The 144,179-nt window shown below is 32.4% G+C and overlaps 1 protein-coding gene and 1 long non-coding RNA gene across 19 annotated transcripts; one reads left to right on the forward strand and one right to left on the reverse strand.

Annotated features, from left to right (window-relative positions):
* The first annotated feature begins 19,109 nt into the window (after window positions 1-19,109).
* LOC127717811 (mucin-5AC-like) lies at window positions 19,110-81,619 on the forward strand. 18 transcript variants are annotated; one of them, XM_052223644.1, is made up of 37 exons: window positions 19,111-19,265; window positions 27,742-27,950; window positions 31,118-31,195; window positions 32,026-32,173; window positions 32,662-32,788; window positions 34,381-34,474; window positions 36,947-37,024; window positions 39,017-39,171; window positions 43,707-43,744; window positions 45,828-45,933; window positions 47,143-47,310; window positions 48,287-48,431; window positions 49,509-49,628; window positions 51,542-51,596; window positions 52,746-52,954; window positions 54,254-54,376; window positions 55,617-55,668; window positions 56,448-56,761; window positions 57,119-57,241; window positions 58,744-58,795; window positions 59,576-59,889; window positions 60,239-60,361; window positions 61,643-61,694; window positions 62,468-62,805; window positions 63,312-63,428; window positions 64,259-64,310; window positions 65,248-66,963; window positions 67,030-67,185; window positions 67,992-68,110; window positions 69,255-69,325; window positions 70,799-70,962; window positions 71,768-71,876; window positions 73,017-73,036; window positions 74,558-74,702; window positions 76,676-76,839; window positions 77,895-77,971; window positions 81,464-81,619. In XM_052223644.1, exons 1-36 carry the CDS (start codon window positions 19,148-19,150, stop codon window positions 77,930-77,932), a joined length of 6,210 nt encoding a protein of 2,069 aa, XP_052079604.1. In that variant the 5' UTR covers window positions 19,111-19,147; the 3' UTR covers window positions 77,933-77,971; window positions 81,464-81,619. The 18 variants fall into 18 exon arrangements, with proteins under 18 accessions (XP_052079603.1, XP_052079604.1, XP_052079602.1 ...); XM_052223642.1 differs by having other exon boundaries at window positions 19,112-19,265; window positions 65,248-67,185; XM_052223643.1 differs by lacking the exon at window positions 77,895-77,971 and having other exon boundaries at window positions 19,110-19,265; window positions 65,248-67,185.
* Window positions 81,620-104,212: 22,593 nt separating this feature from the next.
* Window positions 104,213-110,007, reverse strand: LOC127717818 (uncharacterized). The gene is made up of 2 exons (XR_007989429.1): window positions 109,818-110,007; window positions 104,213-104,757 (listed from the first exon to the last, which is right to left on the reverse strand). It is a non-coding gene; the product is annotated as an uncharacterized LOC127717818 (long non-coding RNA).
* Window positions 110,008-144,179: the final 34,172 nt, after the last annotated feature.

Below are 144,179 nucleotides of genomic sequence, written 5' to 3' on the forward strand. Positions count from 1 at the left end.
CCCTTAAAGTCCCCTTCAACCGTGATACAGAAACGTCATCAGCAACATTTAAAAAAAATATGTGGTATGATTGCGAATGAGACATCTCTCCACCAGAGACAAAAATGATGTAGAAGTAAGCAACTATGGGTTACCGTACCGCCTATACCAATGAGAAAAAAACCCATAGCACATAGTAAGATATAAAAGACTCCGAAATGACAAATGTAAAACAATCAAATCGAGAGAAAATGTACAGTTTGATTTACGTACAAAATAATAGACGAAAAACAAGTATGATATACAGCAACAAGCGACACCACTGAATTACAGGCTCCTGACTTGAGCTTGGAACAGATAAATACTGAATGTGTGTTTGCATGCGTGTGGGAGTGTGTGTGTGTGTGTGTGGGGGGGGGGGGGGGGGGTGTAAACATGTTTGTGACGATTACTCGTAACACGTTTAATGCTTCATCGTTAAATGTTTCTTTATATTAATCTGTTGTAGACCAACTGGTTCATCAATATTGGGATAGATCAATATGTCGGATACAGGGATCACCAATAGTACAATATGTATTTTATATTAAAGTATATTCAAGTGAAACTAATGATAGTTGGTCAATAAATAATATCAGATTTGTAATAAACGTCTGCTGACACAACAACTCAGATCTTTATAAGTTAAAGGAAAACTATTGCCTTAGCCATATTTTTGGAATTTTTAGTTTGCAATGGTCTTCAACTTCGTCTTTGATTTGGTATCCTATATTTTGTTTATTCGAGCTCCTCTGATGAATCTTACGTAGCCTAAAATATTTTCAAAATGACTGGAGAGTCCTATTATATTATAAAATGCCGTCTTGGAGTTCATTGGTATTATAACGAACACATGTTATAATTCTTCGTGAATGTTTCCAGAATTTGTATCATAAATATCAGTTTCTTTTTGCACTATATAAAGACCAAATAAAACACTATTTAATAGTTGCATTTAATAATATTGTCCAAAAGCTAAAAGACAAACACTCTGTAATATCCATAACAATATACCCTCCTTGAGCCAAAAATGAAGAAGAATAAGAAAAATATTGTTATAGTATACAGAGTGTTAAGTGCATACTGGCTAAGTCGAATCACAACAAATTAAATGAGCAGGAGCTATTTCAACCTATACACTATTTAATCCAAAAAAATAGAACCTATATGAACAAGAGGGACCTAAAATCAACAGCCGAATCAATCTTAGGTCAATTTTTCATGAGCAAATTATGTGGTATGTGTTTTGCTCCTTGTTGAAGACCTATAGTTGTAAACTTCTTTGTCATTTGATCTCTTATGTAGAGCTGTTGCATCGGCAGTTATACCACAACTTCTTAATTTTATATAGAAACACAGTTTCTTAACAATTTCTTAAATTAGCTACAGGGAATTATAGAAAACTCACAAGGAAGCTATTAAACTAAGAAATCCAAATGGTGAAGTTGAAATCATTCCTTCGATCATTTTACGGACGCCATCATGAGTTGGTTGACCGTTACGGAATATTCGTTTCACAGATGATATCGGATATGTTCCTTAAGTCGTAACTACAATCCCCTTCCTTTTTCACGAATATGACCTACCGAATTATACTATTTACCGGGTTTGTAATAACATGAGCAACACGACGCGTGCCTAATGTGGAGCAGGAGCTGCTTACCCTTCCAGAGCACATGCTATCACCCCTGTTTTTGGTGGGGTTCGTGTTGCTTAGTCTTTAGTTTTCTATGTTGTGTCTTGTGTACTATTACTTGTCTGTTTGTATTTTCTTTTTTTAGCCATGGGGTTGTCAGTTTGTTTTCGATCTAAGAGTTTGAATGTCCCTCTGGTATCTTTCGCGCCTCTTATCTAATTCAGGATAGTACCGTAGTACTTTCACAGGGGCGGATCCAGTCATTTTTAAAAGGGAGGGTTCCCAACCCAGGATAAATAGGGGGTTTCAACCATATAAAATTGAGAATGGAAATGGGGAATGTGTCAAAGAGACAACAAACCGACCATAGAGCAGACAACAGCATAAGGCCACCAATGGGTCTTCAATGCAGCGAGAGACTCCCGCACCGGAGGCGTTCTTCAGCTGGCCCCTAAACAAATATGTATACTAGTTCAGTGATAATGGACGTCAAACTAAACTCCAAATTATACACAAGAAATAAATTAAAAATGATACAAGACTAACAAAGGGCAGAGGCTCCTGACTTGGGACAGGCGCAAAAATGCGGCGGGGTTAAACATGTTTTTTTGAGATCTCAACCCTCCCCCTATACCTCTAGCCAATGTAGAAAAAACAAACGTACAACAGTACACACAGTAAAACTCAGTTTCAGAGAAGTCCGAGTCCGATGTCAGAATAGAAAACAAAAGAAAATAAACAAAAGGATAATAATACATAAATAACAACAGACTACTAGCAGTTACTGACATGCCAGCTCCAGACCTCAATTAAACTGATTGAAAGATTATGTCTTCATCATATGCATATCAGGCACAATCCCTCCTGTTAGGGGTTTAGTATTATACCATCATAAAATATATGAGAAGAACATAACCCGTGTCATGCCAACAACTGGTTTTAGAATAAATATATTTAATTCCGATGCAAAGACCCTATAATTAATCAATATTAAAGCCAAAATATGCAATCTTTAATGACCTGACAACAGTATCGTAACTATTTCCCTTCTTAATAAGTCTGTTTAAAGGTTTTGTTAGCTTTTCAGGTGAATACTGACATTTTTGTGCTTTGTAAAGAATATTACCATAAAAGATTGGATGTGAAATACCCGAACGCATAAGATGTCTTCATGTTGAGTTATATTTACGAATGATGTCCTTATACGGATGATAAAATTTAGTAAATGTTTTGACTAGTTTATGATATCGAAAACCCTGGTGTAATAATTTTTCAGTAATACATAAATTTCTCTCGCTAAAATCTAATACGTTGTTACATACACGAGCGAATCGTATAAGTTGAGATATATAAACACCATAAAATGGTGACAAGGGAACGTCACCATCTAAAAATGAATAATTAAAGAGAGGAAATGAAAAATCATCTCTTTTATCATAATTTTTTGTATTTAGCTTCCCGTTAATGATATAGATATCAAGATCGAGGAAAGGACAGTGGTCATTGTTAGTATTAGCTTTATTTAAAGTAAGTTCAACAGGATAAATTTCTTTAGTATACACACTGAAGTCGTCATTATTGAGAGCCAATATATCATCCAAATATCTAAAAGTATTGTTAAATTTTTGTATCAGCTGTTGTTTCGATGGGTCTTTGCTGATTTTAGTCATAAATTGTAACTCATAACAATACAAAAACAGGTCTGCAATAAGTGTCCCCATTCAAAACATTAATCGCAAAAAACAGTTGGGGTTCCAACCCCCGGAACCTTCCCTTTGGATCCAAAACTGTCTCCATTTATGAATAAATAAAATTTGAAACAATAAAATCTTGTCATTGATTAAATTTTTTTTAATAATATAATATTATGATATACTATAATTTAAATTGCTGTCAATAAATTCCAATATTCAGCAAATCGTCATATGTGCGATAATCGACCATTATGATTCTGAAAAAGAAGAAATATTCAAAGTTTTATTTAAAGTCGATATTCAATAAACTACATAAACACAAGCTCTAATGAACTTTTCGAATCTACTGAATAACAAAATATATACACACATACAAAAGTCATGAAAGCAATTATTTTAAAAATATAATGCAAAGTAAGATATAATAGATGACATATAAAAGTTAAAAGCATAGTATGCAATAAGTATATCTTAAAACTTAGCACAAGTTAATGATAAGCATGCACAAATCAAATAGTCACACACAAAAAAAGAAAAGAAACACAGGCATAACACTATATGCATGCACTGCATTGGCATGTGCTGTTATTTGGATCCAATGTTTGTACCAATTTTTTGAATAGCCAAAAGATTCCTCCATTCGACAATGGTTCGGCAGCTCATTCCAGATTTGTTCAGCATTATAGTGAAACGATCTTGAGCCATTCTAGTAGTTCTGACTCTCGGGAGTTCTGCTGTTTCCTGTGATCTTAAACCGTACTTGTTAATTTTTATATCAATCAAATCATGAAGGAAGCTTGGACATTTTTTTGTGAATTATTTTAAATGTTTCGGTTGCAGTTCTTTTTATTCTTCTTATTTTTATAGATGTTAATTTTGATTTTTCTAGCAGTTTTTTGTATGAACTATTATAATCTTCATAGATGATTCTAAGAGCTCTTTCTTGATTTTTTTCCATTTTAAAAGAATTTTATTCGCTACAGTAGTGCCAAATTACTGGACAATAGTTAAAATTCGAAAGAATGAATGAGTAGTATGCTGTTCACCTACCTTGCCTGTTTAAATATTTTTTTGTTTCCATTTCAATTAGATATCAAATTATGTTTATTTTTTTTCCAATGGCTATATCATGGAATTTGTCAGGATTAGTCTTCATTAAATTTATAGAAAACCAGTTTATTAGATTTAAACTGTCAGTTTCTAAACTTCTAAGAACTTTATCTATATCATGATCACTATATGATGCAGTGTTATCATCAGCATAATTATAAATGGTGCTATTTAGTACTTAATGAAATATGTCATTTATGAAAACATTGAAAAGAACTGGACTAATAATTGACCTTTGTGGTACACCTTTAAACATACGATCCCATACACTGTAAGAACTTCCAATTTTAATACGTTGTTTTCTTAATAACTATGTACTAATTTTAAAGAGTTTTTAGATATACCATAGGCTTCCAATTTAAGTCAAAGTAAATCGTGCGGTAAACAATCAAATGCTTTAGATATAAGGAAAATCTACGCGTCTCATAACTGGGGACTCTGGACGTCTTGGAGTGGCATTTTATCTGAACGTTTGTTTCATGTTGAATATATACGAATTTTAGATGAAGAACAGCAATTTAAGAATTGTTTATTTGTTTTTGATTTTGGTTAGTGCGTGTTCGGTATTATCTGTTATGAATGAAAACAAAGTAAATTTCATTAATCTGTGTTCTTCATAAAATCCCAAAGAAAGATTTTTTGTATTTCTCTGATGCCTTATTTCGTATAAAATGATGATTTTGCTAATCCATAAAAGGTTGACTGTATAAAAATACATTAATTCGTGGACCTCTACCATGCGGCTGAAAAACCTGTTTTTAAGTATGACATTCGTTTGGATGTACGTAGCCACATAGACACATGGGGAAGTTAGATCAGGTGGTAAAATCCTGATTTCCATGTGGCAGTTAAAACTTCTCGCCCCTCATCCCTGTCGACCTATTTTGCAGAACTTATCTATTCTATTACCTGTTGATGTGTGATTGTCCGGGATTATCATAATAATATCAATATGCCACTATATGTTAAGCAAGTAAAATTCTTAGTCAACGTTGTGGTATAACATATTACTATACTTCATGTCAAAATGCCAGACTTTGATTGGTTTGATACGAGGGAGACAATTTACTCATTTACCCTTTACGAAGACGCTTGATGAAATGTGCGCTTTATTGAATACGGATGATTGTTATGTACAAGACGTCATAGTGTATTTCTTTTAATTTGAAACTCAATAGACAATAATAACAGAACATTCAGTATACTAAATTAAATAACACATATCTGAGAGGGTGATAGAGCAGATTGTAACCCCTCGAAAAGACATTGTCAACCTTGGCTTCGCCTCAGTTGACAATGTTTTTCGGGGTAACAATCTGCTCTATCACCCTGTCAGCTATGTGTTATTTATATAATTCCAATATGGTGAATTAAACTGATTTGTGCAATGTATCTATATTTAATCTTAGTTGTATGATTTGTTTTATTAGTTGTTAGCTGTCAGTATCTGAGTACTCTCAGATCTTCACTAAGTGCCTTTTTTGTTTTAGGGATGGGATGTATAGATACTTGGGCATGTCCTGTCTGCGTTTTTGTTAGATGTCTCTCTTCTTTGTATCGATCTGATGAGTTAAGCCATTTTCATCTGATTTTGTTGTTGTTCTTATGTTGATATATTACACCACTCTCATAGGTTAGGGGAGGGTTTGGGGCAAACAAACTAGTTTAACTCAGCCACGTTTTGTGTGTGCCTGTCCAAAATCGAGATTTATTCAGTGATTGTCGATTGTTGCTGTATATTAATACCATATTTGTTTGTCGGTCATTGTTTTGTACATAAATCGGTCCGTTAGTTTTCTATTTTGAATTGTTTTTCTTTTGTCATTTTATTGCCCTTTGTAGTTGACTATGTGGTATTGGTTTTGCTCATTGTTGAAGGCCGTACGGTGACCTACGATTGTTAACTGCTACGTCATTTGGTGTCTGGTGGAGAGTTGTCTCATTGGCAATCATACCGCATCTTCTTATTTTTCTACTTATAAATATCTGTTTTTCTACAACAATTTCTCTTTAAATCAAAAACACTAAATTACCAGTCTACCAGGTGAATAAAATTGAGAATGGAAATGGGGAATGCGTAAAATAGAAATAGTCAATTTTGAATATAATGGAATGGACTGCTACAAATGTACTACCCTTCAGCAACCTTTAATAACAGAATACATTATACGTCATTCAAAAGCTTATCAATAGAGGAACAAAAGGTGTATAGCCAATATGTCCCACAATGCATATAAGAGCAGTTACCAAGAACCATATTGATTAAAACTAGTTTGGTTTGTTCCCCTATCTATATGCATTCGAAAGGTGTATATAGGTTTCTCTGTAATAAGGGTCTGAAGGTTCGCGCAATTATTCAAAATTAGCTATTTCTTAATGTTCACGCGTAGTTTGGCTTTTAGGTCCTTCGTAACCCCTCTAACGGGCATTGCGGCACATATTAATAATAATTTTGTTCCTCTAATAATGAGCTTTCGAAAAAGTAAAATCACAAAAATACTGAACTCCGAGGAAAATTCAAAAAGGAAACTCCCTAATCAATGGTTTATAAGGTTTACTCTGTTATTTGGGGCTGAAGGGTCAAAGCAATCTATCCCATTATTCAAAATAAACTATTTCAGAATTTTTCACGCGTTTTTCGTTATTAAGGTCCTCCGTAACTCGTCTGAAATGCATTACATCAAACATTGACTTTAAACCTTTTTTTCCTCTTTTAGTACGCTTTCGAAAGACGTTAAAGGTATATCTGTTATAAGAGTCTGACGGATCGTAGCAGTCCATTCCTTTCAGTCTATAATGTGTGAACAAACATTATATACATTTAAAGCTGTTTTAAGAGACCACGTGAGAGAGCATTTAAGACAGATGGGTTTTAATACAGGTTCAATCGATATGAAATGCACTACAGAGGAATCTGAAATTTATGGTCTTATAGTACAGGTATTAACTTAATACAGGTGATCTCTTAAGTAGGTTCTACTTTATGTGGTTATATTTATTCGTAGTCTCTTTTGATTGCGGAGAGATAACTTTTTTATACTTGCAAATTACAGATTTAAAACCAAGTTGAACTGTAAATATTGCCCTTTAAAGATAGCCCCGCTATAAGTATTCGGTTAACAAATCAAAAATATCTTTATTCCGTAATAAAAGGGCCCATATAAAGTATATAAATCAGCACAAATCACAATGTTCATAAAACATCCACACAAACAACAAAATACTTCTCAAATTTGGAAACTTTTGATATAAATTTTGTAAGAATTCTTATCTTGATTAGCTATATAGAGGGCACTCTAAAACAGAATGCAGTTCATTTTCTATCAAAATGAGTGAATAGTATTGACAGAGTTTTTCACATCAGGATAGATTTTCAAGTTTTCCTCAGATTGTATTTAGTTTTTGTTTATGTCTCAAAGTTTCTATTCTCAAACTGTGGTTACTAAGTTTAAATTTTGTTCAAGTTCTTCTGCTGTTAATTTTTTTCTTGTTTAATAACTTTCATAATTGACAGCAAATTTGAATTTGGTATATGTGCTGAGTTTTTCAGTTTCTTTTGAATAGCTTTTTCTTATGTCAATCCTTGTCTTAAAAGTTCTTCTGGAGCCTTTTTTTCAATTAAGATTTATTATGCCCCGCCTAAGATAGTAGAGTAGCAATGTTTTCTGGTCTGTGCGTCCGTTCGTTTGTTCGTTCGTCCGTTCGTTCGTTTGTCCGTCTGTCCCGCTTCAGGTTAAAGTTTTGGTCAAGGTAGTTTTTGATGAAGTTGAAGTCCAATCAACTTGACACTTAGTACACATGTTCCCTATGATATGATCTTTCCAATTTTAATGCCAAATTAGAGTTTTAACCCCATTTTCACGGTCCACTGTACACAGAAAATGATAGTACGAGTGGGGCATCCGTGTACTATAGATACATTCTTGTTTTTATAAAGTTTTGTGCATATAGAAGGTTAATATCCAGTTTTCATTGTTAAATTTTTACCTGTGTGCAAGCTTTAGTAACCATGTAATCTCAAGTTTCCAAAATATTATATAGAAACACCAAATAAAAAGACAATGGTGCTTGGACACACTTAAGATATATGATTATGACCCAGAAATTCTTACTGCAACTGTCAATTTCATGGGTATATTTTTTTCGACCCTTTTTCGTATGCAAACGAATATGACACTATTAATTGGTGGTATTACACCTATATGGATATAGGGTAGAAAAATCAAAACTTTCAACAACAGATTCGTAATGAACAATATAAACAACTTAGGGTTGATGTAACAGGTGATTATTGATAAAATATGTTAAAATTTATAAAAAAAAAAAAAAAAAATATAAGCATTCAATATATCAAGTACTTCGAACGAATTTTTGACACTCCAAAAGTAATTAATTCCAATATTTTCAAGGGCCTTATTTGAATATTTTTTTATAAGATTTTTTTTTTGTACCAAGTGTACTAGTAAGACGTATAGAAAGTATAATAGTGGAACAATGGCTTAAAGACGAAAGAAATCTATTGTTAGGTGTTTTGTGCAACTTCGTTGTAACTTTCATTGTATTTAGTTCTGTTTGTAAAGAAGAAGCTAAAACTTTGTTACAGATGTATTTTTTGGAAAATTGAGTCAATTTGAATATTGGTGAATTCGTGATTTCCTTTTGCAGAACCTCAATGAAAAAATTATATCACAGAATAATGATATCATTATCAGCCTTATCAGCCGGGACAAAAACAAATTCATTGGCGAGTTCTTTTCGCTTATGTTTGATACGAGAAATAGGGTTATTATGGTTGTTGTTGTCATAATCTCTCAAACATTAACAGACAGTGAAAAAAGAATAGTTCTAATGTAAAGTAACCGTAGTGGGTGATAAAGATGTGAAAGAAGGTAATCAAAGCGCCCAGAGGGCAATCTAGATTTGGATGACATTAGGTAATGTTTTTGCCCATGACTACGTTGTTGTCGTAAGGTAGTATTAAATAAACTCATTACATTAACATCACTGCAACCATAGAAATTGTTTTTTATAGTTTTAGTTGTAATTTATAACTGATACAATAGCACCAAACCATTTAGACGATACAAAAGATGATGTCATTCCAATGAGAAAGACTAGAAGATCAGCAAAGGAGGTGAACGATAAATATTTGAGAGTGCTTTACATTATAAGAGGTTTTAGAATGATAATTCAATGATATTCATTTCATAACTAATTACATGTAAATAGAACATAAACATGTTGCATATCCACAAAATAAGGAGATGTGATATGATTGCAAATGAGACAACTATTTCCTGGAGTCCAAAATGTCCCGACATGAAAAATGTGAAACAATAGCTTTGTTGCTCACTGTTGAAATATTAGACCAGAAGATTATATAGAAATATATTGGCATCCGTCCAAATATTCATAATTTTTTTTAAAAATTATAGATGTTTGTTGTACTGGACAGTTTTAACAATATAGAAATGTATAGAAAAAAAGGATAGGATCGGACGTGAGATAATTGGAAAATTACGAAGAGTTGTGTAATAGATAGGGAGACTTAATTTCTCCTTTTTTACGTTTATGACTAGTTGATAGTGTTTCTTTATTATATGTTTCAAGATTTCTAATGACATGTAATTTTATTGTTAGCATTTTTTGTTTGATTTGGATAAAATCATATAGAATAATCTAAATACAGCATAGACAGGCAAATTGCGTAAAGCTTGTTCTGTCAATTATATGTCATGTAAGGTCATGGGAAAATATGATCAGAGATTCAAGCAATTGAACTGAAAAACATTTTATAAACATGGCTACGCAATGCTGGGAACTGATTCTTTGCCAGATTATTATTTTTTAACAATTTTGCATTTTCAACTTACAGTTGGTCTCGCATGGCTTTTGCTGACATTTCTTAACAAAACCTGCCAATGGTGCTGATTTTTTGTATATTATTAGTTGCAATGTAATAAACTGTAGGATTGAGTCAAAATTGGAGGTTTATCCAAATTTATTTATACGAGTATGTTGTTTTTATGTAAAAATTATTTTGTTGCTGTCAAAAATCAAAACTTTTTGAGAAATTCCTGTTTGTGATAATATTTAGTGAAAATGGTATAAACATGTATATCATGTATAATATGTCATCAACATTGAATCGTGTTTCAAAGTAAAAAGTTTGTCTTTTAAATAAATACAAGGTACAATCAATTCATAGGTACATGTATTTCTTTCTTTTTAAAGTTACCCTGTTTAAAAATTGACTAGTCTGTCAACAGTTTTAAATTTGCTACTTAAGTTCCACAAAAATAATTGTTATTCTCGAATTATAATAATGCAATAGCTGTAACTAATGTAAAGAAATAGCTACGCCCTTTGTATGCTAAAGAACCCTTGCGATAATTTTTCAATGGGTCCCTAGGTGACCAACTGAAATTTCTGTCGCTTTTCAATTGATCTTGATTTCTAGTGATATTTTGTCTGCCTTCATCCCAGCCTAACCCTATAGCAGGACCTTTTTGAAATTGTCAATTTTTCAACTTCACCTAAAAAATGATTGTTATATATACACTCATCATCCAGTAATACAACATTATTAAAAATGAATAGCAACACATGCTTTGCCAATTCAACATTCAGTTTAAGAATGCATGCGAAAATTTAAAAGCTCATAATATAGGTCTTTTTTTTTTAGAAAGAAAGGTAAGACGGTTAACTATCATTTATTTATAATCATTTATCATAGATAGAGGATCAACGTCTGACTCGTTTTATTTCATTATTTATTTTCTTGAATTGTATCAAAGTATTACCTTTAATTAATTTTTGGTCAGTATATTATCGCAGGACCTACAATGTACCTTTTATGTTAATTGATTTTGTTCTCTTCTGGAATATGCATTATATGTTTGCCACTGGACATAAATCAAACCACAACTACTCAACCATTTGATTTACAAAATTTTAGCGCCCCTTCCCTCCTCTGATGTTGATGGATAGCTATTTGCTATAATTCCAAACCTGCAACACCCAGTGGCACTTTGATATTTGATCTCTACTACAGCATTTTCATAATAATTGATGAAGGAACTAGTAAAAATCATCATTCTTTGACACGTGCATCAAATTAAAAACTTACATTAGTGAGACTCACTAATCGGAGTTCTTGTATCAGAGATTTATTGAATTTTTAGGGTTTTCCAAGTTGATGCATATTATTTGTTGTTTCTATGGCAACATAATCACTGATTATACCCGGAATATTATTGATCATTCTCAAACATAACAAAACGTGCATAATGTGAGCAAAATTGTATATATCTATATGTATATAAGTTCATTCATAAGAATTTGTCAAAATAAGCACTTTTCAGTAAATATGCAAATGCACTGTTTGTTTCCATGGCAACACAAACAATGGCAAATATTGCACAACTCGAATATATGTTTCTAAAAGTAATTTGATCTGTTTTTCTATACTAAGTATTTGTTTTTTCTTGTTTTTTTGTGATGTGCATGTAAACAGACTGAAATATCTTCACAATCAGCATTTTATCCAGATTAGAGAAATTGTGTAACTATGTGTTTCCTTCAGTTGGTAACACCATTATGCTAAATTATATACTAGCAAAATTATTTGTATATATATATACATGTATGTACACAGTGAAACTTAATTAAGTGTAGACTGATTTGGCTTTCCTTCTTTTTTGCCCATTAAAGAAACAAACTGATTTTTTTTTCCAATGAAAATTTGACTGCAGAATTTGGTTTGTGAATTTTTTTCTCACAAAAATTTAGCAAAAATTAATTTTATAAAAAAAAATGAAAACTCAGAAGTTTAGATCTATGGTAACAAACATAAGACATAATTCTCTGTTATTTTGTCGCGTCACTTATAAGATAACTATGATACTCAAGAATACATGGTTGACTTTAATTCAGGTGTCCGCAAAAAAAAATGTTCTTAAAAGTGTATTTTTTATCTGACGCAAACCAACTAAAAAGGAGGACATATGTGATTATGAATGAAAGTTGATATAAAAATATCAGTTGTTAAATAACATTATTAAAATGCATATATCTAATATTCCTTTCCTTTACTTTTTTATAGGAAACATTATGATGAAAATAGCATTTTTCAGCATTAAGTCATAGATATCCAGTAGGGGTAAAACTGGTCATAGGTTGTTGTGGCAACCGATATGCATAGCAACTAAGATTGTGCCATTTTTGTTTATTTCATTTAGTATGTTCGCTTGTCATGTTTTGGAATTTCTGTCAGATTTTCGGAATCCTCTGGTCTTTTCCATTAGAATGCCTTAAAAATTTTTGCCCATTAACCCCATTTTTCCTTTTATAAATCTTTTACATATATAATTATAAGCCATCTGTAAAAGTCTTATAAAATCTTTGTTTTTTTAATAGTTTTTGAGAACTTGTCAATGATAAAGATATGAAAAAACAAATGATAACATTTTCCCGCCAAAATTTCAATGGCTAATATCTCGAAAACAAGCACACGGACCTATATATTTTTTTCGCTCTTTTGGTTCCTTTATTAATCCCCTATCAATATGTAATAATGTTATCAAAAGCTTGCTATTTTGAAACAGAGTAGCGAACTTCATTAAGTTACGTAAGTGTGTGAAGTTTGAAGAACATCCATGACCATCTGTGCCATACACCATATGTAAGAGTTTAAATAGTTATTGCAGAGAACCAGTATTAATTACTGATTTAGGAATCACTAAATAAAATTACACTTTGGTCTGTTTTTTGTTTCCATTTTGGTATATTCTTCCCTTTTCAAATCGGATGCGACCTTGAGAGGACATACCGGTGTTATGTTGCTGGAGAAATTTCTTACGCTTTTGACTGATAACCGAACGTTTTTCGTATCAATACGTTGATATTATCGAGTGCAAATTAACATGCCTTGTTGCTTGTTATAATAAAATTCAGAATGGAAATAGGGAATATGTCAAACAGACAACAACCCAACCAAAGAGCAGACAACAGCCGAAGGCAAACTTGTCTTCAACGCAGCGAGAAATTCCCGCAACCGGATGTGGTCCTCAGCTGGCCCCTTAATAAAAATTGTGTACTAGTTCAGTGAAAATGGACATCACACTAAACTCCAAAATATATAAATTCATTTCTTAAATGAATACTCATCTAAATACCTTTTTAAGAAAATGAATAAATAATATAAAAATGTTTTGTCGTGAGAAATTTATATATATATATATATATATATATATATATAATAAAATCATTAATATTTATGCTCTCGTACCGATAGACATGTTTTTGTCGTGAAATATATATTTTTCATATATCAGTAACAAATGAATACCGATAATGTGTTATGCATGCTAAAGAATATCCCGAGGACGTTTTACAACAACAGATAGAGAAATATGAATGCCTTCTCAAATCAAACTTATTGATAGAATAAAATAATTACATAAGAGTGTCCACCATGCATTTTCACTGCACTATCACTTTCACTGAACAGTAGAATAGAATGAAGGGTTATATGGATGTAAATTTGCCGGTAGAGTTATAACGATAATCTGCTATGCATATAACTGTTATACAAATATTAATAGAATAGATATAAAAAAAAGCAGATCATACTGATACAAATTGATTTCCCCATGATTATATCAGTACAATATAATGATTATCACGGTGAGGGTGAATTCACTGTCATTTATTCATCACCCACACAGGAACTTGTCCCAGAAAAAAATATATCTACGTACTTTAACATAACTTTTAGGTATAGAGATATGATTTTTGTCTGAGACAGGTGCCCGTAACTATCCACCAGAACTTGATGTCAACCGATGTTCAGTACTTCAGTACTGTGATTTGGTTATACAATGAGTTATTTCTGAGACAGGTGTCCGTGACTATTCACCAGAAAGTTAAGTCATTCGACGTCTAGTACTTTAGTTAAACAATACTAACAATGTTTCAGCATGATGTTGCAAATTTTGAACATATTTTTGAAAGTGTTCTGCTCTATTTTCAACGTTCGGGTGTAATTCAAAACCATAAAGTATAAATTGATATTGTGAAATTCAAAGGTATACCGCACCTGGTGTGTTTTTATAAGTATTTTATAGACATTTTTTTATTATTTAGTAATCATTAATTGTCAGTCAAGATACATAACATCATTATCTTAAAGTTATTATGAAACATGCGATAAGAAGAGCTATTTGTTAAAATACACGATTCATAAAGAAACAAAATACGTGCAATCTAGGATTGTATTACAGTATACAGTGTAATGAGGTCGATTAAGGCAAACACATAGATATATAATGTAAAATTATAATAGGAATTAAACATCTTAAAAATGCAAATTGACATAAGGTTATTCAAAAATATTTCACACCCGTAATTAAATAAGCCAAATGAATTCAATATACTTGTCAGTTCTATTTATAAATAATTAGCATATTAAGTAATTTACTTTGTGTTTTGCTCTTCAAACAAAGTCTTATTAATTATATCCATAGTAAAAAGTAAAATGAAAATAATACCGAACTTCAAGAAAAATTCAAAACGGAAAGTCCCTTATCAAATAGCAAATGAAAGACTGTTTACTCACGTTTAAATTGTTCTGTAAATATGAATATAGCTTGTAACATTCTTTAATATAATGTAATGCATGTCAATCAAGATTTTAACTTTGAACTTTATAATACAATAAAATTACAAATTGTTATGTTCATATTGTTTAATTAAAGAGGAAACCCACAAAATATTCTATAAAAGGGGACACTTAGCTGTATTTGCCAAAACTTTTAGCAATTTTGGTCCTCAATGCTTCTCAAGTTCGTTCTTTATTTAGCCTTTTAAACTTTTTTTGATTCGAGCGTCATTGATAAGTCTTTTGTAGACGAAAAGCGCGTCTGGTGGAAATACAAAATTTTAAGCCTGGTATCTATGATGAGTTTATTTACAACCACTGGGTCGATGCCACAGCTTGTGGAGCTTTTATTCCCTGAGGGTATCACCAGCCCAGTAGTCAGCTCTTCTGTGTTGAAATGAATTATCATTGATATGGTCATTATTATAAAATCACTGTTTACACATCTTTGATTTTTTGAAATACTAAGGCTTTTCTACCTTAGGAATATATCACCTTAGCTGTGTATGACAAAACTTTTAGAAATATTAGGTCCTCAATGCTCTTCAACTTCGTACTTTATTTGGCCTTTTTAGATTTTTGATTCGAGCGTCACTGATGGTCATTTGTGGACGAAACGCGCGTCTGGCGGAAATACAAAATTTTAATCCTGGTATCTATGATAAGTTTATCTACAACGACTGGGTCACGATCAATGACACTGCTGGTGGACTTTTTATTCCCCGGGGGTATCACCAGCCCAGTAGTCAGCACTTATGTGTTGAAATGAATAATCATTGATATGTTGATAACTATAAATTAACTGTTTTCAAATCTTTGAATTTTTGAAAAACTGAGGCTTTTCTACCTCAGGAATATATTACCTAAGCTGTATTTGGCAAAACTTTTATTAATATTTAGTCATCAATGCTCTTTGACTTTGTACTTTTTTTGTTCTTTTTTCGTGCGTCACTAAAAAGTCTTTTGTAGACGAAACGCGAGTCTGGTGGAAATACAAATTATCGAACCCGGTATCTGTGATGAGTTTATTTACATGTATATTTTATGAAAAGGTATACAGACAATATTTAAGTTTCACCTCTAACAAAGCATTTACAAATTACATGTCTATTCACCGTCCTTTCATTAGTGTCAAAACGGACGGCATTTCAGATAAGATATAAATGTTTTAATTTGTTTATTTTTATTAGTATAATTAAAGACATGTTATAGGTTATGCAGAAAAATAAGTATTGTAAACCAACTAATTTTCGCGAGCGATTTATTTTCGCGACTTTCGCGAGTAGAAAAATAACGCAAATATAAATAGTCGCGAATATGTAAAACTTGGATTTTTCCTTATTTATCTGCAACAAGTAAATTTCAGAATTGCGAATTTAAATCGCCGCGAAATGGCTAGAAAGGGCTAAACGCGAAATAAAGTATCCGCGAAAAAAGTTGGTTTACAGTAATTAGTAAACTAATTTGATTCCGTAAGATTATACAAATCTCCTGACAGGCACATACAGAATATGCCGGGGTTGAACTAGTTCGAATGCGCAAATCCTTCCCTAATCCAAGACAATGATTCAACATTACAGCATAAGAACAAACTTTAAATACCAGTTAAAGAGGCTTAACTCATCAGATGGATAAAAATATGAAATACAACTAACAAAAGCAGAGTGGACATGGATGGGTACTTGTACATCCCAGCAACCAAAAAGGCACTTAGTACATATTAGAGAGTACTCGCTGTTACTGACAGCTAGTTCAAGGCCAATAACAACTAATTAACAAAATCATGCCTTTAAGACTAAATTTACAATCAGAACATATCCAACATCCAATGGGTCTAGTGTAGAGACGTCATAAACGGTCTGCAAATAACATGACCTTCTGTTATGCCAGGATATAGGGGTATCGACAGATTGTAGAGCCAGGGATGTGCATGTGTATATAACATTAATACTTGCTAGTAGTTTGATTTTGATTTACTGATAACAAATTCAATATTCATATTAATACTAATAAATGCTAATGACGTGTAAGAATATACAAGTATTCGATAATCCGGAAGCGCAAAGCGATTAACATGATTAATGTGACACCGTGTCTCACATAGATTGCGGTCAAATTTAAGGAAGATCTGATTTGTAGTTCCTAGAGAAAAATGCAACGGAAATTTCATGAGACGGACTAAACGATGGGAAAGGAGGCGTAATTACATTTAGTTAACGGTTTCCGTTCTGATCTCAGGTACTCCAAGAGTAAACAGTTCCTGCTCCACGTGTAGCACCAGTCCGGTTGTTCGTGTTAGTACAAACCGTGATACGTATATTTTGATAGGTCGGGAAATAGGACGGGATTGTAGTCACTTCAGATGAAACATAAACGTTGTCAAAGGTTAACAAACTCGCGATGCTTTTCGTAAGATTAACGAAAGGATGATTTCAACTTTCCTTCTTGGAACTCTTGGTGTAATAGTTTCTTTGTGAGCAGTAACCATATATCAATGAAATTATGATAGGAAATAAAAGCTTGAATATCGATTGCTTTAATCTGTACACATTGGATTAACGATCTCAGAAAACAACTCAGCATATATACCTCTTATTCAAATATTTGACTATGATATTTGCATACAACAAGATATTAAATAAAACTGGAAATCAACATCAAGTTTAGAAAACCTGTATTACTCCTTACCGCTTAATTTCATAATGTTAGATTATTTTTTTATTTTAGGTGACTATCATTTTTTTCTTCTTAGTTCATTTTTTCATATTCAACCAAAAACTTACGATTTAAAGGCATATTGTGCATTTTAACTTACCTTATTAAATAAACTACAAACACTTGATAGTACGACTGAACCTTTTCATATTATGTTAACATGACAGCTAGAGAACTAAGCTTATTCCATGAAGGCATGGACGAAGGCAACTAACGTTTACTTAGTCCATGCTTGCATGGACTAACACAACAGACTTGGCCCATAAGTTGGGTTAGTTCATGTATGCATGGACTAATGCTGCTAAATCAATGTAGTTTATATATATGTTTAAATAAAAAAGTGGTAATAGTCCATGCATGATTGCACTAATTTCGGTGGGTAAGTCCATGTATGCATGGTCTAACCTAAACATGCATACATTAATTGGGTTAGCCAATGCGTGCATGAACTAAGTCTGTTGGTTAGTCCATGCAAGCATCTAATGGATTTCATGATATCAAACAATGTTTTTTTTTGATATCATATAATCGAATTTTATAATCAAGAAATAAATAGAATTTTCTGATGTCAAGATTCAAATTCCTGATATTAAAATAGGGATTTTTATTATATCAAAAGAATTTTTGATATCAAAAATTATTTTCAGATATTAAAAAATAAATGTTTGATATCAGGAATTCAATTTTATAATATAAAGAAATATTCTTTAATATCAGAAAATAGGGAATATTCAGTAAAACAGCGCCTCATGTGTTACGCGGTACAAATTTATAACCTTAAAAAACAACAAACCTTATTTCTATTTTTTTTCGCATATTTCATTGCAACATATAAGCCTCAGTTTTCGTATTTGAAAGCATATTTGAGGAGACCAACACATAGCCACTGGCTGTTGGCAACCTTCTTTCAATAAAATATATTACCTATACTTACATATCTACATATGTCTTAAAATGAAAACCATAGAGGCGAACAAGAAAAATTATAAATAATTAGATAAGTCAAAATGTAGGCCAAATATTAAATATAGTATATATGTACTAGGTTACATCAATATTTATTGCTTGGTTGCTCAACATTAATTTTATAGTCTCCCTTCTTCGAATATGTTTTGTATCCCATTTGTGATATGATTGGTAGGTACGGTTAGCCACTGTACGTCCTATTTGTATCCTTAATTTTTATACTCCTTTTCTTATGTAAATAATAAACTGGTCAACTGAATCGACTAGCCAAGCGTTTGATCAAATCCTAATTTGTCACTTAACAGTCAATTTTCCATTTTGTCTTTATTTTTGTTGTGTTAGTCTTTCATGATGGACTTAGTAGCTATGGAAAAATGCCGTTATATATTTTTCGCATGGATTTTAATTATTCCTGTTAATTGTTTTCTTAGAATGGATCAAGGACCAAATCAACAAACACAATTAGGTAAGAAAAGTTACAAACATAATTTGCTGCATGAGAAGTGTTTTTTTTCTGTCTTAATCATCAACTGATACCACAAAGTGGACAACAAGCTAAAGATGTATATGTGTAATATGGGCATCATTGTATATATCTTTATTCTCAAGTACCCATACACATAGGTATAGCGAATACATATATGTACAATATTTTCAATAAGATAGAACAACAAAACAATTGTATTAAGACAATATATGAATTTCATTTAAGCCAGGAGCACTAAGTTGATAATCCTTAATCATTTACCCAGTATTATTAATTCTTAATTGTTTTTGAAGACATCATCTGCCTGTATCTAATAATATTTGCATTTCTAAAATAATAATGTAACATACAATATGTTTCCTGTTTTCTTCAAAGTATTGGCATTCGTTTTTTCCAGGTGTATCATACTTTATTGATATGTACATTCAAAATTGTAGTGAACTTCATCGCCAATATCATGTTTATTACATAGAAGACAAAATCCATGGTTTCTAACTATTTCATACCATCTACCCTTTTCAGAAAGAGCACCAAAAAGAGTAACCCTCCCCCACATGGTATTCTATTATTTATTTTATCATTGCATATATATTTTTAGTTATAAAAATGCCATAAAACTAGACTATTTTTTCATTAATTCAAGTCATATTCGTATCCTTACAGAGATGAAAATACGAATAAATTATACTGTTAGAGATGTGAAAACATTTGGTGTAGTTATTTGTTTACTTGGACTAAGGGTATACATGTATTAATCAAATGATACTACTATAGCAAATAAAAGTTTAGTTAGTAATTATTCAAATTACATTTTAGGTCTTCTTTATTTTGTTTTCATTTTTGTTTTCTCCTTCCCTTTTTTTGGTTATACAATACCAAAAAAAATTGAGAATGGAAATGGGGAATGTGTCAAAGAGACAACAACCCGACCAAAGAGCAGATAACAGCCGGAGGCCACCAATGGGTTTTCAATGCAGCGAGAAAAATCCCGCACCCGAAGTCGTGCTTCAGCTGCCCGCAAAATGTATACTAGTTCAGTGATAATGGATGTCATACTAAACTCCAAAATATATAAAAGAAACTAAAAATAAAGATCATACAAGACTAACAAAGGCCAGAGGCTCCTGACTTGGGACAGGCGCAAACAATTTTTCGGCATGATGTTTCAATTTCTGCACATATTTCTAAAAGAGCTTGGTCCCTACTTTCAATGATCGGAAGTAATTGAGAAACGCAAAATATTATGCAAAAAGCAAATAACAATTTAAAAATTCAAAAAAAATACATAATATCAGAAACATACAGTTCCGTTTCATCAGAGATTAAAATATAAGAAAATATAATCACATTACTAGCTGAGAAAGTAAGAGACAATATATTATTGTTTCTCAGTCAAAACCACACATTTGTTCCAGTTTGTTTAAAGCAACAAGATGCGTTAATTTGTATTTTCGTTAATAGTTCTATGTTTATGGTGTGCGATTTGTATTTCAAGTATGAAGTAATTGTGTATAAGTATATCTAATATGTTTCAAAATATATCATCTCAATAGTGGACAAAACTCAATTGTGAAACAGACTATAACAATATTATTGCAATTCAGTTACACAAAAGACAATTGATATAGTAGTCATTGTCATAGGTATATCCAACGCTAACACACGACGATAAAATTTAGGTGAAATAAAGTGTACTTTTAAAACGCCACCCAAATATAAAATTCATTAACTAATTAAAAGTAACATGAAAATAGACTTATTTTTTAATTAAAGCATGTAAAATAACCTGCACATTAAAGGACTTCTAGATAAACAAATAAGATCGAGATTTACCAATGCATAAAAAATTAGAAATGTAAAATATCTTTTATTCAAGAAACTCACTTCAATACATATTTAGAAAACGATCTAACTAAATTTGAATCAGACCATTCTTGTTATTATAGACATGGGCCAACCTGAAGCAAAGGGGTAGCTTCATTAATTAATACAAAACTAGACTTCAGATTAATAGATGAGCATGAAGATTCAGAAGGTCGTATAATCATGATTAATATCGAATTTGAGAATATAATCTATTTTCTTATAAACATATATGCCCTGAATAATGAATCTGAACAAAATATCTGTTACAAAAATTAAATGACTTTAAAAATAAAAACGCAATAGGTACAAAACTTTTAAAAGGAGACTTTAAAGATGTAGATATATAACATTCAAATTTTCGTAAAAAAGTAAGTAAACCAGTCAATAGCCTAACTAATTTAATAAAATCAAACGGCTTAATAAATATATGGAAATACGTAAACCCCCATAAGATCAAATATACATGGAGACGTAAAAACCCAGCCCAGTCTAGTCGAATGACGTGTTCCAAGTTGAAAAAAAAGATTTCGTTTTACACGTTTTGTCGTGTAATATTAGGCCCATTTTTATTAAAAGCACTGACCACCAAGCAGTTTCCATACAATTGCAATGTGTCTCAACTGAAACTAGATGCCCGGGATACTGGAAAAATTAATAACGGCATTCTCGACGAGCAAGAGTATGAATGTCATATAAGTTAAACAATACAAAAACATAATAATAAGATAGAAAAAAAAATTGATCAAAGACTTCTGTGGGACTCGTTCATATTAGAAATAAAGGAATATAGTATTAAGTATAGTATAATAAATTTAAGTAAAAAATATAAAAAAAAATGTAACACATAATTTAGAATCACAACTAAAAATAGTATATGCAAATTCAAAAAATGAGGAAATGATTTTATAAAAAAAAAAATATCCACATTAGCAAAAGAGCTAGAAACTAATATGAATACAAAGATAAAGAAAACAAATAAGATCAAAACAAGAGTGGGTAATCTTGTGACGGAAAGGGAAAAGGATACATAAAGAACAGATTAGTAGGTTTTAATCTACCACAATACAAGATGTAATAGATTACGCAGATACGTTTAATATAGAAGGTGCTATTTCATTCATAGATTTTTCGAAAGCTTTCGACACATTAGAATGGAATTTTATGTATCATAATTTTGGTTTTCATAAACCCTTAAAAAATTTGATAAGAACCTTGTATACAAATAAGAATAGCTCTACATGTAATGACGGGTGGATATTTGCCCCTTTTGACCCCCTTAGAGGTATCTGGAAGGGATACACGTGTTCTACTCTACTGTTCGTAATGTCAGTAGGAATAATGACTAACTAACTAAGGCAAAATATATACTAGATATAACTAAGGATATTCCAGATTTTTTCTTAGATATAATAAATGTTGAACTTCAGTTCATGAAACGAAAAACACAGATTTGAAAAAAAAACTTTGTCGAGATCAGAATGCAAGTTTTCTGGGGTAATAAATTTATCAAATTTCAAAACTAGCCGCTTATTATACATAATTGAAAACACAGTGATTTCATTTATCTTAATGATATTATAGACGACAATGGAAAAAATGCCAACAAAAAATATCTAAAAAACTGAAAAACATCAAAAACTGGATAACAGAAATTTCGATAGTAAAAAAAGCAGTACCAACTTCATGACTAAAGGTTTAAGCTACGAACTAATACATCAAATCAAATAGAAATTTTAACATATTATTATAAACAAAATTAATATTGAAATTGAAAATTTATGCAACAACACATATGTATCATATAGGGGCCTGCTGAGGACCACCTCCGGGTGCGGGATTTTCTCGCTACGTTGAAGACCCATTGGTGACCTTCGGCTGTTGTCTGCTCTTTGGTCGGGTTGTTGTCTCTTTGACATATTCCCCATTTCCAATCTCAATTTTATCAAAACCTCGTTCAACAAAAGATTTCTCCAAACATTGGCATAAATAGATGAAAAAAAAACTAGAAATAAATTAAAATTTTTCCAAATAGATGTTTAAATTTATACACCAACATTTAAAACTGAACAAACTTAAAAGGTTTAGATTGAAATTGATACGTTGCATTTTACCAAATAGAGAAAATCCCTACAAATAGAAAATCGAATCTATCCCATATTGTCAGCTTTGCCAACTCAAAGACACGTATCATTTTTGTTTTTTAAAGCAATGTTAATATCTAAAAGAGTTTTTGGAAATTATAAATTTTATCTCAAATAAATTTTGATAAAACAATTAACTTAGTAAAAGGCTAGAAAATTATAGATAGCGAGCATATCGGATTCAATACAATTCTGACAATTATAGGATTTGCAATCTACAAATCGTACTATGTATCAAACAAAAGAAATACATTTTCTTATGTATTCGTGTTCTTTAAACCTGAATATGAAGAAAACGTAAGATCATACAATCTAGACAAAGATTAAACTACAGTCCTTAGTTTCAAAATTTATCTTAAAATGACACATAAAATCCAAAAAAAAAAACAAAACATTTTTATGAAATTTTTAGGCAGACAGCTATATTACTATACAAATAAATAAACGACTTACCTAATAAGTTTAAAATGCAAGTATAAAGATGTAAAACCGGCCAATTCCACAATAAATATCCATTAAAAGGCATGCTCTCACCTTTAAACAAGGTAAACAATCCGATATATATGAAACCCTGTTCTTATAGATATTAACAATAGCAGGTTACCTTACAGTTAAAGCTGTAGCAGTAAGGTCATTGTTAACAGCTTTAGAGCAATAAATCTTTATTTAAAATGTTAAAAAAAGTAACTTTGAACCGTAAAATATGAATTGATATACGGATATTCAAAGGTATCCCTCACCTGGTAATTAATTTATAGATATTTTTTTTATTATTTAGCAATCATTCATTGTCAGTCAAGATCCATTACATCAATAGTAAAATCACAAAAATACTGAACTCCGAGGAAAATACAAAACGGAAAGTCTCCTATCAAATGGTAACTCAAAAGCACATTAAACGTCATATTCCTGACTTGGTTTAGGCATGTTCTTATGTAGAAAATGGTGAATCAAGGATGTTTGCTACTCTGTTTCAAAATAACAAGCTGTTACAAATTGATAGTATATAAAAAAGAAATTAAAAAGCAGAAAAAAATTAAGGATCCTGGTGCTTGTTTTCAAGATATAAGCCATTGAAAATTTGGCGGGAAATAATTCTCTCTAGACTTTTCGTACATTTAACATTGGTACCCTTTTTCTTTAAAAAAATATGAAAAAATAACAAGGATTTTTTAAGGATTTTCAAATATGACTTTTTAAACTTAATGTCATAAAATTATGAAAAGAAAATTAGGTGTTTACGGGGAAATGTTTTTAATGCCACTACATGGATAAAACCAGAAGATTCCGAATATCTGGCAAAATTTCAAAAACAAGAGGAGTGAACATCCTTAAACATCATAATCTAATGGTTAGTATAAATCATTCGATGAGAAGAGCTATTAGTTAAAAAACACAATACATAAAGAAATAAGATATGAGCCAGGTAGGATACTTTCACATTTAATGAGGTTGATTTAAAAAAATATTAGAAAAGAAATTTAGAAACTTAAAAATACAAACTGATATAAGGTTATTTAAAGGTATTTCCAAACACCTGTAGTAAATAAACCATAGGAATCTGATAGACTTACAAATTCGATTTATAAACAATTAACATAAATAATTTAGCCAGGTAGGATATTAACATAGTGTAGAAGAAAGCAGATGTTCAACGTGTAATGAGGTCGATCAAAAAAATATTATTGCACAATAAAATTAGAGACCTTTATGTACATTGTAACACTAAAGAGGAAACCGTCTAGATATTCTTTAATAGGGGATTCTTACAAGTACATTTTGTGATTGGGTATACAGACAATATTTAAATTTCACCTCTTACAAATAAATTACAAATTGCATATTTATTCACGCCCCTTTCATTAGTGGCAAAATGGACGGCTTGTGATTATGCATTTATCTTTTGGTCATTTTTTTATTAGTTTAAATATAGGTTTTACAGAAAATTAGTAATCAGTAAATTAAAAAGATTACGCAAGATTATGCAAATTCCATAATGTGTAAATGTACATATATTTTCCCCTAACCCTAATATGACAGCAATGTAGAGACGCAAAGATCTTGAAAAAAAAGGTTATTACAGAAAAATCCTAATAAAACTTCAGTCAAACAAATATACAATATGTACATTGTCGGGAAATATAAAAATTTTTAGTATGAGCTGTAGAAACAAGACGAAAAGCGAGGCTCCCATAGCTTTCCTCTTGTTTCATAGCGAGTACAAATACATTTTACACTTACCGACAATTAACAAATATCGTTTTTATCGTTTTTATCCTGCATTTTACACCCGAAACTTGAAACTTTAGTTGTTAAAATCCAAATTACAAAACAGATATTCCTACCTCTACAAAACGGTTTAAATGGAGTAACAGTAATTAAAAGGTCGATGAACAGTTTTGGAAAGCAAAAACAAAAGGTGCAAAGGACCCACTGATAATACCAAGATATCCAGCGAGTTCAATCCTTATATTTAACAAGTTGAATTGTGAGCTTTATCTCTTCGGTGATACCTACGCTTTGAGTGTTCGAGCAAAAAGAAAGTTAATGAAAAGATGAATGATAAAATGTGGCATATGTAATAGTATGCTGACCGAAAGCTTGCCATCAAATTTGATGAAGCTCTGTTTTTATAGGTCATAAGAAAATTCGTCGAAAACGTAGGTGTGGTATGATTGCTAATGAGACACGAGTAACACAGCAATTAATTACTATAAGTCACCGTACGGTTTTCAACAATGAGCAAAGCCCATACCGCATAGTCAGTGCATCTCCGAAATTACAAATGTATAACAATCATAACGAGAAAACTAACTGTCTAGTTAATGTTTAAAATAACGTAAAACACATATGTAACACAGCAAAAAAAAAAAAAGAAAACCACTGACTTGGGACAGGCACATACAGAATGTGATAGGGTTAAACTAGTTCGAAGGCGCCCAACCCTCCCTTAACTTAGAACAGTGATGCAACAGTACAACATTAGAACAAATTATAAATGACAGTTAGAAAAGGCTTAACTCATCAGATTGATACAAATAAACATACATATTACAAATAATTGACAAGTGGACACGGACGGGTACTTGTGAATCGGAACAACAAATATACACTAAGTACAGTTCTTAGGGCACTCGCAGTAACCGACAGCTAATTCAAGGCCAATAAAAACTAGTAAAACAAATCATGCATCGAAGACACTACATTATCAATCAGTACAGATCAAACATTTAATGGATGAAGTGTCAAGACGCAATAAAAGTAATAAAAACATGACATTGTGCAATGCCAAGTTGCATATATCGACAGATTGTTGAGCCATGGATATGCATAGGTATATACATGTAACAATAATATTAGATTAATTTTAATTTACTGATTACAAAATTAATATTAAAACCAATAAATATTTGTGATGTGTTAGAATATTCAAGTATTCGATAATCCAGAAGCTGGAAGCGATGAATGTGAAAACGCTATCAAATGTAAGGCAGATCTGATTTGAAGTTCTCCGAGAAAAATGATACGGTATTTCATGAGACGGACTGACCGAGGAAAAGTAGATGTAATTAAATTTATAAAATAAACTGTTTATATCAACATATAGCAAGTGTTTAATTCCCAATTAATTTATATAATCATGACATAATCATTAACAATTTGATGATTCTGTAAGTTAAATAACTGAGATCTCAGGTGCTCCGGAAGAGCAAACAGATCCTGGCCTGTTACATTGTTCGTTTAGTACAAACCCAGAGATAAGTCTGTTTTGGTAGGTCGTATAAATGGCAAATAAGGATGGGATTTAGTTACATCAGTTGGAACATAAACGTCGTAATCTGTGAAACAAACATCAATAACGGTCATCCAACTCTTGATGGCATTTGAAAAATTAACGAAGGGATCAACTTCACCACTTGGTACTCTTAGTGTAATAGCTTACTTGTGAGCAGTAAACATATATTAAGAAAATCATGATAGGAAATACAAGCATTAAATATCGTTTCATCTTGGGGATTGCTTTAATCAGTGAACATTGTGTTAACGATCGAAGAAAACAACTCATTCTTAGTTAATGTACTTTTTTCTAAATTTCTCACCTGTATTTCATTTTTTTTCTTTTTATTGTTACTATTAGGCGTATACCGTTGTTAGACTTTCTATCTGAAAAAAAGGATTATTGTTTTATTTTTTTTCGGTGAACGAGTATCCTCATGTCAAAACTGGGGTTTTGGATTTGAGTATTGCAAGAGTCAGGTGCATTTGACTCCTATCTTAATTTGCTTCGATTGTTTTCCTAACGAAGATTAGTGGTTCTCCCAATGTACTCTGGCTTCATCCAACAATAATTACTAGCCACCATGAAATAGCCAACAGTACTGACAGTGGAGTTAAATACCAACCAGTCACTTAATCAATGTATATAATTGCTAAATTCTTCTTTGTAGAATATATAAACATACACATAACAGAAGGAGGAAGAACTAAACGATCTACAGACGACACATTCCATCCAGAAACATACGACCTTGATGTGACATTGTCAAAGTCGCATCTTAACTTACATTTGACTCGGAATGACAACATTAGAACTTCAGTACCAACACTTAGCCTCAAAGGCAACTCGAGGACATATGTGTACTTAGAAGACAAAATTGTACGTAAAGTCTTGGTCTTTTTTTAAAACCGTTTCTGTCCCTTTTTCACCTACTTGATTAACAATTTTGAAGAACAAGTTTTTCATTTTAACAGGTATTATTATAGTATTTACGTTTAGATAAATTTGATAATAGATATTTAATGATAAATTTGATTATAGATATTTAATGATAAATTTGATAATAGATATTTAATGATAAATTTGATAATAGATATTTAATGATAAATTTCATAATAGATATTTATTCTAATATGACGTTCTTCTTTGGCTTTGAATACATAGACATGTTCTAATTTCAATAAAATATGGGCTTCACGTGATTGACGTCACAACTGAAAGTGCAACGTCAGTTGAATTTTGAAAAACGCCGGAGATCAAAATGGACATTTGTGTTGGTGTTGCTCGCTATGAAATTAAATAAAATCAATCTTAAAATAAGTTTACATGTATCTGTTCATTTTTTATCGTTGAACTGATGATGTTCTATAACGTTTTTGGTTCTTCAAATCAAAATGACTGCCTTTTGAGCGTGTATTATAGATCCGCTTCGAAGTACAAACGTTCAAAATTTTCCTATTAGAATCGATATAATTCTATCCTGCCATGCTCTATGCTCATTTTAACATGGGTAGGCATTATATTTCCCAACATTTAACAACTTGCTAACGCTCGGTATTAAGATATTGACAAATATAATGCCTACCCATGTTAAAATGAGCATAGAGCATGGCATGAAAGAACTATTTCTTAAATGATAAATTTGATAATAGATATTTAATGATAAATTTGATAATAGATATTTAATGATGAATTTGATAATAGATATTTAATGATAAATTTGATAATAGATATTTAAAGTTTTCTAAAGATTTGTTCTAGCCTTAAGATAAGACTTTATCGAATAATCCTTAACGTAGATCATAGGTATATATTTCTTGAGATAGAATTTTCTTATACTTTGCCAAAATGAAGATTTTACTATGCTTTTTTTTAAAATATATTAAAAAGTATCGGTCACCGTGCTATTTTCCAAGCTATGAGTCGTTGAAAATTGCCTAAATGTGGTTAGATTGTTCATGAAAAAACACATTTGTGTGCATAAAAAAAAATCTATGAGATAGAATTTTGAAATAAATTGTGAGAAGATAGGTTTTGTAATATGTTTTAAGAAAATAAAAAGGAAAAATGGTGTCACTGAACTTGTTTTCTTGCTACAAGTACAAATAAAAAATTTCCCTATCAGTCCAGTATATATTTTTAACTTAAAGAGTTATCTCCACTTAAATGTCTTATTTGAAAAAAGTGATTTTAAAACACAAAATTTGATATTTGTTTTAATATTTTGGGTTATACAATTAATTTTTCTTATATAAATAAACAGTCTAACCAATAAATTGCAAATCTGTCTCCAAATTTGCAGATTTGGGCAAATAACTAGACCGATTTTGTACTGGGATTGTACAATCCAAGATGGCGGTATACCATGAATCTACCTTAAATAAACCAAACTAACTTTGTTGTTTTGTGGTACCCGTGTATTTTTCTTACATTATATTAATAGAAACAAATGTTTGTAAACAAAATAGCATGTCAAAAAAAAAGGGGGGGGGGGTCTAGACATAACCCGAGTATGATATAGCTGGATAGCTGTAAATATACGAGACTTATAAACATTTCTATGTACATATATGTATACTTAACTGTAATATTATTCCTTGATCAAAGCTACAGCTTTGATAATTTGAAAATAATTTCATGGGATTTAAAGACAGCCATACAAAAGCGAAGCGCAACATAAACAGTAAAATGCAATGATGGAATTAATAAACTAGAGGCTCTCAAGAGCCTGTGTCGCTCACCTGATTCGACTTTAAATTTGGAAATCATGTAAAAATAGAATAAAATAAAAAAGATACCCTTATAATGATTGAGACCAAATTTGGTTTAATATTGGCCCCGTTATCTAACCAAAAACATATGACTTTTGTGAAGTTTCCAGAAATTATCAATCAATTCATTGAAATTGTTGTCATTCGTGCCATGTTTAGTCTTTTTCTATTCAGTTGTTCTCTAGAAGAAACCGTTTGTATATACTTCCCATAATGTTCTTTTTAAACTTACTCCCCTGCTTGCAGCCATCTTGGATGACAAATCAGTTATAAAGTACAACACTTGGTCACCACCTCACTAAAACATTCATACCATGTTTGGTGTCAATCCATCAAGCGGTTTTCTAGACGAAGACATTTGTATATATTTCCAATGGGGTCCTTTGTTTAACTTAGTCCCCTGTTGGCGGTCATCTTGATTGGTGGATTTGCTTTCATTATGAGGTTTTAATGAACATCAATGCCATGTTTGGTTTCATTCTATTCGGTGTTTTTTCAAAGAAGACTTTTGTATGTATTTCACATAATGTCCTTTGTTAAACTAATTTCCCCGCTGGCTGCCATCTTGGTTACAAATTTACAACAATCGTTTCCATGTAGTGGTTACTACAAAGAAGAGATTTGAATGTCTTTTCCATAGAGTCATATGTTACACTAAGTCCTTCTATGGCAGCGTGCTTGGATGATGGATCTGCTACAAAGTAACAACACTTGGACCACACTTCTTGCATTGGTTGATTTCATCTTTCAGTAGTTCTCTAGTTATCTCAGGCCAGGTGAGCTAAAAAGAGGGACGTGAAAAATCACAAACACTTGTAAATTTACGAAATTCATCAAGTTTAAGTGTGCAATATTGACTTTTTCCACTTGGATTCGGTCAATAAATTCAATGTTGATTACTACCGTATTAGGCTATGTTGGAAAGTAAGAAAATTTATTAAGAGAGATCAGAATCACGAGTAACTAAGACATGAATTAAGATGCTACATATTTCCTTTTGCATATGCCTGTATCTATGTTAGGAAATTATCGGAAAAAGGAAAACCCCAAATGGTCGTCATTAATGTGGTTGACTCAATACAAGAAATTGTGTAAATAGTCCTGGTAAGCAATTATTTATGAAGCTCTCTTTGTTTGTAATGTATGAAACTGTTTTTAAGTTCACTTCGAAACCATCAAATGGTATATGGTGCTAAGGTTAGCAATCAGTAAAATCTTTTTCTTTAATTTGAAATTCGTCAATATGTTTCATTTTTATTTTTAAACTAATTGCAGGAATCCATTTTCTACCAAGACGTAGTGCATGGTGCAGTGTTTGTTTACCAATATGATAAATTCAAAGAGACGCATATGGTAAGGACAATGTATTGTTGCCATCCAATTTGGAAAACATTATATCCTTATAAAGCATGCAGAAACCAACTATCTAAACGCATGTTTAAGCTGTCCAACCATTAAACATATAATAGGATGACATGTACTTAAATAATATTTCCGTTGTTTATCATTTCTTCAAAGTAACGCGTGCACCCATTATGCATCTGGTGCACTTATTTGCACAAGCAATTGTATTATTTGCTCTTTTTTATATACATAAATGCTAGAACTTGCTCTTTTTGTAGACCTATATGTTAGTACTTGCTCTTTTGTATACCTTTATGTTAGTTCTGGCTCTTTTTGTTTACCTACAGTTAGTACTTCCTCCTTTTGTTTACCTATATGTTAGTACTTGCTCTTTTTGTTCACCTATATCTTAGTACATGGTCTTTTGTATACCTATATGTTAGTACTTGCTCTTTTTGTTCACCTATATCTTAGTACATGCTCTTTTGTATACCTATATGTGAGTACTTGTTCTTTTGCAAATAAATAATTTTGTATCATATTGAAAACTCATTTAACAAATCTATTTGCATTGAACTAGAAATAGACTAAATATAGCAAAGCGTGGACACAGAATCTGTATGTTAATAAGTTTGGCAAAAATGGAATTCGTATCATATTTAAAAGCAGCAGAATGTGCAATATCTCATACTTTATTTTCTTTCAATTCAATTATAATCCTGTATCCAAAATTTAATAATGGTAATATTCAGATACTTCGACTCTTAATTGCAAAGAAAAAATATGGTATTATTTAGTGTTGAAATGTTTTCAACAAGTTTATTTTTCTATTTGTACAGTTTGGAACATTTAATATGGGTAGCGAGGAATATATCGTCCAAACTACCAAAAATAAAACATACACCACGCTTAAGTCTGGGTTTAATCAGTTCGAAATTAGGAAGGAAAAATTCCCTGAAATTAATTTCAACGACTTTCTAGGAAAAGGTGAGATATATTCTTTTTAAGGCGTTTATTCCGAACCAAATCATAAAAGATGCAAAGAAAAGAAACATCAGATTTCCTGAAACAAGACGTTTCAAATTTACTGAGACAAGCACATAAAATAACAATGTAAACATACTTAATCTAGACACTATATTGACAAAAACTTAAGTATCTATCATGTTTTGATAAGAAGATATGAGTGGCAAGGAGACAAATCTTCATCTAAGTCACAATGCATAAAAAGTAAACAATTATAGGTCAAAGTTCTGTATTTCATATGGATCCTGTGATCACAACGAACAGAAAGCTATAAAAGGCACAACAATTACTTGTGTAAATCAATTCAGACAGGAAAACAAACGGTTGAAATCTATATAAAAAACGGGAATCGAGAAACATTTATTAACCACACCATCCATTTTATATAATGTTTACCTCAATGAACAGCTGGTCCTTTAAAAAAAAAAAATTCATGTTTTTATTTGTAGCAGATACGACAAAACAAGCTACTAAGAGTAATCACACATTTATAAAGAGAAACCACAGACACAAAAGGGCTACTGGATTACACCAGTTAGAGTTACTGATAGTTGTAGATTATGCTGTATATAAGTAGTAAGTTGGTTTGTTATTAAATGGACAATGGAAATGATGAATATCTATATAGTGTACTTTAACCTATAAAATGTTAACTTGTTGACTTTGATGGAGAGTTGTCTCATTGGCACTCATACCAAATCTTCTTAATCAGATTTATAAGGGATGCATAAAAATAAGATGTGTATTCTTCAAACAAGAGACACTTTGACATTAACTATAAGATTAAGAAACTGTATAAGAAAAAATTTCGTCAAACCCTGTATTTTTTTTTGTGTCTTTTTGAAAATATTTTCGTCAAATTATTGTATGTGCTTTTGATTGGTTAGTTGTGATAATGGAAATGATATCATTGGACTGATCACCAGGGGTTATGAACCCTATCCTTTTTTCGTTTATTATTTTTTTAATTATGTGAATGTTTTATGTGCTGGTTTAGGTTGTTTTTATGTATTCTTTTTTATTCTGTAGTTAGTCACCACTTCGGTATAAATTATTCTAAATACTAAGGATGTTCTTATCCCAGGCAGAAAACCTTAGCCGTATTATGCACAACTTTTTGGAACTTTTGGTCCTCAATGCTCTTCAACTTTGTACTTGTTTTGGCTTTCGAACTTTTTTGATCTGAGCGTCACTGATAAGTCTTGTGTGGACTAAACGCGCGTCTGGCGTATTAAATTATAAACCTGGTACCTTTTAATAGCTATTATTTGTGTGTTTCTCTGTCCTATACATGCTATATGTTCTCCCATTTATTTGTATTGTAGTCCTGTCATGTAATGTTGTCATATTAATGTTATATTTAACATTGCCATAAAAGCGGGAGGTTTGGCTTGCCACACAACCAGGTTCAACCCACCATTTATTTTCTTAAAATGTCCTGTACCAAGTCAGGAAAATTGCCATTGTTATACTATAGTTCGTGTCTGTGTGTGTTACATTTTAGTGTTGTATTTCTGTTGTGTCGTAGTTCTCCTCTTATATTTGATGTGTTTCCCTCAGTTTTAGTTTGTAACCCGGATTTGTGTTTTTCTCAATCGATTTATGAATTTCGAACAGCGGTATACTACTGTTGCCTTTATTTAAGGGGTCGAAACCCCCTTTTCAAATTGTCTAGATCGGCGCCTGACCACCACATCTATATCTTTTTATTACAGTTTTTTTTGTAATTGATTTTTATTTAATCTGAAAAAACACCAAGCATTATGATACATAAAAACATAGATAATTTATGATTCATGTATTAATATTGATTTTTTCAATAACAGTCTAAAGTTAAAAAGTTAGATATGCTAATTTTACATTATATATATGATAATTATCTACTGGATCATACTCATCATTTATCACTCTGGATTAGAAAACCTGAATATGTTGATAAGGTTAATGATGGCATCAGCCTTCTCCTCTAGCCATATGCATCACTGTTCATACTATGATGTTGAAAATGAAAAGTACCAGGAGAGGCCACCAGAGATCATTAACAGATGGGTCAGACATGACATTTTGGTAGAGAATCACAAAATAAATAACAACAGCAAATGACAACCTTAGTCAAGGGGAGATAATTCAAATACAATCACACAAAAACAAGTATATTTTTATTACAGTTGGTATGACCAAAGTACACAGACATCTACATCACAAAAAGAAACAGAAGCTCTGACATCAGTGAGACAGTATTATGCCTTTGTCATTACTGGTGTGAGTATTATATATATATTCATTGTAAAAGCTCTGACATCAGCACGGCAGTACTATGCCTTTGTCATTACTGGTGTGAGTACTATATACATATACATTGTAAAAGCTCTGACATCAGTACGGCAGTACTATGCCTATGTCATTACTGGTGTAAGTATTATATAGATATACATTGTAAAAGCTCTGACATCAGTAAGGCAGTACTACGTCTTTGTCATTACTGGTGTAAGTATTATATAGATACACATTGTACTGTGCCTTTGTCATTACTGGTGTAAGTATTTTATAGATATATATTGTACTATGCCTTTGTCATTACTGGTGTAAGTATTATATAGATATACATTGTAAAAGCTCTGATATCAGTTAGACAGTACTATGCCTTTGTCATTACTGGTGTAAGTATTATATAGATATATATTGTAAAAGCTCTGACATCAGTTAGACAGTACTATGCATTTGTCATTACTGGTGTAAGTATTATATAGATATACATTGTAAAAGCTCTGACATCAGTAAGGCAGTACTATGCCTTTGCCATTACTGGTGTAAGTATTATATAGATACACATTGTACTATGCCTTTGTCATTACTGGTGTAAGTATTTTATAGATATATATTGTACTATGCCTTTGTCATTACTGGTGTAAGTATCATATAGATATACATTGTAAAAGCTCTGACATCAGTTAGACAGTATTATGCCTTTGTCATTACTGGTGTAAGTATCATATAGATATACATTGTAAAAGCTCTGACATCAGTACGGCAGTTCTATGCCTTTGTCATTACTATTGTGAGTATTACATACATGCATATACTATAGTATGTTCATACTAATAGAAATGTAGCGTATAAATTGTCCCATGTTGAACGTAAATTTTACTGGACAAAGGTGAAACTATAGGAGAAAAAGAGATTTGCTCATATGAATTTTGTAAGGAAAAAAAAAGAATCAAACACGTAAAAGCTGACTAAGTATCTCTGAAGTAATCTTGTTTGTTGGAGTAAAAAAGAGATAAGGCACCTGTTCGGATTAATAGAATTTATAAAAAGTGATATTAACATTCTATTGCTTTTTGGTTATTTCATTTCTGAAAGAGTCATTTTGTTATTGTTCTATGATAATTTTGTGTTCTTGTCTTTCATTTTTGCTAATGTGCTTTGTCTATATGCCATTTTGTGTTTCTTTGATACATATGGCATGGCTCTGTGTACTTTTACATCCCGTCATTATGTTATTGTGCTATTGTAGACTTTTGTATTCTTGTCGGACATTTTTGCTAATGTGTTTTGTCTATATACCTTTTTGGGCTTCTTTGTTACATATTTGTTTGTTTTATAGTAATTAAGATAATAACACAACGTTGACTGCTGTATCCCTACTTTTGACATTTTTACCTATTATGTCTGTTTGTTTTGTTCCCAACATCGTTGTCAATATAATGGAATTTTGATGCAACTGTCATACAAGTGGAAGGTTAAGTTAGCTAAATAGATCAAATAAAATACAAAAATAAGTAAGCAATGAATGAGGTTGTTAAATTTGATATATGCCCTTTTGTGCTTCTTTGTTAAATATTTGTTTGTTTTTATAGTGATTAAGATTATAACACAATGTTGACTGCTGTACCCCCTTTTTTAACATTTTTACCTATTATGTCTGTTTGTTTTGTTCACGCATCGTTGTCAATATAAAGGAATTTGATGCAACTGTCATACAAGTGATATGTTTGTTAGTTATAAAACATTGTAAAACCAGGTTTAATCCATCATTTTCTACATAACAAAATGCCTGTACCAAGTCAGGAATGTTATAGTTGTTATCCATTCGTTTGATGTGTTTGAGCTTTTGATTTTACCATTTGATTATGAACTTTCTGTTTTGAATTTTCCTCAGAGTTCAGTATTTTTAAGATTTTACTTTTTCACTAGGGAGCGTGCTTCTTATGAATAGTCATGAGCTTGATGCCAATGAACTTGACATCCAATAGGTCAAAGTAAGATCAAATATTTATAGTGATATTAATCGTGAAACGTCTTCCTATGATTTACTAAATTCTTACATTGCGAGCAAAATCTTGCTATGTATGCGTTCAATATCCGGCTCTGGTTTAGTAGAAAGTATTCGTTTACGGCTCTGGTTCAGTAGAAAATATGATTTGCAGGTGCAGATTCAGTATTAATCTTGCTTGTTTATAGCTGAAAATAAAATCTTGTCCTAAACATCCTAAACAGGAAGGAAAAGAATATTTTGCCCTACTGAATGCGGACAAGAAATGTTTTCAACAGTGAGTTTTATTTTTTGGAAAATGCAGAGAATAAATATAAAACAGGAAACTTTAGCACGACTTAAATTTTAGACATCTTACCATTGAATTGTATATTTTCTGGTAATGTACGTATATTGTGTATTTATTATTAACCTGGATTTGTTTGCTCTCAAACTACTATTGCCTTTATTTGTTACAGATGGATGGAATGTTCAAAAATATACAAACATCATCATACACCATTGGTATTGTGTATGCTGGTATAGTTATTGCACAGGTATGTTTCATTTATTTAAGAGTAGGGATTCGCCGCAATGGAAAGAATAAATGAATGGGCGAAAGATACAAGAGGGACATTTAAACTAATAATTAATTGAATAAGAAAGTGACAACGTCATGGCTAAAAAAGAGAAAGACAAACAATAGTACACAAAACACAACATAGAAAAAAAAGCTAAGCAACACGAATCCCACCAAAAACTTGGGGTGATCTCAGGTGCTCTGGAACGGTAAGCAGTAAATACTGAACTGCAAGGTACATCCGTATCAGCTGAGACATCCATATTATCCCAAGAGCTCTACTCTATGAATTATATTGGTAGAGGGTTGATACGATGTGTGATTTGAAAAAGCCATATCATATACACTTTATTATATACCTCACGTAGATGTGTATGTTACATTACATTATACAGAATAGGGGTATGCGAAATAAAGGCAGCAATAGTATACCGCTGTTCAAAAGTCATAAATCGATTGAGAAAAAAACATATCCGGGTTACAAACTACAACCGAGGGAAACACATAAACTATAGGTTGTATTTCTGTAAATATCTACAATGCAATTTCCCATAGAAACTCCTTTTGCGGCTAGAACTGTACCACTTTTACTATGAAGTTTTGAGAAAAATTGTATCCTAGAATATGCACTACTATTTTGTCAAAGGTCAAAATATTGGGCTGTGCGGCATAATTTCAACATTTATATGCCCCGAATTTCTAAGAGTTTGAACTTACACTAACATTCTTTACTATCCAAATCTTGACTTCAGGGTTCCCATAGATTTCAATAAGACTAAAATGCATATGCTTATTTACTGGTAACATTCCTAATGTATGTCTCTACGATATGAAACATAGAGATCATGTCTGGGAACCAGTACGTAAAGATAATTAATTATCTATGAATATTATATATCTCCCCAAAAGAGGCGTGGTTTGAGAAACAGCTGTATTTACAAAGTGCAACCTATAAGAGGAAACAACGGAACAACATAAACACTAAAGTGCAACAAAAGCCTTTGCAACAGTGAATGACGTCGATGACGTAACGTCATAAAGATTAAAGGTGTAATAACGCCTTTGCAACCGTGACTGATATCACACATCTCTACAACAGTTATTGTCCATTCGTTTGATGTGTTTTATCTTTTGATTTTGCCATTTGATTAGGGACTTTCCGTTTTGAATTTTCCTCGGAGTTCAGTATTTTTGTGATTTTACTTTTTAATCGCATGTCTATCCTTTATCACAGATCTCTATGTCAATCCTACTCCGATTTATCGTTCGTATTTTATATGGAGTCTCTCAGACAGTTGCGGATCAGCAGACGAGTCGCATTACGCTTAAGAATTATTCAGTGCCTTCAATACTGAATTGTGCTACTGTGAACGGGAATGTCAAAATTAATTATGGAAATTCGGTTGAGGAAAAAAAGAGAATTGGAAGCGACAAACTCAGAAAAAACGAAAATGGGTCATTTATGACAGTAGTGATTCCGACTAAATTAACATGAAGTCCGATGTTTGTTAAATTTTTATATTTAGTGCACATTTTACTCACCAGTCTAAAAGAAGTTCCTTGTTTATTTCAGTATACTTTTTAATAAATTGTTGGTTTATTGTTACTACTGTCGATTCAGTATTATTCGTTGGATACCAATTTTCGTGGATTTCGTGGGTAAAGATGAACAACGAAATTAAATGTTCAACGAATGACAAATTTCCTATAGGATTGTATGCAAACTTCAGCAAAACCACGAAATTAAATATCCACGAACATGTAATTTTTCCTCAATCCACGAAAATTGGTACCAACGAAAATAAGTGAATCCGAAGTATTTTTTTTATTAAAAGGTTTTAATCAGAAGGTGTTTTATATAGTTCAACATTACTAAAGGCCCTCGGGCTGATATTGGTATCTCGGAATGATACGGCATGTGATACGGATTTTGCCATGTACTATTTTCTATTTATACACTTATTTTCAGACTCCATCAGATGCTGCATGGACAGAAACAATAAAAGTCACATCATTTACACCGAACCGAGTAGATGCATCAACTGCTCTTCATAACTTTCAGACATGGAATAATAACCCGCCATTTAGTCTACCAGGCCATGATCACGCAATGTTGTTTACGAGGTTAGTAACATATTCTGATCTAGGCTTTTGAAAAACGGGGATGTGGGTCAAACTAGTCAGTGTTTGGAGTAAGACTTGTGAAACGTCTATGCATTAACCATATATGTAGTCCTATAAGGGCCGCCTAAATCCGCCTCTGAATGATATGTTATTATATTAAGTTGTTTGACAAACACTGCCCGCCATATATATAATATGAAGTTTCATTTTTGGCTTTTTCAACATTTTAACATGGTAATTTGACATTTATCTTTGAAAATTTAGAATAGTCTGCAACTTTTTGTCTAACATTGTTTATTGTTTCACTTACCATTTGAAACATTTACAAACGAAACCCTGAAACAACATCAGACATTTTCTGTTTCATTTGTATAAAAGATTTATTATTTCTGTTCTCTTGGCTGTTTTGTTAGGATCTTGATAAGGTTTACAGAATAGAAGATAATGGACATAAAGAGCTGTATAAGGTGCCCAAAACCGTAGAGAAAAATAATGAAAAGAGAATAATGAGGAACTAGAATATGAAAGTTTGAGAATAATGAACCAAATGATAAAAAAAAAATTGAGAAAAATGGTCTAAAAATTTGAGGATAAGAATAGAAAGACCCCCATCCAGACCCTTTTGGCCGTTTCATGTAAAATTAAATGATGATGTGTCTGTTGAAGGAAGATTATCAGTAATGACCAAGAATCGTTTGGTCAAATCATATGAAAGTCTTGATGAGGTTAAATATAATAAAGAATAATGAGCAAGAAGTGCAGAATAAAGGCCAAAAAATGTAAAGAATAGAGAACAAAAGGGCGGGTAAAGTAAGTCAAAAACACAAAATCAAATGTATAATAGATTAGACAATAAAGAAAATAAAGGATCATATCAAGACCCTCTTGACTGTTTTATGTTTGATTACAGATATGTGTGTCTGTTGCACCAATATTTTCTTGATTAGTACTAACCAAGAATCACGTGGTCAAAATATATGAAGGTCTTGATGGGGTAAATAGAATAGAGAATATTAGTAAAAAAGTGCTGAATAAAGGCAAAAATGTAAAGAATAGATGATAAAAGGGTGATAAAATATAAAGGAGAGAGAACAAACTTAAAAATAAATATTTACTTACATACAGTACTGGTGGAATTACTGCAAACACCATCAATGTCCTCAGCCGAGGCCATCCGTCATCATGTGTTTCGACCCCTAGCTCGGTACACTCTCAGGATGGGGGTCCACAGTGGTGATCAATCACTGCGCATTGGTGGTGGGTTTCCAGCTACTACTGTCTCTCTTCATCCATATCCAGCAAGACGCTTTCTCTGCTGCTTGGTCCAGTTTCTGAATTGATGCTCTTCTATTCTGGCCAGTCACTCCAACTGCAGAAAACATCCTCCACACTGACTGTGCAGGGAAGCCTCTGCAGCCAACCTCAACAGGAAAGTTCCATGTCTGCCATCCTCTATATCTGCACTCTGCCAATAGTCCATCATATTTTGCCCTCTTTCTTTCATTGGCTTCGCCACATCTCTCCTCCCAGGGAACCGTCAACTCTATAATTACCACTTTTGTACTGCTGGTGGACCAGAGAACCATGTCTGGTCTCAGGTTAGTAGGTACAATATCAGGAAATTGCATCTTCTTTCCTAGATCTACTTCTAACTGCCAATCTCTCGCCTGATTTAGCATTCCTGATATATTCTTTTTACTTTTCTGGCCTACTTCTCCCTCCTTCACAAACTGGATCTTGATAGGTTTGTTTCTAATATGTTCTGCATCTTTCCTCTGTTTCTCTATAACTTCAGCAAGTTCCCGGAGTACTTGGTTGTGTCGCCATGTATATCTCCCCTGTGTAAGAGCGATATTGCACCCTGAAAGTACATGTTGTAAAGTTCCTCTGTTTCCGCACAAGGGACAATCTGGTGTTTCTGAAAGTTTCCACCTGTGCAGATTTGTAGGTGTTGGTAACACATCATACACTGATCTTAGAAGGAACTGTAGTTGGTATTGAGGATATCGCCATGGTATTGAGGATATCGCCATATTTCTGACCATGTAAGGGATCGTTGTTCTAATTCCCATCTCGACCAAGCGCCTTGGCTCCCTAATTCTACTGTCTTTGCTTGTCTGTTTTCTTCTTCTCTAGATTTTATCTCTCTTTGGACTACACTTCGTCTTTCTTGGGTGTTAGCGTTCTTCCAGTAGCAAGCTTTTGATGTACCAAGGCCCTGTCGTCCTACTGCCACTGTTCCTACGATATCTTTATGCCTCAATCTACTCTCTGCCTCTGAAACTGCTTTGGAGGCTGACCACTTTCGTTCTGTTCTTACTTGGACACCTGCTGTTCTTACTTTGTCATCTCTAGATTCTTTCAGTGTCATCACAAGGCGAGTTTTGCTAACTTTGAATTCTTCCACTATAGATGTTAATGGTAGCTGCAACTTAGCGGTCCTGCTGTACAGTCCTACAGTTGTAAAACTTGGAGGGACACCTAACCACTTCCTAAGGTGTCTGTTGATGGTTCTTTCAAGCTTCTCAACTGTTGTCAATGTAATTTCGTACAACATAAGTGGCCATGATATCCTTGGCAGGAGTCCATGTTGGTATATTCATGCCTTTAATTTCCCTGGTAGACCTGTCTTGTCAATGTTCCTCATTCCCTCTGAAACCTGTTGTTCGATTCTCCTGATATTGTTTTTGTCACTTAAAGAGTCATCATACCACTTGCCTAAGCACTTGATGGGATTGTCAATTATTGATGGAATGACTTCTTCTTGCACCTTCAGTTCAACTTGGTGTGTGCTCTTCCCTTTTCTTATGATTAGAGCTCTAGACTTCTTTGGCTTGAAAGCCATCCTTGCCCATGTTACTGTCTCTTCCAAGGCCTTTAACACCCATCTAGCCTGGACATGGGTATCTGTAGTGATGGTTAAATCGTCCATGAACCCTCTATTTGGTGGTTGCCTAATATCAGTTGATGTTTTTGGGCCTCTAGTTTCTCTCTCTCCAGATTTAATAATCATATTCATTCCCATGACAAACAAGATAACTGAGATGGTACATCCAGTAACTATTCCTTTTTGTAGTTTCTGCCATGTTGTTGTAAATGTGCTTGTTGTAAACCGCAGCTCAATCCCACTGAGATAACTTCTTATTACACTCTTAAAGTGGTCGGGAATATGGTAATGATCTAGTGACTGCTGTATCAGCATATAACAGTACCATATGCATTGGCCAAATCTAACCATACTACTGTAAGATCTTTCTTGTTTACTTTGGCCTCTTGAATTAGTTGTGAAATGATGCTTGTATGTTCAATGCATCCTAGGAATCCTGGTACTCCGCCCTTCTGTACTGAAGTGTCTACATAGTTGTTATCTGTCATATATGATGCCATCCTTCTAGCCATGATAGAGAAAAAGATCTTTCCTTCTACATTTAGGAGGGAAATTGTCCGGAATTGTGTGATGTCTTCTGATTTTTCTTCTTTTGGAATAAAACACCCCTCTGCTTTCTGCCAACATGATGGTATCTTCCCTTTCCTCCACACCACTTTCAGTAGCCTCCACAGGTGTTTCCAAATCTTTGGACACTTCTTATATACCTTGTACGGGATGCAATTTGGTCCTGGTGATGATGCAGACCTAGCTTTCTTCACTACATCAGACACTTCTTTCCATGATGGTTCCTTAATGTTCATTGGTATTCAGGTTCTGGTACATTTTCTATCCTTTCGCAGTTTTCTAGATGTTCCCACTGCCTTTCGTCACTGTGTGTCTCTGATAGATGTTTTTCTACTTCCTCTTTTGTGCTTTTTACTGATCCCGCCTTTGTTCCATCCAGTGTTGCTTTGGTGAACTTGTAGGGATTGGCAACAAACATTGCTCTCTTCTTCCCTCTTTCTCTCCTTGATTTCCTGATCCTTTCTGCTCTTTGTAGATTGTTTTTTCTCTCCCTCAGTATTGATCTTAGCTCATTCAGCCCTTCTTTTTCCTCCTCGTTTGCTCTTCTATACTGCTTTGTGACATCATTTATTTCGGTTCTGAGTGTTTGTATTTCTTGTTGACGTCTGTTATGTTTAGTGTTTCCCTGAGTGCCTTCTCTGGTTTTGGTGTTACTAACTCCAAATCGTTCTTGTCCTACTGCATATATAAATGTTGACAATGATGATATCTTTCTCCGTACATCTCCAGTTAGTGTGTTATCTAAGATCTTGTCTAGGTCTTCATCAAAGATCTCCCATCTCCCATCATCTGTTGGTGGCCATTGTATCTTTTCTTTCCTGCTGTCTGTTGAAGGTACTGTTGATGTTTTCTGCTGGTTTTGATTCCATTGCTCCTCCTCAATGTTGATCTGAGTAGCTTCATTAGGTAAGAGGTCCTCAGTACTGTGGTGTGCTTCCTGGCTGTGGTTCTCCGTCGTCTCATCAGTGTTAAAACTGTTAAAGAATAGATAAAAATTGTATAGGAAGTTACACATGTTAAAGAATATTGAACGGAAGTGCCACCATGTGTTAAATCATTTATTATTTTATCTAATTTATAGGTACGATTTGAGATTGAGTGGATCAATAGGAATTGCAGGTAAACGTAATATAATTAATAAGAAATTGAAATAACTACATACACTCATATAAGAACAAATAAAAAGTTTCTGGTGTTAGATAATATTGTTAAACCCAACGAAACGAAGACATAATTTATTTATTTAATTTCACCTTGTTAATTAACCCCAATTTTGATAGGTTAAAAGCCGTTCCATTTTCCATGTATTTTTTTTCACAAGTAACATCAAATAGGAATGGTTAGGTTAAAACATTTGATATAAGTATATTATTTTTTTTGGTATCAAGACGTTAGTAAAAAAGCAAAGTAATAACATAGTGTACATATATTTGATAAAATGCATACATGATAAAGCATCTACGCGAATGATAAAAAAGGCATACGTAAATTATAAATTATATTATCCAGCAGTAACGAAGAAAAAAACGATATTCCATCAAATTTAAAATAAAGATAGACTGGATATCAACCAATCACAAAAAAGGCCTCATAAGTGAAGTGTATTTAGATAAGATATTAAAAAAGGGGAAAAGATACCATAGGGATATTCAAACTCATAAATCGAAATAAGCATACAACGCCACGTCTAAAAAAGAAAAAAAGATAAACAGACTTAACAACAAGAACCCTACCAACACTGGAATTGATCTCATGTGAACCGGAAGGGTAAGCAGATCCTTCTTCAAATGTGGCAACAGTCGTGTTGCTTATGTCACTACATTCCCAGTAACAAGTATAATTTGGTAGATCACATTCGTCAAAAGGGGACGGGATTGTAGTTACGACATAGGAAACAAATCCGCTATCATCCGTAAAACGGATATTCAATAACTATCACAACTAGTGATGGCATCGGTAAAATTAACGAAGGGATGATTTCAACTTTTCCATTCGGAACTTATGGTTTAATAGCTTCATAAATAGCAGGAAACCACTATCAAGGCATGTGGTATAAGGTAAATATAAACGTTGGATTTTAACCTGTATGAAATTCTTCGATCAAAATTAATCCTGATATATTGCTCGTATCAAATAGATTTGGTCATACTTAACAGGTGATATTTGATTGAACTCGCCTTGTATGACAAGTCTTGCCTTATTTTATGTGTACTATCTTCATAGTAATGGCCTATATCCAACATTTTGTTTTATCTTTATACATGGTACAGTACTTACATGTATTCATACGTTGACATCATGCATGGTATACAGTTGTTGTGTTATGATTACAGTCTTGTATTAATTTCATCTTCTTAAGTATCCCAGATTTTGATTAGTTGAAATATATAAAGGCAGCAGTAGTATACCGCTGTTCAAAAGTCATAAATCGATTGAGAGAAAACAAATCCGAGTTACAAACTAAAACCGAGAGAAAAACATCAACTATAAAAGGAAAACAACGAATCAACAGAAACACTGAAGTGCAACAAAAACCAAACGACAATGCAACACACACAGAAACGAACTATAAGATAACAACTGCCATTTTCCTGACTTGGTCCAGGACATTTTAAGAAATAATGGTGGGTTGAACCTGGTTTTGTGGCAAGCCAAACCTCGCGCCTTTATGGCAATGTTAAATAAACCACTAAAATGACAATATTACATGACAGGAATACAGTACAAATATATGCATAAACATTCAGGACAGAGAAATAAACAAATAAATAATACAATAGTATATTTCGACATGCTAGCCACAGTATAATAACGAGCACGTAAAATGATATAGGACAGCACACAAAAACAGCACAACAAAACCACGAAATGTCCGTCACATGACTGTATCAACGCACAAAAGTGACGTCACAGGTAGATCTCTAAAAATTAATATAATTTTGAGTACACTTCATGGATACATTTGATCGTCGATGCACTATATTAAATGCTGCTGTCTTTGTTCAACGCGTCTAACAACATGTCCAGGGGGTGTTTACGTATTATAATGTCTTGAGAAGAAATTTTCTTCAACTTGAGCAATGTTGAGGCTCACACAATTTTACTTCGCTAGAATGGTATAATATACTGAACATGATATATCTGTTTCAACTCCCTTATATCAGACGAACCTAAAATAACATTTACATTTATTATTTTACAGGACTTGCATATTTAAGCCAAGTTTGTACTAGCATTAGTCAATCAATTGTAGAAGATAGATTCAGCTTCCTTATCATATCAGTTGCAGCACACGAATTGGGACATTGGTAATATATAATAATCTAATTTAGGATATAACACGTCTTTTGATTGGCTGAAATTCTTCCTTGTAGTCTCCATTTCTCGTGTCTATGTCACTATGTTGAAACATGTTCCCAATGCAGAACTCAATTGTAAAAGATTCGAAAAAGTCTATATGTGTTTATTTATGTTGGTTATAAACTACGACAAAAGAGAAAAATACGATATCAAAGGGATATCCAGATTCAAGAGTCAAAAAACAAACTAAAAATGCCATGGCAAAAAAGAAAGAAAAAACAACGAATAGGCTTATGATGCACTGTCATGATGTGATACACCTTGTGTTTCATACATTGAAAATAGAAATGAATAAATAAATAAATAAATGTAGTTCAAATTTAGACGAAAATATAGTAAGGCACGATATTAAGTGACCACAGATTATCTGATAGTAAAAAAACTAGAAACATTCTTGCTGTATTACAAACTGAATGGTTTAATCTGATATCACTGGTAGCGTATTTAAAACTATTTTGTACAAAACAATAAGGAAAAACTAATATGATATGCAGCAACAAACGACAACCTCTGAATAACAGACTTGGGACAGGCACATACAGAATGGACAGAGTTAAACATGTTTACTGAGGTCAAACCTTCTCCTAATCTTGGACGGTGTACATTCATCTTCTCAAACATTGAATCAATTCTCAAAAGGATACATATTTTGAAGTACTGTGTGTTCATTTATTTTCGTGGATTGAGGAAAAGTTTCATTTTCGTGGATATTTAATTTCGTTGTTTTTGCCAAGTCTGCAAACATTCTTTAAGAAAATTTGTTATTTGTTGAACATTTAAATTCTTGGGTTCCCAGAACCCAGGAAATCCACGAAAATTGGTATCCGACGAATGTTAATGAATTCACAGTAATTTAATGATGAAAAACAAACGTTTGAAAACAAATGGTTTATTGGTAGAGAAGGATAGTGGAAATCAGTGCAGTACATGTACAAACAAAATCTGATATATAGCTGTGATAAACAATTAAAAGAACTCTTCTACAGTTTTCATCATTAATTTTGTTTAACTGCCCATAGCGCTTATAGTGCTTTGATTTCATTACTCAGCGATTGTTATGTCTAAAATTATTTTTTATGTGATAGATGTGAATTCCTTCTGTTTTGAGTTCCCGCTTTAACTCCAAACAATTTTACATGTTTTTTTGTGTATTACAGTTTAAGTTCACAACATGACGGCGACGGAAATGGCTGTAGTGGTAGTGATTCCTATATCATGGCGTCTGTGATCGGTCCACAGACCAAACCAGCTACCGCTACACACCCATGGATATTTTCATCATGTTCTACATCATACTTTACTAATTACATTAATTCATTGGATTCGTAAGTAATTATTTGTAATTCGATTATTTTTGTCATTAAGACAAAAAATTATTTCAACATGCACATTTTGTACCAGCATGTCAGCTTTTCTTACGATTCGGTCTTTCATTAAATTTTTCTCCAAACAACGTTAAACATCTTCCAACAAAAACAACCATTACCAAATTTTTAAAACACAGAAGGACAAGAAGACTACATATTAACCCAATGAATGTAGTCTTTTTCAGTTAAATCAACTTTTTATTTTATTTGTCTTATATAATGTTCAATGCAATCGCCGTAGGCAGGGGAATTAAGTGATAACCTTGACTGTCCGTCTGTGCGTCCATCTCATATTCGTTTCTCCTTTCTAAATATTGTTTGCTGCATGCAAATTTTAATAAACTATACACAATGCATAAAACAAAAATGCAAGACAAAGTTCGAAATTTTGGCTGTTGGTTATTAAACGTTTTAGAGTTATGCCCCTTTTTAACTAGAAAAATCACAAAGCTTGAACAGGGGGATTCGTGTCCTCAGTCACATTCTTCCTTTATTTTTGTATATTTGTTTTGATTTTTCTTCTAGATACACTTTTCATTTTCAATTTTTTATATCAGTTTTTTATGGTTTATAAAGGATTTTCCTTTGTTAAAATAACAAATAATCTTATCAAACAAGAAAACAGGTAGCTATGAATAACTTTGTTAAACAATAGTTTTAGGACAGCTTTTAAGTAATTTTAACTGCAACTTTAATACAAATAACTTTTAAGTTTGAATATATTATAGATTGTCGCATCACTCACTTCAAAGTTGGAATACCTAAGAAAACCTTTCCTCAATATGGAACTTTCAAACTAGGGAGAAATGTATTTTTTTCTCTTATAAATTATTCTATTGACACACACCCAAAAATAATTTTATTAAATCAAACCTCGAAGCTATTTCTTATGATTTCAATGTCTACAATGAATAAACATGAGTATATATTACAGAGTGGGGAATAATTGTATGAAGACATTAAGTGTAGGATTTGACCCTACAGGACTAACACCTTATGACCAGCAACTAGCAGGACAAGTATTTTCAGCAGATGAACAATGTGCACAGATACGTGGAAGTGGATCATCTTTCTGTAATGTAGGTTGGAACGATATGTGCCACGATTCTATATTATTATTAAGGAATTGACCCTTCTCTTTTACTATGGCTCAATGGTTTAGTTCTCAGACAAGCATATTTCAAACTTTTTGTTGAAAAGTGGGGAATGAAATAAACTATCAAAGAACATATAAAGTAGAGGACATTAAAATTGAGAATGGAATGTGTCAAAGGAACCACTACTCAAACAAAGAAAACAAATGTCGAAGGCCACCAATGTTTCTTCCATTCAACGAGAAAATATTCACCGAGAGGCGGGCTTCAGCTGGACCATTAACTAAAATGTGTGACAGTTAAGTGAAAACGGACGTTACACTCAATTTCAAAACATTTAAATGAGCTAAAATTCTAAACTTTACCTTAACTTTAATATCACCATACTAGTTTAAAATAATCTGATCTCCAGAAAAAACATTTTTTTTAAGAAAAACTGAAAAAAGAGAACTCTATATATTTGACTGGGGATGATATATACTTACATTTTTATAAACACTTTAATTCAAGATTCAAGAGGCAATAGTTTATTATAGTCTCACTACATACATTCAAGTATAAACACAAGATGAAATTTAATACACAATATACAATTGAGAATGCATGTGCCATGTGCCATTCTTAGTAGAAGATCTATTTGAGACTGTTATATACAATTATAAAACATCAGAAACTGGATTTATAAATATATGATATGGTAATTTGTATTTTGATTGTTAGGGTTGTAAAAGGTTGGAAAAACAAGGTTAAAAAACAATAACTTATTGTTTGATGTAACACGTCATCTGATTGGCTGAAAGGATTTTGTCGATCAGTAAATATACATAATTTTGTCATGTGATCGTAACGTCAACAACGTTTTCTTTTCAAAATGTATTCCTTTCAAATAGAATTTAGAATAAAATTCTAAGTAATGACTGTTATATTGTTTCTGTCTATTCGAAATATAGTAGTGCACACTTTTAAATAACCCGCTACCCGTATTCCTCAGTCTGCACCATATTTTTGTATAAAATTTCTTCATAGATAGAAAAATATAAGTCATTCCATTATTATTTTCAGGGACTCTATTATGGTGATTTTTCTACTATTTGTACGGTATTATGGTGTACTGACCCGGCTGGTAGTGCAAATTGTAATAGTAATATAGGAGGTGATGGCACGCACTGTGGTAACAAAAAGGTATGAGCTAATTAAGTAGTCACGTGTATCCCCCGTGAATAGTCACGTGTATACTTTTAAATAGTCACGTGTACATGGTGGATTTCCTTTATTCTGTACAGACAACACGATTTGGTTCGAGAGGTCAAAATTTTCAATCTTGAGTATGAAAGAGGGGCAAAAGATACCAGAGGGACATTCAAATTCAAATATCGAAAATAAAGTGACAACGCCATTGCTAAAAAATATAGACAAACAGACAAATAATAATACACAAGAAATACCATAGAAAACTAAAGAATAAGCAACACGATCCCCACCAAAACAGGGGATGATCTCAGATGCTCTAGAATTGTAAGCAGATCCTGCCCCACATATGACATGACCTTTAGTAAATACATTGAAATCCAAGTTACGGTCATAATAAAGTATAATAGGCAATTTTTCTTCAGCACAATTATGATTTTTCTTTCGCCCCTCTTTTAGGTATCACCACATGATATGCAAGATAACCTTAAGACGTTAGTATCTAATTTTCATTATTTGTAATTACAGCGTTGGTTCGAGGGTTATAATTTTTTTAAGATTCCAACATTTAGACTCAATGGAAATTATGTATATTTATTGGTAGAAGGAGAGTAAAAGGCAATCCATTCAGATTGACATAAATGATGACTTATGTCATACTGTGGATTCATTATTTTTCGTTGGATAACAATTTTCATGGATTTCGTGGGTTAAAGAGTTTTATAAAGACGAAACGTGCGTCTGGCGTATTAAATTATAATCCTGGTACCTTTGATAACTATTTACACCGCAGGGTCTATGCCACTGCCGGTGGACGTTTCGTCCCCGAGGGTATCAACAGCCCAGTAGTCAGCACTTCGGTGTTGACATTAATATCAATTATATGGTCATTTTTATAAATTTCCTGTTACAAAACTCGGAATTTTTCGAAAAACAAAGGATTTTCTTATCCCAGGAATAGATTACCTTAGCCGTATTTGGCACAACTTTTTTGGAATTTTGGGTCCTCAATGTTTGTCAACTTTGTACTTTTTTGGATTTATAACTTTTTTGATCTGACCGTTACTGATGAGTCTTATGTAGACGAAACGCGCGTCTGGCGTATTAAATTATAATCCTGCTACCTTTGATAACTATGTACATTTGAACCACAAATTAAAATGTTCAACGAATTACAAATTTTATATAGGCTAAGTGTTCAATGATTTGCAAAACCACAATATCGAATATCAACGAAACTGCAACCATTCACGAAAATTAAAACCCTCGAAAATAGATCAATCCACAGTATTAGGGGAAAAAAGAGCAACTTTCATAAGACAGTTCTCGAACAAAATGCAAATGGTTACCTTTTCGATGTTTTTATTATATATATTAAATGGTAGAAATTAAAGTTCGGATATCTTGCGCTCTGATAAAAAAAAAACATTACATTTTACATTAACAATCGGAAAACAGTTAATAACAATAATACTGAACTCCAATGAAAATTCGAATCAGAAAGTCCCTAATCAAATGGCAAAATCAAATGATAAAACACATCAAACAAATGGACAATGTCCTTAGATCTCCCTATGTGTGCAGAATAGCTATATTTATAGATCATCTTGTTTATTCTAGTTGATGTTATGATTATGTTTAATGGTCTAATTCAGTGATTTCAATGGCTTCGACTTTTATAGATCTTTATCATTTTTTTTAATTTGGCCTGTGTTAACTTTAAACTGTACCAACATTTCAGTGATATGCATTTCGACAAAAAATGTCTCTTCTGTGATATTTAGGCCAAACTATTTAAAAATCCAAAACATAATACACACTTTAAAGAGCTCATATAACCGCAAAGGACCAAAAGTATAACAAAACAGTATTCAAACACATCATAAATATGACATATTTCTTTCCAGTGGTGTATATCTGGTGTATGTACCTCAGATTCAAATGCTCCTCCTGCGGAAGACGGTACGTGCAGTTTATTTCTATGCTTTCTAAGCACATTTTGAGAAATGTAATATTTTTCAAACGTTTTTTTGTCCTAAACTTTTAATGTATATAAAAATAAAAAGATGTGGTATGATTGTTAACTTTTCAACAGAGGGCACATGATATAGAATAAATATAGGTCAATGTACGGCCTTGAAGTTTGGTGAGATGTAAAATTTCTTCTGTGGCTCACTTTAACTTTTTACAGTGTCCTACAAGTCCTGTGGAACCATCAGCATTGACGACTGTTTTTCGGACGCAATGGTCCATATCGTCGCTGGGCTTCCAAAATGTTGTCAATTACAAATTTTTCAAACAAAAAAATCTCACAAACAGGCTTTGAAAATTTGGTCGAAATGCATGTTTCCAAAATGTCGTATGTGAACTTGAACATTTTTGTAAATGGCAGTGAAATAAAAACTTTATTTATTTTAACGGAAATAAAGAAATGAACAAGTATTTGATTCCCAAAGCCATTATACAACAAATTTCAAGTTTACATACAACATTTTTGAAGCAAAATTTACAAACAGCTGAGATTGGCAATTTTGTAACATGTCTTATTTCAACCGTTTTGTTTGGTTTAACTGTATGCTATCTTAGATTATCAAAGATTTCCTCCCGCCAAGACAATTTTTGTAAAAAAAGTAGTTTTAGCCAAAAAATTCATATTCGACATTTTAAAGTCCAGCTACGATATATTCTTTTGAGTTACGATTGATAAATAATAAAATGGAACTGAAAAAGTTGAAACTCCTCAAACTAACAGAAGTTCGTTTTTTTATGGACTTCTCAAATTTAGTCGTTATGCTTGAACACATTGTATATTTGTGAAATTTTAAACGTTTCACATCAATCGGTATCATAATTTAATGCAAAGAAGTTTTATACATATTTTAGTTTTAGGAAAAAACAGTCGAAATCTATAGCTTTACCACATATTAGGATATGTTAAAAAACCACATATTAGAATATGTTAAAAAACCACATATTAGAATATGTTAAAATAATTGGTACAATATAAAAGGAATTTTACTGTAGTTTTCCCAAATTGATTATATATATAAATGTACTTGTTCAGCTGTTGCTCCTCAAATGAGTTTTCTTTATACATTTTTGCAATTTAAGAGACCTGTCTTTATGGAGATCGCAAAGGTATAATATTTGGCAACGGTTGGACTTGCGAAGATATGGTAAGGGAAGCACCAGGTTATTGTGCAAGTGTAAAGACTGCGTGCTGTGCTTCTTGTGCACTTCCAACGTCAACAGTTCAGCCTACAACAGATGCTGATCAGCAGTGTGTACAAAAACGTGGTACAGAGTCATATTTGTGCAGGGTGAGTCTTGATATATATATAGACTCGAAATCCGGATATGGTGTAAAATATTAGCACCTTTTGTTATGGTTTGCCATCTTTGCCGCAAATTTATTGTTTTCTACTTCGTATTAAATTAATATAGAGATCCATTTTGTTGCACCTTGTGATCAATTTATTTGGCAATCGCCAATAGCAGTCAGCAGGGTTTAAGAACATCAGTTGTTCGACCTGCTAGTCAAATGCGTTTTGTTATAATATATGTTTTCACTCTTTTAGTCTTTTAGAAAATGTTGTTTGTGCTGTATATAGATCCCTTTACAACGAAATTTGTTACATGCACACGTATAAAAATTGCGGTTTTTATCCAACGCAATCATAGGTTTGAACGTTGTTTTCAATTTAGAATTGTTTATATTTATTTCATTCGACTTGTATTATATTTTCCCTCCGGTTTATATAATCCGTTCATCCTATTTTGACTCTTTAAAATTCAAGAGTCTATCCTAAATTGAGGTAAATTAAATGGCCTTACAAATACTTTTCGATCCCTAACATGACTGAAGAGACATTAATTGTCGAAATCCGGATACGGTGTAAAAAATTTGGCACCTTTTGTTGTGGTGTACCATATTGTCGCAAATTAATTTGTTTCTACTTCCTATTAAATTAATATAAATATCCGATTTGTTACACCTTGTGATCAATTTATTTTGCAATTGACAATGGCAGTCAGCAGGGTTTAAAAACATCAGTTGTTCGACCTCCTAGTCAAATGCGTTTTGTTATAATATTTTTTTTCACTCTTTTGGTCTTTTTGGAAAATGTTGTTTGTGCTGTATTTAGACCCCTCTACAACGAAATTTGTTACATGCACACGTATAAAAATTGCGGTTTTTATCCAACGCAATCATAGGTTTGAACGTTGTTTAGATTTAGACTTGTATATATATAGTCAACGATTTTTTCCACGAGGGCGCTTGATCGTTACATGAAATTATATATATATATATATATGTTTATGTGTACCCAAGGCGGAATATCTAATGAGTAGCAGCGAACGTTGGTTATATAATAATAATCATACATTTTTTTTCGAGCCAAATACTGCATTCTTGAGGAATCACTGTAAACATAACTCAAGTTTCAGCACATTTAGGTCATGTTTTTGTTAAAAAAAATCGTGATATTTGGATATTTTGAATATTGCTGTAAAATTTATCTAGTGAAAGTTACCCGTGTTATTCAGTCTGCACCATATTTTTTTATAATATTTCTTCATAGATAGAAAAATATAAGTCATTTTATTAACATTTTCAGGACCCCTATGGTGGTGATTTTTCTACTATTTGTACGCGGTTATGGTGTTCTGACACGGCTGGTAGTGTGAACTGCTATGGACATAATGGAGGTAATGATGGAACTCTCTGTGGTAACAAAAAGGTATGAGATAATTAAATACTCACGTGATTCCTTTTACTAATCACGTGTATTACTTTAAATAGTCACGTGTATTACTTTAAATAATCCCGTGTATTACTTTAAATAGTCATGTGTATTCTTTTAAATATTCCAGTGCATTCCTTTTATTCTGTACAGACGACACGTTTGGTTCAAGAAGTCAACATCTTCAATACTGAATATGACATGACCTGTGGCAAATACATTGAAATCCAAGTTACGTTCTAAATAAAGTATAATAAGCAATGTTTCTTCAGCATAATTATACTTTAGGTATCACTGAATAATATGCTAGGTAACCTTAAAACGTTAGTATCAATTTTAATTATTTGTAAATACATCGTTGGTTCGAGGGTTAAACATTTATTGTTTTAAGATTCTAAAATTTGGACTCAATGGAAAATATGTATTTCTATTGGTAGAAATTTCATGGTTAAAGGGAGAGTAACACGCAATCCACGCAAGATTGATATGAATGATTACTTCTCTTATATTAGTAAACAAACGAGAAACTTTCATAAGACAGTTCGTAGAGAAAATGTAAATTGTTTATACCGTTTTCAATGTTTTTATCAAATATATTAAATGGTAGAAATTAATTTCCTGATTTCTTGCGGTCTGATAATCTGATAAGAACATTTCATTTAACATTTACAATCGGCAAACAATTAGAATTGCCCTTAGGTCTCCCTATGTGGGCAGAATGGCTATATTTGTTAGATCATCTTGTTTATTGTATTGATATTATGATTATGCTTAATAGTCTAATTCCGTGATTTTAATGGCTTCGACTTTTTTTTGGTGTATTATTTCACATTGCCCTTGTTCCTGAGTTTTCGTAACGATCACATTTACGCATTGTGACAGCGTTACTTTTTTTAATTATCAACTTAATTTTTGCCTGAAAAGAACACTCGTTCGATACTCATCGGTTTAACTTACATCAGTTGATCAAATACATATCAGTTAATTTACCGCTATTGTTAGAAATATGCAAATATTAAATAATTTTTCTTACTTTGGCGTGTGTTAACTTTAAACTATACCAACATTTCTGTGATATACATTGCGACAATTGTTATCTCTTCTGTGATGTTTTGGGCCAATCTATTTGATAATGTATATGAATACATCATACACTTTAAAGAGCTGATATAACCGGAAGGGATCAAAAGTATAACAGTATTTGAACATATAATAAATATGGCTTATTTCTTTACAGTGGTGTATATCTGGTGTATGTACGTCAGATTCAAATGCTCCTGCGGGAGATGGTGAGTGCAGATTAATTCTATACTTTCCCAGCTTATTTTGAGAAATTTGATTGCATATTTATATTTTTAAACGTTTTTTTTTCTCCCTAAAATTTCAATATATATATTAAAATAAAAAGCTCTGGTATGATTGCCAACTCTCCACCAGATCAATGTACGGCCTTGTGAGATGTAAAATAATTTCTGTCGTTGTTTGTCTACTTGTGTAATCATAATTTCTTTCCCTATGTTTTCGAAAAATAACGATGATTTATATGAATCATAGTTATGATATATGGTATGATTTAAGTGGCTCACTTAAACTTCTAACAATGACCTATAAGTCCCATATGGAACCATCATCCTTGAGGACTGTTCTTCGGAACCAATGATCCATTATTCATTTAATTTACGACTGATAAATTATAAAATGGAACTGAAAAAGTTGATAATCCTAAAACATTCAGAAATTCATTGTTTTATGGACTTTGCCAATTTAGTCGTTCTGCTAAAGCACCTTGTCAATTGATGAAATTTTAAACTTTTCTAGAATATTTCACATAATTCGGTATCATAATGCAATCAATTCGGTTTTGCATATATATTTTAGATTTGGGAAAAAACAGTCGAAATCTATAATGTCACCACAACTATTATATGATGTGCTTAAAATAGTTGGTAAAATATAAAAGAAATTTACCCTAGTTTTTGCAAATTGATAATCTAATATTTTTTCAGTTGTTTCTCATCAAATGAATTGTCTTTATTAGTTCTATTTGGTATATTGTTTTCAATTTTAGAAACCTGTCTTTATGGAGATAAAAGAGGTGTTATTTTTGGTAATGGTTGGACTTGTGAAGATATGGTTAGGAATGCACCAAGTTATTGTTCAAGTACAACTGCATGCTGTGCCTCTTGTGCACCTACAACGACAACATCCACAACTACTGTGACTACGACAATAACTGATTCTAATACGACAACAACTACTCCTTCTGTGACAACAACTACTCCTACGACAACAACATTAGCAACAACTACAACAGTTCAGCCTACAATAGATGCTGATCAGCAGTGTGTGCAAAAACGTGGTACAGGGTCACATTTATGCAGGGTGGGTCTTGATATATATATATATGATAATGTGTACCCAATGCGGAATATTGAATAAGTAGCAGCGAACTTTGGCTATATTATAATAATCTATACATGTATATCTATTTATCTTGAGTTGTGGGTTTTTTCGAGCACACATACCGCATTCTTGAGGAATCACTGTAAACATTACTCAGAATCCAGCACATTTAGGTCAGGTTTTGTTGAAAAAATTTCGTGATATTTGGATATTTTGAATATTGCTGTAAAATTTATCTAGTAAAAGTTACCCGTCTTATTCAGTCTGCACCATAATTTTTTTTATAATATTTCTTCATAGATAGAAAAATATAAGTCATTCCATTAATATTTTCAGGACCCCTATGGTGGTGATTTTTCTACTATATGTACGCGGTTATGGTGTTCTGACACGGCTGGTAGTGTGAACTGCTATGGACATAATGGAGGTGATGATGGAACTCTCTGTGGTAACAAAAAGGTATGAGATAATTAAATAATCGCGTGTTTTACTTTAAATAGTCACGTGTATTCCTTTAAATAATCACGTGTATTACTTTGAATAGTCACGTGTATTCCTTTAAATAGTCACGTTTATTACTTTAAATAATCACGTGTATTACTTTAAATAGTCACGTGTATGGTGGTGATTTTCTACTATTTGTACGCGGTTATGGTGTTCTGACACGGCTGGTAGTGTGAACTGCTATGGACATAATGGAGGTAATGATGGAAATCTCTGTTGTTACAAAAAGGTATGAGATAATTAAATAGTCACGTGATTCCTTTTATTAATCACGTGTATTACTCTAAATAGTCACGTGTATTACTTTAAATAATCACATGTATTACTTTAAATAGTCATGTGTATTCTTTTAATTATTCCCGTGCATTCTTTTTATTCTTTAAAGACAACACGTTTGGTTCAAGGAGTCAACATCTTCAATCCTGAATATGACATGACCTGTGGCAAATACTTTGAAATCCAAGTTACGTTCTTAATAAAATATAATAGGCATGTTTCTGCAGCACTATTATAATTTAGGTATCACTGAATAATATGCAAGATAACCTTAAAACGTTAGTATTCAATTTCATTATTTGTTAATACATCACTGGTTCGAGGGTTAAACATTTATTGTTTTGAGATTCTAACATTTAAACTCAATGGAAAATATGTATTTTTATTGGTAGAAATTTCATGGTTAAAGGGAGAGTAACACGTAATCCACGCAAGATTGATATGAATGATTTCTTCTCTTATATAAGTAAAAAAACCGAGAAACTTTCATAAGACAGTTCGTAGAGAAAATGCAAATTGTTTATTCCTTTTTCAATGTTTTTATCAAATATATTAAATGGTAGAAATTACTTTCCTGATTTCTTGCGCTCTGATAAGAACATTTCATTTAACATTTACAATCGGCAAACAATTAGAATTGCCCTTAGATCTGCCTATGTGTGCAGAATGGCTATATTTGTTAGATCATCTTGTTTATTTTATTGATTTTATGATTATGTTAAATAGTCTCATTCCGTGATTTTAATGGCTTCGACTTTTTTGGGGCATTATTTCACATTGTTCTTGTTCCTAAATTTTCGTAACGATCACATTTACGCATTGTGACAGCGTTACTATTTTATTATAAACTTAATTTTTGCCTGAAAAGAACACTCGTTCGATACTCATCGGTTTAACTTACATCAGTTGATCAAATACATATCAGTTAATTTACCGCTATTGTTAGGAATATGCAAATAATAAATCATTTTTCTTATTTTGGCGTGTGTTAACCTTAAACTATACCAACATTTTTGTGATATACATTTCGACAATTGTTATCTCTTCTGTGATGTTTTGGGCCAAACTATTTGAAAATGTATATGAATACATCATACACTTTAAAGAGCTGATGTAACCGGAAGGGATCAAAAGTATAACAGTATTTGAACATATAATAAATATGGCTTATTTCTTTACAGTGGTGTATATCTGGTGTATGTACGTCAGATTCAAATGCTCCTGCGGGAGATGGTGAGTGCAGATTAGTTCTTTACTTTTCCAGCTTATTTTGAGAAATTTGATTGCACATTTATATTTTTAAACGTTTTTTCTCCCTAAAATTTCAATATATATATTAAAATAAAAAGCTCTGGTATGATTGCCAACTCTCCACCAGATCAATGTACGGCCTTGTGAGATGTAAAATAATTTCTGTCGTTGTTTGTCTACTTGTATAATCATAATTTCTTTCCCTATGTTTTCGAAAAATAAAGATGATTTATATGAATCATAGTTATGATATATGGTATGGTTTAAGTGGCTCACTTAAACTTCTAACAATGACCTATAAGTCCCATATGGAACCATCATCCTTGAGAACTGTTCTTCGGAACCAATGATCCATTTATTCCTTTAAGATACGATGGATAAATTATAAAATGGAACTGAAAAAGTTGATATTCCTGAAACCAACAGAAATTCATTGTTTAATGGACTTTGTCAATTTAGTCGTCCTGCTAAAGCACCTTGTAAATTTATGAAATTTTAAACTTTTCTAGCAAATTTCACATGATTCGGTATCATAATGCAATTCAAATCGGTTTTGCATATCTATATTTAAGATTTGGGAAAAAACAGTCGAAATCTATAATTTCACCACAACTATTATATGATGTGCTTAAAATAGTTGGTAAAATATAACAGAACTTTACTCTAGTTTTCACAAATTGATAATCTAATATTTTTTCAGTTGTTTCTCATCAAATGAATTTTCTTTATTAGTTCTATTTGGTATATTTCTTTCAATTTTAGAGACCTGTCTTTATGGAGATAAAAGAGGTGTTATTTTTGGTAATGGTTGGACTTGCGAAGATATGGTTAGGAATGCACCAAGTTATTGTTCAAGTACAACTGCATGCTGTGCCTCTTGTGCACCTACAACGACAACATCCACAACTACTGTGACTACGACAATAACTGATTATAATACGACAACAACTACTCCTTCTGTGACAACAACTACTCCTACGACAACAACATTAGCAACAACAACAACAGTTCAGCCTACACCAGATGCTGATCAGCAGTGTGTACAAAAACGTGGTACAGGGTCACATTTATGCAGGGTGAGTCTTGATATATGTTAATGTGTACCCAATGCGGAATATTGAATAAGTAGCAGCGAACTTTGGCTATATTATAATAATCTATACATGTATATCTATTTATCTTGAGTTGTGGGTTTTTTCGAGCACACATACCGCATTCTTGAGGAATCACTGTAAACATTACTCAGAATCCAGCACATTTAGGTCAGGTTTTGTTGAAAAAAAAGCGTGATATTTGGATATTTTGAATATTGCTGTAAAATTTATCTAGTAAAAGTTACCCGTGTTATTCAGTCTGCACCATAATTTTTTTTATAATATTTCTTCATAGATAGAAAAATATAAGTCATTCCATTAATATTTTCAGGACCCTTATGGTGGTGATTTTTCTACTATTTGTACGCGGTTATGGTGTTCTGACACGGCTGGTAGTTTGAACTGCTATGGACATAATGGAGGTGATGATGGAACTCTCTGTGGTAACAAAAAGGTATGAGATAATTAAATAATCGCGTGTTTTACTTTAAATAGTCACGTGTATTCCTTTAAATAATCACGTGTATTACTTTGAATAGTCACGTGTATTCCTTTAAATAGTCACGTTTATCACTTTAAATAATCTCGCGTATTACTTTAGATAGTCACGTGTATTCCTTTAAATATTCCCGTGTTTTCCTTTTATTCTTTCAAGACAACACGTTTGGTTCAAGAAGGCAACATCTTCAATCCTGAATATGACATGACCTGTGGCAAATACATTGAAATCCAAGTTACGTTCTTAATAAAGTATAATAAGCAATGTTTCTTCAGCATAACTATACTTTAGGTATCACTGAATAATATGCTAGGTAACCTTAAAACGTTAGTATGAATTTTAATTATTTGTAAAAACATCGTTGGTTCGAGGGTTAAACATTTATTGTTTTAAGATTCTTAAATTTGGACTCAATGGAAAATATGTATTTCTATTCGTAGAAATTTCATGGTTCAAGGGAGAGTAACAAGCAATCCACGCAAGATTGATATGAATGATTACTTCTCTTATATTAGTAAAAAAACGAGAAACTTTCATAAGACAGTTCGTAGAGAAAACGCAAATTGTTTATACCTTTTTGAATGTTTTTATCAAATATATTAAATGGTAGAAATTACTTTCCTGATTTCTTGCGCTCTGATAATCTGATAAGAACATTTCATTTAACATTTACAATCGGCAAACAATTAAAATTGCCCTTAGATCTCCCTATGTGTGCAGAATGGCTATATTTGTTAGATCATCTTGTTTATTTTATTGATTTTATGATAATGTTAAATAGTCTAATTCCGTGATTGTAATGGCTTCGACTTTTTTGGGGCATTATTTCACATTGTTCTTGTTCCTGAGTTTTCGTAACGATCACATTTACGCATTGTGACAGCGTTACTATTTTATTATAAACTTAATTTTTGCCTGAAAAGAACACTCGTTCGATACTCATCGGTTTAACTTACATCAGTTGATCAAATACATATCAGTTAATTTACCGCTATTGTTAGAAATATGCAAATATTAAATCATTTTTCTTACTTTGGCGTGTGTTAACCTTAAACTATACCAACATTTATGTGATATACATTTCGACAATTATTATCTCTTCTGTGATGTTTTGGGCCAAACTATTTGAAAATGTATATGAATACATCATACACTTTAAAGAGCTGATATAACCGGAAGGGATCAAAAGTATAACAGTATTTGAACATATAATAAATATGGCTTATTTCTTTACAGTGGTGTATATCTGGTGTATGTACGTCAGATTCAAATGCTCCTGCGGGAGATGGTGAGTGCAGATTAATTCTTTACTTTTCCAGCTTATTTTGAGAAATTTGATTGCACATTTATATTTTTAAACGTTTTTTCTCCCTAAAATTTCAATATATATATTAAAATAAAAAGCTCTGGTATGATTGCCAACTCTCCACCAGATCAATGTACGGCCTTGTGAGATGTAAAATAATTTCTGTTGTTGTCTGTCTACTTGTGTAATCATAATTTCTTTCCCTATGTTTTCGAAAAATAACGATGATTTATATTAATCATAGTTATGATATATGGTACGGTGTAAGTGGCTCACTTAAACTTCTAACAATGACCTATAAGTCCCATATGGAACCATCATCCTTGAGGACTGTTCTTCGGAACCAATGATCCATTTATTCCTTTAAGATACGATTGATGAATTATAAAATGGAACTGAAAAAGTAGATATTCCTGAAACCAACAGAAATTCATTGTTTTATGGACTTTGCCAATTTAGTCGTTATGCTAAAGCACCTTGTAAATTTATGAAATTTTTAACTTTTCTAGAACATTTCACATAATTCGGTATCATAATGCAATTCAAATCGGTTTTGCATATATATTTTAGATTTGGGAAAAAACAGTCGAAATCTATAATTTCACCACAACTATTATATGATGTGCTTAAAATAGTTGGTAAATATAAAAAAAGTTTTACTCTAGTTTTCGTAAATTGATTATCTAATATTTTGGTCAGTTGTTTCTCATCAAATGAATTTTCTTTATTAATTCTATTTGGTATGTCAATTTTAGAGACCTGTCTTTATGGAGATAAAAGAGGTGTTATTTTTGGCAATGGTTGGACTTGTGAAGATATGGTTAGGAATGCACCAAGTTATTGTTCAAGTACAACTGCATGCTGTGCTTCGTGTGCGCCTCCAACGACAACATCCACAACCACTTCTGCAACGACAACAACTACTCCTGTAACGACAACAAGTTCTCCTACTACAACAACAACTACTCCTACTACGACAACAACAGCTGCTGCTACGACAGCCACATTAGAAACAACTACAACATTTCAGCCTACAACAGATGCTGATCAGCTGTGTGTACAAAAACGTGGTACAGGGTCACATATGTGTAGGGTGAGTATTGATATATATATAAATATATATATATTTATATGTACCTAAAGCAGAATATTGTATTTGTACCAGCGAACTTTGACTATATTTATAATGATCTATCCATCCATTTTTCATAAGTTTTATTTTTTCGCGTACTCATGTCGCATTCTTAAATATTCACTGAAAACAAAAAACATAATCCAGCACATTTAGGTGTTGTTTGTTAAAATATTTTCGTGATATTTGGACAACCTTTCAAAATACGTAGCCAATAAAACATAAACTAATGGGATTAATACGAATCTTGAATCTTGCTCTAAAATTTATCTAGTAAAAGTTAAAAAGTTAAAACAAAATAATAATATGTATTAAGTTTGCATTCGTGATACTTGTTTGTAAAGATCTGTGTAATCCAACTACAAATGCGTTAATCATGATACACAATTTAACAATCAAAAGTTTTGAAGTCAACATAACTGCTCTCGATTGATATGTTCCATGTATTGTGTGATCTTCTATTTTAGTACTTCTACAACGGAGATTATTCCTCCCTATGTACAAAACTTTACTGTGCCGTACCAAATACGAACACCTGTTATGAAAATAAGATTCCTGACTACATACTCTGTGGAAATCAAAAGGTTTGTTATTACAATTATATATTCTTGGAGCAACATTTGAATTGAGAAACTTTCAATTGATTTTGTTATGTAAATAAGGCAACAATAGTAAACTGCTGTTCAAAAGTCATTCTCTAAACAATTGCAAAATCTGAATATAACATTAAAATACTTCGTAACATATGTTATAAAATGCTGATAAAATGTCACGTGTTCAGTGCAAGGTTGATAATTAAGGTTAGCTTTATATTTAATTCGCAACATTAATGACATCGCATTACCATAGTGAAATGGCAGCAGTAGATTACTGATGTTCTAAAACGTAAGTTAAGCTTAATATATACATCTTAATAAAAAAAACACAGAGGAAATTTCCTGATCTAAAACGAGGTAAGCCTGGTTTCTTTGACAGAGTATGACATAAATCAACCGCCAGCCTCCACCATTCTCAACTTAAATGTGCAAAATAAGGAAAAGACTTTAAAGAATTTAAAAAAAAACCGATCTCCAAGGCAAATTCAAAATCGAGAAAGTCCATAAAACCGGAAAAAAAAACTTTCGACTAAATCAACCTTTGGTTTCAGATGTTAGTCAAATCAATAGAAAATACTAGCAATATGAAAATGATTTACTGGACTAAGGGTTTAAGAATAAAACTACACTGATAATCCATTTTGCAAGACGTATATCTGCAAATTTACACACATTGTAATACTAATCAATGCAGTTTTAATTCCGTTACATTTTGTTAATATCATAATAAAAAAACTTAAATTTAGAAATTTGTGGAACGTTTAAAATTATCTAAAGCTTATTCGAACACATTATAAATATTGTGTATTTCTTTACAGTGGTGTATATCTGGTGTATGTACGTCAGATTCAAATGCTCCTGCGGGAGATGGTGAGTGCAGATTATTTCTATACTGTCCCCGCTTATTTTGAGAAATTTGTTTGTCCATTGATATTTTTTAAAATATTGTTTCTGTCCTAAAATTTCAATGTATATATATAAATAAAGGCAACATTAGTATACCGTTGTTCACAATTCATGAATCGATTGAGAAAAAACAAATCCGGGTTACAACTAGAACTGAGGGAAACACATTAAATAAAAAATAAAAGATATAATATGATTGTCAATGAGACAACTCTTTACCAGAGGTCAAATTATATATAAAACAAATACCAGTCAATGTGCGTCATTGTAGTTTGAAGAGATGTTAAATTCTTACTGTTGTTGTTGTATACTTGATTATGATTTCCTTCCCTCTGTTTTCGAAAAAACCACAATGATTTATGTTAGTTATAGTTATAATATATCGTAATTTTTAAGTGGCTCACTTGGAACTTTTAATAATGTACTATTAGTTCAACCTAGGACTATCATTCTTGACGACTGTTCTTATGAATCAATGATCAATTTATTCTTTTTAATAACGATTGATAAATTATCAAATGGAACTGAAAAAAGTTGCAATGTATACTGCTTCTTAAAACAACAGAAGTTCGTTTGTTTTATGAACTTTGTCAATTTAGTTGTTTTGCTTAAGCACCTTGTGTATTTTATAAATTTTTTATAACTTTCCTAGAAATCGGTATCATAAACCAATTCAAAGTGTTTTTTTTTATATATATTTTAGTTTTGAAAAAAAAAACCAGTCGAAACACATAATTTCACCACAACTATTTTATCATGTGGTGAAAATAATTGGTAAAATGTGAAACAGATTTTATTGTGGTTTTTCCCAATTTGATAAAAAGATGTATTTGTTAGGGTGTTGCCTGTCAAAAGAGTTTTATTCATCATCTCTATTAGATTTTTTTTGCAATTTTTTTAGAGACCTGTCTTTATGGAGATCGCAAAGGTGCACTATTTAACAATGGTTGGACTTGTGCAGATATGGCGAGGGAAGCACCACAAATGTGTGCAGATCATGGGACTGCATGCTGTGCCTCATGTGGACCTACAACAACAACATCAACAACTACTCCTGCAACGACAACAACTACTCTTACTACAACAACAACTACTCCTGCAACGACAACAATTATCCCTACAACGACAACAACAACTGCTGCAACGACAACAACTATTCCTGCAACGACAACAACTACTCCTGCAACGACGACAACTATTCCTGCAACGACAACAACAACTGCTGCAACGACAGCAACTACTCTTACTACAACAACAACTACTCCTGCAACGACAACAACTTTTCCTACTACAACAACATTATTAACAACTATGACAACAACTAGTCCTACTTCGACAACAACATTAGCAACAACTACTGATACTACAACAGCATTAGCAACAGCTACTCATACTACAACAACTACTCCAAATTCGACAACAACATTAGCAACAACTACTCCTACTACAACAACATTAGCAACAACTACTCATACTACAACAACTACTCCAAATTCGACAACAACATTAGCAACAACTACTCCCACTTCGACAACACCATTAGCAACAACCACTCCTACAACAACAACAACTACTCCTACTTATACAACAACATTAGCAACAACTACTCATACTACAACAACGACTCCTACTACGACAACTGTTCAACCTTCAACAACTGAAGAAACGACTACACCCGTTCAACTAACAACCTCTGAAGAAACGACTTCAACCGTTCAACCTACAACAACTGAAGAAACGACTACAACCGAACAACCAACAACCTCTGAAGAAACGACTACAACCGTTCAACCCACAACCTCTGAAGCAACGACTACAACCGTTCAACCTACAACAACTGAAGAAACGACAGCAACCGTTCAACCAACAACCTCTGAAGAAACGACTACAACCGTTTATCCTACAACAACCGAAGAAACGACTACAACCGTTCAACCTTCAACAACTGAAGAAACGACTACAACCGTTCAACCAACAACCTCTGAAGAAACGACTACAACCGTTTATCCTACAACAACCAAAGAAACGACTACAACCGTTCAACCTTCAACAACTGAAGAAACAACTACAATCGTTCAACCAACAACAACTGAAGAAACAACTACAATCGTTCAACCTTCAACAACTAAAGAAACGACTTCAACCATTCCACCTTTAACAACTGAAGAACCAGCTACAGTAAGTCCTACTACAATTGAAGAAACTAGCGCTACGGTTCATCTAACAAAAACTGATGAAACGACTACTATAGTTCAACCTTTCACAACTGAAAAAAATACCACTACAGTTCAGCCAACGACAACTACAGTTCAACCTACTACAACTGAACAAACGACAACTACTGTTCAACCTTCAACAAATGAACAAACGACAACTATAGTTAATCCTATATCAACAGAACAAACGACAACTTCAGTTCAGCGTACAACAACCGAACAAACAATCACAACAGTACTGCCAACTACAGATGAACAAACGACAACAGTTAAGCCAACAACAACTGAACAAAAGACAAAAGTTTGGCCAACAACCACTGAACAAACGACAACATTTCAACAAACAACCACTGAAAAAACGACAACAGTTCAGCCTACAACCACTGAACAAACGACAACAGGTCGGCTATCAACCACTGAAAAAACGACAACAATTCAGCATATAACCACTGAACAAACGACAGCAGGTCAGCTATCAACTACTGAAAACACGACAACAGTTCAGCCTACAACAACTGAACATTCGACAACTACGGTTCGGCCTACAACCACGACAACAAAACCCACAACAACAACTAAGCCTACAACGACAACTAAGACCACAACGCCACCATCTCAATCTTGTGAGTATACAAATCTAAAAATGTGTGTTAAAGATATATGTTGAAGAAAATAATTAGTTTCATTAGCAATTTCATTTAAGTATCTTTTTTAAAAGAATGTATAAATATCCTCTACGAAATGTATTTCTGACTCATTATCTATTGAAGTGTAGATAAATAGATTTACTAATTCATTGGTTGATCGATATATTAATTGATTGATTGACTGGAACCTGTTTTACGTCAATTCTCCAAAGTATGACTGAAAGTTCAAAAATATTTCGACGCATTTCTTATTACAATTGTAAAACAAAACAAAAATGCGAGATTGCTTATTGCAATTTTTAAAAATGTTTAAAACAAATAGCACTATGAAAATTTTTATGCGAGTTTCAATATTTGCCTTACCTATACCGTCCCAATTTTATGCACAAATACATCATAAAAACATTTCTGAATTTACAGTATACCATTTGATTACCATTCCTGTTTTATTTATTAACTGATAATAAGCAAGATGTACCATCATGTATGCTCTCTTTCCTAGCTGTCATCACCGAGTATAGATACAGATGTAGATTTTTGGAAATATTACCCAGAATGCATTAAATTCTAAAACGGCGATTTGCATTCTGGGTAATGTTTTATTCATTGACTAATAATCATCATGTTTGCTCTCTCTTCTAGCTGTCACCATCGAGTGTAGATACAGATGAAGGCTTTTGGAAATATTACCCAGAATGCATTAAATTCTAAAACGGCGAATTGCATTCTTGGTAATATTTTATTCATTGACTGATAATCATCATGTATGCTCTCTCTTCTAGCTGTCACCATCGAGTACAGATACACATGTAGACTGCGGATTATGATCACCGTTACCATCAGTCTTACCGATACAACCACTGAAGAATATCGACGTCTTTTCAACCAGGTTTTGATAGCGGTAAGAAATTTAAAATAAAAATCCTAGCCAAATGAATAATTATAAGTATCATAAGGGATAGAAAAAAGATATTTTTCCTTCTTCATATTAATCTGAAAATGTGAAACAATTCAAAGATGAAAACAATGGCTTTATTTATTTAAAGAATATCAAATATGAGAGAGCAACCAGCTTGGTATAGACATTTAACATTACATGACTAACAAGAAAAACCTGGGAATTTAAAAAAAAAGAGGATGTGATATGATTGCCAATGACACTTTTATCAATTTAAGATCAAAGGACAAAGTTGTGAACGTTTTAAGTCATCAGATGATGAGTAAAACCCAAAACGCATAGAAATACGTCTTTGGTAGGATTTATTTATCTCGATTTCTACGTCTTTTATTGGTGTTTTATGGATTTTGTTGTCTCTTTTTATTTCTTTTTTTCAAAATTTTTCTACTTTTCTTATACTTCTGGTTTTCATTGTCCCTGTGTATCTTCGTTAAATTGTTAGAATTAATAACAAAATCGGCTGTTGCTTATTTCCTTTCTTAAAAAATAATAACTTATTTTCAATTTCCATGGTACAGTTTGTGTCATATCAACCATGGGATTCAGAAAATATCGGGTTTTATGTATTAACTGAATCCTGCGTTAAACGTTTATCTGTCGTCTCTGTACTATTGTAGTATGTCGATCAATAGATATTCTTCATCCTTTCAATTTGTGTTATTAGTAACCAAGGACCGTTGTTACAAAATATTCTCAAGTCGAAAATTGTTGACTTCAAAGTTTCTAATATGTTACAAGCATTTAATATTTTTCATTAATATTTACAATTTATTGAAGGAATAACTCTATATTTTTTCTGTCTATGAAGTAAAAACATAAAATAATGTGGTGCACACTGAATAACCCGCGTAGCGGATTATTTTAAAGTGTGCACCACACTTTTGATGTTATTTCGAATAGACAGAAAAAATATTACAGTCATTCCTTATAATTTAATTTTAAATTCCATTTTAAGCGTGAGTAAATCATGAAAAAAACGTTGATGGCGTCACGGTCACATGACAAAATTATGTCTATGAGCTGATAATCAAAAATGTCAGCCAATCAGAAGACACGTTACATCCAAAATTAAATTATATGTTTATAGCTAACGAACTATTATAGACGATCTAGATCATGTAGACGGTCCTTTAGGAGAATAGTTCTTATTTCAATAAGGTAAGATTATATTACATACATGTATTTAAAAATTATTCTATAAAAATAAACCATTGCAAAGAGCGCACTCCTGCTGGAACCCCTGGCTCAAAATAATAGAATGATTATACGCGTAAATTTTTACGTAATAAAATCATCTTCAAAATCCATGCTACTTTGGTTAGTTTTCTTTTACCATTATTAATATTTATTGATAAGTTTGTCAATGATTAAAAACAATAACTATATGTACTTGTCTCGATTTTGCTGATGTACTTTTGGACTTGCTTACTATGATTATTTATATATGTAATTTTTGCCAATAAACGCATCACAAAATAAAAAGAGATTGACGTATGCATATCAATCTAGTATAACAACATTTTCAAGTAAAACATACTGAGATTTTCTATGAGTATACGTTTTTACTCTTTCTAAGGAAATTCAGGGAGTCATTTATTACTGCGTACTCAGACATAAAAATAAGGGGTTTCAGCGGTTATTTAAAAATTCAAAAAATTCAACTGGAGAGAACTCACGAATAGAAAGTGTAAGGATGTTGAGCTTCAAGCAGCATGACTGTGATAAGTTGTAAAGTGTGAGCCTATTTGCTGATACTATGATTTTTTTAAATATTGATTAAAACAAATACTTTGTTTAAATTTCGTCAGAAAACAACTAAATGTGAATGTATTTCGTGGTTTCTGAAGAAAAAAATACTTTGTTTAAATTTCGTCCGAAAACAACTAATTTGAATGTATTTGAAGGTTTCTGAAGAAAAAAAAAATGAAACATTTTTTTATTATTAGACATTTTGAAATATGACTTTCGCAAATAAATTCACTTTTTGCCCGATGCTTGGTAGTGATGAGTTGTAAGAAATTGACATAATTTAGATTCGTTCAACTTTTCTTGTTACTTTGAATAGAGATAAACGTTATAATTAAGACAATCATCATCGTGATTGTTTTTACATTAATCATCATCGTGATTGTTTTTACATTAATCATCATCGTGATTGTTTTTACATTATTACCATTATAAATTTCGCTTTTTATGATGAAATTGAGAATGGAAATGGGGAATGTGTCAAAGAGACAACAACCCGACCATAAAACAGACAACAGCAGAAGGTCACCAACAGGTCTTCAATGCAGCGAGAAATTCCCGCACCCGGAGGCGTCCTTCAGCTGGCCCCTAAACAAATATATATACTAGTTCAGTGATAATGAACGCCATACTAAACTCCAAATTGTACACAAGAAACTAAAATTAAAAATAATACAAGACTGACAAAGGCTAGATACATTCTAAATTATCTATTTATTAATCATTTTGTTAGAGTTTGGAGTTTGATAAAGGACATTATACATTATCTTTTTGTTAGTTTTGTTTAAACAGTATTTTGTTCAACTAAATTGAATTTGATTGGGCAACAGGCATAGCCTATGCAAGCTCTCTCCCAAAAAAAAAATGTGTTCGTTACTTTGTTAGAGCTGGGAGTTTGATACCAGAATACGAGGTCTATCTAGATGAACCTTCTCCTGGTGATGTCATTTCGGCTGGATATGACTTAACCACTGGAAGTGGAAACTTAACAATAGGAAATGACACGGTTGAAGCAGAGACATCGTCTGTTACTGCTAATAACCAAACAGGTAATATTATCATTTTAATAAGAATCATATCCAATGTTAGGATTTTCTAAAAAGTAAATACAAATAAATAAAAGAAATTATTCAAAACTTATTTTTTAACTCATTATGCTAAATACAAACAAAAAAGGTCGGATTTTTTTTTTTTATTCAACAACAAATTGCACTTTCTGCTGTACTTCACTAGTCCAGAATTTCAGTGAAGAGTCCCTGTTTGTTAATATCAGAAGTCCAGGGTTGTTTTCTGGTAAGCATCATCATATTAAATTAACATTAGTTTTAATTCAACAGCTAAATTCGGACATTCTACTTATTAATCAAAATACATAAAAAACATCGTCTCTATTGTCTTATATGATGAATTTAACCGATACTGTCAAAGATCTGATGTCAGCCGCATATTCCTTATTGAACCCCTATTACACGTTTTTTTATGTTTTGCTCCGTGTTATGTAAAAAAAATCATAGTATAGAAATTAATAGTACTTTATAATTGTATCTGGTACATGAACCCTATTTAATAAGTAAGTTTCATTACTGAAGTTTATATAAAGTTAAATTTAAAATCCATCAAAACAAATTCCAAACACAATTTCTTGGCATAATAGTGTCTATGTACCTTGCATATTGACAATTGAAAATTGTTAATTTTTAATGGATCAATAGATGGACAATGTAGTAGAAATGTTGTTTTTCATATCGTTTCCAACTATCAATCTGATTTTCTATTTCGTTTACAACTATCACTTAATATGGGAATTTCCATTTCGTTTACAACTATTATTTTATTTCTGAATTTCCTTTGCAGCCACTGTAACTTCGACCGATAACTTGTGTGATGCATTCAACCAAATCAGTAGCTGTCCTGATAACTATGGTTGTAGAATAAATGCTAGTACCAATGTCCCATTCTGTGCGTAAGTATTTATACTGATATCTACTATTGATATTTCAAAATTTTTAGTACGTTTTTTGTTTTTTCTATATTAACTATTTTAGATATGCTTGAGCTGAAAGACTTAGGAAGAAATACATATATATATAGATATAAGAAGATGTGGTATGAGTGCCAATGAGACAACTCTCCATCCAGGTCACAATTTATAAAAGTAAACCAATTCAGGTCAAAGTACGGTCTTAAACACGGTGCCATGGCTCACACCGCACAACAAGCTTTAAAGGGCCACCAAAAATGATTGGCGTAACACCAATCCAACGTGAAAACCAACGGTCTAATCTACAAAAAAACGAGAAACGAGAAACACTGATGAACCACATCAACAAACGACAACTACTGAATACATATATATATATATATACATATTTTATTGAGCATAGCAAAGTAATGTCTAAATACAGAAAATATTTTTCAAAGTCAAGTTTACATGTAAGATGTTTAACTTGTTGAAAAGTACAAAAAAGTAAAATCGCAAAAATAATGAACTTCGAGGAAAAATCAAAACGAAAAGTCCTTAATCAAAAGACAAAATCAAAAGCTCAAACACATCAAACGAATGGGCAACAACTGCCATATTCCTGACTTGAATTCAATCGAATGAATTATTAAAACATAAGATGTGTAATTGAAATCATAGCAGTGCCTAAAAGAGGGACGAAAGATACCAGAGGGACAGTCAAACTCATAAATCGAAAATAAACTGACAACGCCATGGCTAAAAATGAAAATGACAAACAGACAAAAAATAGTACACATGACACAACATAGAAAACATAAGAATAAGCCACAAGAACCCCACCAAAAACAAGAGGTGATCTCATGTGTTCCGGAAGGGTTTTGCTATCAGAATGTTTTTGAGCCTGAATATCAAGCCCTCAGAAGCGGTACTATTGCAAGCCAGGGATAGTATTTTCATCATACGTTCAAATCGGTCTGTTTGTGTTTCTACAATAATCTTTATCAGACAGACTTGTAATAGAACATTTCGGAACAGAAATAAAGAAACATTTTGGAGCATAAATACTAGAAACGAAGTAGAAAAATCACATAAAAGTATTTGTCAGTCCCTATAACAAGACTTTACTTTTTGTTTTTGTAGACTTCAAATGACAGAAATAGGTAAGTTTCTTAAAAAGAGAGAATCAGGAATCTGCAATTTAAAAGTGTAGCAAAAGCTTACAATGCGGTATTGGTTTATATAAAAAAAGAAGATGTGATATGATTGCCAATGATACAACTCTCCACAAGAGATCAAAAGACACAGAAATTAACAACTATAAGTCAACGTACGGCCTTCAACAATGAACAAAGCCCATACCGCATAGTCAGGCCCCGAAATGATAATGTAAAACGAAAAAACTAACGGCCGAATTTATGTACAAAAAATAAACAAAAAAAACAAATATGTAACACATAAAACAAACGACAACCACTGAATTGCATGCTCCTGACTTGGGACATTTATTTAGCTTATTATTAAAGGTCGTGTGGTGATATAGTGTTGTTACTTCTACGTCATTTTGTCTCTTGTAGAGATTTATCTCATTGGCTATAATATCATATTATCTTATGTTTATATCATAAGACTATTGAACTAAAAAGTAATTTTTCCTCTCCCTCTATTCTTTATACATGTGACAAACAAAAAGTTGCAGAAGGGAGTTCCTATTTTGAATTTACACTATTTAGTTGAAAAAAAGGAGAGAAAAGTCGTCAAGATTTTTGAAAGATTAAGAAGGAGAAAAACAATGCGTTGTGTATGTCATTTGGTGTTAACATTAGTTAATTTAAATTTGTCTTCATATTTCAACACTTTTGTACTGCAGACTTTTTACAAAATACAAAATACGCAATACGTAAAACATACAGATAAAAACGTATAGATACGCGTGTCTGGCGTATTAAATTGTAAGCATTGTTCCTTTGATAACTATTTACACCACTGGGTCGATGCCACTGCTGGTGAACGTTTCGTCCCCGTGGGTATTACCAGCCCAGTAGTCAGCACTTCGGTGTTGACATGAATATCAATTATATGGTAATTTTTTTATATAAATTATCTGTTTACAAAAATATGAATTTTTCGAAATACTAAGGATTGTCTTATCCCATGCATAAATTACCTTAGCCGTATTTGGCACAACTTTTTTGAATTTTGGGTCCTCAATGCTCTTCAACTTTGTACGTGTTTAGCTTTATAACTATTAAGATCTCAGCGTCACTGATGAGTCTTATGTAGACGAAACGCGCGTCTGGCGTACTAAATTGTAAGCATGGTACCTTTGATAACTATAGATAACTGAATTGATATATAAAAGACTGGTATGTTACATAGATTCAAATTAAGAGATTTAAACTTGTGTCATTTAACACAGTCTAACTATGAAACGTTATAAACAGAGACAAAAACAAATATGTGCTAGTACTTATTTAAGAGAGATGACAATTACCAGAGGGACTCATAAGTCGAAAAAAACACTGACAACGAACGCATTGGAAAAAAATTAAAAAGACAAAGAGACAAACGACAATAAACAAAACACAACACAAAAACTAAAGACTAAGCGACACGAACCCTACTAAAAACCGGGGTTGCACTTATATTCAATTGATTATAACATTCAGTTATTTACTTTGTAGACAATTACAGTTTGATACTAGAATTAGCAGTTGGCATACCAATGGTTTTCTTACTTTTCGTGTTATCTATACTTCTATGTATTTGTTTTAAAAGTCACAGACAACGACAAACAAAAACAAAATATATAGAAGAGGATCTAGACAGGTAGGTACATTAAATTGAAAGGTTTGCTTTTGCTAAATTTTCTGAATGTTCAAGTAATTTTCTATTATATTATCATTTATATTGTAATGGTTTCTGTCTCTTCCGATGTCATCTTTAAAAAAAAGTGTTCAAAACATGCCGGTAAAGATTTGGATCAGCAATGTGATTTAAAGCCACGGGCTCTCAGTGTTGATAAAATACGCACAAATAGTGTCTCATACAAGTGGGAGGTTTAGCTAGCTATAAAACCAGGTTCAATCCGCCATTTTCTACATAAGAAAAATGTCTGTACCAAGTCAGGTGACAGTTGTTATCAATTCGTTAGATTTTTGAGTTTTGATTTTGCCATTTGCTTATGGACTTTCCGTTTTGAATTTTCCTCGGATTTCAGTATTTTTGTGATTTTACTTTTCACTTATCATACGATACCATTCCCGCCATCTTTGGTTCGTGGTATCTTCTAAACGAACTAAAGCTAATCATGCGATACCATTCACACTACCCTTGGTTCATGGTATCTTATAATCGTACTAAAGCTTATCATACGATACCATTCACACTACCCTTGGTTCATGGTATCTTAAAAACATGATAAACGAACTAAAGCTAATCATACGATACCATCCACGCCACTCTTGGTTCATGGTATCTTATAAACGAACTAAAGCTTATCATACGATACCATTCACACTACCCTTGGTTCATTGTATCTTATAAACGAACTAAAGTTTATCATACGATACCATTCACGTCACCCTTGGTTCATGGTATCTTATAAACGAACTGAAGCTTATCATACGATACCATTCACACTACCCTTGGTTCATTGTATCTTATAAACGAACTAAAGTTTATCATACGATTCAATTCACATCACCCTTGGTTTGAATTTTCCTCGGATTTCAGTATTTTTGTGATTTTACTTTTCACTTATCATACGTTATCATTCACGCCTCCTTTGGTTCATAGTATCTTCTAAACGAACTAAAGCTTATCATGCGATACCATTCACACTACCCTTGTTTCATGGTATCTTATAATCGTACTAAAGCTTATCATACGATACCATTACCACTACCCTTGGTTCATGGTATCTTATAAACGAACTAAAGTTTATCATACGATACCATTCACGTCACCCTTGGTTCATGGTATCTTATAAACGAACTAAAGCTTATCATACGATACCATTCACACTACCCTTGGTTCATGGTATCTTATAAACGAACTAAAGCTTATCATACGATTCCATTCACATCACCCTTGGTTCATGGTACCTTATAAACAAACTAAAGCTTATCATTCGATACCATTCACACCACCATTGGTTCATGGTACCTTATACACGAACTAAAGCTTATCATATGATACCATTCACATTACCCTTGGCTCATGGTATCTTTCAAACGAACTAAAGCTTATCCATTGTATCTTAAACACAGATTTAGCTTTCTAAAATTGAATCATGATATTTATTGAAATCATAAAATTTATAGCCGACTCTGCGGTATGGAATTTTCTCATTATTGAAGGCAGTACAATTGCATAAAATGCTTGCATACATTCATTTCATCTCTTGGTGGATAGTTCTCTATTATCAGAATCCATTTTCTTTTTGTTATATTAATGATTTTCTGGATTGGATTTATGTTTTTCATGAACATAAATTAAATTCAGAAGTTATTATTATTGCAGAAAATACTTAATTTTGAAGACAATAAGGGCAATACAGTAATTCAGTGAGGGATTTGATAGTTATCTATAAATCCCGGTTTAATCAATCATTTTCTGCATAAGGAAATCCCTGTAACAAGTCAGGACTATGACAGTTGTTTTCAATTCACTCGATGTATTTGAGCGTTTGATTTTGCCATATGATACTCTAATTTAAATTTTCCTCGGAGTTCGTTATTTTTGTTATGTTACTTTTTTTCTTCAGGAAACTGTTAATATACGAATGTTTTATTTTGTAGACCTGTTCCTATAGAAGAAAGCTTTTTTGCTGTTAATATGGCCAAACGGTACAACGGGTCTGGAAGCAAATCTTTTCTACCCTTTGGAGGATACTGGGATAACGGATCTTTTGAGTCCCACGAAGATATCGATAGAACGTCATATCTTGGCAAAAAGTCAAATTGTAAGTTAACCACGTTGTACATGTTTTAGAAAATTGTATACAAACCTGACCGTGGTCTTTTTATTGTCAGTATAATGAAATTCGATGCAACTGTCGTACAAGTGAGAGGTTAAGCTTGCTATAAAACCAGGTTCAATACACCATTTTCTACATTTGAAAATATCTGTACCAAGTTAGGAATATTACAGTTGTTGTCCATTCGTTTGATGTGTTTTATCATTTGATTTTGCCATTTGATTAGGGACTTTCCGTTTTGAATTTTCCTCGGAGTTCAGTATTTTTGTGATTTTACTTTATTTCGCATATCTCAAGTGTGGATCCATGGGTTTGATCACATGCTGCGTCATACCAAAGACTTGAAAGTTTAGAAGTATAATTCTAATGCAACATTGTTTGTAACGTTCATTTTGATTAGATAACGTCACCAATTTTCATGGCATCAATTCGCAAGTAATGCTATGAAAACGTACGCGCAAACTCAGACGACGTATGGCTGATTTTAAATGTATGATTTGAAGTCGTTTTCTGTCAGTTTCATTAGAATATAGATAATAATATTGTAGTTTGAGCTCCGACGGCATCAATTGGTGATTTGATTATCGCAAATACCCGTTTACACTCCCCGCTAACGCGTTGCAAGTAAACTTAATTTGCGACCAATTGATGCCGTCGGAGCTTAACATACAATACAGTTATCTCCTAATTATCGTCTGGTTGGGTTGAAGGCAGAATTAAAAGTAAAATCACAAAAATACAGAACTCCGAGGAAAATTCAATCGGAAAGTCCCTAGTCAAATGACAAAATCAAATGACAAAACACATCAAAAGAATGGACAAAAGGAATTGTATCGCCAATATTTGTCCTATAATTCATTTCGATTACAAACAGTTTAATCAACTAAATCTAGATATGATAACGACATTTGAGTGTCACTAGTAACATTAATTTGTGTATACCATTAATTGTTCTTTAAGAATATGAAGGTAAATATGAACTTTCAGAAGAAAAACAATATATTATCACATGCTTAATAACTATTGTATTATGATTTTAGTTTCTGGTCAAAGTAAAAGTTCTAAAAATGGTTACTAAACAAAGGAACAAAAAAATGCATACACTACAAACTGACAGGTAAGGTTATATAGTCGAACACAATTAAGGGAGAGAAATTTGGTTTGCCACATTGAAAGTGTATGTTCAGGAATAGATTACCTTAGCTGTATTTGGCAAAACTTTTACGAATTTTGGTCATCAATGCTCTTCAACTTCGTACTTTATTTGGCCTTTTTAACTTTTTTGGATTCGAGCGTCACTGATGAGTCTTTTGTAGAAGAAACGCACGTCTGCCGTAAATGCAAAATGTAATCCTGGTATCTATGATGAGTTTATTGAAAGAGAAAATTTGTGTCTTGAAAAACTAGTATGGATACTTCAACATAGATAGAGTGGCATTTTCCCCAAATCGAGTTATTAAATGTAGCACTTCCTCTCTGACCATACATGGTATGCTTGAACATGTTCTGAGTTGTCTAAATAAAGCCTTATCATTGGTTGAACTGCCGAATGAAAGAAGTCTGTCATATTTATATATACCTGTTTATTATCGGGTCCAAAGATCAAAAAAACATTGTTTTATAAATATTTTGTTATTGTATAACTATTGATGGTTTCTGTCTATAGCGATACACTAAACATTCACAACAACAGAATTTAATTAAGGATGTACTTGGGTCAGGTTTAGGAATCAGAGTGTAACCTGCCTAATCCGACACCTGAGTATTCCAACAACCTGTTTTAATCGACATATTTTCACGGTCCCAAAATATGGCTATCCTTGCAAAAAAAACCTGAGTATTCTGACACTCTGCTTTATCCGACATTTTTTCTGGTCCCCCAGTGTGTCGGATAACACAGGTTTCACTGTATTTGCCCAATGACACCCATTTTCCTTTTCATATAAGACTTTAATAGAGATTTGAGACCTAAATGATACCACATTAAAATACACCTGTGACATAAATCTTTTGTTCAAACTCTCCATTATTTTTCAGGAATGGAGAGTTATTTTCTATTGTCCATCTTCATTCATCCGGACGTTTGCCCTTTGGGTATTTCCATGGGCAATTTCTTAAAAAGTGTTCACCCATGGAAATAGTTCTAAAGAAGTAACGCGATACTGAATGAAGATGAAAACTTACTGAACGCTGATATTAAATGGAGTTTTTTTTTTTAATTGGGATGACCTCGTAGTAATACAATGAACACCAAATATCTCATTTTTAATAAACAGCTTTTATTTGCGTGTCGTAATTCCATCGTTTAATGTATGGTATCGTTTTCACTAAAATTCCACAACATTATCCACAATTTGTTTTCCGATGCACATCTTGGCTAAATTTCTGTCACGGATAGTATCCAAGCGGGTAAAAACGAATATTTTCCTTGAGTGCCAGTCCTCTTCTGTCCATCTACAAAATATCAAATGTGCTAACTCAGTTGAATTCTTTCGTAATATTGAACACAGTAACATTATACAATAAGGAAAATAAGTTCACTTACAGATTTGCTTTTTATTTAAGATATCATTTGAAATTTAAAGTAATGTATTTTGATTTTGTACAGCAAAAATCGTTTGTTCCATTTTAATATGTTACAGTACATTAAAAAAGAAATATTACTCAGATAGTTTCTACAATAATATTGTGGTTAAATAGAATAAGTAGTACAAGAAACTAAAATGGTCAAAATGGCGTATTCGGTATCTTATTTGATTTTTCGTTGTTATAATTTGAATATGGTACTATTGAATAGAATTTGAAGGGTATGGATAACATTTGAATAAGGCTTGTATTAAATATTGGGCGGGACTTTTTATTCAATTTCCAACAGAAACGCGTTACACAATCGAATTCCTTCACTGTTGTTATATGTCCAGTGGCAAATATAACAGTTATATCGGCAGTGCAAATCACGGCGTAAATCTTGAAATGTTTAAATGAAATCAAAAAGTAGTTTTCCACTTAAGTTAAAGACATACAAAAGGCAATCTTTCTGATAATAATTTGATCTAATAGAATGGTTTGAAATATAGAATCATATTTTGTTTCAGATATGACTTCAAATCGAGCACACCATTATTAGTAAAATAACATATACTAGAGTGTTACGTACCTAGAAATTTATTTTAGTTGTACCATGTCATTTTTCTCATACGATTCTACATTCAAACGAAAAACACATAATACATTAACATATATGCATAAATATTAGTTTTTTTCTCTCCCCCGAAATACCACTCGAGACACAAATAAATATCCTTTCAAAACCACCACAAGAAAAACGTGCGTATCCATTGACTTAAAACATAAATCTGGATGAACTTTATTCAAGATCTTTTTAAAGTAGTTATTCTACTGTTCATAAATACTTTGTTAAGTGAGTACATGGTCAGCTTGATCTTAAATTTTGACTGTGGATTATTGGGTACACAACAGGGAAAATGAAAAGAAAACCACTACAAAATGAAATAAAATTCTTTAGATTTTATGATCTAAAAATTCGTTCTTAATATTTAATGTGTATTTTAAGTTAGCGAAAGCCCAACTAACAGTCCATTCCTGGGAATAATGGGCGTTGGCCCTCCGGGCCTCCGCTCCATTTTTTCCCAGGAATGAACAGTTATTTGGACTTTCTCTATAACGTAAAGATAAGGTAAAAGTCCGAGTCAGCATATTCCCGCCATTAGTTAGATTAAATATCTAAAAAAAAACTTCATAACCTCTCAATATTTTTAGCTTATTTTAATTTGTTCCTTAAATAATGCTCTTCTGACTTATAGTATCAATTTTGAATTCTAGATTATTTTCATAATTTCACCTAAGTACATCCTTATATAGTCATTTCTATAAGAAAAAATAGTCAATTAACAAAAATACCGAAATCCGAGGAAAATTCAAAACGGAAAGTCCGCAATCAAATGACAAATTCAAAAGCTCAAACACATGAAACAATTGGTGTCATATTCCTGACTTGGTACAGGCATTTTCTTATGTACAAAATGGTGAATTAAACCTGGTGTGATAGCTAACTTAACCTATCACTTGTATGACAGTCGCACAACGAGGTGTGAACAGAACAAAAAGACATAATAGGTAAAAAAAAATCAAAAATAGGAGTACAACAGTCCCCATTGTGGTATAATCTTAATCATTATAAAAGCAAACAAATATGTAATAAAAAAACAAAAAAAAGGCATACAGACAAAGCACATTAGCAAAATGAAAGACAAGAAATGGGCTTATGTGTCGGACAAATAGAATTGTTTTCAAAAAATAAATTCAATTCAAAGCAAGTATTTGATGCTTTCGTATAAGCTTTTTCTATACACATTTTCCTGCTTAAAATCTCTTAAATAAGATTTTAATGATATATGTACTTTACAGATTAGTGGTATTTTGCATTATATCGCACGACAGTTACGTCAAAAGTACAGTAACTCAATTTAAATAGCCTCTATTGGTGAACTATTACGACTATGATACAAATATGATTAACGAACAAACATTCAATTATCGCTTTGTTACATACTTTTCCCCATTAAATCAATAATTTCTTCTTTTACAGAATACAATGGTGGATTATCACACGTATGAAGATTTGCTGAATAATGGCATTTATTGACAGCAATTAAATCATGTTGAATTATGGCATTTATTGACAGCAATTAAAATTATATTATATTATGTTATATAAATATTATAAAAAATGAATCAATGACAAGATTTTATTATTTCGAATTCAATTTATTCATAAACTGAGACAGTGGTGGATCTTAGGGGTTTCGGTGGTTGGAACCCCTCCCCTATTTTGAACGATACATTTATTTGAATGATGACATATGGTTGGAGCCCCCTCTTTATCATGGCCTTGGTTGGGAATATACCCCTTTTGAAAATGTCTGTGAGAGTTCTCTATTCTACGATACTACCCTGATTTATAAACGTTTCTATATTTCCACGTTGATATTTTAAGAAATTATTAAGACACTACGGTTCTATGTAAAATTAAGAAATTGTGGTACAATTGCCAATGCGACAACCCTGCATAGAAGACCAAATGACATAAAAGTGTACAACTATATGTCACCGTACGGCCTTCAACAGGGAGCAAAACACATACCACATAATTCGACCATTATACGTTTCCCAAAGATTTATTAGGCTGTTCATTTTAGGTTTCTATCGTTCGTATAGGTTTTTTTTTATTAAGTAGTGTTTAGGTTGAAATAGTTCCTGCTCATTTAATGTGTACTGATTCGGCTAAGCCAGTATGTTCTTAACGCTCCGTATACTATAGCAATATTTTTCTTATTCTTCTGCATGTTTGGCACAAGGAGGGTATATTGCTGTGGATTATTACAGAGTGTATGAATTTTATCTTTTAGACAATATCATTAAATACATCTATTAGATAGTGTTTTATTTGTTCTTTATATAGAGCAACCAGAAACTGATACTTTGATACAAATTCTGAAAACTTTCATGAAAAATTATAACATGTTCGTTATAATACCAATGAATAGTTTTCACAACTCCAAGACGGCATTTTATACTTATGTAAGACTTTCCCGTCATTTTAAAAATAGTTCAAGGTTAAAATCCGTTACGCAAGATTCATCAGATGAGCTCGAATAGAAAAATGTTGGTAGACCAAATCAAAGACGAAGTTGCAGATCATCGCAAACTAAAATTCCAAAAATATGTCTAATATAAAAAAGAAAATATGGTATGATTGCCAATTAGACAACTCTCCAATAGAGACCAAATGACACAGAAATTAACTATAGGTCACCGTAAGGCCTTCAACAATGAACAAAGCTAAGGCAATCGTTATCCTTAAACAGATAAAGATCTGAGTTGTTGTGTCAGCAGACATGTATTACAAATCTGATATTATTCACTGACCATCATTAGTTTCACTTGTATATACTTTAATAAATAATACATTTGTACTAGTGGTGATCCCGGTATCCGACATAATGATCTATCCCAATATTGATGAACCAGTTGGTCTACAACAGATTAATATAAAGAAACATTTAACGATAAAACATTGAACGTGTTACTAGTAATCGTTAAAACATGTTAACCCCCTCCAACATAGACATACACATACATGACACACACACACACACACACGCACACACACAAACACACATTCAGTATGTACCTGTCTCAAGCTCAAGTCAGGATCCTGTAAATTAGTGGCGTCGTTTGCAACTATATATGATATTTTCCGTTTATTTTTTTGTACAAAAATTAGGCTTTTCGTTTTCTCTCGATTTAATTTATCATGTCGGGGTCTGTTAAAGCTTACTATGTGGTGTGGGTATTTCTTAATGTTAAAACCGTACGGTGACCCATAGTTGCTTACTTCTACGTCATGTTTGTCTCTGGTGGAGATATATTGCGTTCACAATCATACCACACATTTTTAAAATGTTGCTGATGATGTTTCTATATCACGGTTGAATCGGTACTTTGGGATTGTTTTACTTATTGTATGTCTGCAATGTGTACAAAAGAACAGGACAAAAAGATCTAATGACCATCATAAAACATCGAAAATTAAGATGGCTAGGACACACCTTAAGAACAGACCGGGATAACATCACCAAAAAAGCTCTGAAATGGACACCATTTGAAGGTAACAGAAACAGAGGAAAACCAAAAGAAACATGGAGAAGGACAATTGATAGTGAATTTAAAAGCATGGGAAAGACCTAGGGTGAAATGGAGAAGATTGCAAAGGACAGACAACAGTGGAGAGACCTGGTATCAGCCTTATATGCCAGCCGGCATGAAGAGGATTAGTTAGTTAGTTATGTTTGCAATGTATCTTAACACAGCTTTGGCTACTGGAACCCAATTATTCTCACTTTTACCTATTTTGTCCGTTTGGATTGCTCATCCAATGTTGTCAATATAATATAACGGAACTATAAACAACTGTCATATACGTGGGAGGTTTCGCTTCCTAAATGTTCTCTCTCGCAAAAATGACTGTACTAAGTCATGTGCAGTTGTTTTTTCTCTTGTGCCGTTTATTGATAGAGTTTGATTTTGTCTGTTTTTCTGGACTTTACCCGTTAACATTTGCCTTAGAGCTCGGTATTTTTGTTATACTTTTTTATGCTTAAGTCAAGTAAGAGTTTATTTTTGATTGAACGTAGTTTCTTCTGCCATTACTTATTTTTCTAGTTAACAATAAATATAAGAGTAAAAAATGCTTTTCAATTTGTCTCCTTTTTGCATACATGTACATTTTTTAAAGAGAGGCGAAAGATACCAGAGATACATTCACACCCAGTGGTCGAAAATTAACTGACAACGCCATGGCTTAACAAGAGGCTCTCAAGAGCATGAATTGCTTACCTGTAATGTTTTGCTTACATCTTCCATAAATGATTATTTTTGCTTTTCAATATATATTAATGAATATATATTTCCTCCTCATCAATTTTTTTGAAGCGGTTTCTGCGTAAGGAGCACACTCCTGTATATAAAATCCGTATAGTGTGAACATGCACGATCAAAATGTATTAACTGAGATATGTAAACACTATACGATGGGGCAGAGGGTATCAACAGTAATAGAAAAACCTCATCAGAAATTATTCAAAAAAATTGGTATGATCGCCAATGGAATAACTCTTCACCAGAGACAAAATGACCTTGGAAGTAAGTACCTATGGGTCACCGTACGGTTTTCAACAATGAGAAATAGCCATACCACAAAGTAAGCTATATCAGACCCCGAAATGACAAATGTAAAACAACTAAATTGAGAGAAATCGAACAACCTGATTTATGTACACAATTGTGGACAAAATAATAAACGAATATGATAATCAGCAACAAATAACACCACTGAATTACAGGCCCCTGACTTAGGACAGGTATATACAGAGTATGGGGAAAACGGAGAAGGGGGGGGGGGGGAAGGGGGGGAAGGGGGGGGGGGTAAGCATGTATGTGACGATTACTTGTAACACGTTTAATGCTTTGTCGTTTTATATTTCTTATATTAATCTGTTGTAGACCAACTGGTTGATCGATATTGGGATAGATCATCATGTCAGATCAGATAGAGAGATGGACCATCATGTCGGATACAGGGATTACCACTAGTATTATATATCAAAGTATATTCAAGTGCAACTATTAATTGTTGGTCAATATATAAAAACAGATTTGAAATAAAAAGTAAGATAACAAAAACACCGAACTCCGAGGAAAATTTGAAATGGAAAGTCTTTAATTAAATATCAAACTAAGAAGCTCAAACACACCAAACGAATAGATATCAACTGTCATATTCCTGACTTGGAACAGGCATTGTCTTATGTTGAAAGAAGTGGATTGAACCTGGTTTTATAGCTAGATAAACCTCTAACTTGTAAATAAATAATACAATAAACGTCTGCCTTCACAACAGCCCAGATCTTTACCTGTCAAAGGGTTACGATGGCCTTAGTCGTATTTTTGGAATTTTTGGCTTTAATTGGTCTTCAACTTCGTCTCTGATTTGGCCTTCTAACTTTTTTTATTCGAGCACCTCTGGTGAGTCTTTTGTGACAAATGTTAAGCCCAAAGTCTCTTTACAATGATGGGAGAGTTTTTATACAGTATAAAATGCCGCTTGGAGTTGTTAAAACAATTAATTGGTATTTTAACGAATATGTTATAATGTTTCGTGAAAGTTTCAAAGGATTTCTATTATAGATATCAGTTTCTGGTTTACCAAATAAAACACTACATGATAGATGTATATAAAAATATGGTCCAAATAAAAAAAAAATACACTTTGTAATATTCCAGTATACCCTACTTGAGCCAAAAATGAATTTGGTATAATTAGAAGAATATTCATGGATTATTACAGAGTATATAATGTATACTTGTAAAGTCGAATCACAATCAGTTATATGAGCAGGAACTATTTCATCATATATTCTATTTGATTCGAAAAATTAGAACCTATATGAACAAAGAGACCTAAATTGAACAGCCGAATAAATCTAGGTCAACTTTTCGTGAGCGAATTACATTATAGTAGACAAGATACAAGATAGAAAACTAAAGACTGAGCAACACGAACCCCACCATCAAGTGCTTTGGAAGGGTAAGCAGATCCTGCTCCACATGTGGCACCCGTCTTGTTGCTCATGTTATTACAAACCCGGTAAATAGTTAATTCGGTAGTTCACATTCATGAAAAGGGAACGGGACTTTAGTTACGACAAAACATATCCGATATCATCTGTGAAACGGATATTCCATAACGGTCTACACACTCTTGATAGTGTCGTAAACATTTACGAAGGGATGATTTCAACCTCACCATTTGGAACTCTTGGTTTAATAGTTTCCTTGTGAGCAGCAACACTCTATCAAGGAAATCATGATAGGAAATACAAGCCCGGAAATATCGTATCAATTGGGAGATATATACTCCGTATCCGGACGCTGCTGGAATAATGCTTCATAAAAACGGAAAGTTCACAATTTGGAAACTGAAATCATCTCTTTTGTCTTAAAATATTGTTTTCAACCGACCCTCATTTTCAATTTCTAGATGTAAGTCAAGATATGAGGCAGACTTAACTGTATCTGTTGTATCCTTTATCGCTAGTTTGATAGGATAGATGCGTTCAACAAAGTCACAAAATTTTGAACTATTTAGTGAGAAAACATCATCTATATAGCGGAAAGTGAAGTTAAAGGATATTGCTAACTTCTTTTGTTTCTTCCTAAGAAGTTTCTATATGAAGTCAGCCTCATAAGAATAAGGGAACACGTCGGCAAGAAGAGAGACACAGTTGGTTCCAATAGGAATGCCAATAGTTTGTTGAAAAACACATCCTCCAAATGTAACTAATATGTTGTCAGGAAATCAAGCATCTTGATAATGTCAGTTTCAGAGAATTTGAATCATAGTGATTCTTTACAAAGTAGTATTTATCACTCCCTAAGACAACACTCTGGTATATACGTTGGCCACTCTTTTTTATGAAACAAAGCAACACCAACTGTTTCAATTTGTCTTTTCGTTTGGAATTGGGAAAACTTGTGTAAAGAGTAGAAAAGTCAAATGTGTTATAACTATTGCAAGATTTAAAAGTCTTAGATTGTATGTAATCTAAAAGATCTTTTGAGTATAGATTTAAAAATAACCTATTTGAATGATGTAGATGAATAAAGGTTTAATATGACTGTAGCACTTTTTCAGAAAGGATTTTATTTGATAAGTTATTAACTGATAATTTCAAAATTCATCAATTTGATAAAACCACAAAGGTTCACAATATATATATACATGAACATTATGACAGTGGTTATGACACATTACACTTTATCTTCATTTATCGTGCAAATATTTTGACTTCAATTGAATAAAGGTTAATAAAAATGTATAAATACGGATGAAATAAAATTACAAGTTAGAAACATATGTAAAATTGTAATAGAATTGTTTAAAAAATCCTCAACAAAATATAAGTTTTAAAAATCATTGCATTTTACATGTCCACATGTACATATACCAAAACTTGTTTATTTTAAGAAACATATTTGTACTATTTTTAATTTTGTTTGTGCTGATTAAATAATTTTTCACATGACTGATTTATCCTTTATCATATTGATATATTGCCGTACAGCTTCACACAATTGGTAATTGCAATAAAAACAATCTTTAAATGGTCTCCTACCTGTCAATTCAATTCAATTCTTTATGACTTTGAACAATACAGTTCATTAGTATAGTATGCATAAATATACAACATACAAGTTCTATAGTGTTAACGATTACAAAAATAATAAATGTCATAAATATCATGTTATACAGTTTGTAATGTTCAGACTACATATAATATAAATATGTCTTAAATATTGTTTCTGCACTTACATGCACAGAGTAAGTACTTTCCAAGATTACAAAGTTCCTTAGTGTTTTCAACAGAAAATAATGGTACTTATTTATAAGTTGAAGGTCTAAAACAATAATATTTCTTGATAAACTTCTTACGTATATCAGTATAATTTGTACATTGTAAAATAAAATGAAATTCATCCTCTACTAAATTTATATCACATATTCTACTATTTTTACTAATTCCATAAAACGACTAGTTTCAGTATATAGCTTATGTAAGAGCAGACGATTTTTCTTTATCCATTTACGAGATAGTAGAGGAGTGCATTTTCGTAAATAAAAAAAATAAATTTGACACAATATATATTATGTTATTCATTTTTGATGTTTCAAGGGTAAAATGTAACTCTTGTTTAGCTTGATCGTAAAATCGTTGTTTATTTACTTGTAAAACTGAAATATCCAAACAAAGAACCTATTGGTTGTCCCAATATTTATTCATACCAAGATCATATAACAGTGTTTTATTACAAGTTGCAAAGATTTTGCATTGATAACTATTTGCTACTAATGTTTTGTAGCATGATTTTATAATACAATTTTCACTACCGTGAATTTTAAATTATAATTTGAGCATCCTAAAATTTCGCCTATATAACAATGTAAATGTTCCTTATTTAAATATACCATTACATTAGGGTCGACCTCTCGATTCCCAACTAATGTTTTACTGTAGAACAAGTGAATTGTTTCTACATTTGGTGCTCTATGAACAACCAATACTTCACAACCATACATTTATTAAAAAAAATGTCAATACAAATATGACAATAATCACAATATTAACAAAGGATTATAATTCAGGGGATAAAAAAAGTATAAAATGTATATAACAGTTAATATCAAAAATATATGTTTGTATATATTTAAATTGTGAATATATTTAAAATATCTTTTATTTAGGCTAATTGTGACAGTTTATTTTTTACTGAAGTATAAAGATCAATTAACATACTTAAAGTAAACAGAACTTTTTCAACATGTTAAATAATTTATTTAGTATGATTAACAAAAAAAATCATTTAAGACATAACATTTTATTGACCATAAACACAGTTTTTCCATTGTAATCAGAATATAATCAAAGAGTAATCAGGATTATAGAGTATTTTGAAAAGTAATTGATTGAATTGAATGACATGTAATTATGTTTTGGCTGATTAATGATTACAATAATTACTTGAAAATTGTAATCAATTACAGCTGATTAATGATTACAATTACAATTACCCCTAGTCTGCCCATTATTGATCAAATCTTCATATGTGCGATAATCGACCATTATGATTCTGAAAAAGAAAAGAATAATTGACTAAGTATTAAGGAATACTACGTGACAACTAGAGGCTCTCGAGCCTGTGTTGCTCACCTGATTCTACTTTGGTTTTGTAAATAATGTTAAAATAGATTAAAATCATAATAGATAATGACTGAAGACAAATTTGATTTAATATTAGACTTTTGTAAAATTTACAGAAATTACCAACATAATCGTTTAAATGGTAGAAAATTACTTTATAAGGACAATAACTCCAACACGATGTTATTGTTCTATTTTAATGTCATTATGTTATTGCTCTATTATAATATTGAAAATACTTTGAACGACAAATTTTTTTTATATCTCTTCCTGTGTGACGTATTATTCCAACATCAAACACGCGGAACCTCGCCATGCAGTCATTTGGGTTGATTTTAAATACATATATAAGTAGTAATGCATGTGGTTGTTTAATTTTATATTTCCTTTATTGTGCTTCTTTGTTATATATTTGTTTGTTTTGTTTTAATTGCAATTGTGACACGGTACTGATGGCTGTATCCCTATTTTGACAGTTTTACCTATTATGTCTGTTTTGTTCACGCATCGTTATAAATATAATGGAATTTGATGCGACTGTCATACAAGTGAGAGGTTTAGCGCTATAAAACCAGGTTCAATCCACCATTTTCTACATTTGAGAATGCCTGTACCAAGTCAGGAATATGACAGTTGCTGTCCGTTCGTTTTTTTGTATTTTATCATTTGATTTTGCCATTTTAGTAGGGACTTTCCGTTTTGAATTTTCCTCGGAGTTCAGTATTTTTGTTATTTTACTTTTTGTTTAATCTTTGGTCCCGATTGTAAACATGTATAATTATGACGGATTTCTTTCCTTCGGAAGTTTACCCCATGCTGTGGAGGCTTCATTTAGACATCTCAGAACACAATTGTTCAAGCATATCATGTATGGTCAGAGAGGCAGTGCTACATCCAATGGCTTGTGTAGGAATAATGCCGATCTGCCTGCGTTGAAGAACCATAGCAACAACTATTGTTGGTATCCATATTTGTTTGTTTAAATAAAATGATTCCCTTTCAACATACACTTTCCCTGTGGCACACAAACCTTCCCGGCCTTAATTGTGTTCGACTATATGACCTAACCTGTCCGTTTGTAGTGTATGAATTTCTCTGTCCTTTTGGTAAGTAACCAATGAAAGAATGTTTACTTTGACCAGAACCTAAAAGCATAATACAATAATTATTAAACATGTTATAATATATTTTTAAAACTGATAATGATATACAAATTCAAGCTACTAGTGACGCGCAAATGTGGTTTGCACGTCTAGTATCTGATTTAGTAGATTAAAAAGCGTGTAATCAAAATGAATAAATAGACATACATTGGCGAATTCATTCCTTTATTACACAGTTTTTGTATAACTCAAAATCAGAGTATATTGACCTCGACCTTTTGTTTTGATGTCTTTTCACATTGTGCATTTTTTGCTACGTTGATCCCACCATTTGTCCTTCTCTTTATAGAACTTGTGGAATTTAAAGTCGCGTTGATATTCAATCGCTATATTCAAGATCAACAGAACATATGATATAAATGTTTCTCTTATTTTACGTCTAAGAATAATCATAGAAACATATTCTACCATCGAATTTCGTCCAATTCAATACTTTTCATCACTCGATAGTTGATTTTTAACCTCGGGTTTTAAAATATTTTATTTTCTCAAATGGAGAAATATTGTATCAGATTCACTGCAGTGGTAGAATATATATGAATGATATAAACGACACACATTTTGAAGCTTTGTCACAATCTTTTGTGAATTCTGCTCAGCAAATCATGTGAGAATATCCTAATCAAACGGAAAATTTTCAATGCCGCAACTTTTTTAACACTGTTGCACTTTCGAGTTGGATAGATGTATAAAATGAGTGGTATTAAATGTCCAGTGACAATGATAACATCCATTTTGGGACGAAATCATTTTTGTGTGGTATGAATCTACTAGAACGTCACAACAAATAGATTACCCCAGCCGCTTTAAGTACAACTCTTGGGAATTTTTAAATTTTAAAGATCTTCAATTTCGTTTTTGATTTGGTTTTATAGCTATTTTGCTTGGAGTGCCACCAAATTATAAACCTTGTATCTTTGGTTAGTTATCATATTTTCAGACAAGGACTTATTTCCAAGATATGATGTTCTTTCGATATTTTCGGGGGACTCAAAAGATCCATTATCCCTATATCCCCGAAAGGTTTGAAAATGTTTGCCTCCATAACAGTTGTACCCTTTGGCCACATAACTATTGAAAAAGTTTTCATCTGTAGGAACAGGTCTACAAAATAAAACATTCGTTTGTTAACATGTTAAGAGATAACAAAAAAAGGTAAAATAACAAAAAATACCTAACTCCGAGGAAAGTTCAAAGAAGAAAGTGTCATATTGCAAAATCAAACGCTCAAATACATTTAACAAATGGAAAACAACTGTCATATTCCTGACTATTTACAAGAATTTTCTTATGTAGAAAATGATAGACTAAACCAATATTTATAGATAGCTATCACCTGAATCACTGTATTGCCTTTTAGGTTTTCAACATTTAGTATTTTCTGCAATATAACTACTTCTGAAAAACATAATACCTATCGAGAAAATCAATAGTTTAACAATATGAAAATGGATACTAATCAGAGAGAACTATCCACCAAGAGTTGAAATGAATGGTTGCAAGCATTTTATGCAATTGTACAGCCTCAAACAATGAAAAAAACCATACCGTATAGTCGGCTTTAAAAGGTCCCAGATCATGATTCGATTATAGAAAGCCTAATCTGTGTTTAAGATACAATAGATAAGCGTTAGTTCGTTTATAAGACACCATGAGCCAAGAGTGATGTGAATGGTATCGTATAAGTGAGACAATATTTGGGCATGTTTTATCAACATTTAGAGCACGAGGCTGAAATCACATTGCTGATCAAAATAATAACCGTTATATTTTAAACACTGTTTTTTTTCAAATGATGTCGAAAGAGGCAGAATCTATTACACTATGAATGATAATATAATAGAACATTACTTGAAATGTAGCAAAAGCAAACCTTTCAACTTAATGTACCCACCTGTCATGATCCTCTTCTGTATCTTTTGTTTTTATTTTTTGTTGTTTGAGGCTTTTACAACAAATGCATAGAAGTATAGTAAACACGAGAAGAAGGACAAAAAAGGGTATACCAACTGCTAATCCTAGTATCAAACTGTAATTGCCTGCAAAAAAATACTTGAATGTTATGATCAAGTGAGTTTTTAATTTTGTGTTGTGTTTTGTTTATTTTTGTTTGTATTTTAGTCTTTTTCATTTTTGTCATGGCGTTGTCAGTTTATTTTTGACTTATAGTATGAATGTGCCTCTGATATCTTCAATTTATCTTTTATACATGTTGTAAGTACTAGCAAATATTCGTTTTCTCCTCTGTTTATAACGTTTTATAGTTACAAAAGACTGTGTTAAATGACACAAGTTTAAATCTGTAAATTTTCATCTATGTAACATACCAGACCTACGTATATCAATTCAGTTTAGTTATTTATGAGTATTTATCTGTATGTTCTATGTGTTGCATATTTTATATTTTGCGAAGAGTCTCCGGTAAAACAAGTGTTATAATATGAAGATCAATTGAATTAAAAAATGTTTACACCATATGATAAACACAACACACTGTTTTCCCCTTCTTAATCTTCCATAAATCTTGAAGGGCCTTGGTGGTCAAATTGTCTCAGTAGTTATTACTGTAATCACTAGCCTGTCAACACTGAGGTAGTTAGTTCGAACCCACATCATGCAGGTGCACTTGACTACAATCTTGATTGACTACGATTATCAGTTTTCCTTATCGAAGGTTGTGGTTTTCTCCGGACACTCTGCTCCTCCACCAATAAAAACTGGCCGCCACGAAATAGCCCAAAAGCAGTGCTTAAAACACCAAAAAATCAAAAAATCAAATCATAAATCTTGACGACTTTTCTCTTTTTTTTTTCATTTTTTATAAATTAAAAAAAAAAACTTACTACTCGAACTTTTTATTTGTCACATGTAGAAATAGAGAGAGGAAAAACAACTTTTTAATTGAACAGTCTTTGGGATATAAACATAAGATACTATGATATTATTGCCAATGGGACAAATCTCTACCAGAGAGCAACTGAAGTAGAAGTAACAACAATATACGGCCTTCAATAGTAAGCAAAACTTATACCACATTGTAAGCTTTTGCTACATTTTCTAATTTCATATTCATGCTTTATTTTTTTATGGAAGTATTCTTTATAAAGCACAAAAATGTCAGTATTCACCTCTGAAGCTAACAAAACCTTTAAATAGACTTATTAAGAAGGGATATAGTTACGATACTGTTGTCAGGTCATTAAAGATTGCATATTTTGGCGTTAATATTGATTCACTTATAGGGTCTTTGCATCGGCACTAAACACATTTATTTAAAAACCAGTTGTTGGCATGACACGGGTTATGTTCTTCTCATATATGTTATAATGGTATGATACTAAACCCCTAACGGGAAGGATTGTGCCTGATATTCATATGATGAAGACATAATCTTTCAATCAGTTTAATTGAAGTCTGGAGCTGGCATGTCAGTTAACTGCTAGTAGTCTGTTGTTATTTATGTATTATTGTCATTTTGTTTATTTTCTTTGGTTACATCTTCTGACATCAGACTCGGACTTCTCTTGAACTGAATTTTAATGTGCGTATTGTTATGCGTTTACTTTTCTACATTGGCTAGAGGTATAGGGGGAGGGTTGAGATCTCATAAATATGTTTAACCCCGCCGCATTTTTGCGCCTGTCCCAAGTCAGGAGCCTCTAGCCTTTGTCAGTCTTGTATTATTTTCAATTTTAGTTTCTTGTGTACAATTTGGAGTTTAGTATGGCGTTCATTATCACTGAACTAGTATATATATTTGTTTAGGGGCCAGCTGAAGGACGCCTCCGGGTGCGGGAATTTCTCGCTGCATGGAAGACCTGTTGGTGACCTTCTGCTGTTGTCTGTTCTATGATTGGGATGTTGTCTTTTTGACACATTCCCCATTTCCATTCTCAATTTTATTCATTCTTTTACCACCATTGCCCGTATGAAATTGAAAAATCGTTTAAAAGAAATAATTTACAATGCTTTTCAACATAAAAATGGTAGCATACGCTAAATATTTTTATTACTTTGGGATACTATACGGCATATTTTGATAATAGTGAACAAAAAGGGGAAAAATATGCTACACAGAGAAAAAAGTGATCAGTATTCTGGAGTTTCTTAATGACAACATATTTGTTAAATTTGGAGGTAGACTTTTTCAACAAATTTTTGGCATTCCTATGGGAATGAACTGTGTGCCTCTCCTGCCGGTCTCTCCTTATTTTTCATATGAATCGGAGTTCCGTCAGACACTTGTCAAAAACAAGAAGATCAAAGAAGCCAGGTCATTTAATTTCACATTGAGAAATATTGATGATGTTCTTTCCATAAACAATCCAAACATTTCTGATTGGCTTCCATTTATATATCCCCCAGAATTAGAAATTAAAGAAAAAACAGACATGGCTTTATCCGCCTCATTTTTAATAACATACCTTGAATTTGACATACGCAGTCAAAGGAGACGATTTTAATTTTGAAATTATCAATTTTCGCCCACCTTAGTAGCAATATACCTACTTCACCTGCATATTGGATACATATTTTCCAACTTATTCAGTATTCGAGGGCATACAGAAACTACTCAGACTTTGTAAAACATCACCAGTGTTTGAGCAGATAGTTGATGAACCAGGGGTATGTCAAAGAACGTCTCGTCTTTTTTCTTAAAAAGTTCATCGGAAGGTACCAAAATAATACACGATGGTCATGAAGTATAAATTCTAGATACTGATGTTGTTTATCATCTTAATAACGTGTTATGTTTATACTTATACATCCCGTCATTGTGTTATTGTTCTATGATAATTTTTGTAATCTTCTCTTTTATTTTTGCTAATACATGTATGCTTTGTCTATATACCCTTTTGTGTTTCTTTGAAACATATGACGTGGCTCTGTACTCATACATCCCGTCATTGTGTTGTTGATCAATTATATTTATTTGTATACTTGTCTTTCATTTTTGCTAATATTCTTTGTCTATATGACTTTTTGTTGTTTTTTTTACATATGACGTGGCTCTGTGCTGATACATCCCGTCATTGTGTTTTTATGCAATGGTAAATGTTTACATATATCTTTTGTTATAATGCTTAAGATAATTACACAATGTTTACTGCTGTACTCCAATTTATGACATTTTAACCTATTTCGTCTGTTTGTTTTGTTCACACATCGTTGTCAAAATAATGGAATTTTATGCGACTGTCATACAAGTGAGACATTAAGCTAGCTATAAAACAGGTTTAATCCACCATTTTCTTCCTGTACCAAGTCAGGAATATGACAGTTGTTATCCATTCGTTTGAATTTTCCTCGGAGTTCAGTATTTTTGTGATTTTACTTTTTATAAAACAGAGAATATGTACTAGGCCCCTCATAGAGGTCTCCAAGCAATCACATAATCACAATTGTTTGGCCAATATAATAACATAATAATTAACAAGATAATCAAATAAAATTAAAAAAAAACAGTCCTAGATTATCAAATATTGATGAAGTATTTGGTCTGGTAATCAAATAATCACTATAAAAAATATAAAAAAGCCAAGTATTCACATAATTAAAAACCCAATGTGGAGGCTTATGTACCAGATACAATTGCAAAGTCCAAAAAGTAACTATTAACTAATAAAATATGATTATTATATGATTTGCATATCTGTAAATACTTGAATTGGATTGGTCAATTAGAATTTTTCTCTTGTTTTACAATTCGGTAAACCATGTTTCCTAAACTACTTTCTTAACCTTCACTGTGATCTATTCATCCGCAATACACATGCATGCAGGGATCCCGGGATTTTCAGCAAATTGAGATTAAAAAATAAATACACAACAGTTGTTTTTATTCTAAATCATATATAACAAAAAAGGAATAATGCATTACAGCTTCTGAAATGTATGAAATTTAAATTTGAATAAAATTCCGCGAAATTTCATGAATGATTTAGCGCATTTACGTCATGGCAAAACACGACGTCATACGAATGAAAACTTTCAAGGTAAAGATTATTTCGTTACTTGTATGCTTCAAAATCGGATAATATATCATTAAAATGTTTTTCTTGCGGTATGTGCTATTTCATTTTAAATTCTGTTGCATTTATCGAACATTTATGATTTTTGGAAAGTCAATATGGCGGCCAACTCCTTAGTTACGACCTGTCAAAATGTGCATTTGATTGTAATTATAGTAGCCATTACACAACAAAATATTCATCAAAATTCGCGAAAATTTGGCTTAAGAATTATAAGGATTGAACACTTTTTTTCTAGAGGTTATTGATGTGTAAACCGGGGCTCTTACTCACAAACAGAAGAACTTTTTATTCAATTTGTGAGTTAATTGCCCCGGTTTACACATCAATAACCTCTAGCAAAAATGTGTTTAATCCTTTAATAAAATTTGATTATTTGACCTAACAAGGAGCAAAACATAAAATAACATGTAAAAGGGGTCCAATAAGGAATGTGCAGTTGACGGGAAATCTTTGATAATATTGATTAAATTTCATGTCAACATATGATAGAGACGGTGAATATATGTGAAGAAATAAACGAGTAGAATTTCCGACCCTTTCTATTTGTATTAAGGGTATTGTGTGTTATTTTTTGAATAATTTCTTTCATTTATTTATAATTGCTTTTCAGAAAACAACAGTTCTCAACAGCAAGCATTGGATATAATTCTTATCAAAATGATAATTTTACCTGTTTGGTTATTAGCAGTAACAGACGATGTTTTTAGCTGATCTGTTGTCATTGCAGGAGTAGTTGTAGATGTTGCAGGAGTTGTTGTTGTCGTTGTTGTTGTAGGTCCACATGAGGCACAGCATGCAGTCGCATGAGCTGCACACATTTGTGGTGCTTCCCTGACCATATCTTCACAAGTCCAACCATTGGTAAAAAATGCACCTTTGCGATCTCCATAAAGACAGGTCTCTAAAATTGCAAAAAAAGATATCTATATGAAATGATAAAGAAAACTCATGTGATGATCAAAGCCTGAACAAATATATATGTTTATCAATTTGAGAAAACCACAATAAAATTTGTTTTATATTTTACCAATTATTCTAACCCTATGATATAATAGTGGTAGTGAAATTATAGATTTCGATTGTTTTTTTTTCCAAAACTAAACTTTATATAAAGAACCACGTTAATTTGAATTATGATTCCAGTGTATGCGAAAATTTGTAGAAGAGATTAACAATTCAAACATATACAATGTGTTTAAGCATATTGACAATGTTGGCGAAGTCCATAAAACAAAAACAAAAATGTTGGTTTAAGGAATATCAACTTTTCCAGTTCCATTACATAATTTATCAATTGTTAATTAAAGGATTAAATGTATCAATGGTTCCGAAGAACAGTCGTCAAGGATGGTGGTACTAGATGAGACTAATAGGTCGCTGTTAGAAGTTCTACGTGGGCCACTTAAAAAGTTCGATATATTATAACTATGATGGACAGAAAACATTGTTTTTTTTCTTCTAAACAGAGGGAAGGAAATCATGATTACAAAAATAGTCAAACAACAACAGAAAGAATTTTACATCTCACCAAACTACAAGGCCGTAACTTGACCTATATTTGTTCTACATAATTTGACCTCTAGTGGAGAGATGTCTTAATGGCAATTATATCACATCTTTTTATTTTTATATATATGTTGAAATTTTAGGACAAAAAAAAACGTTTAAAAATATCAATGGACAATCAAATTTCTCTAAATAAGCGGGGAAAGTATAGAAATAAACTGCACTTACCGTCTCCCACAGGAGCATTTGAATCTGAGGTACATACACCAGATATACACCACTGTAAAGAAATGTGCCATATTGATCATGTTTTTGAATAAGCATTTGACAATTAAAAAGGTTCCGCAAATTTCTAAATCTCAAGTTTCTTTTATTTTGATATCAACAAAATGTAACAGATTTATGACTGTATTGATTAGTATTACCCCTCTTACCATGTGTGTAAATTTGTAGACGTAAATCCTTAGTCACGTAAAACATTTTCATCATGTTCATTATGCTAGTATTTTCTATTGATTTGACTAACATCTTAAACCAAAACAAATCTTATGCAGATTATCGCTACAAATATTATTTTAGAGTAAAATAAACTGGAAGTTTTCCCTATTTTTTAATAATTTAAAATAAAAATACTGTTCTTTCCGACTAGTGAATCATTGGAAGAAGAAAACAATTATTTCATTTAATTTAATTCTACAACAGGTTATGTAGCTTACACTTCTATCAAAACAACTGGCATACAGGTGGAGGTTTAACAAGCTAAGAACCCACATTGTTTTTCGGAAAAGGCCTGTAATAAGTAAGGAATATGCCAACTGTGTTACTATTGGTTCCAAAGGTTGATTTAGTCAAGAGTTTGTTTTTGTCCGGTTTTATGGACTTTTCTCGATTTTGAATTTGCCTTCGAGTTAGTTGTTTTAATACTTTTAAGTCTTTTAAGTCATAGTATGCTGTACTTGTGTTAACTGTATTGCCCATTTAAGTTGAGACTGGTGGAGGTTGACGGTTGATTTATGTCATACTCTGTCAAAGAAACCAGGCTTACCTCGTTTTGGATCAGGAAATTTCTTCAGGTTTTTCTATTAAGTTGTATATCAAAATGAATTGACGTTCGGAATATCAGTAAACTGCTGCTGCTATTTCTCTATGGCAATGTAATGTCTTTTAATGTTGCAAAGTATACGAAGCTAACCTTAGTTATCAACCTTATACTGAACTTGTTGCCTTCTGGCAATTTATCATCATTTGATAACATATGTTATGAAGTATCTAAATGTTATATTGATATTTTGCAATTGTTTAAAGAACAAAGACAATTGAAAATTTCTCAATTCGAATGTTTCTCCGAGAAGATATTATTGTAGTGACAAACCTTTTTATTTCCACAGACTATGTAGTCAGTAATTCTATTTTCATAACAGGTGTTCGTATTTGGTACGGAACAGTAGAGTTTTGTACATAAGAGGAATAATCTCCATTGTAGAAGTACTTAAAAAAAAATTATCACAATACATGGAACAGTAAAGTTCTGAACATATGGAGGAATAATCTTCGTTGTAGAGTACTAAAAAAAAAAATACCATCACAATACATGGAACAATAAAGTTCTGTACATATTGAGGAATAATCTCCGTTGTAGAAGTACTAAAAAAAATATCATCACAATACATGGAACAGTAAAGGTCTGTACATATGGAGGAATCATTTCCAATGTAGAAGTACTAAAAAAAGATAATCATAATACATGGAACAGTAAAGTTCTGTACATGTGGAGGAACAATCTCCGTTGTAGAAGAACTGAAAAAAGATAATAAAAATATATTGAACAATAAAGTTTTGTGTATATGGAGGAATAATCGCCGTTGTAGAAGTACTAAAAAAAGAAAATCACAATAAATGGAACAGTAAAGTTCTGTACATGTGGAGGAATAATCTCCTTTGTAGAAGTACTGAAAAAAAAGATAATCACAATACATGGAACACTAAAGTTTTGTACATATGGAGGAATAATCGCCGTTGTAGAAGTACGGAAATAGATTATCACAATACATGGAACAGTTAAGTTCTCTACATATGGAGGAATAATCTCCGTTGTAGAAGTACTAAAAAAATATCATCACAATACATGGAACAGTAAAGCTCTGTACATATGGAGGAATAATCGCCGTTGTAGAAGTACTTAAAAAAGATTATCACAATACATAGAACAGTAAAGTTTTGTACATACGCAGGGACGTTAAGGGCGTTTCAAGAAATATCCCATTTTTATACACAGGAAAAATCATATTGAACTCAAAGTGAGTTTTCTTTGCTTAAAGGTTAAAATGCACGTCAAAAGCGTAAACAGAGGGAAAAGGGTCTATTCTGAATCACATTCCAAACTTTTATTTATAGAAAAATATAAATACACTAGTGTCACGTGACTTCAAACTGAAAGTAAGGACATTTCCTAAAAAAGTCAAAAGGGCAGGTGCAAGATGAAATCCGATCGCCCTGGTTTTTGGCTCCCTGTAATCAGGATAACTTATTTTACTGGAAAAGTGCTGTGCCTAGTTTTTAATAGAGGTGTTGTAAATAAAAAACAATAAAACGTGGAGAATTTTTTCGATTTATTGACTTTTTAGCACTTTTGGTTGTGAAATATCTTTTACACGAACGCTATATAACTAGGCACAGCACTTTTTGAAAAATTTGAAATATTGCCTTTCTACCAATACCAGAATCAAGTGGGTTGGTATAGCTCTTGCACCTGCCCTTTTCAAATTAATTTAGCATGAAGTAGCATTATCGCCTTGAAATGCGAGAGAAAAACGTTTGAATGACCCTGGAGTTGTCGGATCGGCTGACGGAAAAACTCAGTGTATTTTTTGTACTCACCGTGAAGCGTTTCATATAATAATAACGTCATGTTGGAGCGAATAAACAAATATTCTCTTATTGCTTGCTTAATTTATTAAAGCTTCCTATTTAGTATTGGGTTTTTTTCAGGGAATTTTCATAGTGACAGGCTGGACTTTCATAAAATAGAATATTTACATGATCTTCTTGCATTCCGCCTCTTGTGTATATCACCGCAAATGGCTGAAATGGCAGAGACGGATTCATGTGGGCTCTGATCCCTTGTGTATCAACCAATTTATGGTTAATGTATACACTTCTATGTCCATAACTTCGATTAGTGTTGGGACACGCAGCCCTCCCCCCCCCCCTTTTTTTTGTCAAAATCCGGAATTCGCATCTGGGTTCATAGTGCAGTTCTCATTTTTGCAAATGCAAGTTCATTGTATAATTAATAGTATACTATAAAGTCTCTTCTAGTGCTTGCATATTGGGAACCATTCAAATTTTAATGAAAAAAGTTGCATTTTCATACAGAAACTTTATACCAAAATTCATGATTTTTTGGTTTGCTCTTTGTCATTGACAATGTTTAAATCATAAATATTAACTCCTACCTGCATATAAATATTCACATTTTACTAGTTGAATATCTCCTGTATCTCAAGTGTGACTGGTATCAATTTGTAAATCATGATTGGGAAGTCTTTTTGAATTTTATTCTGGTGGGGTAGGGTAATTTTTTTGCCATTGAATGAATATGAATTTTCACCAGTTACCAGGCCAGTATTTTGTATGGCTTGCTTTTTTTTATAAAAAAAGCTACGGCATTGAGTACCCCATACTTCAAAAAAATGTACCTTGAGCTCTCATTATTTATGCTTACACTATATAAAAAGTGATAACCAGTTCGACAAATATCGGATGCATATATATACACGACTAATTTTAATCGCACCTGTATAAAAAACCCACATCCAATTAGTTTCAGATACATGTACATGTACCTATGATTCAATCAACAACCTTGTCATATATATCATCTCAATTTCTCAACCTTATAGTTTATATTTAATTTTATACCATGAAGTTGGAAAAAGTGACCTATTTTTTTCTGCTGCTCATTTCATATTAAATCCCTGCCTACCAGTGTTCACCAATACAAATGGACAGCCAAAAGTGCTTCATTCGTAAATATAGCTCAACATGCAGACTTCTTATACGTTCAGGTATTTCACATCCAATTTTTTATGGAAATATTCTTTATAAAGCACAAAAATGTCAGTATTCACCTCTGAAACTAACAAAACCTTTAAATAGACTTATTAAGAAGGGATATAGTTACGATACTGTTGTCAGGTCATTAAAGATTGCATATTTTGGCGTTGATATTGATTCACTTATAGGGTCTTTGCATCTGCACTAAACACATTTATTTAAAAACCAGTTGTTGGCATGACACGGGTTATGTTCTTCTCATATATGTTATGATGGTATGATACTAAACCCCTAACGGGAAGGATTGTGCCTGATATTCATATGATGAAGACATAATCTTTCAATCAGTTTAATTGAAGTCTGGAGCTGGCATGTCAGTTAACTGCTAGTAGTCTGTTGTTATTTATGTATTATTGTCATTTTGTTTATTTTCTTTGGTTACATCTTCTGACATCAGACTCGGACTTCTCTTGAACTGAATTTTAATGTGCGTATTGTTATGCGTTTACTTTTCTACATTGGCTAGAGGTATAGGGGGAGGGTTGAGATCTCATAAACATGTTTAACCCCGCCGCATTTTTGCGCCTGTCCCAAGTCAGGAGCCTCTAGCCTTTGTTAGTCTTGTATTATTTTTAATTTTAGTTTCTTGTGTACAATTTGGAGTTTAGTATGGCGTTCATTATCACTGAACTAGTATATATATTTGTTTAGGGGCCAGCTGAAGGACGCCTCCGGGTGCGGGAATTTCTCGCTGCATTGAAGACCTGTTGGTGGCCTTCTGCTGTTGTCTGTTCTGTGGTCGGGTTGTTGTCTCTTTGACACATTCCCCATTTCCATTCTCAATTTTATTACATGACATTCAGCACAATCAATCAACTGTTTTTTCATTATCAAGTGCCATAATATTTTAAGGTTCATCTCAAACATGTCAAAATCAGAAAACTTATTTCCCATCACCTGCTGAGATTGGAGGCAACTGAATGGTATTTCTTTTCTGTCAGAATAAAAGAAATTCTATGTACCATATATAATAAAATACACAGAAATGACTAACTCAATCACAATTAATACATATATACACAATCCAAAAGTTTCAGGAAGTGTCAGGTGAATTAATCATGACATAGTGGACAGGACAAACTAGTCAGCATGGAAATTAAAATAATGTGTAAATGCTTATAAAACTACTGCCTACAAATATCATTGACAAGGGTACAATCAGTGGTTAATATTTACCTGAACCAGTCACAAGAGTAAAAAAATTACTTAATTGTAAATCAAAACTTCATTGGCAATTATACCAGATCATCTTTTTTTATATCAAATTCTAGCTGTAATACAAAAATATGTGTGCAATTTCAAACTGAGAACAAAGCAATTTCTGTCTATTTTGGGGATGCTGTCTCATTGCCATACATGTATACCCAACATCTTTTGCTAAACATGCTAGATATAAGAATCTCTAAAACAGTAACTGTGAAAATATTCCATCACAAGTTTCCAAGTTTATATATCCTTCAAACATGTCAAAAAGACTCAGAATTTTTTGAGTAAATTTATTCCCAAGATAATTTCAATTATTGAACAATGTAAGGACAATTAAAAATGCAAGATTAATTATTGCAGTTTCAGAAAATCCTGGATACAAATAAAACCATCATTTAAATAAATTTATATTTTTTTTTGCCAAACGTATACAATTGTATAACCTATTTTAATTTAGACAAGAAATGAAAAAAAATTCTGATTTCTAAGTATAGACAAATATATAACATGTATAAGTATAGATAATATTTTTGTTCAAACATTCTGTGGCTGTTACAGAGGTCTTGCTCAGTATTGAAGGCCAACATCAATATGACTAAGTCACTTTAAGATGTACAACAACTGCAATTAAAACACTTTTTTATGCTTCTGAACTTATTGTATACCTTTATTTTGTGTTAAATGTTATGAAATGAAATGAAATTGAAATATAAATCATGATAAAATATAATCTCCTTGTTCTCTGGTCATGCTGGTGGCTAATATATAATATGACTATTTGTTTTCTGATGAAGAGTTGTTAATTTATTGGCAATCATATGTCATATTCTTAGTTTTATAATAACATGTAACTCCATTAATGGTGCATCAGTGAATTGTATGCCTACATGTATATGATAGTATATCTCATGTATATCTAGGTGGGATTAATGTTTAAATCAATTACTATTTTTTCCCCGTAATTGCCAGAAAAATAACAAAACACTCATACAAGTCTTATAAATGAATATCTCCTTCTTTACAGTTCAACTGAATATCATATGTCTATTTGTAGATCTCTCACTTGGTCAGATACAAATGTATTGCAGATTTTTCAAATATTTCATGAAAGAAACGACAAATTACATCCATGAAATATAATTTTGTTAAATGAAATACTTTTTTGAAACTCCAATTGTAAGAAAATTCACAAATCTCCAAACTGTCCGTATTTAGAATTCATTTTAACTGAGGTAAAAGCTCTTTAAGATGGTAAACATCAACTTCAGTGATACATGATGATGAAAAAGAAGCTAAATTTTCTAGTTAATTTTCCTCTTGTCTCTCAGCATCAAAACACTAAATTCCAATTCATTTGGTCTTGAAACAGTCAATGCTTCTGCTTCTATATAGTACATATATGTACATTATATAGAATTGCTGTCTTTTTTCTACTTTTCATGGACATATTTGGTGGCTTTCTAAACAAATTTTAATCAGATCTGCTGTAATGGCCATGATGAGTTATAAGGAACTTTCTACTGCAGGTCATCATCCCTGAAATATGAAAAAGCAAATATAATATATTAAATGAAATTTTCAACATGTGAAAAGTAATCAAAAGTTAGTATAAACATTTTTCTTCAAGAAGTTACTGTTAAAATGCTAACAAAATAATTTCCTTGTCCTTATTTAATAATGAAATTGAGAATGGAAATGAGGAATGTGTCAAAGAGACAACAACCCGACCATAGAGCAGACAACAGCTGAAGGCCACCAATGGGTCTTCAATGCAGCGAGAAACTCCTGCACCCCGGAGGCGTCCTTCAGCTGGCCCCTAAACAAATATGTATACTAGTTCAGTGATAATGGACGTCATACTTAACTCCAAATTATACACAAGAAACTAAAATTAAAAATGTTACAAGACTAACAAAGGCCAGAGGCTCCTGACTTGGGACAGGCGCAAAAAATGCGGCGGGGTTAAACATGTTTTTTGAGATCTCAACCCTCCCCCTATACCTCTACTGCCAATGTAGAAAAAACAAACGTACAACAATAATGTCTTCATTCATCATTTGAACAAGGATTTAATTTTCTACACACATTTTAATAAGGTGCACTACATGTACTTTTATAAAACTTTAAAGTTAGTTAAATGAAAAATAAACTGTTATCCTCGCCTTTTTGTAATTTTGATAATGCAAATGTTGAAATTAAAATAGCAATACTTTAACATGCAAGTTATGCAAATATTCAAAGTCGATGAACCATGACTGAAGGTACATGGCTAAACAATCTCCATGGAATGAGATGTGCCAATGCTAATACAACTGCATACCAAATATCATTGACCTACCACCATGAACTAGACCTAATCACAAACTAATACATTGTTGACGCCGCCGTCGCCAGCATACCAATGTCTCGCTTTTTGACTCCGTCAAGGCGAGACAAAAACCCAGATGTGCCTATAAGATGTATTCTGTAATAAATATTTAAATTGATGTATTTATGTTAATTTAGTTTGTTTTGTATCTCCTTTTAAGACAGAAATACTTCAATATCAATATCAGTAATCCACAGCTAAAAAAATTTTGCTAGCAAGTTCAGTATATTATTGTATTAAAGGGAGACTTCGCAAAAAAATGAAAAATTCATATTCTGTTCATTATGTATAAAAAAGCACAAATTCATAGATATTAAAGTTTTATTCTGCAAGTTAAGAGATCACCATCGATTTTAAATTTAGAGTATCAATTCTCCGCATGCGGCCATTTTGACATCCTCCCCGAATATTGACCTCGATATATCTATAAACCACAAAGGACCAAAACAAGCAGTAACCTAACGTAGCCGTCATTGAGTGTCGATATCTTGTCAAGCGTACGGTTGTTTTATCCGACAAGGAAAGCATAAACAGTTTCCCGGGTCACAAAAAAGATTATGATAGACATGGTTGTGCAACCTTTCCTAACTAACTTGATACGGAAAATGTAATTTTATATATATTATTTTTTAAATAACTAGTACAAATAGTATGGTCTGTCGTTTTGAAACTGTTTTGTTTACCAAGGATTTGTATAGTGAGGTATTTAAAACAAGAAATTGAAATTAGTTAAAAAGTCAAAGTTATAAATAAGTGTTCCGTGTAAAATTGTTTTTGAAAATCTAGTTTGTTCATAATTGTTTTATGTAATAAACTTTTTAAAATAAATTCGGACCTTCCCTTATCTGATCACTAGAATGGCTAAAGGAATTGTTCCCAGAGGTATTGTGAGGTGACACGTACAGGTATTCAAGCGATTTCCTGTCGGGCTTTAAAACTGTTATTACACAATTACATAAAACAAGTTCGTGCATCACTTCTTTTCTGGGGGTATTGATCAGTGTACACGGCCGATAACATGTAACTTCCATTTTGAAACTATCAGGTGTAATATACAACTTTGTATAGCGTATCCGATAGTGATATACTAGTCATTGTTAAACTCATACGCTTGTTTAGAAATAACATTTTTGGTGTAAAGAATGATATTTAAGAAAATTTAAATAATTAAAAAAAAAAAGATTTGATGAAATAAAAATCTATTTACACATTTTCCAAGGGTAAATTGGGGAAAATGTAAGTATATACTCGTTGTCAATAATTATGGACATTTTGAAACATACAAATATTGATTAAACAAAATGTGCGGCACTTGTCGATCATTGGTTTATACGCCTAGATTGAAGGTTTAATACGGAACTATGAATAGTCGCAATATAGAACTAATATCATACAAGTATATTGAATATACGAGAGAAACATCCAGAACTAATCTGATTTAAATACAGGTCGATTTCTAACTTGCTTTGGTTCATCGAAGCTAAAGACATAGTAAAATCAGATTTATATTTCAATAAGATTATTTCGAACAGTTTAAGAAATTCGTCATCATCACATTTTCCTGGTCCGACATGCATGTTATATATATATGCCACTGGACGTACACTAATGATCCCCAAAAGCCTATTTGAAGAAATAAAGAAACTTCACTCCGGATAGACTGATGGTAGTTGTATTAACGTCTGGTCAGCTAGAGGGTTGATTTATTTATTTAGTTAGCTTGTAGGGGATTTAACCACTCTTAATATTGCACTTATGCATTAGATATTAAATGACAGTACCGGTAATATAAGAGAAAATATAAATACGAAAAGTCGCATATCTGATAGAAAAGGACTCACCATGAACTATAGGATTGTACGTACGATTGTCATTCTAAATCGCATAACGGACAGTCATTTAAATGCATGCATGTACGCTGTGATAAAAAGGGGTGTCGCAGTTTCAAAGTATTCATCATAAATCTATCTAGTGGTGGTCTGAGGTCATGTCTATCTATCTATGATTAACCTTGACATTTCCGGGTATAACAGAGCTACTTGTATATTACCTGAATGTGGTTAGGTGACATCCATTACGTATACATGTTCATATTTATAATGGTTTCTGATATAACAATTAGGTTTTATAACATTCACACTTCTGCATGTTCTGTATACCAAATTCGTATCTTTTTTCAGACCGAATGAGGATGTGAATATTTTCCAGGATCAAATTCATTTCGGGATTTTTTTTATTTCTTTGTATTAAATCTCAGAAATTTACAGAATATACTGCTTGTCCGCTTTAGGAGTTTTCTTGTCAGTTTAAAAAGACGTATATATGTCTCTGGTTTAGAGTGGGTTTATGAATGAATGATAAGTCTTACAAAGGTACAAGATATCAAGCACATTGAAAATTGATTTCGCCGTTCTGTCACCATTTAAAAAAGGAAAGTTGACGTTAGATTGATTCTGTTAATTTTTTTTTAACATCGTTGGTCAAATAGCTTAAGAATTATATAAATACGTTGTGAGATTTATAATATTTTAATAAGGGCATTTCTGATTAGGTAAATGAAGATCGCTTTGGACGACAAAACTATATTTTTGTAACTGATAATTTTCTCTGCACATTTAAATATTCAAGGTTACCGATGATAATTTAAAATAGTACTGTTTTGATTTATACGCTCGTTTTCGTGGGCCATTTATAATATTTATATAATTATTTTATTAAAAGTGATTCAGAATTTCGATGTTACAACAAAATACTCACCTATTTATTTAAAAACTGAGCAAATGCAAAATGTTAAAAATATATATATATAACGGCGATTAAGGTATTTTGCCACCATATTCCTCCCTTAATAATTAAAAAAAATCTGTCTCATACCTGCAACGGTGAACCCTTGAGGACAAACACCACTCTAGTGAAGATCAAAGGATTAAAATTACATAATGCTAATCTTTTAATTACCGTGAATTTAACCACGCCTTTACCAGGTGGTGTCAGCATAATACACATGCATTGTATTTACACAGTTCTAGACTGAAGCAAGGATATGTATAGTAAGACAAATCCTCGACTGAAGTAATAGGGGGGAATACAAACGTGAATTTCTATTATACTATCAGTTATATATGTTGTTCGAAATATCCGTCGAAAAAAAATCATAAAAAAATTCTATTGTATGATTTGCTTTTATTACTATAATCATATCAGAAATCCTTAAAATATAAATCGTAAATTTTAATTTAAAAAAAATGCACGGCTGATCACTTTTCTTTCTCAATTGTTAGTTGGTTAATAGCTACACCAAAAGTCGTTGATGCGCTTTAAATCGCGTTATTAGATGATTAACGAAAAAGACTTTAAATGAGATTAATCCACTCCCGGCATGCAAAAAGACTTAAACTACGTCACATAAGTCAGGAAGTTTGAATAAATAGAATTAATAATTCCCAATTTTCTTCTTTATTAGTTTTCATATCCAGATAAAACTTGGTGAATATGTTTTTAATGGTATTATGAACATAATAAGATGATAAGTAAAAAATCGCGAATTTTCCCTTTAATATATGTCATGTCTGTGTAAATAAATTTTATTGCTGGTACAGATACTTCATTAACATTGATTTTTAAATTAAGAAATTATCATGATTATTGGGTACATTTATTTTTGCAATTTTTGAAGAATGGACAAAAATGTGAGATTTATAATTGCGATTTCAGAAAAATCTGCATACTTGTACAGTTATATGTATAGATTCCGGAATGTCAGTTCCTTTTATTGCGATATTCAAAGTTGCCTCATAAAAACATTGCAATAATTTCTGAGTTTACATCATACAATATTCTTACAATGTACATGATGTAAGAACAGAAATTTATTTGCACAAATTATAAAACAGGAAGAAAAGCCAGGCTCGCTAACATGTTTAACCCATCCACATTCTGTATGTACAATGTATGTTCCTGGAATTCAGTGGTTGTCGTTTGTTGCTGTGTTACATATTTCTTTTTCATTCATTTTTGATTACATAAATTAGACCATTAATTTTCTCCTTTGAAATGTTTTACATTTGTGATTTTGGGGCCTTTAATAGCCAAATATGCAGAATGGGCTTTACTCATTGTAGAAGGCCATTCAAAGACCCATAGTTGTTAATGTCTGTGTCATTTGGACTCTTGGGGAGAGTTGTCTCATTGTACAATAGTTAGCTGATATCAGGATAAAACAATTTACCTGTCTATAATAATAAAGCTCTCCAAATCAAACCATTACTTTATTTCATCAAAGCTGGAATGGCATACTGTATCTTGTAATTGACAGGGGAGCTAAAAAAAAATAAGAGAAAGTAATTATTTAATTACATATAGGTACTTTTTTTAAAATAAGGAGCATAAACATATGTATAATGATTCATATAATTTTTAAAATAAAGAAAAAGGTCTGCCACACAACCCTAATTTGATATCAGGATTTCCTCCATAGATATATAAATGCCTATTTTTTCTTGGATTTCTAGAATTGCTGCATCCTATGCTAAATAAAGAGCTGTGCTAAAAAAAAGCCAGCCCCCCCCCAAAAAAAATCTAAAACAAAAAAGTGAATCTGTGAGCTACTAATATACCCCCATACCCTTAAAGTAAAAGGTTGTTGAGTGATGAATCTGAAAAAGCATCACACGGTATAGCTGACACATATAAACCCTGATGGCCTGAAACCAAATTTCAGAAATCTTTGTAATGTTCCTGAGAAAGATGCAAAGAAAAATATTCATGGGACGGACGGACGGACTGACTTGAGGATGTACAGACAGAAGTAAAACAGTATACCCACCCCCACTTTTTTAAAGACTAAAACATGCTAAAAGTGGGGTATAAAAATAAAAAAAAAACCAAACTTGCGCACAGTGGCACAATTCATGAATAATTCTTATGAATAAAATCCAATAACTGGAATAAGTAAAATATGTTCAATGTTCCTGAGAAAGATGCAACGAAAAATATTCATGGGACGGAAGGACTGACTGGCTTGATGATGTACAGACAGAAGTAAAACAGTATACCCACCCCCACTTTTTTAAAGACTAAAAGTGGGGCTATAAAAATTTTTAAAAAAAAACTTGCGCACAGTGGCACAATTCATGAATAATTCTTATGAATAAAATCCCATAACTGGAATAAGTAAAATTTAAAATATATTAAAAATCGTAAGGGAGCTTACGTTACATTTCAGCAAGTTTCATGAAAATGTGTTTAAGCGTTTTTGAGACATTGTCCAAAAAACGCGATAATTTTGACCCGTTAATATGAATAAAGTCCCTATACTCCAAAACCAGGTATCAAAAATATCTAATAGAAATGGAAAGGAAACTTATGTCAATAAATTTAAACAATTCACCAAAGTTTCATGAAGATTGGTGAAAGCTGTTTTGAGTAATCATCTGAATGATTCATCAGCAAGGCATTGCTCCAAATAAAAATATATTTCTTTCAAAAATATGTGTGATAGCTGTTATTTAATTTATGATTATCAATTTTTGTTTAATTTGTGTTCATGGTTTCTGGTTCATTTTAACCGTTACGCTAGTTGGTCCATAACACTTGTACATGTCGTAATTTTTTTTTCTCAGCAGTTGGTGGTAGACTTACTTTCAGAGCAATAAGAATATGAGACCCCCTTAATCTATGGGTTCCTACTGAGCTGTGGCCTTTTCCTTTTATAAATTGATTATGTGATTTGCGTACTTTAGTGATTCCACAAACTGGTCTGTTGTCACAGAATAAACGACTTTATTACAAATGGGGCTTTTTTCTGCCTCTCTGACTAGTGCTCTCCCAAAGAAAATTTTATAAATGGGTCCCTTCTGTTTACCGGGGATATATCTTCGAGTAATGGATTTAATTCCTGCAAACAGGGATACAGTTCAGGTATTTTATGTAATACTCTATTTTTAGAACGATGATGCATGCAGTGTTCTATTCAATTTAAATACTGTTTTACTTATATATATATATGTAGGACTCTAAAGTGAGATGGGGACGCTGAAACGCGATGGTCACGCTAAAGTGAGATGGTTTGATACGCTAAAGTGCGATAGTCTGTGCCATTTAATGGAACACGCTAAAGACTGATGCCCCGATACGCTAAAGTGCGTTTGTTCGCGAAAGTATTGACGTTTGCAACGTTAAATCGCATTATGACGCTACAAGCCGTTTGTACAAACAAATGCTGTGTCGGCGGGGACAAACATGATTCTGTCAGTATACTGGAAAAAAAAATACTTTCATAAACATAGACTGAAACTGACATTAGTAAGGGGAAGGTGTATATCATAAAAGAGAGAGAAAATGGCAAAATACACCAATTGTCAAAGTATTTAATTCGTCCCATGTCATTTACTGGAAAAGCATATAGCTCTTCAACTGTTTCAGTACTTATACATCCTCGGATTTCAAATGTTTGGCTTTGAGCGTTCCTGATGAAGGTAAATCCAGAAAAGCGCTTCGGACGCATGAAATTATTAAACGTTTTGTTTTAAATTTTTTAATTGCGTGAAATAAAAGCTACTTTTTAACTTTCTAATTGAATTATTTTGTAAAAACAATTTTTTAAAATATGGTTCGTCATGTCTGTAAAAGAGATGTATACTCGTCAACAAGACAGTAACATAACGACCAGAGGTGTAGTATCATAATATGATTGCCAATGCGACAAGTCGCTATCCAATGCTAATGTCATTAATGTAATTAACTATAGAATACCGTATGGCTAACCCCACAGATAGTATTCTATAACGACCAAAGAGTATCAAAACGACCAGTGTATAACAATTCAAACGAGAAAGATAACGGACTGATTAATATACAAAATAAACAATAAACAAAAAAACAGATAAGAAGATGTGGTGTAATTGTCAACGAACAAATATCCACCAAAGACCAAATATCGTTGATGTATGCATCTAATAACGTTATGACCTTCAATGTGGAGCCTTGGCTTACGTCGCATAGAAAGCTATACAGGATCACGAAATGACTTGTGTAAAACAATTCAAAAGAGAATAACAACGACATGATTTAGAAACAATACAATAAACGAAAAACTAATATGAACACAGCAAAAAACAAAAACCATCGCCTGAATCCCATTCCTGTTACACCATCGCACTTTAGCGTGTCATCTGATCGCACTTTAGCGTAGATCATTGCACTTTAGCGTGACCATCGCACTTTAGAGTCATACATATATATAAAAAGATTATGTCAAAGTGGGCAGTCTTGATGAGCAAACTACATATTAATTTGTATAATATTATTGTGTCATGAAAAGCTTCTTCAATTTTTTGCTGCGATTCCTTCCTAATAATGACGGTTATAGAACATGAGGAAGGCGTCCCAGTTAATCATTAACAAAGCCTTTCAAAAAATTATAATATTATTTTGACTATGTATTAAAAATTGTTCTATTTAGCCAGCAATTTAAGTACATAAACTTGCAATTGGTTATATATATATTTCTGACTTGGTAATGATTTAAAAAATACTGGTTCACAGATAATAAGATAATTTATTCAAGGTGCACAGGCTTTTTCCAGAGAAAGACGCACTGTCCAGGATATTTCCAAATAATTACCCAGATACTCAGCCTTCTGTAGTCATTTTTAATGGACATAAAGATGTAATCATGTTGCTGTCACCTTTTAACTTCCTTAAAAGCTTAAGTTGCATCTGATTTCAAAAAATTATTATTTATAGTACATTTAAATTTGAATTGAAGTTCTTTATCACATACATGAACCATAAATATTCAATAGAATTGCAAAACTTTTTTGACAAGCATGAGAAATAAATTGTATGACAGGAAACATGGAAATAAATAAGGGGAAACATGTAGCACGCACATCGAACAAAACACGAGATACATGTATTGAGAGGTCAAACGTCAAAACACGAAAACAAGTGAAATAAAATATAAACACTGGGTAAATAGAAAACATTGCATAAAATTAACACTTCACCGCCCTTTTAAATTCAAAGTTGATTAAAACCAACAGCACTGAGCAGAAAATAATATAGTATGGACTTCACACTGATTAAATGGTGGGAGTAGAAGTTGGAAAGAGGGGGAGGTAGTCCAAATAATTATGACGTCTTGCAAGGCTTCCTTTTGAGCAAGTTTGTGTGCCCTGTGTTGCAAATTAAGAGCTCCATGCTTTGAAAGTATGGGTCATGGCTCCAGCAATGTGGGTGCCGGAGAGAGGTGAACGGTGGAACGCCCCCCCCCCCCCCCCTTTTCCCCGAATGGCTAAACGAAAATTAGAAACTATTAAATTTCAGGGTAAATGTTGAGAATGGGCTCTCGGTATAATGGAGGGATCTTGTTTCATTCGATATTCTGTTCATTTATTGACGGGATTCGATAAATTATTCAAATTTCAGATATCTGTTGCAGTCTAGTTTCGTTTTGACCACCATGACCACGTGTATATCATGCTTGCCAACACTGAACTCGTTTTTATCTATAAGTATACAGTTTTTTGATTTCTGAAGCGAATGATTAACAAAACAAGCAACGTATGTTTCATAAATAATACATATTTGGAGGCTCACACTTACTTTTTGGTTAGATTTTCACATAGAAGTGAAAATAATTTTCGCTGCAAGGTTCTTTCCATTCTGCAAACTACAAACATCTAATTGACGGCGATCGTCTACTGATTGGTTAATCTGCAAAAGGAGGCGGGGTCCACAAGCCGACAATCTCGTCAACAAAAACAGCTATTGCAACTGTTTGCCATAATAATTAAAGCACAAACATACAATATTCGTGTTTCGATAAACAAATTACATCATACGGATACCCGTTTTTAGTTAACAGGCATGTATGTAATTTGATTTCATACAGTTTCATCGATAGACGCAGCTTACGGAATCTTCGCCATTAAGGAATATATGAATACATAATGAGGTCCTTACGGGGTTATCTGCCCCTGACAAAATCTTATCGAAATTGCCTTAACATCGCTGCGTATGGAGGAATAATCGCCGTTGTTGAAGTACTAAAAAAAGAAAATCACAAAAAATGGAACAGTAAAGTTCTGTACATATCAGTCAGAGCTCTGACATAAACAAGTCAGAATAAAATGACTTCCATAGGTCAGATATAATTTGATGTAAGTGTTGTCTCCCTTCTTGCACTCAACAGAATATGACTGGTAAAGGTCAGTTTATGTCAGACTTTAATTTATCATAAAATGACTTCCACAGGTCAGATTTTGCACAAAATATTGTGACTTAATATCTTCATATTCTAATAAGATTTATGCCCCTTTTTAATGCATTTTGACTTCGAGAGGTCATTTTTGTTCTGATTTGAAGCAGTCATTACTACCACTTTGTTATCAATCTCCATAAAAATATGGTGATTACTAATTTCGAATTAAAGAGTTTTAAAAAGTGTGGCTCATCTGAAATCATACATTCTCCTTTCCAGAATCTAAACATAATATATTTATCTCATCACTTTCAATTATTTCAAAATACAAAGAAAAACCAGGTGAGAAAAAATGGATCATACAATTTTCTGAATATCAAAAGATTTACAAAATACAATATTGGATACATTACATGACAACACTTCAAATCTTCCAAGGAAAAACAAGACACTTATTCATGATAAGACTATGTTAATAAAAGTTATATTCTCATCCACTTTAAGCTAAATGTATTAAGAGCAAAACATTTATTATTTTAATATTTCATTGAGGTAAATACTGTTGTGCAAACTGACTCAAACAAGTCACATTATGTTCTGACTTACTAAACGTATTACAACTTTTAAGTCTAGTATTGTCATATTGATTTAAAAATGTATAGGTAAGCCAGATAAAAGACTGAGGAAATTAGGTCCCCATAAGTCACAATAATGAGGACTATAAAAAAGTTTATTTGGTATATTCAATATTAAATGTATTTTGTTTTAAACAGGTCAAATCATGTTCTGACTTAAAAGAGTCAGTCCAAAACTAAAACAAATTTATTGAAATATTTAAGCCGGTCATTGCCATATGATATTAAATGAACGTATGGGAACGTCAGATAAAAGACACAGGAAATATATGTTAAGATCCCCTAAAATAAATAACCATTTGACTTAATTGTTTCTAAAAATTTATCAAATAATAAACTCGAAAATGGCAGATTCAGAAGCAGTCTGAAAGCAAGGACTTTCTTGGATTAAAGAAAGTACACCTAGCTTTGATTGGAAATTTTGTTCTGTAAACTGACTTTAACAGGTCAAATCATGTTCTGACCTCAAAGAGTCAGTCAAAACTAAACTTATTACAACTTTTAAGTCTAGTATTGTCATATTGATTTAAAAATGTATGGGAGAGCCAGATAAAAAACAGAGGAAATAAGGTTCCCTAAAGTCACAATAATGAGGATTATATAAAAAAGTTTATTTGGTATATTCAATATTTAAATGTATTTTGTTTTAAACAGGTCAAATTATGTTCTGACTTCAAAGAGTCAGTCAAAAACTATACTTTAACTAATTATTGCAACTTCTAAGTCTGGCATTGTCATATGCATTTAAGAATGTATGGGAAAAACAGATAAAAGACACCCAATAATAAAGTCACAATAATGAGGACTATAAAAAAGTTTGTTTGGTATATGTAATATTCAAATGTATTTTGTTTACAAGTTTCATCAAATTATCTTAAAATTTTATTCTATTTCTGTATTTTCATGACTTTTTCTTTTCTGTTAAGTTAACACATGGAACTTTTGGTTGTAAAAAATATTATTTTAAAGACCATTTGACTGAATTGTTTCTAAAAAAACTTATCAATTAACATGATTAATTAACTAAACAGTAGCAGATTCAGATAAAGGGAAAAAGGGGGGGGCTTAGAGGAAGAAGACCTAGTTTTGATTGGAAATTTTGTTCTGTAAACTGACTTTAACAGGTCAAATCATGTTCTGACTTCAAAGAGTCAAACAAAACTAAACTTATTTCAACTTTTAAGTCTAGGATTTTCATATTGATTTTAAAATGTATGGGAAAGCCAGATAAAAGCCAGATGAAATAAGGTCCCCTTACGTCACAATAATGAGGACTATAAAAAAGTTTATTTGGTATATTCAATATCAAATGCATTTTGTTTTTAAAGATTTTCATCAAATTATCTTAAAATTTTATTTTATTTCTGTATTTTCATGACTTTTCTTTTCTGTTAAGTTTACACATAGAACTTGTGGTTGCCAAAAAAAATAAAATTTTAATAACCATTTGGCTGAATTGTTTCTAAAAAAACTTATCAATTAATTAACTCAACAGTAGCAGATTCATATTTAGGGGGGGGGGGCTTAGAGGAAGAACACCTAGCTTTGATTGGAAATTTTGTTCTGTAAACTGACTTTAACAGGTCAAATCATGTTCTGCTTTCAAAGAGTCAGTCAAAACTAAACTTATTAATACAACTTTTAAGTCTAGTATTGTCGTATTGATTTAAAAATGTATGGGAAAGCCAGATAAAAGACAGAGGAAATAAGGTTCCCTAAAGTCACAATTCAATATTAAATGTATTTTGTTTTAAACAGGTCAAATCATGTTCTGACTTAAAACAGTCAGTCCAAAACTAAGTTTATTGAAATTTTAAAGTTGGACACTTCCATATGATATTAATGAATGTATGAGAACGTCAGATAAAAGACATAGGAAATATATGTAAGATCCCCTAAAATAAATTACTATTTGACTTAATTGTTTCTAAAAATTTATCAAATAATAAACTCAAAAATGGCAGATTCAGAAGCAGGGCTTAAAGGAAGTACACCTAGCTTTAATTGGAAATTTTGTTCTGCAAACTGACTTGAACAGGTCAAATTATGTTCTGACAAATTGACTTAAACAGGTCAAATCATGTTCTGACTTAAAAATATCAGTCAAAAACTAAATTTATTGAAATTTTTAAGTCAGGCATTGCCATATGATATTAATGATATGTATGGAAAAGTCAGATAAAATACACACGAAATACATGCAAGATCCTCTAAGATAAATAACCATTTGACTTAATTGTTTCTTAAAACTTATCAATTAATAAACTCAACAGTGGCAGATTCAGAAGGGGACTAAGAGGAAGAACACATAGCTTTGATTGGAAATTGTGTTCTGTAAACTGACTCAAGCAGGTCAAATCATGTTCTGACTTATAAGAGTCTGTCAAACACTAAATGGATTGCAACTGTAACAGTCGGGCATTGTCATGATTGTGATGTGATTGTTAGAATGTATGGATACAAGTAGGAAAAAAGATCACAAATATTAAGTCACAATTTTTAGAACTATATAAAAGTTAATTTGGTATATATTTGATATCTTAATATTTCATTGAGGTAAATCCTGTTGTGCAAACTGACTTGAACAAGTCACATTATGTTCTGACTTCAAAGAGTCAGTCAAAAACTATACTTTTACTAATTATTGCAACTTTTAAGTCTGGAATTGTCATATGCATTTAAGAATGTATGGGAAAATCAGATAAAAGACACCCAATAATAAAGTCACAATAATGAGGACTATAAAAAAGTGTATTTGGTATATTTAATATTCAAATGTATTTTGTTTACAAATTTCATCAAATTATCTTAAAATTTTATTCTATTTCTGCATTTTTATGACTTTTTTTTCTGTTTAGTTAACATATGGAACTTTTGGTTATATAAAATATTATTTTAAAACCACTTGACTGAATTGTTTCTAAACAAACTTATCAATTAATTAACTCAACAGTAGCAGATTCAGATTAGGGGGGGGGGGGGAGGGGGGGGGGGGGGCTTAGAGGGAAAGACCAGTTTTGATTGAAAATTTTGTTCTGTAAACTGACTTTAACAGGTCAAATCATGTTCTGACTTCAAAGAGTCAAACAAAACTTAACTTATTACAACTTTTAAGTCTAGTATTGTCATATTGATTTAAAAATATATAGGTGAGCCAGATAAAAGACAGAGGAAATAAGGTAGCCATAAGTCACAATAATGAGGACTATAAAAAAGTTTACTTGGTATATTCAATATTAAATGTATTTTGTTTTAAACAGGTCAAATCATGTTCTGACTTAAAAGAGTCAGTCCAAAACTAAAATAAATTTATTGAAATATTTAAGCCGGGCATTGCAGGGCTTAAAGGAAGTACACCTAGCTTTGATTGGAAATTTTGTTCTGCAAATTGACTTAAACACGTCAAGTCATGTTCTGACTTTAAAAAATCAGTCAAAAACTAAATTTATTGAAATTATAAAGTCAGGCATTGCCATTTGATATTAATGATAATGTATGGAAAAATCAATTAATAAACTCAACAGTGGCAGATTCAGAAGGGGGCTAAGAGGAAGAACACATAGCTTTGATTGGAAATTTTGTTCTGCAAATTGACTCAAACAGGTCAAATCATGTTCTGACTTAAAAGAGTCTGTCAAAAACTAAATGGATATGCATAAAATCTGGTTCATTATTTTTGAAAAGATGGAGAGATTAATGAGTCTATATTTTGTTATTCCGACTCACAAATGTCACTATGTGACAAATTTCGGGAATTTTTCTCTCCTTTTGACTGATTCCTATATGTTGTATGGGTGCCATAACTATCACTACAACATGTACAAAGTCAGCACATTCTAAGGGACGCCATCAAACGACCAATGTAGGATAAAAAAACTTAAATGAAATAGTTTGGGGGTGGGGGTGGGGTTAAAGTTGCTGCAAGTTTTGTTAATCCAAAATCGATTTTACATAAATCCATATTGGTCAATCAATCTTTCCCAAATTAAGTTAAGGGGGGGTGGGTGGGTCAGTGAAAAAACTATGTGATGTGAATTAAGTTTTTTATCCTATATTGAACTTTTGATGTCGTCCCTAATGACTTGACCTATTACAGTATTTCTGTCTGAATTTTTTATGAATATTCTGTATTTACTAATTTAACTACATGTATGTTATTGCAAGTGTATTAATTAGCTTTGTTTATTACTTATATTAAACTAAACCTCTAAAAATTAAATTATCTTTACTCTGGTTATTGATTATATAAGAAAAACTCTGCCTATTACTATATGACTGTAATCTAAACTCTGATTGTTAACATCCTGGATTGCATATCTTCATGACCATTAAACTCATGGTATACCCATTTTATTTGAGGATATAAAAGTATTGTTTTTTCAATATAACATTTTCAGACACATTGAATCTGTGAAGACAACTTTCAATTTGACTTTAGAAATTAAAGAGTTTGTAAGCAAAATGTTGGGGAAATTTAATTATAATTAAGAATGTTTAAAATTAGTTAAGAAAAAAGCCGACATTAATAATGTTAAAAAAAATTTGAGGAGAAAAAACATACAAATTCAGACCAAATATGGTGACTTTGTTGTCTTTCAAGAAGCTGTACATATAAACCATAATATTTTCACTGTTTTTTAAATACATGTAAAATTTGAAAGATAACTATCTATTGATTTTTTTTTAAATAGCTTTTTTCACAACACTTATAACTTTGTAATTTATGTTCCATTGTACACTTGTTATTCTTAATATCTTTAAAAATTGTTGTTTGGGAACAAAATCTTGTCAGGGTTTCTTATGGTACTAGCATGACAAGTGCATTCATATTCTAAAATACTCTAAACATTAAAAAAAGTCAGTATTTTCAGATCATTCTGAGTCTTTCTGACCTTATTAAGTCAGAACATTCAGACTTTTATAAGTCAGAACATTCAGACTTTTATAAGTCAGAACATTCTGACTTCCAATGTTCTTCTCACTTCTGTAGAAACAAAGACTATCTATGTCTCAAATAAGAGGTAAATGCTTCATGTGGCTAAGCATCTGGGGTAAGAATTATAGATGTGTAATTTCAGAGGAAAACAAATATGCCAAAATTTTTTTTTTTTTCATATAGATTAGACCGTTGGTTTTTCCGTTTGAATGGTTTTACACTAGTAATTTTTTGAGGCCCTTTATAGCTTGCTGTTCGGTGTGAGCCAATGCATCGTGTTGAAGGCCGTACCTTGACCTATAATGGTTTACTTTTATAAATTGTAACTTGGATGGAGAGTTGTCTCATTGGCACTCATACCACATCTTCCTATATCCATGTAATTAATAAGATGTGATGCATGTGAGAGGAAAATAATACTGAATAGACAATTCTGTTTGCACAAACACTGATAAATATAATATGTAAAGGTGGTCTCTCAGCAGATTAAAATAAACAAGAAATAATTGTAACAGGATGCTGTTACGAAGTCTCTCAAACAAATTTAAGCTCCCATAATTCGTCATTCCCATGGTTGCCTGACATTGGGCAAGTTCCAGTACAAATTGGTTTTGTCTAGTAAAGTGATATGCATAAGTGACGCCTAGGGTTTGACCCTGCATGTCATTCAAATCTTCTTGAAATGACGAACAGGAATATCATATGGTTTACCTTTAGGGGTGGTGATCCAGAACATTTCAAAAAGGGGGATGGGGATGACCCCAATGGACTTCCCCTATATTTCATTTGATTTGTTTTATTGTCCTGTGCAAGAATGTATATGGTGTAGGGGTGGGGATCTCGACCGTTTACAAGTTTTCAAACATGAGGGGGTGGGGTGACCCTCAGGGACTCCACCTTTATTTCATTTGATTTGTCTTATTGACCCTTACAAGAATATATATGGTTAAGGGGTGGGGATCCCGACCGTTTACAAGTTTTCACACAGGAGGGGGTGGGGTGACCCCAAGGGACTTCCGCTATACTTCATTTGATTTGTTTTATTGTCCTATTCAAGAAAATATATGGTTTAGGGGTGGGGATCTCGACCGTTTACAAGTTTTCAAACAGGAGGGGTAGGGGTGACCCCCAGGGACCTCCCCAACATATCATTAGATTTGTTAAATTGTCCCATACAAGAATATATATGGTTTAGGGGTGGGGATCTCTACCGTTTACAAAATATAAGAACATTTGCAAATGGCAGGGGGTGGGGGTAAACCTGGAGACTAGCCCGGTATATTTCATTCAAATCAATTTGACATTATAAAGAGGAATAGAGAAATGACAGGGATAGGGGTGATCCCTGGAGACTTGCCCTACATTTCATTTGATTTGTTTTATCATGTCCCATGATCATAAATGAAGACCAGGTGTGTGCATCACTTATTGTTCTCAAGTTATAACTTTAAAAATAAAAAAAAATACCTTGGGTTCTTCAGTTGAACCCCTCCCTTCCTTTTTCTTTTATTAAATTTTTTCCCATTTTCGTTTCATTATCATCATATCAATATTCACAATGATCGTTTTTGTCATAGGGAGAAACGAATCAGAAAGGTTAAAAAATCAGTTCGTGATTGAGTTTAAAAATAGAAAAATCACGTGACGATGTTCAGCTCGAAGCAATAATTTTACTTTTTAAATTGCACTGACTGGTTAATAATGTTAATATTGTTTAAGACAACACGAGTTATCTCCCGAAAATAACAATTCATTATCATAACAACATTTTCTGACCTGAACAAGTCAGAATTGTCAAACACCAGGTCATCTAAAAGACCACGCGTCCGTATTTACAGGTCGCGCGCCTTCATGAAACAGCAAAAAAATCACTTGCAAGGAACTTCTTTATAGGCAAAAAATATAAAAATGCCCATGAAAATACGGAGGTAATATGAATTACCTTTCTAAAAATGCCCACAATGACCTAGATTTTCACTAAAAATCGTAAATAATCAATATAATATTCAATGACTTCTCGTTCGAGACACTTCCAAAACAACGACTCTCAAACACGTGATCTCTTGCAAAAAACCACGTGATCGTATGTGTCGTAGATCGGCGGCAAATTCAAAATAACTTCTGGTTTGACGGACTCGAGTGAAAACTACGCAAAACAAAAATTGACGCGTACAGGTCAGAATTTCAAAACACTTTCTGACTTGAAGAAGTCATTTTATTCTGACTTGTTTATGTCAGAGCTCTGACTGCATATGGAGGAATAATCTCCGTTGTAGAAGTACTGAAAAAAAGATAATCACAATACATGGAACAGTAAAGTTTTGTACATATGGAGGAATAATCGCCGTTGTAGAAGTACGGAAAATAGGTTATCACTATACATGGAACAGTAAAGTTCTGTACATATGGAGAAATAATCTTCGTTGTAGAGTACTAAAAAAAATACCATCACAATACATGGAACAATAAAGTTCTGTACATATTGAGGAATAATCTCCGTTGTAGAAGAACTTAAAAAAGATTATCACAATACATAGAACAGTAAAGTTTTGTATATATGGAGGAATAATCGCCGTTGTAGAAGTACTAAAAAAATATCATCACAATACATGGAACAGTAAAGCTCTGTACATATGGAGGAATAATCGCCGTTGTAGAAGTACTAAAAAAAGATTATCACAATACATAGAACAATAAAGTTTTGTATATATGGAGGAATAATCGCCGTTGTAGAAGTACTAAAAAAAGAAAATCACAATAAACGGAACAGTAAAGTTCTGTACATATGGAGGAATAATCTCCGTTGTAGAAGTACTAAAAAACGATTATCACAATACATAGAACAGTAAAGTTTTGTACATATGGAGGAATAATCGCCGTTGTAGAAGTACGGAAAATAGATTATCACTATACATGGAACAGTAAAGTTCTGTACATATGGAGGAATAATCTCCGTTGTAGAAGTTTTAAAAAAAGATTATCACAATACATAGAGCATATCAATCAAGAGCAGTTATGTTGACTTCAAAACTTTTGATTGTTAAATTTTGTATCATGATTATCACATTTGTATTTGGATTACCCAGATCTTTTAAACAAGTTTCGCGAATGCAAACTTAATACATATTGTAATTTTGTAAACTTTTACCAGATAAATTTCAGAGCAAGATTCAAGATTCGTATTAATCCCATTAGTTTATGTTTTATTGGCTACGTATTTTGAAAGGTTGTCCAAATATCACGAAAATATTTAAACAAAACATGACCTAAATGTGCTGGATTATGTTTTTTGTTTACAGTGATTATTTAAGAATGCGACATGAGTACGTGAAAAAAACAAATTCATGAAAAATAGATGAATAGATTATTATAAATATAGCCAAAGAAAGTTGGCTGTTACACATACACTATTCTGCTTTATATATATATATATATATATATACCTCCCTCTTTCAATTTCAAGGTCATGACAGCTAGTTCTAAATCTTGTAATTATTTGCCTGGTTTTTTTTTTTTTTTTTTGAATTTATTGTTAAATATGGTTCAAACATAAAAATATTTTCAAATTTTCTGTAAGTTCTTAATTTATTGCCTCTGACTGTATATTAGTACTCTTCCCAGAATTGCTTTCTAAACTAGCTGCCCAAATTTCTTTAAATTTTTTTGGTAGACAATTTTTTACTTTTTTTAATATATATGGCTTTGTTTAAAGTTTGACTGGTTAACAAATAGATAGTCTAAATCTAGCAATTTCAGTATATGTCTTATGTTTCCTTTCCAAGATTCGATCCTGGTTAGATTTGTTCATAGAGTAAGATAAATTTATGGCCTTCCATAGGTCATTCATTAGGATAATAGTTGAAGGCTCAATTTCTTTCATAAAATGAATCCAATATTTCATCATATTCATAATTACATAAAACAAAAAGGTGTAGGGAGTGAACCTTGCTCCCCTCTACATGCCATATTTAATGTTTTTATGTTAACTCCAAGTGAAAATTTACAAAGCTTAGTATAGATTTTCTCTAGTACAAGATAATCAGTTTCTTTTGATATAAAGTTAAGCAAATGTTTTAGTGTCCTATGTGGTATATAACCCAAATTTCCGATTCATACAACAAGATGGGTTGGATTGTATGGTTATAAATATGTAATAATGATCTAGGGTTTTCCAGTGTCAGAAAAGGTCTTCCTTAATTTAAAATAAGCTTTCATTCCTTTAATATAAAGTGTTTTTTTTTTGCCTTTTGGAAGACCCCAGATGCTGAAAAATTTATTCCTAAGTATGTGTAGTTCTGTACACATTCTAAAGTCTGGTTTCTTAGGGATATTTTAATATTTTTATGCCGTCCTGATTTGTTAAATACAAGTACCTTGGTCTTTTTGGTGTTAAATCATTTTCCAATCTACTGTAAATTGAAATAATTTATCAACACAATTTTGAAGTCCTTGCTCAGATCATGACAAAAGAACTACATCATCAGCATACATTAAAATATTTAAGGGGTGTATGTTCAATGGAATTGGGTCACATGTGTGGGCAAGATAGGTTGGCAAATCATTTGAAATATGTTAAAGAGGCAGGGAATAAAAATAAAGATTATCTCCTTTTCTTACACCTACATGTATATTTGATTTAAATAGGTTTGTCCAGTGTTGGTCTATATTTATACAGGTTTCTGTGTTTCCATACATACATTTTTAATGTCATAAAACTTTGTTCCAAACACCTATACATTTAAGCTTATAAAAAAGGTGCAGATCGATGTGAAACTGAATCAAATGCACGCTTAAAATCTACAAAGCATGCTTACAAAGGCTTCAAGTTATTTTTCTGTATATATGTCATGTATGTTATTAAATTAAACTAAAAAAAGTTCAAAATCATCATTTATATCATTCTACATTGAAAGTAATAAATTTAAAGTGTTATTTGGCCTGTCTCGTTGGGCTCTACAATTACTCCAGGGGTTAATACAAGCTATGCTTAGTGTGAAGTGCCTTTTTTTCTCAATCGATTTATGAATTTCGAACAGCGGTATACTACTGTTGCCTTTATTTACCTTCCTACTAGGTGTCAGTCCCTGCTAACCTCGCCAGGTCCTATATCTAAGGCTCCTTGCCTTGCTCGTTCCGCAATCAGAGAGAGATGCACTCGAAGTAGAGGCTGAGAGTACCCAACTGTTACCCTTGTTAGTTATTTAGTTAGTTAGTTTCTTGTATATTCCTCCATTAATTGTGGAGCACTACCCATAGGGTATAATTGTAGCATCTATATACACCTTAAAACATAAGAAAACATTTAATTATGTACAAATGACTGAATTTAGGCTGAGACTACTATAACACAGAGATTGGTCACTATCGATTTATCGGAATATGTGAGTCTGTGGTATAGTTAGATACGTTATTTTAACGTACTTTCGTATTTAACCGTAGTTTCGTATTTAACCGTTGCAGACGACATAAATCACCACCTAATCACTGAGACTTCTATAACATTATCGGATATTATTATTCTTCTTTAAAAAATAAATTAGAAACAAAATTGAATTAATCAAAAAAAAAGAAAAATAGTTTTTATCTATCAAATGTAGTTATCACTATTCATATGTTTTTTATTTTTTTTCTAATCATAAATAGTTTGTTATTATGCGACTATTGAAAATGTAAATGTGATTAATCTCATTAATCTTACAATTTCATTGTTTTACTACAGGTCCGTTAATTGAATCAATATACGAATGTTAATGTGTATGAATTAATCTTATCAATCTTACATTGTTTTACTACAGGTCCGTTAATAATTTTGTATATAATATACAAATATTTTACCTGTAAAAACAGGTAGTCTGAGCACTCTCAAAAGCATGGGAGATGAATTTTGTTTCACAGCTGGGTGCCCAAGATACACGAGGCTCCGTTTATTGTAGTAAACTTTATTTTATACTTGTAACGTATTTTCACAGCTGTGTGCCCAAGATACATGTGTTATAGTAGTCTTAGATTTAGGCAATAATAATTACTAAATAATTAATATTATAATTAATTCATAGGATTGTCATCATAAAATTTTAAAAATAATATTCATAATGTGCTGAGGTGTAAGAACAGGTTAAGTCAAGACTGGATATATTTACAAACAAGAATTTAGAATTTAAGTGGTCTTAAATTAAACTTTTTTATAATTGTTAGTTAAAGGTGCTATACGTACATCAGAATTTATAATGAAAAGGTTATTTTATAAGACTTATGTAAAAGGGTTGGGGTTTAGAACAATTCAACATATAGCTTTATACACAAGTTTTCATTCACAGTTTAAAATTACCCTTGTGTCATGTGTCCCTTCGGATCCCTCGGTGCTGTACCAGTACCCTCGTGACAGGCTGGGGAAACCCCCTAGAACTACAGGGCAATTATACTACACCCCCTCCATCTTAAAAAGGAGGAACTACAGTTCCGAAAAAAAACCGACTGTAAAATCTTATTCAAACTTGCGAGGGTAAGACTGGCAGCGTCTTTTATTTTCACAACCATCACACAGGGTATCTGAAATATTCACCCCCCTAAATCCTGGATAAGGGGAAAATTGAACAAACTTAATCTTTCCCTAAGAAAAAAAAATAATGACCCATGTAAACATAAACATACAAATGACAATTCAGTTCTGACCATGGAAATAATATTTAAGTATTACCTCCATGTTCTGACCAACTATCTATCTATGGAGTACCGTAGTGGGGCCCGCGGATCCATCACTTTTCATAAAAGGGAGGGGGGGCAGCTACAGTCATGCTTCAGTGATTCCCTATATAATCAATCAAATTTTTCCCACAAAAGGGGGCCGGGTTCCCCAGGCCCCCTCCCCCCTGAATCCGCCTATGAGTACCAAACTCCCCACAATTTACACACCAGAGTTGCCACAGGGTGCTAATCAACCTAAACAGGTTCTTCGGGACAATTATCAACCGAACTCCACGTCGACCATAGCCATATGCTATTCCAACTTATAAAGTCCTGGAAACAGGTCTCACTACAAGACAATAAACTGTGTGCTCAACACGACTAAAATCCCTGACACTGTGTAACGTTAACATACATGTACATGTATCAACTGTTCAGAAATGAACTGACGAAAACATACTTCACAATATAAATACACAATATTAAAACAATCTCAAAGTCTTAATGACAAGTTAATTAATATTGCCCTGAATTTCCAAATGAAACTAACTAATATGTATACCCTTATACATAATTTAAAACCGACTAAATACTATATGTCTATAATCCCATACCTGGGAAAGATGTACATGACCATAAATAATTTGACTCTTGTCAAAAATCCCACCTATATAGTGCCTCTATATAAGAATACATTTAACTATTTTACTACTGTTATAGTTAGTATTACTACAATTTACATAATATCAGGGTCATGACACCGCTCTTAATATCGGTTGCAACTATTGAACATATTTGTACACTTTACATGTGAGAGTGTGTGAAGCAAAAAATTATTTAAAATCACATAAAATACAACTATAGTTCACTCCTCAACAAAATACCAAAGGTGTTAAATCCCAATCTGGGAAAACTGTCCTGTTATGACAATTTTACTACTGAAGGCGCCTCACCTCAATGTAACAGGTCAAAGCATACACTGTCATCTAAGACTGTTCCTTGACAGATCAGTGAAACATTCCCACTTTCAGGGAAACGTTCTGTAACCACGTTGTACAGTTCTGTAATAGAACTCTCCCTTGCCATACACTGCAGACCTTCATACTGTATAACCACAAGTATTGGAACTTGAGGGCTCTCGATCGATTTGAGCTGCGAAGAAGAAGGCTCTACCTGGGAATCAGCTAGTTGTGAAACTTGGTGTCCCAGGTGAATTGCGGTTTCATTCTCCGGAGTATGGTGTGCATCTGTGTCATTGTCTGCAATACTGGACTGCAATTTTCTCATAGGAAAATGGTTGACCAGGCAGGAAAAGGTGACTGCCAAAGAATTGGTGAACTTCCTTAATGAGAAGTCTTTTGTGCCCCGTTCTACACATGTTACAGTTTTACAGATGCAAATCCATCGTACAGTGTGTAAAGATATGGGGTGGACAAATTATTTCAGGTATAGCTTGAGACCGGTGAACAGCACTGCTTGTTTACTCAACTGGAGAGTTCTAACTTCAATTCTTCACTTTTTAACCCCTGAACAACAAGAAATGGTATCACAAGGATTCAACCACAATCCTATTAAATCCTCCAGAACCTGAAGAACTTGCTCAGATGAATGCCAGTTTCTGGCCTGTCTCTGATATTAAAACTCGCAGTGAGTCAGCAATCCTTCAAAAAGAGGGGGAGGAGGACAATGTTTTGTCTGAACAGGAAGAGTGTACCATAGTAATGGACGAAATAGAAGAAATTCACTATGAGAGTGAAAGTTTGAACACCGACACATCTAGCAAAAAGAGAAAGGTAAGCAGATCCTTCATAATTAGACACATACACTGAGATACCCCGGAAAGGTAAGCAGATCCTTCACAATTAGACACATACACTGAGATACCCCGGAAAGGTAAGCAGATCCTTCACAATTAAACACATACTCACAGTATTTCTTTTTTAGAATCGCAATAATGTGTATACGCTCGGAGCAAAAATGTTTATAATTATAAAACTTGCAAAATAATTTAGAATAGAGCACATTAGAATAAAGATCATTTATTTAAATATGTTATTGTCATATAAATATAAGAAGGTGGGGTATGATTCCCAATAAGACAACTCTCCACAAGAGACCAAAATGACACAGAAATTAACGACTATATGTCACTGTGCGTCCTTTAACAATGATCAAAACCCATACCGCATAGTCAGCTATAAAAGGCCTCGAAATGACAAATGTAAAACAATTCAAAGGAGAAAACTAGCGGCCTGATTTATGCACAAAAAAAATGAACGAAAAACAAATATGATATTCAGCAACAAACGACAATCACTGAATTACAGGCTCCTGACTTGGGACAAGCACATACAGAATGAGGCGCAAACATGTGTGCATATAGGTCAAATACTTATGTAATTGAAAGATGTCTTTGCTAAGAACTTTAATCTACGGAGAAAAAGTTAAAAATTAAAACGAGCTCCTATACATTTACCAACAAAAAATGAATACCAAAGTAAAGTACAAAGACACTACCTATGCTAAACTGATGGTTATGTTGCTGTCTGTCTTTCTCCACCGCTTGATTAAAGAACTGAGAATGGAACCGGGGAATGTGTAATTTTTACGGAGATGTTTTTTACCGAGCCTGCAAATTTAGATACCATCCGGGTAAACTTGTCAATCCTTTAAATAAACATATTCTAAAATGTTATCAATTCAACTCTGTAATTAGATCTTTGAATTTTAATTTTATTGGTACAAATATTGATTTTATTGTCAGTAAATTATAATCAACTTAATATTATTTTTACATACATATGCACATTCATGTCTCTACAATATGTCGATATCTGTTTCTTGGCATTGCACAAGGTCATGTTTTTCTTTGACTGTTGATAACGCCTTTACACTAAATTCAATGGATGTTGGATGCGTACTGATTGATATTTTAGTATTAGATGCATGATTTTTTTTTATTAGTTGTTATTGGCTTTGAACTAGTTGTCAGTAACTGATAAAAAGAGTACACTATTTATTTGTTTATTTATTTTTGGTGTTTTAACGCCACTTTTAAGCACCGCTTTTGGGCTATTTCGTGGCGGCCAGTTTTTATTGGTGGAGGAAGCCGGAGTGCCCGGAGAAAACCACCGACCTTCGATAGGAAAACTGACAATCCTAGTCAATTAAGGTTGGAGTCGAGTGCACCCGCACGAGCGGGGTTCGAACTCACAACCTCAGTGTTGACTGGCTAGTGATTACAGTAGTAACTACTTAGACCACTAAGATCTGTACTTAATTGTAATTTTTTGTTGTGTGAATGTATATAAATAACCTACCACGTCCGGTCTCTGTTTTTGTTAGCTGTTTTTCAACTGAGTTTTACTGTGCGTATTGCTACGTCCATTTGTCTGAACTAGTACACATTTTTATTAAGGGGCCAGCTGAAGCCTTTCTCCGGATGCAGGATTTTCTCGCTGTGTTGAAGACCCATTGGTGGCCTTGTGCTGTTTTCTGCTGTTTGGTCGGGTTGTTGTCTCTTTTTCACAGTATACACCTATCGACTGGTTATGAGGTTAATAGAGATTTACAATAACTATCCGACTCCGAGTCCGAGTACGACTACAAATCGTACGGGTAAGCTATAGGGGTGATCTCAAAATAATTTGTACACTAATTAATTTTACGGTGTTAAATCTTTGTGTTGCAGTGTGATAGAACAAAACCATTCATCAAATTGATTTTTTTTTACCTGAAAGGTTGAAGAAAACGCTTTTTCATTCTCTCTTTATAATATTTTTTTTTTTCAGAATCTAATACTTTCACAACAATCTTTTGTTCATGTTATCTGATCACTTCTGTATGTTTTCTATTCTAACTGATGAATTATTTAAAGGGAATTGAATAATACTATTGTTCATTTTTTTTGTATTTTTTTGTATTTTTTTTTTTGAAGCAATATGTTTTCCCATTGTATATAGTCTCGGAGGATAGGATAAATATTTTCAATTGAATGATTGCAAATTGTTTCAAATCGTTTTTGATCAGAAAACTTGTTTTTTTTTATAGCTGCGAATGAATTGTAATGCATTCTCTTGTTCGCATTTATTTTGATGAGAAAAAAAATCATTATTCAATCATCATTAACCTTATTAGTCATTTCAATCATATTTCCTGTCAAGTTCGCTTGCAATTTTTTGTCTGATTTTAGAAGTGTACAAAAACAAGTCTGACAAAGAACCAAACGACGCTTTTTTTTTCCAAATATACAAATCTACAAGATCTTTAACCTTTCAGCCTTTCAGTTCGGCAGGGTTTTTTTTTGACAAAGCAATTGAAAGAGTGTTCTATGTTAGCTTTTCTTCAAACAATTTTAAAAAGAAAACATAAAATTGAGAACAAACGATACAAACGGTGACTGACGAAAAATGATGACTAACTTCACCCGGTAAGTAGATCAAAATGATGTAGAACAAGAAGAAAGAATCAAAACGACGGGACTATGTTGTGTGTGGGATGAACATTGATGGGATATGGAGGTGGGTGTGGCTTCAGGGAGAAAATACGTACTTTATTTGATAATATATAGTCATATAATTTTTTTTTATTTATTTCTGGAACTGTGCATTTAAAGGGAATACGTTTTAGTTTTCTCGTTTGGATTGTTTTATATATGTCATTTCGGGACCCTTTATAGCTTACAGTGCGGTATGGTTCTTGCTCATTACGCAGACCTATACATTTTGTAGTTATAAACCTCGAAGTCATTTGGTATCTGGTGGAAACTTGTCTTATTGGAAATCATACCACATCTTTTTTTTTAAATTGTTCTTTGTTTTATGATTATTTGACTTTTCGTATTTTGTTCTTCGAACATTGAACCATAACAGTTTCATCACTTGCAGGTGAATCTAAATTCACACCTAGGCTTTTGAACAGACTTATAACAGAATACCGAGTTTCCGTTGAACACGTTATTGGCGAGTTGAAATGCTATAAGCTCATGGGAACTCTTTGGAGGCATCCTCGTCACAAACTAAAACCCATTGTTGAAGTTTGTGGGAGTTTTGTAAATCGCCGAAATCAACTTTTCAATTAGTTAAAAAAAATCATAAATGCAAAATGTTTAAAATATTTTTATTGTTTTGAGATAGCCCCCGTCATTTAAACTGTCTTACTATGACTCGTAGTCGGACTCGGGTCGGAGTCAGCATTTAAACTGTCTTACTATGACTCGTAGTCGGACTCGGGTCGGAGTCAGCATTTAAACTGTCTTACTATGACTCGTAGTCGGACTCGGGTCGGAGTCAGCATTTAAACTGTCTTACTATGACTCGTAGTCGGACTCGGGTCGGAGTCAGCATTTAAACTGTCTTATGATGACTCGTAGTCGGACCCGGGTCGGAGTCAGACAGTTATTGTAAATCTCTATTAGCAAGTTTGTTGTCCCTGAGATACCAACTATTGATCGAGGCGATAGTAAGTATCAAAGGGACAACAAACTTGCTATTAACCTCATTATATATATATAACCTTATTATAACGAACAAAACATCTTTCTAAAAAGTCTTTGCGGAATAAAGACTAACTTTCAAAATTTATGTAGAAAAAATCAACTGAATTTCCAGTGTCTATGCGGGGAATCGAACTCAAGACCTTAAGCATAATCATGCCCCTACACCAGGACGACTGGCTACAAACTTCCTGTGTAATTCAATATATTTAAACATTGTATCCGGGGGTCATAAAGGCCTATATGTATACTATATAGAAATATATAAAGTATATTATAATTATTGTATGGCATTCTGAACTAGATGTTATGAAGCGTAAATGTTTTTTTCATATAGTCTAGAAGAGCTGGAATGTAAAATAGTTATCCAACTCGGGCTTGGTGTGTCAGGGTAAGATCACCCTCCGACCTCCGGCCATCGGGTTGATCTTACACTGACACATGTACACCGCGTCCTCACGGGATAACTATTACAGAATCAACGCTTCCTAAATCTGTTGCTGAAATGGACTCACCAAATTATATTCAATTAATTGTTTCCTTTGTGTGTCTAATTTCATTAAGTTTGAATTGGGTAATTTACTAATTTCTGTTCACTTAGGGAATTGATTTAAAAACTTATCTTTAACTGTTGTAATATACAGAACATTTGCAAATATTTACAGATGGATCCAAAGACCCACATGGTAACACAAGCTGTGCATATGTTGTTCCAGAATTAAAAATTAAAAAAGGTTTATATTACCAAATTATATTTCAATATTTATGTCAGAATTAATGGCAATGTTTTTAAGTCTATTATGGCTAGAAGATTTTAGACCTATTAAAACGGTCATTTTTGTAGATTCTTTGTCGGCTCTTCAAGCCATCAGAGCACCTATGTTTAAAGTAACGAATCAAATTTTATACGATATTCATTTAATTTTGACATCTCTTAAAAAAGGTGGCTCAGAAATTATATTTGAATTGATACCAAGTCATGTCGGAATAATTGGCAACGAAAGTGCAGATTTACAAGCCAAAATAGCACTAAATTTAGATAACTGCATAGATTTTATACGTCTCTTTAAAGAGGACATTAAAACTGTCTGTAAACATTTTCTGAAAAATTCATGGCAAAAAGATTGGAAAACAAACAAAGATCGAGCATTATTCAAAATAATTGATAAAATTAATTTTCAAATAAATATTCCAAAATTAACAAGGGAGAAAGAAATATTACTTCTTAATAACCATCTAAATAAAATTGGAGTAGTTACTTCAAATCTCTGTACAAACTGCAATCAGATTGAAAATGTAGAACATTATATGTTAAATTGTAAATTATTCAATTTAGAATGGGAAATTTTATTTGAAAAACTAAAAAAGTTAAATGTTACTGATTTTACACTTAAAAATTTACTAAAAGGATATAATTTTGTCCCTATTTATGAATATATATTGAGTACTAAAAGGCTAAATTATGCCAACAATACGTAACAGTACTGTATAATACTAAGTGCTGTTCAATTATTACATGTTATTATTTTTATTTTCATTTCAACTAAATCATAAGGGGTAAGTCTGCGATGGAATAAATCATTTTCTGATTCCGATTAAAACCATCAAAGGTTGAATGATCACAATATGTAAATTTTGTAAATACATAACTACTGTATTTTATTTTACCTCTTATATATATAATTTAAAAAAAAATAGGGGTCTACCTATATTAGGAAGAATTCATTTCCTGCCCCGTGGAAAAAAATCATTATGTTTGTTAATGAATACTTTTAATTGTTAAAGACTTGATCATGTTACATACTCCTACATCAAAACATCAGGATATCTACCTTTACTACATAATTTAAAGCGTAACAAAGCAAACCACAAAAGAACTCTTTGCCTAAGATATGGAAGAAATACTCACCAATAGACGTTAAAATAACTATAGAGATATCTTTAAATTTTCAATTCGACATCGATTAAGCATTCACCATTTACGTACGATTACAGAACAAATTATCATTCCACTCATTTTTCGAAATAAAGCTGTTAAATCTATAACACTTTTTGAATATTCAATTATCAATTCATGATAAGTCATTCGCATCACATATAGACAAGTAGATTAGCGGTGCCAACCAGTGGTCATCCCCTGACATGGTAGTCGTGATATACAGGGTATGAAATTATGTTAAATATTTAACCAGTTTTTCGTGTACGTAGCTTGTTAAACAGTGACGTCAGCACAAGTACATCGTTTGTACTTAATGGACAAACAAGCATGTACAATGCATACTGGAATCATTGTAAATTAATTTAGAAGTATAATGTCCCGTATTTTATAATAACAATAAGTTAGTTGTTTTATTTATTTATTGTATATTAATGTATTTATTATCTTTATACAATTTGGATTGTTTGGGTTGGTATATCATGAAACAGTTTTTGCATTTCGGGACTATAACTAGTGTCAAGCTATCAAGCAATTCTCATCCTGCAATTCTCTTTATAAAAAGCTATCCTGCAATTCGTCATCCTGCAATTGCGTTTGGAAAACTACTTGAGCGACAATTTTATTTTTCTTTAAAATCATAGTTTTTGACTTTTTTGATCGAAAACACGATTTATATAGAAAATCAAAGATTTTTATATCCCATTAACAAAAATCTAACTTTAGTTTGCAGATTTTTAACTCATGTTTACGGTTTTGTAATTAGCATTTACAAAAAAAAAATCATGATGACGATATTCAAACAAAGTATTATCTGTTAAGTACAGGGTGTGATTCGTATTTACGAATGTTTAACCCTCTTTCGCGATTTTCAAAACTCATATTAACGACTAAAAATATAGAATTTTTGATGTAAAATATTTTTTGTTATGGTGTACCGACAATACAACTATTTGAAACTTTATAACTCACATTTCCGACCCATTGCCTGTGCAGTTCTGTATGGCTAGGAATTAAAGACTCTGCTCTCATAAATAGCTTTTGAATAGTACTACAACGGGAGGGTAAAGAATTTTTGGGATTAGCATTCTTAAAGGCCAAAAATTTCGTCTGAAACATGGAAATAAAGCCAAATTCGATAGTATACGCATTGGGGACACCCAATTTCCGACCCATTGTCTCGGTAGTTCTTTATGGCAAGGGACTATAGACGCTGCCCTAATGAATAGATATAGGATAGTACTACAACCTGAGGGTAAAGAATTTCTGGAGTAAGCATTCTTAAAGGCCGAAATTTCGTCCCTAACACGGAAAAAAAAGTCAAATTTGATAAAATACAAATTGGGATCACCCACTTACCAACCCATTGCCCCGGCAGTTCTGTATGGCTAGGGATTATAGACTCTGCTCTCATAAATAGCTATTGAACAGTACTACAACGGGAGGGTAAAGAATTTCTGGGGTAGGCATTCTTAAAGACCGAAAATTTCGTCCGAAACATGGAAATAAAGCCAAATTCGATAAAATACGCATTGGGGACACCAACTTTCCGACCCATTGTCTCGGTAGTTCTTTATAGCTAGGGATTATAGACGCTGCCCTAATGAATAGCTATTGGATAAAACTACAATCTGAGGGTAAAGAATTTCTGGGGTAAGCATTCTTAATGGACGAAAATTTCGTCCGTAACACGGAAAAAAAAAGTCAAATTTGATAAAATACTCATTGGGATCACCTTCTTTCCAACCCATTGCCCCGGCAGTTCTGTATTGCTAGGGATTATAGATTCTGCTCTCATACATAGCTATTAGACAGTACTACAACGGAAAGGGTAAAGAATTTCTGAGGTAAGCATTCTTAAAGGCCGAAAATTTCGTCCGAAACATGGAAATAAAGCCAAATTCGATAAAATACGCATTGGGGACACCAACTTTCCGAACCATTGTCTCGGTAGTTCTTTATGACTAGTGATTATAGATGCTGACCTAATGAATAGCTATAGGAGAGTACTACAACCTGAGGGTAAAGAATTTCTGGGGAAAGCATTCTTAAAGGCCGAAAATTTGTAAAATTTAACGGGAAGCTTAATACCAAAATTTACGATAAAAGAGATGATTTTTCATTTCCTATTGTTAATTATCCATTTCTAGATGGTGACGTTCCCTTGTCACTATCTTATGATGTTTATATATCTCAACTGGTGCGTTTCGCTCGTGTATGTTTCAACGTATTTGATTTTAACGAAAGAAATCTCTGTATTACTGAAAAATTATTACACCAGGGTTTTCGATATCGCAAACTAGTCACAAAATTAACTAAATTTTATCATCGGTACAAGGACATCAATCGTAAATATAAATCAACATTCAGGCATCTTATACGTTCAGGTATTTCACATCAAATCTTTTATGGCAATATTCTATACAAAGCACAAAAATGTCGTCATTCACCTCAAAAGCTAACCAAACCTTTAAACAGACTTATTTAGAAGGGATTGTTTGGTTATTAAAGATGGCATATTTTGGAATTAATATTGATTCACTCATAGGGTCTTTGCATCGGAAATAAAGACATTTATTCTAGAACCAGTTGTTGGCATGATACGGGTTATGTTCTTCTCATATATGTCATACTATAAAAATTCAGACACGTTTGTTTATATTCGGCCCTGTACTGTTCAACTTTCAGATATTTTTTAGATTTCAGTGACAACTTGCAATATTGCTCTATTTCCAAATGTAACCGTAAAAATTGTAAAACCTGTGGTATACTAATATCTGATACATACTTTCACAATAACTTGATCACCAAAAATAACAATACACACAGTCATGAGGATTTGTATTGTACTGCTTCCAATATTGTGAACTGATATACGTCGGGGAAACTCGACAAAGACTCAATTTTAGAATGAATGACCATTGTGCTAATGTTAATGATCCTAATAGCAACACATTTCTCTATAAACATTTTTATCAGCCTGATCATTCTATTGTTTCAATGAAAGTCCGGATTATAGAGAAAATATATCATTCAACAAATAACCCAATATTGAGCACACCATATCGTCTGCAAAGAGAAAACTTTTGGATTAGAGAGTTGGGAACAGCCATTCCCTATGGATGCAATGACAGAATTGATGGTGTAGGTATTTTGTATAGTCCCAGGTGTAGTACTGTCAATAAAATACAATTATTTAACACTTTTGCTCGACGAAATAGAAGTCATGGTCACAAAAATTACACACCACCTGCTGTTCACACCGTGACAATTGATAGTCTGTTATCGTCTATTCAAAAAACTTTAGGAAATCACCGTATCAGAACTAAATTATACTCCATTCCATTATCTTAACTTTATTTGCTATTTCAAGAGGCCAAAAATACTTCCGTTATCGATTCTACTTCTGTTTTGTATAGATTAGTTGCAATAATCATGGACATTGCTAACCATAGACTATTCAAACCCGATTCAACTACTTCCAAAGATGAGGAACAACGTACTTTTTTTAAAGTAGAATTCGCCAAAAAGATTTAGATGCTATCAATATTAGCAATATTTTCCACCAGAAATCTGTACAGAAACTATACCTGATTACTTCAAACATAAAGCTACACCTTCAATTTCATTTACTTACACCAATTCTATTGCATCCAAGATTTTCAACCACAAGAGGGTTTTAGGGGTCTTTAACCTCAAAGATGTGAAATCCAAACCTCCGAAATGCTCATGTGCATCGTCAAAATACAATTATAGTCCAGCTGGTCATGTTATTACTGGCGACGTTGGCATCGTAACCAATGAACAACTGAGAGAGTTGTTAGCAAAGGGACCAACATATAGAATTCCCCAGCCAATTAACTGGAAAAAGAACTTCAGGCTACTGATGGGTGCAGTTGAGAACTATGCTAGAAAATGGGTAAAGTGCGAACCAGACGAACCAGAACTGGACTCTTTGTGTGAATGGATCAAAGCTATTCAATTATGCATTCAGAAGCACATTCAGAAACTACGATGTACTATGAGCACAGTGGTTTTAATCCATTCACGAAACCGGAGGTGGTGGATGCTTTATCCTTTTTGCATGAGAAATGTGTCGTTGTTCCAGCAGATAAAGTCTCCAATAATATTGTCTTCGTATGTAAAAACCATTATTTGCAATGTCTCACAATAGAGCTTGGAATAAACAGCACAACTGATAATCCTACATATTCTGTAACATCATTTACAAAGGATGAAATTTTACAAATTCACAAATCTGTCCTTCTTTCTTTTGGTATTAACATCTAAGAAAACGAAGAAAATCTACCGTCATTATACTGGATACCAAAACATCACAAAACTCCGTATAAACGATACATAGCTGGATCATCAAGATGTTTGACTAAACATCTTTTTAAAGTGCTGACTACTATTCTTTCTACAGTAAAAGATGGCCTTCAAAAATATTATGATGAGATATACTCAATCAGTGGTGTCAATCATATGTGGATTCTTAAAAATTCTAAAAATCTACTGCTAAATCTTAGATCACAATCTCTGCAATTTTGCAGCAACATTAAGACCTTTGATTTTTCTACGCTTTACACTACTATTCCCCATGCTCAGTCGAAAGATCGACCTCACCATCTCATTTAACAGAGCTTTTTCTATAAAAATGGGAATCGTAGATATAAATTTCTTTTTTTGGGTTAAAATGATTCTTATTTTGTGAAGAGCCACACTGATTCTATCAGAAAAAACATTGAAGATGATATTATCAAAATGCTGGACTTTTTAATCGACAATATATTTGTTGATTTTGGGGGATTGATATTTCAACAGACAGTCGGTATTCCAATGGGTACTAAATGTGCACCCCTTCTGGCCGATTTGTTTTTGTACTCGTATGAAGCAGAATTCATTCAGAACCTTCTACAAGACAAAAAAAAACGTACCTGGCGAAATTCTTTAATTTTACAGATATATTGATGATGTCCTATCACTGAATAACCCATATTTCAGTCAGTACTTGCATCTCGTATATCCCAGTGAACTTGAAATTAAGGATACTACTGATACTAGAAAGACTGCTTCATACCTTGATCTTTTCCTCAATATTGACAGATGGACGACTTCTCACTAAAATCTATGACAAACGGGATAATTTCAACCTCAAATTATCAATTTCCCAGTTCTCAGTAGTAAAATACCCTCTGCTCCGTCGTATGATGTTTACATATCTCAATTGATACGTTATGCTCGTGCATGTTCACACTATACGGACTTCATATACAGGAGTGTGCTCCTTACGCAGAAACTGCTCCAGCAGAGTTATGAGGAGGAAAGATTAAAAATGACAAAATTGTATGGACACCATCACGAATTGGCTGATCTATACGACGTGTCTGTGTCTGTGTCTAAACTAACTAACGACATTTTTACCACGTCTTAGATCGTGGTTTACCATCTACGTCGTCTGTCTGCTAAGTGCCGACCGTGACCTATTCCCAAATATGACTGTTTTGCCAAGTGTGAATTCGCATTGCTATACGACGTGTCTCGGTATTTATACATCCAGCATTCATGTATTTAGTTATGATGTTTCTTTTGTAAGTTAGTTTGCATATTGTGTTATGTCTCATCGTTTGTGGTTTGAATTCTGTATTTTCGGTACATTTCACATATGTCTTATTTGTCAGTATAGTCGAGTGAATTTCCATTTTCCATGGATAAAGTATTGTGTTAGTCCATATAATTATGACGTCGTCACAGCATTAATTTAGAATAGCCTTTCAAGACCGTCATAGTCATGATAATTATTTGGACTATATAGTATTGTGTAAACAATGGTAAATTTTTGGATCTCGTTCCATATAATTGTATGAATTTCAAGATTATATATACGTCACAAAAATACGTCACTCTTTGTGGTGTCCTGTGATGTCGTTAATGGGAGATGTCCGTTGTTATTCTGCGGTTTACATGTTGTACCTATTAATATTATATTATTTATGTATGCATTTCTCTGTGCTGAGTGTTCTTGCGTTTGTTTGTACTGTATTCCTGTCACGTAGTGTTGTCATTTTAGCGACATTTCTTAACACTGTCATATAAGCGGGAAGTTTGGCTAGCAATAAAACCAGGTTCAACCCACCATTTTTTCTAAAAATGTCCTGTACTTTGTCAGGAATATGACAGTTGTTATCAAATAGTCCGTTTGTATGTATGTTGGCGTTTGGTTTTTTTTTTGTTGCAGTTCAGTGTTTCTGTTGTTCCGTTGTTTTCCTCTTATAGTTGCCTTTATTTATGATTGTATGATACTAAACTTCTAACGGGAGGGATTGTGCTTGATTTTCATATAATGAAGACATTTTCTTTCAATCAGTTTAATTGAGGTCTGGAGCTGGCATGTCAGTAACTGCTAGTAGCCCTTTGATAATTTGTGTATCATTGTTATTTTGCTTAGTTTCTTCTGTTACTTATTCTGACATCGTTCTCGAACTTCTTTTACACTGAGATTGACTGTGCGTATTGCTGTGTGTATGTTTATTCTACATTGAATAGATGTATAGGGGGAGGGCTGAGGTCTCACAAATCATGTTTAGCCCCGTCACATTTTTGCGCCTGTCCCCAGTCAGGAGCCTCTGGACTTTGTTGGTCTTGTATGTCTTTTTTTACTTTTAACTCATTTATATGTTTCGGAGTTTAATGTGACGTCCATTTTACTGAACTAGTACACATTTTTTTTCAGAGACCAGCCGAAGCCCGCCTCTGGGTGCGGGATTTTCTTGCTGTGTTGAAGACCCATTGGTGGCCTTGGGATGTTCTCTGCTCATTGGTCGGGTTGCTGTCTCTTTGATACATTCCCCATTTCCATTCTCAATTTTATTTGCTATTTATCTGTAAAATTTTGTTTTGTTTTGTAACGATATTGTTACTTTATCGCAATGATAACGATGTCAATGATGCAAACAGTATTAAAGAGTTCTTACAATTTTAACGATGTTGACACGAAATCTTACTAGCATTTTAAATATCGCAACGTCGACAATATTGTTTTTACAGTATGCATTGGACATGTATGGAAATGACGTCATAAAGGAGATTTGTCAGGTTTTTGACAAAAAAAATTTCTATAACTATTTGCCTTAAGAAAATACAGTTCCAAAGTATAAATTTTGACATAAAATAGATAAATAAAACGATGCAATTACCATTACAGAGACTTAATATTCAATATTAAATTGTAGAAAATTATAAGTACATTTAATTACAGATATAGTGCCACCAAAACCGGTTACTCGTCAATAACTTCATACCATTAATATGCTTTCGATTAATTTTTGTACCTTTTTAAGAACAATTATAAGAACACTGTAACGCGATGAGAAAAGGGGCCAAATCAAGTCATATAGAAAACTAAAGACTGAGCAACACAAACCCCAAGAAAAACCGCGGGCGATCACAGGTACTACGGTAGGGTAAGCAGATCCTGATCCAGATGTGGCACCTATCGTATACTTTATCTTCTAATGGCAATTATATACACAATCTCGTGTTCTGTCTTTGATGGATCAGAGAGGTCATCAGGTATGATTGCCTCTTGCTTGGCATTCATAGTCATGTACAAAATGGTAACCTTAAAGCCAACGTCGATTCGTTGTTCATTTATTAGCTTATAAATTTTACAGAGTCTTTGGTGTGAAAACTTTAAAATCCTAAGATAATAAGAATATTTAGGAATTTGTTGATGTGTTAGTTAGGAAAAGAGAGGTTTTTCCGATCCGATATTATATGATGCCTTATCATCAGGTATGACCCATCAACATATTTTAACAAGATGAACGAGTTTAGGATCACTAGTGACGCATTAACTGCTCATCCTCCCGGGGATTAACAGATGACAAAGAATATATTGCATTTGTCTAATCATTATCCCCTTTTCCCTTTTTACGTTAATGCTGTCTATCAACTCAGAGTTATGTTTTGCAAGGGGAGGGTGCCACTAGTAGAGTATTGAGTATAGATACAATGAATAAGCGTTGATTCTTAAAAAAGAAACTATGAGCCCGCAGGGCGAATGGTTTGTTTTTTATGAATCAACGCTTATCCATTGTATCTATAACTTAAACTGTTGTGTTGATGTCTTTTCAAAACTAATGCTTTTTCTTAATTAGAAGGTATTATAAGTGAGTATAAATAACCCTGTTATCATGTTCTACGATGCATTAATAAATCAGAGTTCACAATTAGTTGGTTAGAGAAATAAAAATATAACATAACACTTCTGTCTTTAAGTTATTATGCATTTGAATATTATCCGTAACTTACAAATAAGACATATTCGAACTTATGTTTCAGTATACATAATAAGTATGTTACCGAAATTTCTAGCAAGAAACCTAATTCGAGGCAAATCACAATTTACTCGCATATGTATTTGCGAATAAACATTTCTACATCTACATCTACATCGGACGACGATCCATCAGCACATTGATAAGTATACGCCGGCGCATCGCAAATAGGCACTTATTAAAAGATAGCAATTTTATGAGTGCAATAATCAAAACTAATTTTGTGCAAAAATTAACAAAATAAACACATTTACATAGTTACAAACAGGGTAGATGACTAAATGTAAACTGACTTTGGATCAGTAATTTAAACTGGTCCAAAGAGTTAACGTTGATGATGTTTTGTGAAAGTGAATTCCACTGTACAACTGTAAATGGGAAAAAGCTGTACTTAAAAGTCATTTGTAAAGATACGTAATAAAACATACAGATGAAATCATACTATAATATATAAACAAAAATGCAAAAAATGAATGTAATCATTTTTTTTTCAAATACGTGAATTGCCCAATGATAATAAAAAAAACGTAAAAGCAAAAACCCGCTATTATTGCAAATATCCACAATAACATACAAAATAAGAAAAATGGAAAAAATAAAGAATAGGGACAACAAAGAGAAAACAGGGATTCGAACCTAAACCGACAAGTCTCTACTTCTAACTTGACTCTATAACTCATGGATCTTAACCTCGCGGCTACCAACTTTTATTTTATGATTGTCTATTGTGTATATTCAAAGGTACAATCCGTGTGTGTCCGTTTTACCGCTGTATATCATATGTTCATTTGTATATATAAAATAGACATCTAAATTGCAAATCATTGGTAGCCGAGAGGTTTTGCCGATGTGTTGATGTCAGTCACACATAACAGAATTCAAGGAGGGGTTCCATTCCCAGTGATGGCATATAAAAGTTACAAAACTTAAAGGTAAGTTTTTAAATTAATTCCATTAGTGTACAGAAATCAGTAAATTAGCCAATGTAAACTTAATGAAATTAGGCACACAAAGGATACAATTGAATATGATTTGGTGAGTCCATTTCAGCGACAGATTTAGGAAGCATTGATTCTAGAAAAAGAATCCACGGTAAATGAATAGGCTGACGCACGGCAATGGTTTAACTACAAACATTCTCTAAGCATCATGAGGGTTGTTGTTGCGTTGCTCAATTTTTGTTTTCTGCAGAGTGTTTTGTGGACTGCGTTTTGTCTGCATGACATGATGTTGTCTGTATTCGTCGACTTGTTAGTTTTTATCGCTTCCTTCTTATATTCTATGTTTTATATTTATCAAACAAGGCGTTTATGCCTTAAACTCATAGTATCAAAAGTCGTTGGAATTAGTCCGAAAGTCGA

This window comes from Mytilus californianus, unplaced genomic scaffold, assembly GCF_021869535.1.
Source record: "Mytilus californianus isolate M0D057914Y unplaced genomic scaffold, xbMytCali1.0.p SCAF_10, whole genome shotgun sequence".
Classification (NCBI taxonomy): Eukaryota; Metazoa; Mollusca; class Bivalvia; order Mytilida; family Mytilidae; genus Mytilus; species Mytilus californianus.

Excerpts from the sequence above, each read along its gene's own strand:
- LOC127717811 (XM_052223642.1), top strand. The coding sequence starts at position 19,148 with ATGATGGACTTAGTAGCTATGGAAAAATGCCGTTATATATTTTTCGCA. Across the intron at positions 51,597-52,745 it reads TGCTCCTCCTGCGGAAGACG|AGACCTGTCTTTATGGAGAT; the intron begins GTACGTGCAGTT and ends TTGCAATTTAAG. Across the intron at positions 54,377-55,616 it reads CTCTCTGTGGTAACAAAAAG|TGGTGTATATCTGGTGTATG; the intron begins GTATGAGATAAT and ends ATTTCTTTACAG.